Here is a 144,179-nt window from a genome sequence, read left to right on the forward strand (position 1 = left end):
GTCACTCGAACTCTTTTATCAGTTCCATGGTATATATCGGTGACCCTACCCAAGCGCCATTTATTATGTGGAAGATTTTCAAGGCGAACTATAACTAGGTCATCGATCGCAATATCTTTTTGAGGGGACTTCCATTTATGACGTTTGTGAAGTTCCTTTAAATATTCCTCCTTCCAGCGAAACGAGTGTTATAGACTAAGAGCCTTAAGTTTTTGCCATCGGTTGATTAACGAGACTGGATTTGTTTCGATTGAGGGTTCCGGTGGGGCGAGTATTGCCCCTCCAGTTAGAAAATGACCCGGAGTGAGAGCTGCGCAATCAGCGGTATGGTTGGAATTAGGTGATATCGGTCTTGAATTTAGACATGTTTTGATGCGACAAATAAGGGGTTGAAATTCTTCAAAGCTGAATTTCTGAGAAATGATGATGAAATTTTAAACATTTAACTCCTGCTTGCCAGAGACCACCCATATGAGGAGCGCCTGCCGGAATAAAATACCAGGAGACTTCTTGAAAGCTATATAGGTTGCACACCGACTCTTGAGTTGCGGTAATGAATTTTTTAAAGTCTTTTTTAAGAACGGTGGATGCGCCTACAAAGCTAGTTCCATTATCCGAAAAGATATTTTTTGGACAGCTTCTTCTAGCAATGAACCTTGGAAATGCGCCTAGAAAGGTTTCTGTTGAAAGATCGCTGGCAGCTTCTAAGTGAATCGATTTCGTTGAAAATCATACAAAAACACAAGCGTAACCTTTAGTCATGCTGTATGATCTTCCCGAAAAACTTTTAATGTCGAATGGACCTACGAAATCTACACCTGCAATTTCAAAGGGTCTGGAAAGTACCGTCCGTTCTTCCTGGACAGCCGCCATAATTTGACATTGATTGTGTTTTCTGTGTATAACACATGGTTTACAATTATGAATAACGATCTTTATGATATATTTGGCTTTCGGAATCCAATATTGTTGGCGCAATAACCGAAATACCATTTGTTTTCCGCCATGAAGCGAGCCCTTGTGAATAAGTTCTACTAACAACTTTGCGAAATAACAACTATATGGCAAAATAATCGGACGCTTTTCGTCTTCAGACAACATCTGGGAATTTGTCAGTCTGCTGTTGGCTCGAACTACACCATCAATGTCTAGGAATGGGTTTAGGAGAGAATTTTACTCTTTGCCGATATTGCAATTCTAGCGGTAAAATTTTTGTGTTCCTCTGGAAAGTGATTCATCTGGGCAAGTATTATGAGCCGAACTCGAATTTTAGAAATTTCTTCTCCAGAAATAATTAGCGAGGGGTAAGAATGAAAACGTCGGGTATACCTGTTAGTTCGATTGTAGAACCTAAACACATATGCTTAGACCCGCACTGCACGCGGAAGCGACGAAAATATTTCTAAGGGATTCTCCTGCTTCGACACTTGTAAATTGTGTGCCTTTAATCCCCTCGCTTCGAGCGTAATGTCGTCTATATCTACATCCAAGGAAGGCCACTGTTCTACGCATTTGGCTAACCTCGAGAGGCCGTGCCACCACAACTTATTCGAGCATAAGTCCTGTGGGTAAGTTCCTCTGTTACCAAGATCCGCGGGATTATCCTCGGAATCAATGTGACTCCAATGCCTAACTCTGAGCGCACCTTGGATCTTTGCCACTCGATTAGCGAGAACGATGGTAGAATCTGTCCAGCAGTATATATTTTCGACTTTGAATGGAAGTTCCTTTAGAAGTGATTGAAGCATATCGACCACCAAAACAGCACCACACAGCTCTAAACGGAGAAGTGAAATGGTTTTGATTGGTGCTACATTCAATTTGGCCAATAAGAGATTGGAAGACGTGATTCCCTGGTTTTCTACTCTTAAATATATCTCTCCCACGTATGCCTTTCCGAGGCATCGCAAAAGGCATGAACTTGAAAAGAATCAGAATAATATACCCATCGCGGAATTTCGATTTCCTCTACAAATTGGTAATTTTATAAAAATGCTTTCCATTTAGAAAGAGTTTGAGGAGATAAGGGTTTATCCCACGGAGTACCATCAGATCATATTTGCTGCATAACTATTTTTGCTAGCACCACGATTGGTGCCAACCAACCTGCTTGGTCAAAAAGCTTCGCTATCAGAGACAATGCTTCGTGTTTCGTATACGTGTCCTGCAACGAGGGGACCAGAACTTTAAAGAAGAATCGATCTGATCGAATTCCTAATGCTTTTATAGTGCTGATTTCGTCTAGTTCCAAGAAATCTTTGTCTAGGAGGTGATCTTGTGGGAGATTTTTTAAAATATTTTTATAGTTTGAGGACCATTTCCTCAAGGAAAAGCCCGCTCTGTATAATGATTCGATAAGTTCATCTCGCGCTTGTAAAGCTGTGGCTATATCGTGGAATCCAGCTAATACGTCATCTACGTACATGGAGTTCCGGAGAATTTGAGCTGCCAATGGATGTGAATCCTGACAGTCTTGAGCTAATTGAATAAGTGTTCTAATTGCCAAGAATGGCGCGCTATTTATCCCGAAAGTGACTGTTTTAAGTTGACAGCCTTGTATGCTACCTTGCGGGTCATCCCTAAAAATAATCCTCCGATAAATTCTGTGTTCAGGTTTGACCAGAATTTGACGATACATTTTCTGCATGTCGCTACTTAGAACTAACTTGTACAGCCGCCACCGAATTATAAAAATAGTTAAATCCGATTGCAGAGCCGGGCCTACATGGAGAACATCATTTAACGAGACGCCATTCGAAGATTTACATGACGCGCTAAAAACTACTCTCAACTTCGTCGAAGTACTTTCAGGTTTCAGAACCGCGTGATGTGGGAGGTAAAAGTGGCTAGGTGAATGTTCGAAACTTGGAGCTTCTATTCGCTCTATATGTCCTAATTCAAGGTATTCCTTAACGACATTGTCGTATTATTCTTTTAACGAAGGGGTTTTTAACAATCTCGTTTGCGATAAAATTGCTGCAACGCGATTGGCCGAGATGCACCTAATTTTAAATCCGTGGGATAAAAACTTTTAAACGGCAACGGCAAGACATATCTACCATCCAGGTTTCGTATAGTCGTCTTCGAGTACAGTTCTTCACAAAACAAGTCTTCCGATGACTGATGATTCTTTTTGGGTATTTCTTCTAACTCCCAGAATTTACGAAGCTGATTATCAATATTAATGTCTTCTCCTATCGAGACTTTGGTAGCAAAGCAAGAGACGTGTGCAGTGTCCGATGCCTCAGTGACAATCCACCCGAACACGGTCTCTTGAAATAAAAGATTTTTATGAAGACTACATTTCACTCCATCTAACATAACTTTTGGGTATAAATATCCCCCGATCAGAACATCTATGGGACCGCTTTGTAAAAACTTTGGATCTGCTAAAGGTACTTTTGGCAGTTGGTCGCGAAGTGTTTCATCGATTGAAGCCGATGACAAATTATCTGTAATTTGAGGTAATACGAATGCCGAGGCTTCTATGAAGAGGTTTGGGTTACGGGGTGAGCCCAATATAAACGTGGAAGTTTTGCAAACCTTTTAGTTTAGCCCGGAAATAACCACGTTTGTTTTCGAGAAAGGAAGATTAAGAAGTTTTCGCAATCCGTCAGAAATAAACGACGCTTCAGCAGCAGAATCTATTAACGCGCGAGCTATGTATATTCCGCCCAAATGACAAATGCGAACCATGGCAGTTCCGAGAAGAGCTGAGGATAAACCTGACGATTTCAGATTATTCCCAGATAACGGCAAATTTGAATTCGAAGACGTGGACTGTATATTTGTGTGGAATGCTTGCGCCGCGGTTCCAGCTGTGGTTTCTTTAGAGGGTTGCGCGTTGGAAGACACTCTATGCAGTAAAGTGTGGTGTCTACTCTTGCACGTAGTGCAGGATTATTCACTTTTACAGTCCTTTATGGAATGACCTTTCGTAAGGAAATTTAGATAGCAGTTGTGCTTTTTGGTAGCAAGAGTTACTTTCTTTTGGCCCGCGTTGTTGGTCGAATGTGCCGATGATTTTTGAAGGATGTTAGGTGACGACGATGTTGTAGAACATTTTACATCCACTATTGATTCCAAAGTCCTGTACAATTGCATGAGGAATTAGTCCATTTGACTCCATCTGGGTAGAGCCGCTTTATCTTCCAAGGGTTGTTCCCATAACCCGAGCGTTGCTTCCGGTAAGCGATTAGAATGGATCCCAATTTTCCACCTTGACCTCGCGCATTTCAAGGGCTGATAAGCATCCATTAATGCTCCGCTGAAGTTCCTTTAACGCTTTTGCACTTTCAGTTCGAATGACTGGAAGGGAGAAATGTGCCTTTAGATGGCTCTTGACCAGCACCCGTTTATTTCCGTACGCCACTTTCACATTCGACTACGCCATGTGGAAGCCTTGGTTGGTTAGCGGGGCTTTCGCGACAATTTCCTTTGCTTCACCACTTGTTTTCTGAACCAAGAAATAAAGTTATTCGACGTCACCTAGTCGCGAATTCTTAATATAAATCGCAGTGAATAGATCGCGGAAGGATGGCCAAGAGACATAATCACCATGGAATATTTCCGTATCACATGGTGGTAAACGCAAACTATTTGAGGATGAGGCTACTTGGGCAGGGACAATGGTTGGAGCAACGTTTGCTTCGGCCTGTTGCATGCATTCAGTAATGCGTGACAAGCAGGATATATAATCCCTTAAAGATGTTGACTGCTTCGCTTTGACAGCTTCTACTTCATCCTCATTGTTGTTGTTGTTGTAGCAACGTTTCGCCTCACCTAATAGCTGTGACCGATCACAAATTGTCATCAATATCCTCTAACGGGAGTCCAAGGAAACTTGCTGTTTCGACAGGGTTGGACCATAATGAAAGGGTGTTAGAAGCGTTGGTTCCACATTACAATTAAAGAGATGGTTGGTGTCATGTGGGTACACATTGCAAGCGGGGCATACATTTTGTATGTCGGGGTTGATTCTGGATATGTAAGAGTTTAAACTGTTACAGTATCCAGAACGAAGTTGAGCCAGAGTGACTCGCGTTTCCCTGGGGAGTATGCGTTCCTCTTCCGCAAGTTTGGGGTACTGTAATTCCCGGAATAAAGGTCCGACGCCTGTTTGTGGAGTTCAAAAAGGACCTGCTTGTGTTTTTTGCTTCATACGGCTGAGTTATCAGGTGCCGTATTTCCTCAAAATGCTTACGGAGATGACTCCTTAAGTCCCTAGGCGGTGCTGGCTCATCAATCAGATGCCTGTTGGGATATCCAGGTTTCTGGGTATTCAACAGGAACTGTTTGGTTAGCATCTCATTTCTCTCCCTGATGGGGAGTATTCTCACCTCATTATGTTGATGGTGTTCTGGGGACATAAGAAGACAGCCCGTGGCGGTTCTGAGCGCAGTATTTTGGCAGGCCTGTAGCTTCTTCCAGTGGCTAGTTTTTAGGCTTGGCGACCATATAGGGGACGCGTAGCATGGAAACGGCTGGGCATTTGCTTTGTATGTGGTAATGAGCGTTTCTTTGTCTTCTCCCCAAGTGCTGCCAGCAAGGGATTTGAGCATTTTATTACGGCTCTGAATTTTCGGAACCATTGCGGCTGCGTGCTCACCAAAATGTAGATCCTGATCAAACGTCACACCCAAGATTTTGAGGTGTAGGACAATCGGTAGCGTAGCGCCATCGACGTGAATATTCAAAATGGTCGACAATTGGGACGTCCAAGTTGTAAATAGGGTCGCGGATGATTTAGTCGGTGATAATGCCAGGTTTCGCGATGCGAAGAAACTGGAGAGATCAGGGAGGTAGCCGTTTATTCTGTTGCAAAGCTAATCGATATTTGGGCCCGGGCCTGTGGCCATTATTGTGCAGTCATCGGCGTAAGAAACGATAGTAACTCCTTCTGGTGGCGAAGGTAGTTTTGGTATGTAAAAATTAAACAAAAGTGGGGACAGGACACCAAGCTGAGGCACCCCTTCTTTAGTTCTTCTTGGCTTTGATATTTCGTGTCTGAATTGCACCGATGCGTGCCGACCACCCAGATAATTTTCGGTTCACCTTTAAAGAAATGGGGGAAGGGTAGAACCTTCCAAGTCTTGCAGTAACGTGCCATGGTTGACCGTATCAAAAGCTTTTGATAGGTCTAGCGCTACGAGTACTGTTCTATGGTGCGGCTTCTGATTTAAACCACAATGTATATGCGTGCTAATGGCATTTAGCGCGGTGGTGGTGCTATGGAGTTTTCTAAAGCCATGCTGATGACAGGTAAGCTGCAAATTTGCGTTGAAGTGGTGGAGCAAAATGGCTTCAAGCGTCTAGGATACTGGTGATAGGAGAGATATCGGGCGATATGACTCTCCTATGTTAGCTGGTTTCCCAGGCTTTAGTAGCGGGACCACATTGGCCATTTTCCATTTTTCGGGTATGACAAAGTTGGAAAGAGACAGGTTGAAGACATGTGCTAAATATTTGAAACCCTCTTTCCCTAGGCTTTTAACCATCGGTATGGCTATGCCGTCTGGGCCCACTGCTTTAGATGGTTTAGCATGACCGATGGCATCCTCAACCCCTTTGGCGGTGATGGTAATTGGTGACGTGCTGAACTTATGTTTACGTGCATGTCTGTTCACCCTCCGTCTATTTTTGTCGACCGTAGAATGCATTATGTATTGTCGGCAGAAAGCGCTCGCGCATTTTTTCGCATCCGACAGCACTTTGTCGCCAAAGGAAACTTTGTCATTGTGCCTAGACGGATTCGATAAGGACTTTACAGTGGACCGACCAAAGTTTACCTACACCGGCAGAGAGGTTACAACCGCTTAGGTGCTCCTCCCATTTCGCCCGCTTGTGCTCATCACAAGCAATCTGATGCGTTGGCGGTTGTCTGTATCTGCATTCGTCTGTATTGTCTGGATTTGTATTCGTCCCACTTTCCTTTTTTAAAGTTAATGAAAGTGCCTTTTTCTGTGACGATGAAGTCGGCGGGACGCTCGAGTGAAACAAGTATAGGCAGGTGGTCGGATGCCAATGTTACCATCGGCTGCCAGTTGACGCAGTTTACGAGTTCTGCGCTCACGATTAAAATATCCGTCGAACTGTGACAGCTTCCTAGCATACGTTTGGGGCGTCTCCGCTTATAGTGCAGAACGTCGCTTCTTCTATTTGATCCGCTAACATCTCACCCCTACTGTCCACCCGCAAGTTTGAATGCCAGAGATCGTGATGGGCATTGAAATCGCCTAAGATAATGCGATTGTTTCCAGTGAGTACGCCGCTGATACTGGGGCAACAGGTGGCAGGAGGGATGTAGATGTTGATGATTTTTAGATTTGCATCGTCCGACCGGACAGATAATCTTTGACGTTCTAAGACACTGTCCCTGCGGTCGATGTCGGGATCAAATATATGATATTGCACAAAGTGGTGTATGATAAACGCGAGGCCGCCTCCAGTTTAGTCTCTTGAATCGCAGCAATGCGGATGTTGTGCCGCTTCATGAAGTCGACTATCTCCGTGATCTTCCCAGTTAATCCATTACAGTTTAACTGCAGAATTCTGAAGTGCATAGGGGAGACGTCGTCACTCTGGGAGTAAGTGACGGGTTACTACGCCAGGTTTGTGGAAGGCCAGAACGCGATTTCTGTTGAGGTCCTGGGACTAGACGTCCTTGGGTAGCCATTTAGGTACCCGGTGTATTTGGGTATGCGGCCTGGCAACATGGCGCAATGAAACCCGTCGGGGGGTTGCCGTCGCGGAGACCAGAAAATCTATGAAAGTGGCCCGTCCATGGCAGGAGCTGCGTTGTGCGGATGTCGCAAACGTATATATTCCGTGCTGGCAAACGGTGCAAAGGGAGGTAGGGAATAAGAGTCTGTTTCCCTGACCTACACAATTGCTGCCGGAAAAGAGGGGGGAAGAAGACGGGGCCGGGGCTGATGCTCGTCTTTGCTCCCGACTCTACTACGGAGATTGTAGGTATATGAGTGGGAGAAGCCGTGTGAGTTGGTGGCGCCGTGGGGCGCGAGCAACAGCGGGTACTTGTTGTGGCTTGCTGAGCAGCGGGGCTGCTGGAAGGTAGCGGGAGGGGGGGATAAGGCGCAGGCTACGGGAAGTCCTCGGACGTGAACAGCAAGGAGCCACAAAAGATTCTGGTTTTGGGGTCTAGCCCAGAACAACCTGTCCGATGCAACCATCCCTTACACGAGACACATTGACAAGAGTATGACCGTCCTAAAAATATTCTTTTCCGGCAGTTGCAGCAAAACCATTTCTCTGGACCGGGGTCGGGAGACGGACCCGGATTGGGTTCGATACCTTTACGGAGCAAGAGAATATGGAGCAGTCCTGCTGCAAGGAGCTGCTGGGAGGATGAAAATTTGTGGGAGGGATGCAACAAATTAAATGGGGTTACACTGAAATGGCAGTCCTTGTTCGGGAAAAATCTCGAGACGCTCCGGTACTTCCAACCGACGGCCTTGGAAAGAGACTTCATCCTCATTCTTCAAGGATTGTAAGCAATTTTCATATGCTAGCTTTGTGTTCGACCAAGCGTCGATTAATTCTGTTTTTAGAATTTCCAAGGAGGTTTTCGAATTTTTCTTTAAATAGGTTTCATTGAATTCTGCGTTGAATTCAATAATTTGATCTGGGCACCTATTAAAGTAACTTAAAGCCATATCTATTGTTTACAGGACCACGCTCTGTATGCCGAAAATTAAAACCGATCGAATAAAATATGACGAATATTGGAATGTAACCAAATACTAAAAAACGTCAAAGTGAATGATAAGTGCCACCAATTAAATATAAATTTGAAAAAATTTCTCGAATTTAATTCAAAGTTAATTTTCGGAAAATTTCCTACTGGGCTGTATGTTCCTACTAATGTACCTTGTATGCATATGTGCGGTATGACAAAGTAGAAAGAATTATGTGTTATGAGAACAATAAAAAAAGGTTAGCTAAACGAAAATTTGTATGTTTGTACCAAATTTACTAATGCTTGAATTTTTTTATGAGGAGACCGTGAAAAGGGAGGAAGAACGCGAATTTGATGAGATCGTATGTCGGTCAAATCGCAAAGGAGCTAATTTGTTTTTAGCTATGTAAATAGCCGGCTGATATTAATATGCGAGACTAATGCGGCAGTTACTCACGAACGTACGTACCAAAAACGTGTCAGCTGACACGACCTATCTTATGAGTGTGCAATGAAAACGAAAACTCACCGACGTGCAACGCCCGTACGTACTTAGCCCGGAACGTAGAAATCAAAACAATTTTGATTTTTTCCGTAAGAACGTGTCAGCTGATCGCTCTCTCACTAGACAGAGTTGCCTAGTAAACTTTTTTGCGCTAATTTTTGACCGTTTCAAGTTTTATGCAAAAACACCTAATTAAAGTTTGAAAAATTGTGAAAATAATTCGAAATAATTACGTAAAAGTGCAGATTATATATATGTAATCTATTTATATTTATTTAATATTAATTTCAGCCTTTCACAACATCAAAAATTAAATTGGAAAAAGTTGATGTTTCCATAAGCATGCATGCAAAATGGGCAGTGGCAACAGTGCTTATCTGTAAACAATACACACACAAATATGTTATGTACATGTACACAGACGCATACATTGATTCGTACGGCCTGAGGGTTCGGTCAAACGTGTTTCGTACGACCAACGTCCGTACGTACGGCACATGTCGGTGGGTAATTGCCGCTTAAGGGGGGAAAACGCGAAATATTAAATGATATTCTCTCCGTTTGAGAGATTGGAAGTTCGGTGTATAAATTAATATGTATGTACGAATGTGTGCGAAATATAAGACGACAAAATTAATGCTATACCAAAGTATGTAATTGGGAGAGATCAATTTACGAAAACGCGACGGGAAAAGGGCGAACTATTTCGCAATAACAAATATCTCCGTAAGTATTTTTTAAATTCATACCCCCAATATTTACTAATTTTTACGAAAAAGCACATATAGATATGGTCAAGATAAATGGTTGCACCAAACGCGAATTTATGATTTAAAATCAAAAACATTCGCACAATAAAAAAAAATTTAAAAACTTCCAAAAAAAGTTAAACGATCGCTTTGATTAATTTATCTGCAACCACACACTCTTATGACCATATATATCCGTATATGCAAATGTAAATGATCTACAATATTTTTAGTTGTGCGCACTCGCGAACTTCGGCGAAAGAAAAGAAAACTCACTAAACCAATGTATTACAAATCGATGTATTTAATTTATTTATGTATTTACACAATTTTTTTTTTTACTTTTGTTTGAGCGAATTTTATTCGGTAAATTTTTTCTTTTCTTTCACTTTTTGTTATGATATTTTGTGCACAATCTAATGTAAACAATTCAACACGCACTAGGTATTTTTCTATTTATTTATTCACTCAACAATTTATTTTATTGTTAACACGCACCTGTTTTTTCGCGATGTTCTGCTTTATGTTTAGTTTTCCACTTTGTGTAACCCTCTCTTTGTTGTTTTGAGTATTTGTTGTGGTGCTGATTCTGTTTGTATAAATGTTTGTAGGTATAAATTTAGCCGATTGCTATGTTGCGGTGGGTTCGTCGGCTCGAGGACCAAATGTTTGTCTAAACAAACCAAATAGTATGCCGGTTAGACCTCACGGCAACTCAAAAAAATTAAAAGAAGGAAATGAAACAAAGGAATTAGTAAAGTATAATATAAAAAAATGTTTAGGTTTATTTAAGAAGAAGAAACCACATATTCGAAGATATGTGCGGGTGAAAAATCGAATTTAAAATAAAGAATATAAATAGCAATAGATATAACAATTTTTAAGGTTTAATATTACCGAAAAGTACGTATTTTACCTTAGCTTCAAATGCTGCTGTGGAACGCAGTCTCAACTGCTGTCGTAAGTAGAAGGGAATGCCTTTGCACTTGAGCGCAGCGTTAACGAACCCTAACTTCGAAACAGAACCACCGGTAGATTTCCAACCAGAGTGCAGCTTTGTGGCGAACAGCCGTGAAAAACACCAGTGGTTCCAAACTAGTGATTTGAGGTATTGTGTATTATTGTGTCGGTGGCCGTTGGCTTTCTATATATGTCATAGTTAAATCTTTTGGCTTCTTTATCAATATTTATCGTGAGATCTAGATAGTTGAATCCTCCGTCTTTTTCGGTTTCCATTGTAAATTTTATATTTCCGTGCTGCTTGTTGAGGTAATCCAGTACAAGCTCTCCGTTATTAGTAGTAAAACGCATATTATGTCATCCACGTATCTAGCATAAAATGACACGCCTAATTTGGACTTCAGCTCCTGTATGTACTTTTCTTCCAGATTTTGCATGAACACTTCCATAAGAATTGCTGATGTGGGGCTTCTAATTCCAAGACCGTTTGTTTGTCTATATATTTTATTGTTCAATTGAAAACAGTTTTGACGTAAAGTAGTTCTTAGCGTATTTGTGATTTACATGCTTTTCACTTTGTTTTTTTGTATTATGAACTATTGTTGAGCTAACTATATCCAAAGTCTCCGATAGTGGTATAGATGGGTATAAATATTTTATGTCAAAAGATACCAATTTGCTGTTTCTTGTTAGCTTTACGGTCTAAAGCCTCTCTATTAGTTCTGTTGTGTTAGCTATTGCATATTTGTTCCTTAGCTCCAGAGTATCTTTCAATATCGTTTTTAAATATTTGGGCAGTTTGTAACATGGTGCCGATTTAAAATTAATGATGGGCCTCATTGGTGTGTCCGGCTTTTGGATTTTTGGTAGCGCAATCAGTGGAGGAGCTGAAGGGTTCATTGGACCAATATATGTGCCATGTTAGAATCTACTATATTTATTGCATTTTTTTATAGCAACTTTGATTTGTTTTTGGTATTCATCTGTGGGATCCTCTCTCATTCTACGACATTTCATCTCCTCTATGAAATCTTCGGTTTTGGATATATATTGCTCTTTTTCGATTAGCACAGTGGTGTTCCCTTTGTCCTCTTTCGTTGTGCCAATATTGTTTTTCCTTAGTTTATGCCGTAGATTCTTTATTGTTTTCTCTTCTGTATTCGATTTTTGTCCTTCCTGTGCTATCACCTCCTTTTTTATGATTTCCCTGCACATGTGTCTTGCGTGCTCCTGTTCTTTCCTGTGGTATCAATGATATTGCGATCTCCGCATCTACAATCGCTTGCTCTGTTTTTCTTACTGTATTTTGGTCCATGGGATTGTGCTTCAGGCCCTTTTCGAGAAGTTGTGCCTCTTCCTTGGAAATGGCCACTGTTGTGAGGTTAACGAACTTGTTATGAAACTGGTGAGTTTTTTGGTTTGGGTTACCCTCTCGTCATCCTGCACCTTGTCCAATTTTCGGTTCAGCGACCTGTATTTTTGTTGTAGTTCCTGAACGACCTCTGTCTTAATGCGGTCGAAACATTCCATTAATGGCAGTCGTAGGTAGTTGTTCTGCCAATCTTAAATGGATAGATAATAACTCGGCATTTATCTCATCCTTTTTCGAGTATTAGCTTTCCAACTCATATTTTAAAAAACCCTTTTCCGCTTTTCTAACTGTTTTCCTGCTAGATTTGGTATTTGCCTTTATTGTTATTTTAGCGAATTTTGGAGTAACATTCAATTCCAGGATTTGTTTGTTGAACCAAATGCTCGCCTTTGCTTTATATATATATTTTCAGTAGGCGTCGCTTGTAAATGCTAAGCATTGATAGTCTGCATACCCCTATAATTTTGGAGGTAGGTTGTTTTTATGTGACCTTCCACCAAACAATATCTCCATAATATATAATAGGGTTTACAATCGCAGCAAAATTCCAATGTAGGATAAGCCACACGCACACCCCAGCATTCTTTTACATGCATAAAGTACCGTTGAGGCCTTCTTCACCCTATTCTTCACGCTGCCATGAGAGCTTACCTTCTATGATTATTTCTAGGTATTTTGTGCAAGGTTTCTCTTGTTTGGTCTAGCTTAGGCCTAGTCCAACTTGGGACCTTGTACCTCTTTATAAACAAGACCATATCTGTCTTCTCCGCGTTGGCTCTGAACCCGGAATTAGATGTCCAATCCAATCGCCTGAGCAGTTGGTTGATGACCAGCGTCCACAGCACAGGTCATAGCACCCCTCCCTTCCGCGTGCCCCTGGCCACTGACTTCATACAGTCCCTGTTGTGTGGTAATCTTCCTGCAAATTAACATGCAGCGGATCCATCTGCTTAATTCTTTTTAAATGTAATTAAAACCATCCATAATCGTCCATTTACAAAAATTGTTGAAACCCCCGACAATGTCTAAGAATACTCCTAGAGCATATGCCTTATATTCCAGGGCTTTCTCTATATTTATTACCACCCCATGCATTGCGGTGTCTACCGACTTTCCTTTGATGTACGCATGTTGTGTTGCGGAGAGCAGCTTTTCATCCACGTTGGAATTTATGTACACATGGGTCTATAGGTTGGCACAAATCCGAGAATCATCCAGGCTGGGGCTCCTAAATAGCCCAGTCGCGAACGGAGCCCTCCTGGCACCAGGTCGCACTAGGTTGTACGAAGACCTTACCCGGGTATTGCAGATCTCTGCCCGGGTGGACGTTCCTTTTCTCCGTCACTCGTGGAAGCTACGTCAGGAGCATTGTTGCAGGAGATGTAAACGCGCACCGCTCCAACTGGGAAAGTAATGACGAAAACGAAGTGGTGAGTCACTATTTGATTTCATTCTAAACTCTTTACTAATCATAAGCAATAGGGGAACTGAACCAACCTTTATTACAAAAACAAGAAGGGAAGTTCTCGATGGTATTCTAGTCTAGGAAGATGCGGAGGAGTTGGTCAGAAACCGGAGGGCCCTTAAGGACCACTCATTCTCTGACCATCTTTACATCCAATTCAACCTAGACTTGGTGAAAAAGCAAAGCGCTGCCACCAGAAATATTAGAAATACAAACTGGCAAGAATACAATAGGGAACTGGTTAAGATATTGCCACTTGAAAGCGTACCCGAAACGCCAGGTAGCATACCTGAACTGGAAAGGCTGGTACATAACTTAACGGGGGCATGCCGTAAGGCACTAGATAAAGTATGTCCCAAGAAAATTAAAAGGGGTAAAAATATGCCACCAGGGAGGAATTCACAAATCGGAAACCTTCGCAGGTTAAGTAGGACTGCTTTCAATGCAGCTACAGCCTCTGGCGGTGAGCAGGCATTATAAATTATACGTTTGAGCTAAGGAAAGCCGAAATATCCTCTTGGCGAGATTTCTGTAGCAGCATGGAAACAATGTCTGAAGGCGGGAGACTCAGGCTAGTAATTTCCAGAACGGCTAATACGGCCCAGAGTGTTTGCAGAGGCCTGATGGTTCGTGGACCGAAACTGGGGAGGAAACCCTGGACCTAATGCTGAATACACATTTTCCAGGTGCAACTAGAAACGAACCAGGGATATACAAAGCTCGACACAAGTAACAATGCAACATATACTGCAACCTAATTACAAAAGATAAGACATCTTGGGCCATCCAATCTTTTGAAGCATTCAAAACTCCAGGGCCGGATGAAGTTACACCTATACAACTGCAACAATCACTGGAATGCATCACTAACTGGCTATACGCTATAATAGGAGGTGTCGTACTACTGAACTACATCCCACGTATATGGAAACGATTTAAAGTTGTATTTATTCCCAAGGCAGGCAAAGCATGCCACGCGAAACCTAAAGACTTCAGACCCATCAGCCTATCTCCGTTTCAACTAAAGGTGATGGAGAGCCTGATGGAAACCTATATCAGGGAGGAAACGAATGACCAACTCTCTGAATCACAACACGCCTATATGAAGGGTAAATCAACGGAAACGGCTTTGAACGAACATCCATCTTGCATAGAGAGATCGTTCTCCTTCAAGAAATACTGCCTGGCAGCCTTCCTTGACATAGAGAGAGCGTTCAATAACATCAAACCCGACTCAATCTTTAATGTACTGACTGATTTGGGCATCGTATCTCAGCTGGTGGCGCTTGTGCACCAATTGCTGATATACAGGATAGTACAGGCAGACTTTGCAGGGGTAACGGTGAGCAGGTTCGTCAGCAAGGGAACACCTCAAGGTGGAGTCCTATCCCCTCTGCTGTGCTTCTTGGTGGTGAATTAGATTCTAAGGGACGTGGAGTAGGAGAGCGGCTGTAAAGATATGGTGTATGCTGACGACCTTGCCTTGGTGATAAGTGGGAAGTTCCACAAACTCTCTGCGATATGATGCAGGTGTTATTGAGAAGCGTAGTAGTATGGGCAGCTGGTGGCCCGCCCTGAATAAATCCTCTACGGTTCTTGCTCTTCAAAAGGTGAAAAGATCTGCACTATTGTGCATAAGCGGAGCCATCCGAACAACTCCAACGGAGGCTATGTATGTAATACTGAACCTATTGCCCATAGGTATAGTAGGCATAAAATATGCAGCATGTGCAGCTATTAGGCTGTGGAAACTGACCACAAGGCTTCACTGCAACCATACTGAGATTCTAGACAGATTCTGCTTACCAAAATGGGCAGATTTCTGCCAACCACATACCAGATTTAACAAGAGATACGAGATATTAATCCCTGGGAGGGGACAGTGGGTGAACGACAAAAATTGGCCCACTGACAGCATTCAAATCTACACAGATGGATCTAAACTGGATAACAGTGTTGGAGGGGGTGTCTATTCGGAACTATGGGACATACAAAGATCATTTCGCCTTCCGGATCACTGTAGCGTATTTCAGGCCGAGCTTGTGGCCATACAAGACGCTGTGGACTTCCCAAAGCTTAAGGCAGTCTCCCAGATGCACATTTATATTATCTCAGACAGTCAAGCAGCGCTGAAAGTCCTTGACTCTGTCACAACTAATTCTGAAACTGTAGTAGGCTGAGCAGATCACTTAACGTGATGATTGAACAGTTTACTCTGCATCTGGTCCGGGGCATCGGGGCATACCAGGTAATAAGACGGCGGATGAGCTTGCAAGAAAGGGTACCTCCCTTTCACTTTCGCCATTCTGGAAGAGGATGGGCATGCCGCTCTCCACCTGCAAGCTCAATATAAAGGAGGCTCTACTGAGGGAAGCGGGAGCTAGGTGGAAGCATCATGATGGATGCCACACGGTCGGAATGGAATGAGAAGAGATCGCGTGAGCTTCTCACCATCCGTAAGAGGGATCTTTCCTTAGTTGGGTCACTTCTGTATTGGACCGCATGCTGAAAAGATTGGCGCCCTGTTTAGTGATTATTGTAGAAGCTGAATTGTTAGGCATTTACTTTTCGAATTCCAGCGCTCGGTAGAAAAAGCAAAGTTTCATGGGCAAGATGTTTCTTGTAGATCTGACTGATATAGCTGAGGTCAATACACGACGCTTAGTTAGCTTTACAAACTCAACGAAGTGGTTTGATTAGGAAAGTAGGAACAAATTCGTGTGGTTTCACAATGGGCCTTTAAAGGCGTAAGTGTGCCACTCCGATGTGGGCGGCAGTCACTTGAACCTAACCTAACCTAACCTAATGGATCTATAGCCTTTGGGATACACGTGACCGAACTTCCCCTCCTTTGATAGTAAAGCTACACGAGATGTTCTCCAAGAGTGCGGTACATGATTCAGCCTTATTCACCCATCGAATATTCATTCCACGACCGCTATACTTGAAACTTTTAGCACGGCCGGTAATATACCATCTGGGCCCGGCGACTTAAACTTTGAAAACGTGGTCACCGCCCCACTCGATCTTGGTATCAGTCACCAAGGCCGGCACTACCCGCTCCTCGATCGAAATGTGAGTTCCATCTGCTGGCTCTTCTAAATCATCTGCCGATGGGAAATGTGTATCAAAAAGCACCCCAAGGGACTCCTCACTATTATGTGACCATTCCCCATTCTCTTTCTTTATTAGTGCCTGGACTATGTTTTCCCTTGCCAGGACTTGTACCAACCGTGCTGTTTCGCTGGAGAACTTTATTTCCGCACAGAAACTTTTCCATGATATCCTCTTCGCCCTGGAAATTTCATGCTTGTAGATTCTCAGTAGATCCCTGTACTCATCGCGACATGCTTCGCTTTCCGCGGTCTTTGCTAGCTTAAACATTTATTTTACCTGTCTTCTTAGAATACTCAGCTCATTGCTCCACCGCGGCTTTGTTTTTTCCTCTGAATTTTCTTAGAGAGCAAGCTCTGTTATACGCAGATATAAGCATCCTTGTTCGAAATTCATTAGACTCCTCCAGTTGCTCCACATTGGCAACCTCTTTTTGGGTTTTTTTGTTTCTACCTGTTTCTGGAATTTCGTCCAGTTCGATAACCTAGGGTTTCTAAAGGTTCACTCCTTCTCTACCCTCTTTAGGGGGATGCTGAAGCTGATATATGCATGGTCGGAGAAGGATGGTCTATCAAGAACCATCTAATCATACCTTGATATATCACGTTCGGAGCTCAATATAATACCAAGATATTCGACCAATGTACATATGTATGAACGCTTCCCCTGTGTTCTATCTGCAAATTGGTTTTCAGGATGTAACAAAATAGAGAATCGCCTATCTCATTGGTACCTGCTCCCCCCACGCACTGTGGTACGCATTTGCATCCAACCGCGCCTATGAGCAACCGCCCTTGGCACCCTTCGTCCTGTACTAGCCTCTTACAATCCTTGGATGGAACTTCCGTAGTATAGGTCATGTAGCACGATGCCATGATAAATGCCTGCCTATTTTTGTGCTCAACGGCCACCACTACGAGGTCCTCAGTAGTGTAATTAGGCAGCATATATGAATGCAGCTGCTTCCTTACCATGACTGCAGCTCGCACCCGCCCTTCCTTTTTCGCGTAGTAAACGCCACCGCGGTGTGATGGTAGCGTGCTCCGCCTATCACACCGTATGCCCTGGGTTCAACTCCCGGGCAGAGCAACATCAAAATTTTAGAAATAAGATTTTTCAATTAGAAGAAAATTTTTCTAAGCGGGGTCGCCCCCTCGGCAGTGTTTGGCAAGCACTCCGGGTGTATTTCTGCCATGAAAAGCTCTCAGTGAAAACTCATCTGCTTTGCAGATGCCGTTCGGAGTCGGCATAAAAACATGTAGGTCCCGTCCGGCCAATTTGTAGGGAAAATCAAGAGGAGCACGACGCAAATTGGAAGAGAAGCTCGGCCTTAGATCTCTTCGGAGGTTATCGCGCCTTTCATTTATTTATTTTTTTTTAAACGCCAAATCCGCGTGCACTGATTCCAGGAAACTTTCCTTCCGATGAGAGCCATAGCTCCTGGATCAGCACCACGTCAAACGAACTCTCCTCAAGGGTTAGGAGGAGTTCGCTCGACGCCACTTTACTGTGTTGGAAGTTTATCTGTAAGACTCGCCCCACCATTGGGTTGTTTGTTGCCCTCCAGAACCTTCGTCGTGACGTCTTCGTCCTTTTGATTTAGAGTTTTCGAGGCCCTCCTTCAGCCTCTCCCACTTCTTGCAAATTGCGATTGGTATCCTGGGACTTCTTTTCTCGGGTCGTAAATACTTCATCACACATGGTATCTATATTTTAACTTTTGGTACCGTGTGGATATGTGCCGTATCACCCACCTCAGCTCCACCGCAGCTGCTCGGCTTGCGCATGATGGTGTCGGTATGTGTGACTATATAAATAAATTTTGTTCAGTCATAGATAAGCTCTCGGAGGTGGACATTAAGCTTGGCGAGGAGCTGGTAGTAATCAAATTGCTTTCTAGTCTATCAAGGTAAAAATTTTCGTCATAGCTATGGAAACACGCGATAGTTAGCTTTCCCTAAAAGTCTAAAAAATTAAATTAATAGAAGAAGGGGAGCGCAGAGGGGCGGAATCTAAACCAATACAATGCGGCGGGGAACAGGCGTTTAATGCGAATACCAAGCCATTGCAGAAAAAGCGTCGAAAAAAAATACCTCCAATATTATAAGTGCGGTCAGCGTGGGCAGTACAAAAATCTGTGTAAGAATTCAGCCAAGGCGGAATCGGTCAGCACGCAGAAGCAACCAAATCGTTCATTTACAGTTTCGGCAGCAACAGAAGCGGGTAATGTAGATATTTGGACCTGGTATGTGGACAGTGGAGCAACAGCCCATATTTGCTGCGTGCGTAATTTGTTTACATATTACTGCTCTCAGGAAGAAGACGTAGTGTTGGCTGATAATAAGGTAATACCTGCAGTTGTTGTTGTAGTTGTAGCAGTGCTTCGCCCCACCTAACTTCTGCGACCGATCACAAATTGCCATCAATAACGGGTGTCCAAGGAAACTTGCTGTTTCAACATGAAAGGGGTGTTAGAGGCGTTGGTTCCACATTACAATTTAAGAGATGGTTGGCGTCATGTGAGGACAAATTGCAAGCGGGGCGTACATTTTGTAAATCGGGGTTGATTCGGAATAGGTAAGAGTTTAACCTGTTACAGTATCCAGAACGAAGATGAGCTAGAGTGATTCGCGTTTCCCTGGGGAGTATGCGTTCCTCTTCCGCAAGTTTTGGGTAGTGTTCTTTGAGTACTGGATTCACCGGGCAATTCCCGGCACAAAGATCCGACGCCTGTTTGTGGAGTCCGCCATGGACCTGGTTGTGTTTTTTTTTGCTTCATACGGCTGAGTTCTCTGGTGCAGTATTTCTTTAAAAGGCTTACGTAGATGATTCCTTAAACCCCTAGGCGGTGTTGGCTCATCAATCAGATGTCCGTTGGGATGCCCAGGTTTCTGGGTATTCAACAGGAACTGTTTGGTTAGCATCTCATTCTCTCCCTGATGGGGAGTATTCTCGCCTCATTATGTAGATGGTGTTCAGGGGGCCTAAGAAGGCAGCCCGTGGCGATTCTGAGAGCAGTATTCTGGCAGGCCTGTAGCTTCTTCCAGTGAGTAATTTTTAGGGTTGGCGACCATATAGGGGACGCGTAGCACGCAATTGCCTGGCAAATTTCTTTGTATGTGGTAATGAGCGTTTCTTTGTCTTTTCCCCAAGTACTGCCAGCAAGGGATATGTGGATTTTATTACGGCTCTGGATTTTTGGAACAATTGCGGCTGCGTGCTCACCAAAATGTAGATCCTGATCAAACGTCACGCCCAAGATTTTGAGGTGTAGGACAGTAGGAGGCGTAGTGCCATCGACGTGGATGTTCAAATTGGTCGACATTTGGGACGTCCATGTTGTAAATAAGGTCGCGCATGATTTAGTCGGTGATAATGCCAGGTTTCGCGAGGCGAAAAACTGGAGATATCAGGGAGGTAGCCGTTTATTCTGTTGCAAAACTCATCGATCTGAGGGCCTGGGCCTGTGGCCATTATTGTGCAGTCAGCGGCGTAGGAAACGATAGTAACTCCTTCTGGTGCGAAGGTAGCTTAGATATGTAGAAATTAAACAAAAGTGGGGATAGGACACCACCCTGTGGCAACACTTGTTTAATTCTTCTTGGTTTTGATATTTCATTTCTAAATTGCACCGATGCCTGCCGACCACCCAGATAATTTGCGGTCCACCTTTTAAGACATAGGGGAAGGGTAGACCCTTCCAGGTCTTGCAGTAACGTGCCATGGTTGACCGTATCAAAAGCTTTTGATAGGTCTAGCGTAACGAGTACTCTTCTATGGTGGGGTTTTGATTTAAACCGCAATTTATCTGGGTATCTGGAGTTTTCTGAAGCCATGCTGATGACAGGTTAGCGGCAAATTTGCTTTGTAGTCGGGGAGCAAAATGGCCAGTAGCCAAGACTCTTGAAGCCATTTTGCTCCCCTATTTGAAAGCAAATTTGGAGCTAGCCTGTCATTAGCATGGCTTTAGAAAACTTCATAGCACCACCACCGCGCTAAATGCCATTAGCACCCAGATAAATTGCGGTTTAAATCAAAACCCCCACCACAGAACAGTACTCGTTGCGCTATACCTATCAAAAGCTTTTGATACGGTCAACCATGGTACATTACTGCAAGACCTGGAAGGGTCTACTCTTCTCCCATGCCTTAAAAGGTGGGCCGCAAATTATCTGGGTGGCCGGCAGGCATCGGTGCAATTTAGAAGCGCAACATCAAAACCAATAAGAATTAAGAAAGAGGTGCCACAGGGTGGTGCCTTATCCCAACTTTTGTTTAACTTCTACATATCAAAGCTACCTTCGCCACCAGAAGGAGTTACTATCGTTTCCTATGCCGATGACTGCACAATAGTGGCCACAGGCCCAGGCCCACAGATCGATGAGCTTTGCAACAAAATAAACAGCTACCTCCACCGTCTCTCCAGTTTCTTCACCTCGCGAAACCTGACATTATCACCAAGTAATTCATCGGCGACCTTATTTACAACATGGACGTCGCAAATGTCGACCATTTTGAACATCTACGTCAATGGCACAACGCTACCGACTGTCTTACACCCCAAAATCTTGGGTGTGACGTTCGATTAGGATCTACATTTTGGTGAGCATGCAGCCACAATTGTACCGAAAATCCAGATCTGTGATAAAATCCTCAAATCTCTTGCTGGCAGTACTTGGACAAAAGATAAAGAAACGCTCATTACCACTTACAAAGCAATTGGCCAGCCGATTTCATGCTAGACCACTCACTGGAAGAAGCTACAGGCCTGCCAAAATACTGCCCTCCGAACCGCCACGGTTTGTCTTCTTATGTCCCCACAACACCATATACATAATGAGGCGAGAATACTCCCCATCAGGGAGAGAAATGAAATGCTAACGAAACAGTTCCTGTTGAATACCCAGGCACTTGGGCATCCCAACGGATATCTGGTTGATAAGCCAACACCGCCCAGGGGCTTAAAAAGTCATCTCCGTACGCATTATGAGGAAATACTGCACCTGAGAACACAGCCGTATGAAGCCAAAAAACACAAGCAGGTCCTCAGTGAACTCCACAAACAGGCGTCGGATCTTTATGTCAGGAATTGCCCGATGAATCCTGTACTCAAAGAACATTGCCTTAAACTTGTACAGAAGAGGAAGGCACACTCCCTAGGGAAACGCGAGTCACAATAGCTCAACTTTGATCTGGATACTGCAATAGGTTAAACTCTTACCTATCCAGAAACAACCCCGACATAGAAACTGTATGCCCCGCTTGCAATGTGTCCCCACATGACACCAACCATCTCTTTAATTGCAATCTGGAACCAACGCCTCTAACACCCCTCTCATGGTCCACCCCTGTAGAAACAGCAAGATTTCTTAGACAATTTTTGACTGGTCACACCTATTGGATGGGGCGAAGCACTGCTACAACAACAACAAAAACAAATCCATTCGCGGCGTGGAGCGGAAGAAAACCCAATGTATAAAATGTGCGTACATTTAGGTCCGTAGCTGTAGGCTTAGATAAGGCACGTCATCGCAAATTTCAGCCGAAAGGGAAGGAGTATCGTTTGGTAGGATACTGATTAGTGTCAAAAGCATACCGATGATGTTTTGTTTGATGAACCTTCAGGTTTTGTTCGGAGTGATGACCAAATATTGTTTGATCTACCATTAAGAAATTCGCCAGATAACGTGTCAAGTCATGATGCAGTCAAGGAGTCTCCATGTAAAGTTGACACCATCCAGCCTGAAGAATCGAGCAGTGTAGACGATATGGAAATCGATGATTTCGCGAGTGTAGAGGAACGAGATTTTGGAAATACACAAGATTTAAAAATCGGGCTAGACAGACCGAGACTTATTCGGACAGGCATCAGAGGACGTCCGAAGAAGAGTTATAATATCGTACATTCAGTGCAAGCTGAGGATATTCCGGTGCCACTTATATTTAAGGAAGCAACTAGCAGTCATCTTTTTGGAAGGCAGCCATGGACAAGGGATGTGAGGCACTGATTACGAAGGGTACGTGGACGCTGACAGACTTACCCAAGGGTCAACAAGCAATTGGATGCAAATTGGTATATAAAACCACAAAAGATGAAAATGGTGTAATGGTGCATTATAAAGCTCGTTTGGTAGCCAAAGAGTGTTCACAAAAGTTTGGCGTAAACTACTGTGAGACGTTTTCACCAGTGTGTCGGTATGAAATGATACGTTTTTTGCTTGCTTTGTCCTTTGAGCTGAAGCTATACTTACACCAAATGGATGTTTGTACGCCCTATCTCAATAGCGAGTTGAGGCAGCCAGAGGGGTATAAGACAGTAGCGAAAAAGTTTTGAGGGTCAACAAAGCAATTTATGGTTTCAAACAAGCGGGTAGAGAGTGGAACTTAAAATTGTACGCAGCGCTATGTGAAATGCGTAATTGAAGATTTAACGACATATCAGTCAACAATTGATGAGCTAGCTTTGACTTCGAGACCAGATATCTATCATTAAGTTGTAAAATTGGCACAAAGAAATAAAAATCCGCATAGTGAACATGTCACAGGCGTAAAACGTGTAATGCAGTTTGGGGCGGTGATAAGAGCAACCGCAGATCGTATACCGGATATATTTTTTTCTTAGCTGGTGGACCCATTTCATGGAAGTTGGAGAAACAGGAATGTATGGCTTTAAGCAGCACAGAAGCAGAGTATATGTCATTGTCGTCTGCAGCTAAAGAAGCATTGCATTAAGACGTTTAATTATTGAGATTGGTTGTGGGAAAGCTAATGCATCCACCGTATTATATGGTGATCATCTGAGTGCACAAAATCTGGCGAAAAATCCTGTTTAACATTCCAGATCGAAACACATCCATATCAGGCATCATTTCGTTCGTGAGGTTGTCCAAACTGGTGATGTAGAACTAAAATATATTTCAACTGAAAATGTGATAGCAGATGACTAAGAATCTTACGAAAGCACAGCATTGGCATTTTATCAAATTAATGAACCTATCTGAGTTAATGTAAATAGATTATCATTGAGGAAAGCTGTAGAAAAATAGTAATTTCCAATGCGACTCTGTATTGATAAAATCTACTTTGCTTATATTGATACTTTGCACATATGAATACTTGGAATTTACTTATATTGATACTTTGCAGATATGAATATTTGGAATTTAAAATTCTAGGAAATATTAATATTCAAAGATGTCAGCAAAGAGTCAGCGCATATGCACCTTGGCAACCACGCTACTGTTGGCAGCCATAATTTCGAAATAGTAAAAGACTTCGTTTATTTGGGAACCAGCATCAACATTAGCAACAGCATCAGCACTGAAATTCAGCGAAGAATCAATCTTGCCAATAAATGCTACTTTGGACTAGGTAGGCAATTGAAAAGTAAAGTCCTCTCTCGGCGAACGAAAATCATACTCTACAAGTCACTTATCGTACCCGTCCTGCTATATGGGGCAGAAGCATGGACCATGACAACAGCAGATGAAGCGGCTTTGGGAGTGTTCGAGAGAAAAGTTCTTCGAAAGATTTATGGACCTCTACGCGTTGGCGATGGCGAGTACCGAAGAAGATTTAATGATGAGCTGTACGAGCTATACGCAGACATCAACATAGTCCAGCGAATTAAAACGCAGCGGCTGCGCTGGCTAGGCCATGTTATGCGAATGAAAGATGATGCTCCGGCCAAGAAAGTGTTTCTATCGGAACCCGCCTATGGAAGCAGAGGTAGAGGGCGGCCCCCACTCCGTTGGAAGGACCAGGTGGAAAACGATTTAAAATCCCTTGGTGTGACCAATTGGCGCCGGTTGGCGGAGCGAAGGAGCGACTGGCGCGCCTTGTTGGACGGCCATAACCGTTTAGACGGTTAAGCGCCAATTAAGTAAGTAAGTAGGTATTAATATTCAATGACTTTTATGTTTGATGTGGTCAAGTATGTATTGTGAAATAATTTTTCAAGTACGTATACCAAAAAATTTGAGAGGGTATGCAGAGTATCAATGATCAGCATAACGGGAGCTTTAAACTACCCCGACAGCAGCATTTGCATGCCATTCTACACATCCCGCCTGCAGACCTAACGGCCAAAAACATCGCGTTAGCAATAAAAAGGCAGTATAGCGCCATCTAATATAGGGCAAACGGAATATATGGTCCCGTGCCTGGGTTTCGAAGGAGATATTGGGGCCACAATTAAGCCGAAGGGTTGGTGCCGGGGTGCATAAATGGCAGCATATACTATAGAAGGGAATACGGATGGTTCCACATTAATGGAAGGGGTTGGGCCTACTGTTTACTGTGTCTATCCAGAAATATCTAGATCCTACAGGTTGCCAGATACTGCAGCGTTTTCAGGCGGAAATTATAGCAGTGACGAAATCAGCAGCAATTCTGGAGGAAGCGTGCTTAAGCTGTAATATATATATTGAAAGTCAGCCGGCGATTAAGGCAATAATCTCACATGATACTTCATAAAGAAATGTCCTGGAATAGAAAGAGACATTGGAAAAACTTCGCTTAGGTAGGACCATACATATTTACTGGGTTCCCGGTTATAAGGATATAGAAGGTAACCGAAAGGCCCATGAGTTGGCAAAGGAGGGAGCAACACTCGCTGAGTCGACGATAGACGACCCAATCCATTTGGGATAAATCAAAGGATACAGCAGCTGTATATGATCCATTAAGCAGGAAAGGCTTGGAAAAAAGCGCGGGGTTGCAAAATTTCTAAGATCATGTGCATAGCCTATGTTATTAGACTCACAAAGTGGCTCATATCTCTGAAGAGAGACGACTTACGGCTCACAATGGGCATACTGACTGGACACGGCCTCTGGCGTCACATGCTTATATGTTAGGTCTCGTCAGTAACGGCAAGTACAGGAAGTGTGGGCTGCAGGAAGAAACGGTTGAGCACGTTCTTTTGTGTCCTGCGCTCGCCATGTCAAGGCTCCAGCTATTAGGAGCGGCAGAGTTGCCAGACTTCGAGGCAGCAATTAAGATAGGTCCTAGAAAACTGCTAGTATTTGCCAAGAAGGCGGAATTATGCTATAGCATATGAGATGGCACCTTATTGGGGTTCTTCCGTTTGGTCTTCATACCAATTCTGGTAACACTATGGCCACATTCAATCTAAACATTCACACTATACAAGAAAAATACTTGCTAACATATTTTGTGTTCTATTAATTTGTTAAATTGCAGTTTGCAACTGTGAACAATTTTAGAAAATTAACAACAAAAAAGTAATTTCACTTGCGAAGTGTGAAAGCACCCTTAACCAAATCAAATGTCAAATTCTTCCTCTTATGCTTTGCTTACAGAAAAGTTGGGAGATTGCTACTTTTAAATTTCAGATGGAGCTAGTGTCGCTCGATGTACCGTTCTCCATAAACATTCGTGGAATCTACTCATAATGCTTAAGATTGTGATAAACGCATCTATGTGAAAAACTGCTTATGTGACGGGGCTTTTAGTTCTCCGATTAGTATAAGGTGTTGCATCAATATATTTGCTGAAGTCGTCAGAATATTTAAGTTGAATTCAAATCCAAATAAATTTTCAGGGCCTATCGACCGCTGATCGTCTCCTCTAGAATGTCTGAAAATCTGGGACCAGATATTAGTACTTAGTACACTCAACAAATTTTCTACAAACTGGGTAATTTTTTGCCAAAGGAATTCCTTTTTAAAACAATACTTAAAATTGTCCTTAAAGCAAAAAAACGTATCCAATATGCGGCCGCTGTGGTGTGGTGGTAGCGTGCTCCACCTATATAAGCAGCATCGAAAATTTAGAAAAAAGTTTTTTTCAATTAGAAAAAAGTTTTTCCAAGCGGGGTCGTCCCTCGGCAGTAATTTGGCAAGCGCTCCGAGTGTATTTCTGCCATGAAAAACAGCTCAGTGAAAACTAATCTGCCTTGCAGATGCCGTTCGGAGTCGGTATAAAACATATAGGTCCGGTCCCGCCGATTTGTAGGAAAAATTAAAGAAGCACGATGCAAATTGGAAGATAAGCTCGAACTTAAATCTCTTTTCATAGCTCGGCCTCAAATCTCTTCGGAGGTTATCGCACCTTACATTTATTTCATTTATAACTTCACACTCTCAGTTCCAGTCGGTCCCTGCTCCATTTCCCGAAAAAAGTGTCATAAATAGTAATCTAGGCAAAGGTCTGCCTAATTTTAGGTAATCGAACCAAGAACAGAATTTGTTCGAAAAGATCGTGACACAAATTTATATATATTAAGAAAAGCATGGAAATTTTATTTATTAATTAAACAAAGATTTTAACAAACTGCCGTATGTTTTGATCAGGTGACAGCAATGTCACTTGTTAATGCTTAAACTTTAAGCTGGAATTAACAATACTTCCGCAAGGTAATAAGCCCTTTATCCATTAGTTAATATTTAAAATTGCCATATATATGTATTTTAATGAACAATAAACTATTTTGCATAGCCAGATATATGGGAAAAAATCGGCAGTCCCACAGATCGCGAATTTGTATGTGTGTCATGTGTGTGTATTCGTCATTTGTATAAAGAAGTTTGGCGTGCTAAACAACAAATTTCATCATTCATCATCATCACATCGAAGCCGATGTAAGGCTTTTTTAAAAGATACGAGCGAACGTAAAACGCGTTGCTTGTACCTTTTTTTTAAATAATTAAATACGAATTTCAAGGTTCTTCCTTTGAAATTTTACCTTTATAAAATAAGGAAATCCCCTAACCTGCATGTGCCGGGGGATGAAACTTACGTAGGCTGCTGGAATTCCACATTTATAGCAAACTGTTGTTAATTGTTTTACTTGTACGTGTATGCCACTAAGGTTTTCATTTAAAATCTGAATTTAACTACGACGACAGTTTTTCAGTGCTACTTTATACTTCAGGTAAAACTGAGGTCAATTTGACCTTGCTACTTTGGCTTTTTGCCTTTAATTTTGCTCTTCATCTTCGTTAAAGCATCACAATGTGGACAACATTGGGTTTCGATAGTTATATATGTTTGTTTCATTCTTTCGTCTAAAGCTTTTCTCCCCCCCCCCTCCCCCCTTCCCCATACTAGTTGATGTTCCGAAGGTTTTTAGGGGCAAAACTCTTGAACACATGCCAAGCGCTCAACCTCCAGGGTCCTCTTAATCCCTCAGATCGGTATCCTTCTCCATTCTTTTTCTCTGATTGAATTCAACTGCCGCCCTACAGTGGACATCGTTGATTTTCTGCTAATTTCGTTATTTATTATGAAATTTTCCGTAGATTCCATATGGTGTCTACAAATGTAGACTATAGACGGGGGCCATACAAAAAATATTTGCTTCTCATGTTCTTTCCCCGTAAAATATCCTTTTTGCTTTACCAGAGGTAACTACTTCGTAATTCATATCATTTTTGCTTTCAACCCAAATAGATAAGTTAATAAACAAAGAAGTTATAGCAATTTTAATTTATAGCTACTCATCAACCTGGTTCTTATGACATGCTATTCAGTATGTGCGTATGAAAAACAATTTACATATTGTGACGAATATTAGCATCACTAAGCGATACTATCATCACTAAGACTATACTAAGTAGCTACTCGTATGTACGTAAACAAATCAAACATTATCTACAAACATACAAACGAGCAACGGAGAGATACTCATAACCACATGTAATCATCAGCCGACGTAGTACTCACATATACACACGCAGATGGCTACAAACTACAAATATACATGTATATAGCTGGTACCAAGCATGAAGTTCACGAAATTACTAGACCTTACGGAGAAATGGGGAACGAGGAAACCGAGCGTATAAAAGCAGCGCAAGCTGTTGGTTGTGAAGTATAAGTGTTATTGTGCAGTACTTTCAAAATAGTCTAATAAAGACCATTTTCCATTATTGAATATTGGAGTTTTTATTCAACGGTTTAGCGATTCCAACGTTAGCAGGAGGTTTTGAATAAGCGGAATTTCACTAAATTCGTTACAATATTATTCACTGACACATTTTTTTGAGGTATATATAATCTTACGTATAAGGGTTATTTGTAAGTTGATAAGGCCAAATTAATAAGAAAACTAGTAAGCGATCTTCAACATAAAATTGTTGGGATAAAATCTCGAAAAGATTTTTACGAAACCCTCTCAATATAAGCTTTAAATTCAAATACTTGATTGAATATTTCTCACAATATTTACATGCATGAGTTAGTGCAGTGAATAAAAGCAATCGCTGTAAAGTGAGCACCTCGACTAGAAATCTAATGCCCGTGGCAGATACATATTTCTTTTCTCTTCAATTTGATAATTAAAAACTTCTTATGAAGTTAAGGACCTTGACTCGAAACCCCACTGCCATAACAGTTGCACATTTATTTTATTTATACCCAGCTGTACTTGTACACAGGGTATTATAAACTTTGATTGGATAAAGGGTTGGTTGTACAGTAGGCCGGGTCGATTTGTGGGGAGGCAAAAAAAATCGTCCATTGCTCTACGAATATCATATTCTGGGGATCAAAATAGGAAACTTTGCCGAAGGAACCATACCGAATTCTGATGTCCCCCCAATTTGGGTCGAACTTTTCGGTAGGGGCAAATTTTGAAAAATCCCACTTTGACCCATTTAGAGTGCTCCAATCGAGTCCAAATGTATGACCGACCCCCACTAACTTTCTAGGCCCGACCCACCGATGCCAGTGGCACACCCCCTGGAACCTCCCTGGGGGTTCACCATACAAAACATTTCAAAAAAATTGCCGGTTTTGCACTTTACATGAAGAAATCAGCTAAATGGCTATGTTTTTTCTTTTTGGAGTTTATTTTTCTCTTTAGAAATTTATTTAGTCTGAAACATATATAAATGAAAAAATGAATTTAACTTAGTAATAGAAAATAAATTTAAAAAAATTATTAGAAATTAGCGTTTTTTACAACCCTTTTAAAACAAAGGCATCACTGGATGAATTTGCATGTCGTAAACATAGTTGTGTGGGTTTTTTATTCAACCGTTTTAAAAAATGATGGTATCACTGTGACACAATTGCAGATCGTGTTGTTTTTTTAAGCCACCACAAGACACAGCAGGTAGAATTGAAATTACCATATCATTCTTATTACCTCGTCTCGTAGACCATATATAACGCAACAGTTTTTGTGAATGCAATTAAGTCCTTGTGAAGAACTCAAAGTGTGAAGTGCTAATTTCAGATAAAAAATATTTCAAAAAAAAATAATAAGTGAAGTGACCATTCCATATCAAAAAGTTTACAATGAATCCACCATCCTCTACACCGCAAGATGAAGCAACTACATCAACAACTATCGAAAAACCCAATGAGTCATATACCCAAGCATGATGTTATTGTTTTTGGTGTGTCTACTGATTTAACTGATCTTAATTTACCAACCCATATGGATATCTTGAGATATTATTTGTACTTAAGCGAACGTGCTAAAACAGAACAAAAAAAGTTTTCCCATAAATCATTCACTATTCAAGTACAAGATAAGTTGATTGGAATTTGGGAAAAACTTGGTATGGAAATAATGCTGAAAAAAGTCTATTTAATAAAATGAACTAAATTGCTTGACAAGTATCAAGAGCAAATCAAGAGAAGAAACAACACCCAACAATTTACAGAGTATGTAAAATATCTGGAAACAATTTTTTACATAGGAACATGTAAATGCGATTTGAAGGCAGCTCCATGGTGCATGCGGCTGGGTTCCCGAACGCCTCAAAAGAGTTCATGCACGATCAACACAATCAGAGAATACTAACAATGGATTGCCATTTATGATGGAAACTGAAGACCAAGGAGCAACGTCTATGTCATCAATGCCAACATACCAAGATCCCGATGATGAAGAAGATATGGATAGAAGCACAAGTTCACAATACACAGAGAGATACGATTGTTTTAACTTTGCCTTGGTATGTGCGAGATTTGGTGTGCCTGACAGAGTAGCATCAGCATTGGGAACCGCTCTTTTGCAAGATTTTAAAATTAAAGAAAAGCATGGGAAACCTCTCAACATAGATAAATCGAAATTTCGCATAGAAAAAGAGAAATGCAGACAAGAACTGCTTCGCAAACGGTTAGATGATACCAATTTGTTAGCGTTTTCATTCGATGGCAGAAAAGGTGATACTTTAACGATAGATAAAATTGATGAGAAGTGTCATACTAGGATGGTAAAAGAACCTCATCTTGTTATTTTGAGAGAACCCATTTCTGAATTTATTGGTTACGTAAGGCAAGGTGCACACGAGGCTACGCGTTATAGACGCTGCAGGCGAAATTTGTACGCTTTGATGCCGAACACACGTATTTAAATGGAGAACTGCATACGAGGCGTCAGCTGCATGAAAAGCGACAAAGCATGAAATTTTCCTGTAGCTAAGCGTACAGCAATGTTGGTCGCTGAGCGTACGTACGCTTGAAAAAAAGGAAGAACAAGATGTTTGTTTACATTTTTTTTGTATGCAAATTTGTGTAATTAGTTAAAAAATGTTACTTTAGTTAATAAAAAGTGCGTGAAAGGTATATTACCAAAGCAAAAAAGAGAATTAAATACCACAACAGCTTGGTTAGACATTGTTGAAGCGTTTAAAAGGCTAAATAGAGTTGGAAACTAGAAATAACCTTTTTATCTAGTCTGCGGTGGTTTAAAATTGCCTTTCATAATTTACAAAGGCACGGGGATGCAAACAACGTTTAATACCTATATTCCTTTGGTTTCGGGGACGGATAAAGCTGAAGAAATTTAATTTAAATTTTTTTCAATAATTGTTTGCTTTTTGTAGCGACGCTAGAAAGTAGCTACGTGTGCAGATCTTGAGGCGTAGAGAAATTGTAGCTATATGAAATGTCTTGTACGCATCTATGACGCGTAGCCTCGTGTGCACCTTGCCTAAGACTGGAACATGAAACCGCTGAATACAAAACAACCAAATTAAATGGTTTTTTCAATGATAAAAATATATCACTGGATGCATTAATTGGAATATGCACTGACGGTGAGCCAACAAACACTGGCCCACACGGTGGAATTATACGACGATTCGAATTGCTGTTAAAAAGACCATTGCATTGGTTGGTTTGCCTTCTACACTTCAACGAACTTCCGTTTCGGCATTTGTTTGAAGCTTTGGATAAATCAACCAGCACTGGACCAAGATCGGCAACCGGAAAACTGAGCCGTCAAATCGAAACTTGTGAAACTCTTCCGGTAAGTTATTGCTATCACTCATTTATTATAATTGTCAAACAAGTATAATTATTTTATTATTATATATTTTCAGGTGGTGGACGGCTTGCAGAAAATTTCATTTTCCACCGTTTCGAAGTACTTATATGAAATGGCCCATGCAATTTCTAGCGGCGTGGTTCCGGCGGATCTGGCTAACACCAAACCAGGCAAAATTGTACATTCTCGGTGGCTCACCAAGACAGCTACATTATTGTGATTATATGTGACAACGGAAAATCCAGATGCAAATTTAAGAATTCTGGTTGAATTTATAATTAAATGTTATGTGCCAATGTATTTCAATATCAAGTATTACAGGTCTGTCGTGTACGGCAGTGGATTATTTTTCAAGTTCATTGGTTGGTCACGATTTCTAGAACCTCGTAATTAAAGATAATTCATATTATGCGCATTCGGAAAATATCTTGTTATCAATGTTGTTTGATGATAGCAAAGAAAAGCGCGACTGTGCCATTAAGAAAATTCTAAGTTATCGAACCGATGTTGACGAGCCAATGGAACTTAGAGTTTATAAAAAACCAGATATAAACTTTAATTGCACAAGTTATACGGAAATGATCAGAATATACCCGCGGTAGGTATGCCTGCGTAAGAGGCGACTAAAATACCAGATTCAAGGGGTGTGTAGCGCAACCCTTCAGTTTGCCAGCGCAATATATAGCTTCTCCAAACCCAATTGTCAACCTCACCTATCCGTGGCGAATCCTGTTTCACTAACAGACGAGGCTCTGGCGGCCCCAAGCTCCTCATGGAACTTGGGGGTGGGGAGGGAGGGGATGGCCTGAAGGTTTAATGTGGCCACATAAATCGTTCCCGAGATGGTCGGGCTACCACCTTAATGGTGCTGTGGTACCGGATTCGTATCCGGCAAAGGACCATCACATCGATAACACTCCCCAAAGCCTTCGGGGAGCAACCTTATCGCTACAACAACAACAACATGTTCAATTGCTAGCTAGCGTTTCCAAACGGGTTATACCGGAAAATGTAGAGGCTGTTATGGCAACGACATTAGAGAGCCGTGCGAAATTGACCAGACTTGAAAGTAAAAAAGACTTCAAACAATAATTTTTTTAGTTTATTTTCTATAACTCACTTAAATTAATTTTTTCATTTACATATGTTCTGACTAAATAAATTTCTTAAGAGAAAAAATAGATATTATTATAAATAAATAATAAATATTATTATAAATAAATAAATAAAAATAAAGAAAAAACATAGCCATTTAGCTGATTTTTTCATGTAAAGTGCAAAACCGGCGATTTTTTGAAATGTTTGTATGGTGAACCCCCAGGGGGGTTCCAGGGGGTGCGCCACTGGCATCGGTGGGTCGGCCCTCCAAAGTTAGTGGGGGTCGGTCATACATTTGGACTCGATTGGAGCACTCTAAATGGGTCAAAGTGAGATTTTTCAAAATTTGCCCCTACCCAAAAGTTCGACCCAAATTGGGGGAGATCAGAATTTATTTTAGAGGTATGGTTCCCTCGGCAAAGTTTCTTATTTTGATCCCCAGAATACGATTTTCGCAGAGCAATGAGCGATTTTTAAATCGACCCGCCCTATTGTACAGGTATAAAGGAATCGAGGTAGATATAGACTTCCATATATCAAAATCATCAGTATCGAAAAAAAATTTTATTGAGCCATGTCCGTCTGCCCGTTAACATGAATAAATATTGAGATATCTTCACCAAATTTGGTACACGAGCTTATCTGGACCTATCATAGAATGGTATGGAAAATTGAGATTTGACGTGTGGACTGATATTGAGGCTCTTGATAAAAAATTTTTTAAATGGGCGTGACACCGCCCAGTTGTTATAAAATCAATTTTACAAATATTATTAATGATTCAAGGTTCGATTCGAGCTCAAGCCCAGAACAATAATTTTTTTCTAATGATAAATATTGTTATTTTTTAATTTTTTAAATTTGAAAAATTGCATTTTGTTTTTGGAATAGTAAGTAGAAAATTTTTCAGACAACCTGTCATAGCTGCGCAGATAGATCCATTTCGAAGGGTGCTAAGCCTTCATCATCAGTACGCTTTAGGCATGCTGCGCTAACCATTTAGCTATAAAGCGGTGGTTTCTTTGACTGGCAAATTTGCTACTTCTATTCCTTTTTACCAACTATATTTATTCAGTGTTGCGCCATCTGGTGCAAATCACTGATAACGCTGGATTTTTGTTTATTGTCAATTACTTTGTTTGACATTCCCAAGTGCTCATGGTTTATTAACAATTGTTTTTGTTTTTATCGGCCTATTGATAAATGATTCAAGGTTCGATTCGAGCTCAAGGCCAGAACAACAATTTTTTTCTAATGATAATTATTGTTATTTTTAAATTTTTCTAAATGTGAAAAATTGTATTTTGTTTTTGGAATAGTAAGTAGAAAATTTTTCAGACAACCTACCATAGCTGCGCAGATAGATCCATTTCGAAGGCTAAGCCTTCATCATCAGTACGCTTTGGGCATGCTGCACTAACCATTTAGCTATACAGCGGTGGTTTGTTTGACTGGCAAATTTGCTACTTCTATTCCTTTTTACCAAATACATTTATTCAGTGTTGCGCCATCTGGTGCAAATCACTAATAATGCTGAATTTTTGTTTTTTGTGAATTACTTTGTTTGACATTCCCAAGTGCTCATGGTTTATTAACAATTGTTTTTGTTTTATCGGCCTATTGATAAATAATTCAAGGTTCGATTCAAACTCAAGGCCAGAACAATAATTTTTTTCTAATGATAATTATTGTTATTTTTAATTTTTCTAAATGTGAAAAATTGTATTTTGTTTTTGGAACAGTAAGTAGAAAATTTTTCAGACAACCTGTCATAGCTGCGCAGATAGATCCATTTCGAAGGGTGCTAAGCCTTCATCATCAGTACGCTTTGGGCATGCTGCACTAACCATTTAGCTATACAGCGGTGGTTTGTTTGACTGGCAAATTTGCTACTTCTGTTCCTTTTTACCAACTACATTTATTCAGTGTTGCGCCATCTGGTGCAAATCACTGATAATGCTGGATTTTTTGTTTATTGTCAATTACTTTGTTTGACATTCCCAAGTGCTCATGGTTTATTAACAATTGTTTTTGTTTTTATCGGCCTATTGATAAATAATTCAAGGTTCGATTCAAGCTCAAGGCCAGAACAATAATTTTTTTCTAATGATAATTATTGTTATTTTTTAATTTTTCTAAATTTGAAAAATTGTATTTTGTTTTTGGAATAGTAAGTAGAAAATTTTTCAGACAACCTGCCATAGCTGCGCAGATAAGTCCATTTCGAAGGGTGCTAAGCCTTCATCATCAGTAAAAAGGAATAGAAGTAGCAAATTTGCCAGTCAAACAAACCACCGCTGTATAGCTAAATGGTTAGCGCAGCATGCCTAAAGCGTACTGATGATGAAGGCTTAGCAGCCTTCGAAATGGATCTATCTGCGCAGCTATGGCAGGTTGTCTGAAAAATTGTCTACTTACTATTCCAAAAAAAAAATACAATTTTTCAAATTTAGAAAAATTTAAAAATAACAATATTTATCTTTAGAAAAAAATTATTGTTCTGGCCTTGAGCTCGAATCGAACCTTGGAATCATTTATCAATAGGCCGATAAAAACAAAAACAAATATTATTAATCATAAATCAAAAATCGTTGAACCTATCGTAACAGAATTCGGCGGAGAGGTTACCTTTACTATAAGGAATTCTTTGAAGAAAAATTAACGAAATCGGTTAAGGACCACACCAACTTTTATATAAAAGATTTTTAAAAGGGTCGTGGACGAACAAAATAAGCTACATCTTTGCAGAAAGAGCTTTATATCAATAGTATTTCATTTCTCAAGTTGATTTATAACAATAAATAGGAAAAACTTCAAATTTAAAAAAATGGGCGTGGCACCGCCCCTTTTATGACTAAGCAATTTTCTATGTTTCGGGAGCCATATCTCGAAGAAAAATTAGTTCAGAATAGAGCCACACATATGTATATGTATTATTGCGCCGCCTTGTAACACTATTAAGCACACAAAACAAACAACAACAGCATTTCAAGTGTGCAGCTGGGTATGTAATGTTCGGTTTCACCCGAACTTAGGCTTCCTTACTTGTTTTTTAAATAGAAATGTATCTATTATTAACAAAAATGTTCCTTTCTCCAAAGAAAAAAATATTTTAATTTTTAAGAAATTTACTTGTGTAGATTGAGGAAAGGATTTCTATGGCGCAAAATGAATCCCATTTTTCTCATTTTAAAAGCTATTTTCCTCATTTTTAGGATTTGTTTAGGGTTTAGTAATCGACCTAAGCCTTCTAACATGTTATTCAGTATGTGGATATAGAAAACAACTATCATATTATGCAATGACAATTTTTGTTGGATATACTCTTACGTATAAGTCTTATTTGTAGTATCGATGAGGCCAAAAGTTAACTTAATGAAACTAGTAAACGACATTGTCGTGGTGTGGTAGTAGCGTGCTCCATCGCCTATTGTGCCCATTTTTAGCAGGAGTATTATTTGCGGTCACCGCCACCGTGGTGTGATGGTAGCGTGCTCCGCCTACCACGCCGTATCCCCTGGGTTCACATCCCGGGCAACATCAAAATTTTAGAAATAAGGTTTTTCAATTAGAAGAAAATTTTTCTAAGCGGGGTCGCCCCTCGGCAGTGTTTGGCAAGCGCTCCGGGTGTATTTCTGCCATGAAAAGCTCTCAGTGAAAACTCATCTGCCTTGCAGATGCCATTCGGAGTCGGCATAAAACATGTAGGTCCCGTCCTGCCAATTTGTAGAGAAAATCAAGAGAAGCACGACGCAAATTGGAAGAGAAGCTCGGCCTTAGATCTCTTCCGAGGTTATCGCGTCTTACATTTCTTTATTTTAGTATTTATTATTTGCGGTCAGAAGAATTATTACGTTGAGTTTCAACACAATATACTTTTTTGAATGAATGTTATATAGAGTGACGGATGGACGGATGTATGGATAAGCAAATCCATATTTTTTATCGATTGACATATAGTGACTATCGAAAAAATCTCTAGACGCTGCCACCTATCAAATCAGGTTACCGAAAAATCAGATTCTTTCGTGTGGAATTTTCTCAAAAAGCTATGTATAAGCCCAGATTAAGAACAGCGATTTGTATCGCTATGTAATTTTCACGCTCATAGACATACGCCATTCATATTTTTCAATGTATATTCCTAACACTAGTATTATTTTGACTGGGTTTTTTTCACTGCAAATTTAAACTTCAGTTAAAGTTGACTATAATGTAACCCCTTCCTCTGGCCGCTTCAACTTAAATGAGCAGTAATATTGTATGTTATCAATTGAAGTGGCAAGGTCAAACTCTAATCAGATTTAGCTGGGTAATAGCTGAAACTGCTCAAAATCCTTACGTGGACGGGTGTTATGCCTTTCCTTATTGCAACCATGCAGATAAAAATTGAAGGAAAATGGTAAACATACTAAACTAAATACATTAGTAACACTAATTTTACTTTTTCTACAACTTGCATATGTACATTTTTAAAGAGCATTTCCGTTTGTTTGTTTATTTGTTAAGCTTTTTATAAATATTTTTAGGTTTCGGGCAACCAAGTACCGTACATTACTCGTAAAAACGTGTGTATCGTTCTTAAGCCAACATGGTTGGTTACTTGAATATTCGTTTTTTTTTTTTTTTTCTTTTGTAATTTCAGCAATTTTTGCAATTTTGTTTCAGCCTTCTTTAGTTTTACTCTTTTCTAGTCTAACAGCGCTCACCTCCATCATCATTGATATTCGGTCATTATACCGGTTCAGCACTAGTTTTACTGCCCGACAAATAACTGAACACCTGGTTAACTACTTGAATGTAGTCCGTACACCAAATCACAAGTATGGTGTACATTCGGAGCATAATAATTTATGGCGAAAGTGAAGCCAACACTTAAATCAGTTGGATTGTAATTAGCGCCGCAGCGCCCTCTACAATATGTTATTAAAACTACCGACCACTGGTGTTGATGAAGCAATTTTATTGTTACCAAAGGCCAATGTATTTTGAAGGAGCAAGGTGCAGGAAATAAGAGGCAACAAGGGGAAATCCGCTGCTTGAATATTCAGTACTTAAACTACCGAGTATATTGTATTTATGTAATTAACTGGCTAGGTCGAAAGTAAAGATCAAAGTTTAAACCGAAATCACTGACAAAACATCACAACAATAATATGTTAATAAACAGCGTCAAATATTTGTATCTTATCATAACCAACTTTTTCGCAAAAGCTCACGTCCTTTTTACTTTCCTCGATGCTTGCTAAATGCATCACACAAGCCTTTTAACGCACTACCATTTCAAATTTGAACTTATCCAAATGAGACCGGCATAACCGGCGAAACGTATGCAATACTACAAAAACTTGGTAAACAAACACTAATACTTATATATATGCGTAAGTAGACATGTGTGTAGAGCGCGCTTAGTAGTCAACAAGCCACAAGCGTAGCAAATAATAGACATTACAAAATACACTTGTTATATATTTTTCGTAATCTCTCTTGGACTCTCCCTAGACACCTTGTTAATTGTATAAACAAATTCGAGTACAGAAACTCTCTTACCTTTTGTTCTGGCTACGTACAACATGGTGCTCTTTAGTATTCATTCTCTTGCGTTGTTATGCCTTTGTATAAGATGTTCTTGAATTCATTTGCTGTTCATGTTGTACATAGTCTTACATATATGTAGATAAAGCATTCTTTACTGGTGCCAGTTATTGACAAGTAGGAAAATTGTATTCGATGTTTCGAGTTGGGACTCATTGTAGGAAGGTACTTGAGTCCCCCACTTACTACATTTCCCTAATAAATCAAACTTTTGTCAAATAATAGTTTTTATTATGTATGTATATATTTAAAGTTACTTATAATTTAGTATGTTCCGTTTGAAAGTATCAATGTATACAACATGTATGTATATACACATTTGTATACATACCTACACACATGTGCGGCGGAACTAAAATATTTGTTATACGGTAAAAAAAAACTGCAATATTGTAATAAGTTTGGACATTAGACCAGTCCTGAAAAACTACGTTTGATGAATTTGATGTCAATACTCATTTTAGTCCCCTAACAAGTTTATTTAATTTTTACAAATTATTGTGATAAAATGAGAACATTTTAGTTGAGATTTAACACTAACATTAGTGATTTTTTTACTCGGCTAAGCAAAGTTCGCAGGGTATATTATCTTCGTTCGCATAACGGCAGTCCGTAGCGGCACAAACTAGTCGAGGTATGCGTACATACATACGTACATACATACATCAAAATCATTAGGGTGAGAAAAGAAATGCATGAGGACGTGTACCTCCGTCCATCTATCCAGGCATGCTTAACGAACGAAACGATATCATTTCGTTACGATAATCAAATCGAAATGACTTCGTTTCGTTTATTAACGTTAAGAACGACAAATTAACGTTAATTTGACGATCTTAACGTTAATAAACGAAACGAAGTGACTTCTTTTCGTTTATTAGCGTTGATTATCGTAACGAAATGATATCGTTTCGTTCGTTAAGCATGCCTGCATCTGTCCGTGAACACGATAACTTGTTAAATTTTGAGCTATCTTAATTCATTCGTTGCCACTGATCTCCCATCGCTATTTAAAGTTATATATAGTTATACATACTTATGTACTTAGCTGGACGGGACCTACATTTTTTTGCCGACTCCGAACTGGAAACGGCCAGCTAGAGAGTTTAGTACGTCAATATAGCTAGAGAAGCTATCTCTGGAGGCCAAAATAAAAGGAAGTTCTGTGCACTGATTATGTTGGACATCAAGAATGCTTTTAACACTGCGAACTGGATGCAGATAATGGCAGCGCTGCAAAGCTTCGGCACTCCAGCTTACTTACGCAGAATTATAGGTAGCTATCTTAAAGACAGAGTACTTCTTTTTGACACGGATCAAGGAGCTAAAGAGTACAAAATCACAGGAGGCGTCCCACAGGGATCTGTTCTCGGTCCAACGCTTTGGAATGTAATGTATGACGGGGTGCTAAAGATTGATCTACCAGAAAACACGCAAATTGTGGGATATGCTGATGATATTGCAGTGGTAGTAGTGGCCAAGAAACTGGACCTGCTTCAAGCATTATGTAATGACGAGGTAGCAAGAATAAAGGAATGGCTGACCAATACAGGACTGGAGTTGGCTAGCCAAAAGACGGAAGTGGTATTAGTAAGCTCCAAACGGTCGGCGAACGAGTTAGTCTTAACTGTCGGGGATCATCAAATCACCTCAAAGGATTCCTTAAAATACTTAGGAGTGCACATTGACTCTAAGTTAACTTTCAAAGAGCACTTCAGAGCGGTGGGGGAGAAAATTACCAAAGTTAATGGATCACTTATGCGAATAATGCCTAACATTGGTGGTCCGAGCGAAGCTATACGTCAGCTATTGTCCACAGTAACCAGCTCAATAATACTATACGCAGCACCAGTGTGGTATGGATCTAAACAGACCCATCAAAAATATATATTAGCAGCGTACCGACTTGCTTCTTTAAGAATAGCAAGTGCTTATCGGACGGTGTCCGACGACGCGATCCTGGTTCTAACCCGGAAAATCCCAGTGGACTTACTGGCAAGCGAAATGGCCGATCTGTATAACACTAATATCGAGCGACCATCTGAAGAAGACAAGAAAAGAGCAAGGACACAAACAATAGCTAAGTGGCAAGAACGGTGGGAGGCCTCGAGTAAAGGGCGTTGGACTTTCACACTAGTTTGGAACGTAGCTCAATGGAATGAGCGGAAGCACGGCGAACTGAACTACCATCTCACGCAAATAATGAGTGGACATGGCGATTTCAAAGAGTATTTATGGAAGCGTAGGATAGAGGAAGATCCTCATTGCCCAATGTGTACCACAGAGTTAGAAAACGCAGAACACGTCATGTTCTACTGCCCCCGTTTCCACGAAGAAAGACTCACCTTGCATGGAGTCTTTGGGGAGGAATCTACCACGAGAAATTTAGTTTCACATATGTGCAGCAGGAAAGAATGCTGGACTGCAGTGAGCAAAATGGCATTTATAGTAATGACACGCCTGATGGATGCTGAGAGGGAGCGCAGAGAAATGCGCATGCGAAGCAGTGGTGATTAAATGGACACTCAGAGCAAATAGCGGGAACCTGGACGCAGGGACAACAGTAGGCTCTTAAGAAATGAGAAATATGGAACGCCACCCTGAAGTAATGCGAAAGTGGTGCTGGGGTGGGCGACGGTTCCAGAACGGGGCTGTTTTTTAGTCTACGGACACACGGTTGCTGCGACGGCAGCAATTATGGTGCATTAGGCATTTTTCAGCCTCCCCGCAAAAAAAAAAAAAAAAAAAAAAAAAAAAAAAAAGAGAGTTTAGTACGACTTGAAACTTTCCGAACTGCGTCAGTGCTGTGGACGGAAAACATCTTATCTTATTATTATTATAAATGCGAAAGTTAGGATGTTTGTAAGTTCGGATGTCGAGACGTTTGTTTTTTTGTGACTCAATCACGCAAGAACGGCTGAACGGATTTGAATGAAATTTGTTACACATATAGCTAATACTCTAGAAAGATGTATATGCTTTTGAAAAGGGGGAAGGTCCACGCCCACTAGGAACAATTATAATTTAATTATATTTTTTCGTCTTTGTGACTGAATCATGCCAGAACGGTTACACGGATTTTGATGAAATTTGGGACACAGATGGACAATAATCTACTGGCAAAAAATTTTCCGAAAATGGAAAGGGGAGAAGGTTTTTAATAATTTTTACACATTATAACCTTAAGTACATTAACCCTCACCAATATTACAAAATGAGAAGTGACACCCTCCGCCCCCCCCCCCCCTCTCACCCCCTGGCGCAAAATCTATACATTATTATACAGTAGTCGCTCACAAATTAGAACCTTCAGTGATTAGAATGTCTAGAAATTAGAATCAACTTTTTCAATACATTACACGACCTGAAATTAGAATCGAAAATTTTAATTTCTGAGGGTATTTTATTTTTTTGTTGCAAAATAGATATAAAAAGCGGAATCCACAATTTATTCGTATTACGCTCGGTAGTCGTTGCATTTTCGTCATGGTTGTGTACAGTTTTTGTTAGTTTTTGTATGAAATTCGATACACGTGCACGTGTTTTGAGATTGTTTGTTTAAAAGTAAAAGTAATTCGCTGAAATGCCAAATAAAAGTAAGGAAAATACTTTGTCCTTGGAAACCAAAGTTCAGATCTTGGAAAAACTTGACAAAGGTGTTCAAGGGAAGCGGCCAGCCTATAATTTGATGTGGCGCTATCTACAGTCAGCTATATCAAATCGAATAAATCATAGATTTTAAACGCTGTTTCTAATTCATATCATGAAGCTAACAAAAAAATATTGCACATAGCTGAATATTAGTTATGAAGTTTTTGATACATTTTTGGCTTTTTTGTGCATTGCTATCTATCTTTTATGTGTTTTTAATGAAAAAATATATTTATTGTAATTGGAGTTTTTGTTTTTTGGACCGTTTTTTGATTTAGCGTATGTAGACATATATGTATTGTAGTAATTTTAGTGAAACTCCACTTATTTCAAACCTTCTGCTAACGTGCGAATCGCTAAACTTGGAATAAATAACTCCAATATTCAATAATGCAAAATGGTTTTTATTAAACTACTTTGAAAGTACTTCACAAGAACACTTATACTTCACAACCAATTGTGTGCTTAAATCAAGACTGATTACTGATTCCTCAACATGCGCTGCTTTTATACTCTCAGTTTTCTCGTTCATCCATTTCTCCTAAGGTCCAGTCAGGTCGTATTAAGGTGGCAGACACACTATAGCAAACAACAATATTATATATTAAATAATTTATACCTCATTTATTGGAAATTTAATACCGCAAAAAAAATGTATAGCTGCGCCCGGTTCCGAGAAAAGTGAGTGTCTGCTAGCTTAAGACTCAAGCCAGCAGAAACTTCGTGAAAACACGACGTACAGCTTCCGAACGATTTGAATAGTTTATACTACATTTATTGGCAATTTATTACCACAGAAAAAAATGTTTAGCTGCGGCCGTTTCCGAGAAAAGTGAGTGTCTGCTAGCTTAAGACTCAAGCCAGCAGACACTTCGTTAAAATACAATGTACAGCTTTTGAACGATTTGAATAATTTATATTACATTTATTGGCAATTTATTACAACAGAAAAAAATTATAGCTGTGTCCTGTTCCGAGAAAAGTGAGTGTCTGCTGGCTTAAGCTTCAAGCCAGCAGACACTTCGTGGAAAAACAGCGCAGAGAAGAGCATGCAACGTTTAGGACGGAACAAAGTCGCAAATATACAACCATACAAAAAGTTTGAAATTTCTAATTCGTTTTATTTATTTTGCATGTATTTATAGAAGCGTAGGGTATAACCTGGTGTTATTTAAAAAACAAAAGGTCTGGTATCAATTTTGTATTTTCCTTGAGCGCTTTTCGAGTGCATTTTATATAATCGAATTCATGCCAATTATTGCCACGTTTTACTAGTGCAACATAGTGACCCATTAATGCTGCAGTCATGCGCAACATTGTAGCATCATCGTCATTGGCTGCGAGAGTTATTTCCTGAAATGAATTTGTGCTACTTCCCCTATAAGCATTAATGCCAACAAGTTGCAGGTGTTTAGAGTTATCCATCGAATTATAAAAAATAATATTTTTTCTTTTGGTATAGTAAAAATATTGTTCAGGACAACGAAAAGGATGGTCCTTAAAAATTGCAGGTTTTAATTTTTATGTTAAGAAGTGCCTCATGGCGATTTAAGTTCCTCCATACAAAATTACATGTGAAGATTTTGATTTTTTATTTGAAGTGTACCTGCGCTTCAACTACTGGGTCTTAAAAGATGCAATACCCATCCGTATAAAAAATTGGACGATCTACGAAAAAGGTCTAAAGAGATTTTCACTAAGACGAATCGTTTGAAAGATATTCTGAGTTGAATGTTAACCCCAAATGCAAAGATCTGCATATTTTACCTAAACTTTTGTCAGGATGTTCCAAATAAATATATGTAGATTAAATATATAAAGTCTTTATTTCTTCAAGGTTTATACAAGACTGACTGTGGTTAATAAAAATGTAAAAGCAATTCATGTCCATAGTGAAAAGAAACATATAAAGCAAAATGTCAAATATTTAGAGATGCCACAATGCAAAAGTAAAATGAAATAAAATGCAGCTCAAACTAAGGTGACACTTTGAACTATTGACTTAGGCTCTTAAGAAGAATTCTGGTTATGCAGTGTTGTATCTAATTAAATTAGAGTAACATGCTAACTTAATATAAATGCACGCAATCCTTTTCTGTCAAAAATGTCTCATGGACATACAAGTTGTATGAGAGCAACCAAAATTGAATTTGCTGCTTGAAAACCTAACTCGACATTTAGATTTGACGTTTGCACACATGCTTACATTGTCGCAACGCATGCTTATTTGGGTTAGGGCAAAAAACGCGTGCGCTAAAAAACGCAGTGCGGTTTTATTAGGTTGGCATATAAGACAAAGTGTGAGTTTCAAGTAACTGAGAAGCCGTGTTGATTTTTAAACATTTTTTTCAAGACTAATTTACGCCCTTTTGCCATATATTCCAGGCGAATAAGTTTTTTTGGTGGAACTTTTCCGGATCATTTAAGTAAAAGTCATTAAAACGTAGGTACAGTTCGAATAAAAATTCCCAATGTAATTTGTAAGAGAAAACTAGATTCGCATGATCCACCTCTTAAAATTAAAATTAAAAGCTGCAATTTTTACAGGCTGAATTTTTCGTTGTTCTCAACAATATTTTCTAATAGCATGCGGGCAGGAGATCTACCCTAGTGCGTACATATGAAAATAGATATGTGCAATGTGCATGCCAGGGTTGCCGTTTGGATACAATTGTATACATTTGGATACATTTGGAATGAATACATTTTTATTTTGGAAGATTTAAGCTCTGTCCCTGTCATGGAAACTACAAATTTTCAGTAAGATTTTTAAAAAATGTTTGAATATGCAGTTTTATAGTAAATCAAATCTTAGGATGCTATTTATTTTTTCCTTTATATCTATATTATATATATAGATAAACCGTTTTCTTTTACATAATAATTTTGTTGGTATTAGTTTTGTTTAAAATGTAGTGTTTGTTAAAAAATGTATAAATAATAAAAACGTTTAAATAAAGGCGTTTCGATATCTTTAATAGAAACACCTTTATAACAGCGACATTTATTTAAAACTGAGCTTTTGTAGGTTAGGTTAGATTAAGAGGACATGCGTGGATGTAACCCACAATTACACTCGGAGACATTTTTGTCCATTGTGAATGCTCGCAGTAATTACACGGTGGCGGCAAATTCGTTTAGCCCCATTACCTCTAAGTGGTCCTCAACGAACCACTTGCTTTCCCTGATGAACCCAAGAAGAAGCGAGACGTCCAACTTCCCAACCTCTGCCAGGCTGTGGAAGAAGCACGAGCCCAGAAATCTGAGCCTTCTTCTTTGAAGAGCCGGGCATCGGCAGAGAAAATGGTAGATCGACCCCTCTTCCTCCTCATCCTGACAGCTTCTGCAGAGGGAGCTTGTTGGTATTCGCCACCGTGGGAGCATTGGTGTGATAGCACAATGACCTGTGATGACACCCGTAAGTACCCTCACCGCAGATTTGTTCAGTTTGAGAAGGAAGCTGGTACCCTTCCTATCCAAGCATGGCCATAAGGACCTTGAGACTTCGCAGTGAACCTTATTGGTCCATAGCAAGTCCGTTGCCCTGTTCTCATATTCTCCCAGGTTTCCGCTTTTTCGACTCCTTTTCTGTTCCTTTATCGGATCTGTTTCTTTTCCGGCCTTGTGCGCTCATCGATCCGGACGAGGGCGCTTGGTTAGCGTCCTTGCCCTGATCGTCTGACGCTTTCTGGCCGTCAGATTTAGCAGCGTTATTTGCCTTGAACTTTGATACTACCTTCCTGTGTTTCCTAATAAGTGCCCTTTCTCTCACAGTGAGAGTGGCAGGGTCTTTCTTCTGCATCTTCCGAAGGTAGTAGGAAGAGTTTTTGTAGCCCTTCTAGGCATTCTGCTCCCTTTTTACCTTCTCTGACTCTGAACCTTTGTCCTCCGCAGTTCCTGACGTCTGCGCTTAGTCATTCAGCAGAACGCTCTCAGCCTCGGAGTGTATTTCATCGTAGTCGCTCACCAGTGATGATAGTTCATCCTCGGTGGCGCTGACGATGGTTAGACTCCTCAACCGAGACCTAACGCTTCTGTCAGCACCAGACTCAGATCCTGCTTTTGCTGTGCTCCGCAGGGGGTGCTCGAACAGGGACAGAGATCTTGCTCTCCTAGTAGCTTTCGTACATTGTGTAGCCTAGGGTTCCAGTCCACAGCCTGAGAAGTCGCTGGATATCGACGCCAGATTGCCCTCTCACCCACCATCTGCCGCCGGTACTAGGGATCCGACCCCCTGCACCGTAACTTTTCTCTTTTCTTTGTCTCCCATATCCGACGAACCGAATTCGCCATTACCTTTGGAGTTTCTTTTAAGTCTACCACTCCTCCCAAAAGAATCGACCGCCCTAACCTGTGGAAAACAGACATCGTTGTGTGCAGCCCCCGACATAGGGAACAGACGCACATGTGCCGGTAAGGCTATATGTGTCAGTTGCCGCCCCTGACCTGGGGAAACAGAAGCACCTGACGACTTATTGATCCATTAGGGCTGTGTGTACCAGATGCCACAGACGCATCCAGTGGAAAAACAGTCGCACAATCGTAGCCGTTAAGGCAAAAGCAGCAGTTCTTTGTTACGTCTCCACGAAGTGCGAACCATACGGGCGGAGGATGCCGAAGCATCTCCTTTTGTATGTTCAGCGCCTCGTGGAAACGGCGAAAGCCCCAGCACCGCGACAAGGTGCCTAACATAGCGCAGGAAGCGTTGGTAAAATTTTATAAAATTCAGTTGTGCGATCCGTTAAGCCAAAATAGTTCGGTGATGTTTTGTTCTAAATATCATTAATTTCAGAATTTTGTTTCACACATTATATATTATTCAGACGAAACGACTCAAAAACTATGTCTCAATCTATTGATATGAATTGATACATTTTTTCAGAAATGATACACTTTTGGAGGAAAAAAATGGGCAAGTGGCAACGCTGGAACATATATTCACGCCAGCGAGTATACTTACTACAAATGATTTGAGTAATGAGTAAATTTAGTTGCATGAATATCTTGATTGTGTACATATGTGTTAGCACAAAATGATACGTTTGCTACTATAACGGTTTCTAAAATACGTTTTTATATCCTATTTTTTCCAAAATCAGAGTAAAGCTTGTATTTCGATATTCTTCAAATCGCATGCGCGCAGGATTTCTGCGGTACATATGAAAAAATCCACATTGAGGAGCTTCAAAAAAAATTTTTCCAACTTCTATCTTCTCAAATGTTTCTATTTGATGTAAAAATGAAACCCTCAACAAAGTTTGGTCCTATTACTCCACTCTAAGGGGTACCCGAAAAACGGATTTCCCCTAGTTTTAAGGTCTTGTATAGGCTACAAACAATTTTTATGATTTTTTCTCTAATAATATCATTTATAAACACTCTTCAATATATTGAGATCATAATAACGATTTTTTTCCAAAAGTCATGGCTATTTGAAGCTATGTTCTTTGACGAAATGGTGTAAAGAGTTATTTGACACTTAAAAAGGTATTGAAATGATAAAGCATAAATTCAAATAGCCATAACTAAAATACATAATATAATAATAACATAAATTCATAATTAAGTTCTCAATATCGTAAGAGTGTTTTCAAATGATATGATTAGAAAAAAATAATAAAACCGTTTTGTAACCTGCACAAGACCTTAAAACTAGGCCAAACGCCACATGCAGGAAAGTAAGCAAGGTAAACCAGTAAGACGTGTTTGTGTCGTGTTTTCAATTTTTTGGTTTTTTTCTTTTTTTGACAAAAGTGTGGAAATTAATATATAAATAAATTCATTTTAATAATAAAAAGTATAATTTCTAAATCGATTTTGCTACATTCGAATCTGTTTCACGCATTTTTTCGGGAGATTGAAGCAGAAAGTAGAAATATCAGACAACAACATGAATGCAACAATAATATCATGCGATGAATGTGAAAATCCATTACCAGCCAACGGCGAGTACGCTACGTGTGCGCAATGCAAGAACGTTTACCATTTCTCGACGTGCCCTACAATATCCGATACAACCATTATTAACATGAATGCGGAACGGCGAAGAAATTGGAGATGCCATAAATGTAGGCAAAGGGCAAAATCAGCATCAACCCAACAGGCAGAAGATATATCTAAACCAATATCTGTCAGGCCTAAATCGTCATCTAATTCGACAGCCGAACAAGCTTCAGTGGGAACGAGCCAAAAACGCAAAGCGGATGGCAATGAAGGCTTCGATTTCAGCAGCAATCAATCAGTTATTTCTGAGATAAAGCGCTTGATTTAAGATATGGCCGCAAACTTTTCACAATTTCGGGGTGAGCTGAAAAATTCTACCACCACCTTTGAAGAAGAAATGTCCGATTTGGCGAGACAAATCAACGACCTGAGTGAAAAGTGTAACGAGAAAGATATTCGTATATAAGCATTAGAACGTACGTTAAATGAAACCGAGCAATAAATGCTTGAGAAAAACGTGGTTGTGAGGAACATCAAAAGAAAAGAAAATGAGAACCGTCGATCAATTGTGGATGGCTTTGCAAATTTTGCTGGTGTTGTTTTGAGTGAGAATGATGTAGATGACATCTATTTCGTGTAGAGAAATTCTGAAAACATTGTCACAAAGTTCTCCTCTGTCAGCAAAAAGAAGGAGATGCAAAAAAATGTGCGAGGTGTGAAAATCTTTGCTAGCAAATTTGACGATGTTGAACACAATAAAGGTGAAGGCATTGACAAGAGGGTCTACATCAATAACGATTTAACAAAACCAAATCGCCGTCTATTATGGGCCGCTAGAAATAAAGCAAAGGCGTCGTGGTGGAAATTTGTTTGGGTAAAAGGGGGTCGTATCTTAGCCAAAAAAGATGAGCAGAGCTCACAGAGTATATTAAGTTTGATTGGACAACGGTTGGTTGTACATATATAAAGGAATCGAGATATATATAGACTTCCATATATCAAAATAATCAGGATCGAAAAAAAATTTGATTGAGACATGTCCGTCCGTCCGTCCGTCCGTCCGTCCGTCCGTTAACACGATAACTTGAGTAAATTTTGAGGTATCTTGATGAAATTTCGTATGTAGGTTCCTGAGCACTCATCTCAGATCGCTATTTAAAATGAGCGATATCGGACTATAACCACGCCCACTTTTTCGATATCGAAAATTTCGAAAAACCGAAAAAGTGCGATAATTCATTACAAAAGACAGCTAAGGCGACGAAACTTGAGGCAGAATAGAAAATTAGTAAAATTTTGGACAAAAGGCGTGGCACCGCCCACTTTTAAAAGGTAATTTAAAATTTTGCATGCTGTAATTTGGCAGTCGTTGAAGATATCATGATGAAATTTGGCAGGAACGTTACTCCTATTACTATATGTACGCTTAATAAAAATTAGCAAAATCGGAGAAGGACCACGCCCACTTTAAAAAAAAAAATTTTTAAGTAAAATTTTAACAAAAAATTTAATATCTTTACAGTATATAAGTAAATTATGTCAACATTCAACTCCAGTAATGATATGGTGCAACAAAATACAAAAATAAAAGAAAATTTCAAAATGGGGGTGGCTCCGCCCTTTTTCATTTAATTTGTCTAGGATACTTTTAACGCCATAAGTCGAACAAAAATTAACCAATCCTTTTGAAATTTGGTAGGGGCATAGATTTTATGACTTTAACTGTTTTCTGTGAAAGTGGGCGAAATCGGTTGATGCCACGCCCAGTTTTTATACACAGTCGTCCGTCTGTCCTTCCGCATGGCCGTTAACACGATAACTTGAGTAAATTTTGAGGTATCTTGATGAAATTTGGTACGTAGGTTCCTGGGTACTCATCTCAGATCGCTATTTAAAATTAACGAAATCGGACCGTAACCACGCCCACTTTTTCGATATCGAAAATTACGAAAAATGAAAAAAATGCCATAATTCTATACCAAATACGAAAAGAGGGATGAAACATGGTAATTGGATTGGTTTATTGACGCGAAATATAACTTTAGAAAAAACTTTGTAAAATGGTTGTGACACCTACCATATTAAGTAGAAGAAAATGAAAAAGTTCTGCAGGGCGAAATAAAGAACCCTTGAAATCTTAGCAGGTATTACATATATAAATAAATTAGCGGTATCCAACAGATGATGTTCTGAGTCACCCTGGTCCACATTTTGGTCGATATCTGGAAAACGCCTTCACATATACAACTACCACCACTCCCTTTTAAACCTCTCTTTAATACCTTTAATTTGAAACCAATATCGTACAAACACACTCTAGAGTCACCCCTGGTCCACCTTTATGGCGATATCTCGAAAAGGCGTCCACCTATTGAACTAAGTCCCACGCCCTTTTAAAATACTCATTAACACCTTTCATTTGATACCCATATCGTACAAACATATTCTAGAGCCACCCCTGGTCCACCTTTATGGCGATATCTCGAAAAGGTGACCACCCATAAAACGAGGGCCCACTCCCTTTTGAAAATACTCATTAACACCTTTCATTTGATACCCATATCGTACAAGCAAAGTCTAGAGTCACCCCTGGTCCACCTTTATTGCGACACCTCGAAAAGGCGTCCACTTATAGAACTAAAGCCCACTCCCTTTTAAAATACTCATTAACACCTTTCGTTTGATACCCATATTATACAAACGTATTCTAGAGTCACCCCTGGTCCACCTTAATGGCGATATCTCGAAAAGGCGTCCACCTATACAACTACCACCACTCACTTTTAAACCCCTCATTAATACCTTAAATTTGATACCCATATCGTACAAACACATTCTAGAGTCACCCCTGGTCCACCTTTATGGCGATATTTCGAGACGGCGTCCACCTATAGAACTAAGGCCCACTTCCTTTTAAAATACTCATTAACACTTTTCGTTTGATACCCATATTGTAGAACAAATTCTGGGGCACCCCTGGTCCACCTTTATGGAGATATCTCGAAACGGCGTCCACCTATGGAACTAAGGATTACTCCCTTTTAAAATACTCATTAACACCTTTCATTTGATACCCATATCGTACAAACAAATTCTAGAGTCAACCCTGATCCACCTTTATGGCGATATCCCTAAATGGCGTCCACCTATAGAACTATGGTCCACTCCCTCATAAAATACTCTTTAATGCCTTTCATTTGATACTCATTTCATACAAACACATTCCAGGGTTTCCCTCAGTTCATTTTCGTACATGGTTATTTTCCCTTATGTTGTTACCATAGCTCTCAACTGAGTATGTAATGTTCGGGTACACCCGAACTTAATCTTCCTTACTTCTTTATATTAACTCAGATATCGATATAGAATCCATTAAATAGAGTAATAAAATACCAATCACTCTCCTAGTTAGCATTAAAATTTTATATGGTGATATTACACAATTAATACATTTTTTCACTTTCTTCAATTTATTAACTTTTTTATCATAATATTAAATTTTATTTTTTATCTTGCAATTAACGAAATTACAACAAAAATATTTAATTCATTTGAAGAAATTGATACAATAAACTTTAACAAATATGAATGTAAATGCATTTGTCTAAACATACGCTCTATGAGAAAGAACTGCAACGCGTTTAGAATAGAAATTGACAAGCATATTAACAGCATAGACGTATTGGTACTAGTTGAAGCAAACATAAATGATGATGAACAAAGCCTTTTTCAAATATATGTGTTCAATGCTAAGATTTTCAACAGAAACAAGATATGTGGGGGAGGAATAGTGGTATATTTGAGAGAAAACTTATGTAATCAAAAATTTTATACGAAACACACTCTTTCGTGTCTATAGAAATCATAATCAATAACAACTCCACTAGATGCACACTGCATGCTATATATGTATAGGCCCCCAAAAAACAATATACGTATGTTTGTTGATGAGCTTGATGATATTTTGAAGAAAGGCCACAAAGAAGATTGTACAATAGTAGTTGGTGACATAAATATAATAAAGTCATGGGAATTCAGGGTAAAGAATTAAAGTGGTTCCAAAATTACTCGACCGGCAGAAAACAAAAAGCCATAATCGGTGATGAAGTATCGAACGAAATTTCGGTCCCGTTAGGGTTACCGCAATGTTTTGCATTGGCTCCTTTATTATTTTTGATTTATATTAATGATATTGTTAAAGCTGTAAAGTACTGTAACATAAAACTGTTTGCGGATGATGCTCTGCTTAGAATAAGTGAAAGTAATTTAACAACTGCATTGGCAAAAATGCAGTGTGACTTAGATAGTTTATATAGGTGGCTATGTGGTAACAGACTTAAACTTAACGTGAGTAAAACAAAATATATAGTTATTAGCGGAAAAATCGAAAGCGAAGTTGCGAGTATTCAGCTCAGGGTGAAAGATGAAATATTAGAGCAAATAAAATCAATAAAATATCTTGGGATTATAATTGACAACAAACTCAAATTTGATGAACATATTCGATACACTGTAGGAAAGATAGCTAAACAAGTCGGTTTTATGCAAAGAACCTGTGAATTTATAAATAGAGAGTTTTAGGATATTGTATACAAAACATTGATTGAATCTCATTTTAATATTTCCCATCAGTCTTATTCATTATACCAGATACAAAAATAGATAGACTTCAGATATTGCAAAATAGGTGTAAGAGATTTGTGTTACGGGAAAAGTCAGACGCGTCGATAAGCGACATGCTAATAAAACTAAAATGGTTAAGTGTCAAACAAATTATTTTTTATTATACTATGAAAATGATCTTCAATATACGAAAGGGAAATGTACCTGAATACTTAACAAATAATGTTGTATATATTAACGAAACCCATAATTTTAATACCCATAGAAAAAATGATTTTAATCTGCCACTCTATAGAATTGAAGTGGACAAACAAAACCTTTTCCATAAAGGATTTAAAAACTTTATGAATTGTCTAATGAAATAAAAAATTGTGAAGAAATTTATGTATTTAAAAGCAGGCTATATGAACATTGTAAAACCTTACCTATAAGATAAGTTCTACAATGTGATTTAATAAATATTGTTCAAACTAAGCTTACGCTGTAATAAATAAGTAAATAAATAAATAAATATTAGATGCCGACAACAGCAATACAAACGTCTACCTTGACATGCTCTCATCATGTGGTATGCAAAAGGTGATAAATAAATGCACGCGAGTTGATTTAAACAGATACTCTCATACATGTACCGATCACATATTTAGTAGAATTGGGGTTGTTGATATCATGGCAGGAGTTATACAAACAAATATCACGGACCATTACTCTCTTTTATGTGGCATGAACTGCACTGATAGAAGTGAGTCTGCGATCCTTCCACGTTATGCATTACGAAACCCTTATAAGTAATGTATTACATTCACTTAGATTGTATGCTGACTTGTAATGAAGAAATTTGTATGCATTCTTCGTAATAGAGTTTTTAAACTTCGTGAAGGTTCGTGTAAAATATGAGCCGTTTATTTTGAAAGTGGCATAAGTCATTTCATGTCGTTTAGGTTCAGTGATCATTTGTTTGTATCTCTCCTCGCCTCCAGTTTGTTAGAGTCCAATGTCCAAAAGATGCAATTCTTATTATTATTTTATAATTGTAGAACCATCTATATATGCATTCGTTCAAAAATAACAATGTATTTAAGACCATGAGTTGGAAATTACTTATGCCACTATATGTACATGTAGATCGTTTTGTGGCACGCGTCAGTCGATTATTCGTGTGAAGATTGTGCGCTGTAAATAGTATTGAAAAAATTTAAAAGCAAAAAACCTTAGGCAATAAATAACAAAAAAGAAACTTAAACTGTTTAAGTGAGTTTTTGAGATAAATTACTTAGATCTACATATTATAATAATAGGTTTCTTATTATTTAGTGGAGTTCCAGCAAGCATAATTGTAAGTTCTGTGAACTACTGAAATATTGTGATTCTATGTATTATGGAAGTTAACACAGCAGTATGTACCTATGCCTATGTTTTTTTATTGATTTTTTTGTTTAATTTACAGATGCTTTAAAAGTTGATGGCACCAATGAGCGCTTATATAAACAAACCATACGACAAGCATTCAAAGCGCAAAAGGGTCGCTTAGCAAAACGAAGGTACGATAATAAATTTAACATCTTAAAAATAAGGAAAATATTGGAAGTGCTGGGAATACAGACAATAAAAGAACGAATGATGGGAAAAAGTCACCAAATTAGTAAAGATATACCTACTCATATGAAAAATATGTGCATAATATCGACTTCGTACTTTAGTTTGTTCTTTATCCTTTTGACGTTTTTTTTTTTCTCAAAAAATATTTCAATTTTTTTATTAATTTTAAGAAAGAGTATGTATATATATATATATTAGGTTTGTGGATGCCCGCCGTATGTATGTGTATGCATAATATCTAGTATGAAATTGTATTTGCTACTTTAGTTTTTTGATGAAATATTTCACATAAATTTGTTAATTTCTAAAATAACTAAATAAAAATAAACATAACATAACATAATATAACATAAAATGATATAAATGAAAATACATAATTTACTGTGCTGTTACCCTGCCTTTGAATTGCACACTAAGTTGTACAGTGATTCTCTTCCAAGAGCACTTACCACTTCAGAATTGTGTATCATTCTGTGGGTGCTGTACTTACACTGCCGATTACAATTGCACAAATGTACACTGCAATGTGCTGACTATACTTTACCACTTCGATTACAAGTACACGAATTGGTATAGTGGCTGTATTATAAGGTTCATTACCCTTTAGAAAGCGTGTGTCGTTATATGGATGACCTCTCTACAATGCCGATAACAATTTCAAAAAGGTGTGCCTTAGAGTAATAAACACCCGAAGATTTTTCGGAGATCGTTTACTTACTCCATTACCAGTAATGATGTAAGCAATCTGTTCTGTCCACAAAGCGGCCATGCTTATGGAAAAGTCACATTGACTGTAATTGAGTCTGGAAGGTAAGCTTCATTCGAAGTGTTTGAAAAGTATTGGATTTCGTGAGCACAATTTCGCCGCTGGGTAATGCTATAAACATCAATAAATTTTACGAAGAGATGTCGCACTCAATACACGGCACCTAACGCATTCAAATTATCACTGGTTAGGCCTATTTATAAAGCCGGAATGAAATCTGATATACAAAACTATCGACCAATATCTATTTTACCGGCCATTGAAAAAATTTTGGGAGAAGTCATAGTAAGTAGATTAACTGAGTTCATAGTGAAGTTCAAACTGGTTGACCCCAGACAATATGGGTTTCAAAAACATAAAAAAACCTACTGGGTAACTTTTCTAGAAAAATATATGAAAACTTTGGGAAAAGTTAACATGTTATTGCCCTTTTTATAGACTTTAGTAAAGCATTTGATACTTTATCGCATGGGAAATTGCTCGAAGCTTTAAATAATTCAGGAGTTAGAGGGGACTGTTTGAAATGGTTCGCCGTTATCTAGAGTTATCTAGACGTAAGGAAATAGTGTAAAAATTAAAAATGATCAAAGCAATGAAAGATTATATTCATATGGAGTAACACAGCGATCAAAACTAGGACCGCTTTTATATATAATATATGCTGATAGTATGCTTAGAGGATTAAAAAACTGTGAAGTATTTGCATACGCAGACGATTCAGCCTTATTAGTACCGCACAGGGATGTTAATACTGCAATAGTGATAATGCAACGAAAGCTAGATATTATAACTAAATGGTCTCATGGCAATGGCCTAGTAATAAACTTACCCAAAACTAAAGTAATGCACATTATGCCTCCACATATTTCTAGAACACAAATTAATATCATATTCCATGATTACGACTGCATATATTTAAATCATATTCCCTGTTATTCCAATACAAACTTAAAAATATATAATGTTAATACATACAAATATCCCAGTGTTATCCTAGAAGAAAATCTTAAGTGGAATTTTCACATATCGTATTTGCAAAAAAAAACTCAGATCTTCATCTTATTTCTGGAAACACCTGAGCTGCGTCCGGTTCCGAAAAAAGGAGGTGCCTGCTGGCATAAGCTTCAAGTGTTTAGAATTATCCATCGAATTATAAAAAGTTACATTTTTTCTTTTGGTATAGTAAAAATATTGTTCAGAACAACGAAAAAGATGGTCCTTAAAAATTGCAGGTTTTAATTTTTATGTTAAGAAGTGCCTCATAGCGATTTTAGTTTCTCCATACAAAATGTTAACTTTTTTATCATAATATTAAATTTTATTTTTTATCTTGCAATGAACGAAATTACAAGAAACATATTTAATTCATTTGAAGAAATTGATACCATAAACTTTAACAAATATGAATGTAAAAGCGTTTGTCTAAACTACGCTCTATGAGAAAGAACTTCAACGCGTTTAGAATAGAAAAAGACAAGCTTATTAACAGCATAGATATATTGGTACTAGTTGAAACAAACATAATATATGGGTTCAATGCTGAGTTTTCGAACAGAAACCAGAGATGTGGGGGAGGAATAGTGGTATATTTGAAAGAAAACTTATGTTATCAAAGAATTTTATACAAAACACACTCTTTTGAGTCTGCAGGGATCAAAATTTCCAATAACAACTCCACTAGATACACACTGCATGTTATATATAGGCCCCCAAAAAACAATATACGTATGCTTGTTGATGGCCTTGATGATATTTTGAAGAAAGGGCACAAAGAAGATTGTACAATAGTAGTTGTGACATAAATATAAATATATTGGATGCCGCCAACAACAATACAAACGTCTACCTTGACATGCTCTCATCATGTGGTATGCAATAGATGATAAATAAATGCACGCGAGTTGATTTAAACAGAGACTCTCATACATGTATCGATCACATATTTATTAGAAGTGGGGTCGTTGATATTATGGCAGAAGTTATACAAGCAAATATCACAGACCATTACTCTCTTTTATGTGACATAAACTGCATTGATAGGAGTGAGCATAGGAGAACAAAAACAGTTTGCACTTCCCAGCGGCGAAGTGAGTCTGCGATCCTTCCAGGTTATGCATTACGAAACCCTTATAAGTAATGTATTACATTCACTTATAGCGTTTTCTTTTCTGGCTATAGTGTTACGATTTTTGTACGCCACGCAAGGGTTTTTGTTCTATTCTAAAAAACAGCAACGCTTTTACGGGGTATTTCCTTCTTTTGGAAAATTGTTGCCTGCTCCAATGCAAAAGCGTTATACTTTTACCTTGTATAAAATGGCGGTGCGGCAGTGCAACTCTGTGAAACTCTCAATTCGCTCTTGAGTTCCACATATACTCTGTAAATATGAGTGCACAGATCACCTACCAGATTGCGCATTCACGAGTTCAAAATTGCTTCGTTCTGCGCATCTACGTCACAGTTGACTGTTTGAGCGATTGAAAGAAAGAGAGAAAAAACAAGAGCTAAATTAAAATGACGTAAGAAGTGCCCATAAAAAAGAGATGATCTAATCTTTACATGCGCAATGCGCAATTTTCTTGTAGGATTTGTGATATGAGTGAATATGGTGAGATGAAATGTTTTTTGTATGCGCTATAAATGTTGACAATTTTCTGGGGTATTAAGGCTTTACCATTTACTTAGGCAACAATTTATTTCGGAAAAGAAAACGCTATTAGATTGTATGCTGCCTTGTAATGAAGAAATTTCTATGCATTCTTCGTAATAGAGATTTTAAAACTTCGTGAAGGTTCGTGTAAAATACGTATATACATACATAAGATTATTCGTGTGAAGATTGTGCGCTGTAAATAGTATTGAAAAAATTTAGAAGCAAAAAACCGCAGGCAATAAATAATCAAAAACAAATTTAAACTATTTAAGTGAGTTTTTCAGTTAAAATACATACTTAGATGTACATATTATAATAACAGGTTTCTTCTTATTTAGTATGTGAATTGTGGAGTTCGAGCAAGCATAACTGTAAGTTCTGTGAACTACTGAAATATTGTGATTTTATGTATTATGTAAGTTAACACATCAATATGTAGTTATGCCTATGTTTTTATACCTATCGTGAAAATGAAATGGTATATTAACTTTGGCACGAATCTCAAAATTGTAAGTCCTTAAAGGAAAATAGATAGCCCCACCATTAAGTATACCGAAATAATCAGGATGAAGAGCTGAGTTGATTTAGCCATGTCCGTCTGTCCGTCTGTCTGTTTGTATGCAAACTAGTCCCTCAATTTTTGAGATATCTTGATCAAATTTGGTGAGCGGGTGTATTTAGGTGTCCGATTAGACATTTGTCGGAACCGGCCGGATCGGACCTCCATAGCATGTATCCTCCATACAACCGATTTTTTCAGAAAAAGATGATTTGTAACGAACTTCTCCCGGATGCTGCCGTTTACTACTGAAAAAGGTCAGGCGCATACTTCCGAGACGGGTATGCATACCTTGCTATGCTACGGTCTGGGTCAGGGAAATGGGAGTGGGCTCGTCTGTGTCACATACAGCGAAATTCGTACGATACAAAATCTGTATGCAGGGTATTTAACAGTCTTTACCTCATGAACGCAGATAAAAATACAACAACAAAAAATAGCGAAACTCAAGCAGCGAAACAAAAAAATGTATAACAAAAGCGGAACCAAAAAGGGTCATTGCAACCAGCGATGGAGGGATTGGTAAGATGGAATTTTCCCTCCTGGTCTTTACCCACCCAACCTGTTAATGTACCATGACTTTATGTACATTAACCCAAGAAAAATACCTAAGCCTGGTATACTAACCTTTCCCTACATTTCGTCATTAAAATGAAAGAATTAGAAATCCATTTTCTTTAATACTACAATGATTTCATACCTTTATTGAAAAATAGGTAATAACTAACTTTATTTGATAAGCTAGATTGTATTTAAGAATATAACAAAAAAAAAATCTCCATCCTATTCTCATCTTTTAGATATTTTTAACAATTCATGCAAAAAGCCAATTAAAACTGAAGAAGACTAATACGGTTTTCACACAGAAACTTAATGATCTCATTTCACCTGCTAATGAAATCGTAAATTTTTTGCTTTCACACAGAAGTAACTGCTCGATTAGTATGAAGGATTTGACATACAATCATGGCGGAACGATACAAGGTGGGAGCATGGTGACATACCTACAAACAAAAAAAAATCCATGTACTTGTAAATTCGATGGACAAATGTCAAAATCGTACTGCGCCGGTAGTTGATGTATCAAATCAAATAAAAAAGGTTATAATCAGCTGTTCGATGCGGCCACCTTGTATCGTTCCGCCATGCAGACAATGACATTTGCTTTGAAAACTAAGAAGCGGAAACGGATGCGGAACGCTGCCAACAGAGTTGCATTGTGCTTTTGAATTCATTAGGTATACGATTAGCTACTAATGAAATAATAATAGATTCGAATTTTGTAGGGAAGATTGAGCTCAATAAGCGTCTTAATGTAGCAAACTGCCTTTATTATTCAATAAGCGGTCTGTGTGAAAACAGTATAATAGATATCTAATTAATCGATGTATTTATTATTCGGATATACAAGCTCTCTATGGTTTGGTCCGTTTATTGTAACAGCTTTATACCTAATTACATATATAAATATTAATTTCAAACATTCGGAAGTTTACTTGGGAAATCCTATTATTCGCAAATCCCCTCAATATATGGGCTTTGTTTTGAGTTATCAACTCGATTTTTCCGCTAAAGTAAAATAAATATACGTAACGACTAAAGACACGGACGTGTGCCAAAGAGAAAATATGCAAACGAAACGACTTAAGAAACGAACTTGTCCACGGTAATGAAACAGTGCGTGTGCAGTGTTGACAGATTGACGATGCCGTCGTCATTTTGACGATTTTCAACTAGAATTACGCTTGGACGATTTTGTAATGAAAAATGACGATTTAAGCCTGCTTTCCAAATAATGCAACTTCGTATACTGGGCGTATCTAACTTCACCGACATCTAATACAGATCGAATTAGAAAGTCAGTTGCTACCGGAAGAGAAAAAAGTCAAAAGCGACAGTATTAACAAAATCACCATATAAGAATCCGTTGGAAGAAAGCATTCGGAAGATCCGGGAAAAAGTGAAGCCAAAAATTAAAATAGAAAAGGAACCTTCAAAAACCCAGCAGCGAAAGCTAGAAAAGCTGAATGTGAAGAATCAACCAGTGACTCCGAAGTAAGCGTCGTCTACGCAGAATCGAACCAATGGGATTTTGTTGAAATGCCTCCAGACGGAGCGATTTGCTCCTTTTGTGAAAAGTTATGCAAGGACGAAAGAAATATATTAGAATGGAGTGCTTATTATTATATTATATTTTATCTTTTGAGAAGCTATTTATCTTTTATTGAAAAATGGGTAAATTTTGAAAGAAGTTATATACAATTTTTTTTTAGTAAAACTGATTTAGTTATTATTCGGGTTAAATGATATATTATACCAAATTAGCCTACGTTTGCGTACCACATTACTCGCCTATTTTTGGTGAAGCGGCATTTTGGGCTCACCCGAATTTCGTCTTATAAATTGTAAACTGATGGTGGTATACAACTTTTTGATAAAGTACGCTATAGATGATATTTCACCAAACAAAGTGTGACGAAAAAGAGGTGAATTGGACTTTTTGTTAGGTCAAATTACCCAAAAACTAAACTCTATACCACAAATGCCGTAGTTCCTTTATTTTGAAGACATTTCTACGGTTCCTCCAGAAGTTTTTTGGAAAACTACTTCTACTATCAAAAGAGCTGATTCTATATACACTTTTTCTAATTTTTTGTGCATTCGCTGCAGATCTAATGTAATTGCCACACTCTTCAGCGAATGTAAAACGAATATTTTCTAAAATAAATTTAAACAAAACAAAAATTCGAAACCGTCTGGAAACTGATACATTAAAAGGAATATTGCTACCCCAAGATTATTTAAAATTGAATAACTTTTCCCGTCATAATATTGAACCGCAAATAAATATGCTAAAAAAATGGACGCGAAAATGTATAACTAAGAAACTAAAATGATAAAGGAAGTTCGATTCGAACTCAAAGAAAAAAAATAATAATTGTCAAAATGACTGAAAACAAGTACATTTTGTATCTAATACAAAATTTATCTTTTAAGGAGTTATTGTTATTTATAAAATAAAACGAAATTAATTGAAAACGATTTTATATGTTGTATGTGGCAACAAAAAAAACAATCAAGACAATTTTCAGAAAAGCGCTTTAAAAGTTAATATTGTTGACTGAAATGCGGCGATCTCATTTTGGTTTCCGGCGAATACAATCGTACGTCCCCTGGTAATAAGCCAACTTCGTCCTAACTCAACTTTGGTTGTTGATCGTCATATCTATATTTTTGACGTCATATATATATTTTTGCCGATTTTTTGGGCGGCGCCTGACGACTTGGAAAAAAAATATATGGCAACGCTGTGCGTGTGTTAACTATTATGTTCAAACGCAATCAAACTTAGATTTCAAATCACGGTTCAAAATGTAAAGAAAAAAGGAATATTTTCACCTAATATTACCAATATTTTCACCTAATTATACCAATAAAATGAAAAATATTTGCCAAATCTAACACGTTGACAATTGTTTCTACTAAAAAAATACAATATGTATGTAATTGAAGTATATTTTTTTTTCTACTTACTTGATCTCCATCGATGCGACATTGAGCTCAGCGACGATGACGGGAATGTTGTATTATGTCTAGCGATGTATTATGTCTAGCGACCATGTCTGCTAGTGCTAAAATTATTTTTGAAAATACACTGGTGACATGTTAGAATGCATATTTTGGCATCACTAGTAAATCGAATGGTTTTAATTATACAAAAAAAAATGTACAAACGAACTTAAGAGGGCGAGCCCATTTTCGGTATTACCTACGAGATCAACTCTTAAATATTTATGCCGAAAATGCGAGTTTGTGCACTTTTTCGGAATTCCAAACCATATAATTAAACCAAAATTACGGGAAACTTAAATCGACGAGATTGTTACCTTAACTCCCTGTTTTATGGTACACAAATTTTCTTTTTAAATCATCATAATTACAAAATGAAACTATCACTGAGTGATCGTAAGAATGAACAAGAAACTAGTTACATCCCTAATTAATCTATTTACGCAAGTAATCTTCACTAGTTATTTTTCATAAGAAAATTTAGAAACAAAAAAATATTTATAAATTATTTAACTTTAAAGCTAAATTTCCAGGAATCCGTTGTGTTGACCGTCTCGACGTTTGTTGGGAAATTTCGGCGTCTGAATATGGACCAAGGTTACAGCTACTCCTTCACCAGCGTGATGATTTTTTTTCTTATTTTTCGTTGACATTTCTAAATTTAGTTGGACACATTGGTCTCTTTAAACATTTTCATGAATCACGGTTTTTAGTGGCCGTCATTTTCATCATACCTACACGCTTTTCACCTTTCTTCTCAGTTTCAGTTTACAGCTTGTATTTTCTTCGGTTAATAGGATTTTTGTTGAGCACGGAACTAAATTTTTGTTTGCCCCTTTGTGTTTCAAAGTTTTTTTTTTTACAACACTTCTTTTCAGAGAGTTTTTAGTTTATAGTTAGGAGTTAATGTTGTTTTGGAGTTACTTATTTTCTTATTACGTTTTGAACTTCAAAAATTTTCTTTTCTGTTGGTATTTGTCGTGTTTTTTTTCGCTCTTGAACTTGATACTTTTGGATATAAAAATTTTTTTTTATCATTTTTCCATTTTTTTGTTTGTAATTTCGGACAGAGTCCTTTAACGGTTCACTTCCGTTTTAAAAACACGATGTCTACATCAAAAGTTTTATATATTTTTTTTCTTCAATTTCCGATGGAAAACTTCTTGGTAGTTGTTACACTTGTTCACTATTGCCCCAACTTGGGTTTTTCTTAGTTTTTATATCCGGGGATTTTAGTTCCAAAGCAGGCGGGTTTGGGTCCGACGATTTAATTTTTGCCAGCCGGGGTGGTCTTTTCGAAAACTATATCACAAATTTAATATAAATATATATTTTTTTTTCTATTTCTGATGGAGAATGTCTTGTTAGTTGGTACACTTTTTCACTATTACCCCAACTTGGGCTTTTCATGTTTTTATATCCGGGGATTTTAGTCCCAACTTTGTTACTTTCTGGCCTACGCGTTCAAAGCCTCTTTACCAGGATTTTTCCAGTTTTCCATATCTTCTCTCCTTCAATATAGGTCAAACGGAATAATCGCCTGATATTCCCGTTAGACATTCTTTTTTATTTTCTTCTTGATATACCTTTGTACAGTCAGATCAGACAATGACTTCTTTACTCGAATCGAGAGATGAGAAATAACGTCATGGATCACGCCTTCCAAATTTGCTTAACAAAGAAAAAAAAAAAACAGGAATATACCAGCATAAATCCGTACTAGTCCAAAATTTTAGTGAAAATTGCGTCAACTATAAATAAATCATTCAAGTAACTGTCGAACCAACTCTACAATTTTATATTACATTGTCTGTCCGGTCCGGCGATGGAAACCTAGAAATCAACAACATCTACATCCCTCCTGTCAACTGTTGCCCCAGTGGATACCGCCCTGATATCAGCGCCGTTCTCACTGGAATCATCTGAGGCGATTTCAATGCCCATCACGATCTATGGCATTCAAACTTGCGGGTGGACAATAGGGGTGAGATGTTAGCGGATTAAATAGAAGAAACGACGTTCTGCACAATAAACGGAGACGCCCCCACACGTATGGTAGGAAGCTGTCACAGTTCGCCGGATATTTCAATCGTGAGCGCAGAACTCGTAAACTGCGTCAACTAACACCCGATGGTAACATTGGCATCCGGCCACCTGCCTATACTTTTTTCACTCGAGCGTTCCGCCGACTTCATCGCCACAGAAAAACGCATTTTCATTAACTTTAAAAACGGAAAGTGGGACAAATACAAATCCCTTACAGACAACCGCTTTGCTGCCCTCCCAATCCCGACTGATTCCCACCAAGGGGAGCGTGCTTTCCGCAAGGTCATTGAATCCGCCTCGAATCGTTTCATTCCCGCCCGTAGAATTCCCGAAATTCGGCCCCACTTCCCGGCAGATGCCGCAAGTTTAGCGAGAGAACGTGACTTTATAAGACAGCTCGATCCCGGCGACCCCCAAATAAGGGATATAAACCACCGCATCAGATTGCTTCTGGCTGAACACAAGCGGGCGAAATTGGAGAAGCACCTAAGCGACCTCTCTGCCGGTGTAGGTAAACTTTGGTCCACTGTAAATTCCCTATCTAAGCCGTCTAGGCACAATGACAAAAGTCACCATCGCCTTTGGCGACAAAGGGCTGTCGGATGCGAAAAAATGCGCGAGCGCTTTCTGCCGACAATATATAATGCATTCTACAGTGGACAAAAATAGACGGAGGGCCAACAGACACGCACATAAACATAAGTTCAGCACGTTGCCAATTACCATCTCCGCCAAAGAGGTTGAGGATGCCATCGGTCATGCTAAACCATCCAAAGCAGTTGGCCCAGACGGCATAGCCATGCCGATGCTTAAAAGCCTACGGAAAGAGGGTTTCAAATATTTAGCACATGTCTTCAACCTGTCTCTTTCCACCTTTGTCATACCCGAAAAATGGAAAATGGCCAAGGTGGCCCGCTACTAAAGCCTGGAAATCCAGCTAACATAGGAGAGTCATATCGCCCGATATCTCTCCTATCGGCAGTAGCCAAGACGCTTGAAGCCATTTTGCTGTCCTAATTCAAAACTAATTTGCAGCTAGCCTGCCATCAGCATGGCTTCAGAAAACTCCATAGCACCACCACCGCGCTAAATGCCATCAGCACCCAGATAAATTGCGATTTAAATCAAAAACCCCACCATAGAACAGTACTCGTAGCGCTAGCCCTTTTAAAAGCTTTTGATACGGTCAACAATGGCACGTTACTGCAATACCTGGAAGGGTCTACCCCTCCCCCATATCTTAAAGTGGACCGTAAATTATCTGGGTGGTCGTGCGGCATCGGTGCAATTTAGAAATGAAACATCAAAACCAAGAAGAATTAAATAGCGGGTACCACAGGATGGTGTCCTGTCGCCACTTTTGTTTAATATCTACATATCTAAGCAACCTTCGCCACCAGAAGGAGTTACTATCGTTTCCTACGCCGATGACTGCACAATAATGGCCACAGGCCCAGGCCCGGGCATCGATGAGCTTTGCAACAGAATAAACGGCTACCTCCCTGATCTCTCCAGTTTTTCGGCTTGGGAAACCTGGCATTATCACGGACTAAACCCTCCGCGGCCCTATTTCAACATGGACGTCCTAAATGTCGACCATTTTGAATCCAGAGCCGTAATAAAATCCTCATATCCCTTGCTGACAGTACTTGCGGAAAAGACAAAGAAACGCTAATTACCACAAACAAAGCAATTGGTCAGCCGCTTGCGTGCTACGTGTTCCATATATGGTTGCCAAGCCTAAAAACTACCCACTGGAAGAAGCTACAGGCCTACCAAAATACTGCGCTCAGAACCGCCACGGGTTGTCTTCTTATGTCCCCAGAACACCATATACAAAATGAGGCGAGAATACTCCCCATCAGGGAGAGAAATGAGATACTAACCAAACAGTTTCTCTTGAATACCCAAAAACCTGGGCATCCCAACAGACAATTGATTGAGCCAACACCGCCTAGGGACTTAAGGAGTCATCTCCGCAAGCATGTTGAGGAAATACGGCACCTGTGAACTCAGCCATATGAAGCAAAAAAATACAAGTAAGTCCTTGGTGAAATCCACAACAGGCGTCGGACCTTTATGCCGGGAATTTCCCGGTGAATCCAGTACTTAGGGAACAGTACCCAAAACTTGCGGAAGAGGAACGCATACTCCCCAGGGAAACACGAGTCACTCTGGCTCAACTTCGTTCTGGATACTATAACAGGTTAAACTCTTACATATCCAGAATCAACCCCGACAAACAAAATGTATGACCCGCTTGCAATGTGTCCCCACATGACACCAACCATTTCTTTAATTGTAATGTGGAACCAACGCCTCTAACACCCCTCTCATCATGGTCCACCCCTGTCGAAACAGCAGCTTTCCTTGGACTCCCGTTAGAGGATATTGATGACAATTTGTGATCGGTCGCAGCTATTAGGTGGGGCGAAACATTGCTACAACAACAACAACAAGAATAATTTTATATTTCCCCATTTCCTCCGCTTAGGGTTCGAACTTGGTACTTTCTCTGTCGGAGAAGAGTCTGCGATCCTTCCAGGTTATGCATTACGAAACCCTTATAAGTAATGTATTACATTAACTTATAGCGTTTTCTTTTCTGGCTATAGTGTTACGCTTTTTGTACACCGCGCAAGGGTTTTTGTTCTATTCTAAAAAACAGGCAACGCCTTTACGGGGTATTTCCTTCTTTTGTGAAAATTGTTGCCTGCTCGCAACGCAAAAGCGTTATACTTTTACCTTGTATAAAATGGCGGTGCGGCAGTGCAACTCTGTGAAACTCTCAATTCGCTCTTGAGTTCCACATATACTCTGTTAATATGAGTGCACAGATCACCTACCAGATTGCGCATTCACGAGTTCAAAATTGCTTCGCTCTGCGCATCTACGTCAAAGTTGACTGTTTGAGCGATTGAAAGAAAGAGAGAAAAAACAAGAGCTAAATTAAATTAACGTAAGAAGTGCCCATAAAAAAGAGATGATCTAATATTTACATGCGCAATGCGCAATTTTCTTGTATGATTTGTGATATGAGTGAATTTGGTGAGATGAAATGTTCTTTGTATGCACTATAAATGTTGACAATTTTCTGGGGTAGGAGTAACACTATTAAGGCTTTACCATTTACTTAGGCAACAATTTATTTCAGAAAAGAAAACGCTATTAGATTGTATGCTGCCTTGTAATGAAGAAATTTCTATGCATTCTTCGTAATAGAGATTTTAAAACTTCGTGAAGGTTCGTGTAAAATACATATATACATACATAAGATTATTCGTGTGAAGATTGTGCGCTATAAATAGTATTGAAAAAATTTAGAAGCAAAAAACCGCAGGCAATAAATAATCAAAAACAAATTTAAACTATTTAAGTGAGTTTTTCAGTTAAAATACATACTTAGATGTACATATTATAATAACAGGTTTCTTCTTATTTAGTATGTGAATTGTGGAGTTCCAGTAAGCATAACTGTAAGTTCTGTGAACTACTGAAATATTGTGATTTTATGTATTATGTAAGTTAACACAGCAGCATGTAGCTATGCCTATGTTTTTATACCTTTCATGAAAATTAAATGGTATATTAACTTTGGCACGAATCTCAAAATTGTAAGTCCTTAAAGGAAAATAGATAGCCCCACCATCAAGTATACCGAAATAATCAGGATGAAGAGCTGAGTTGATTTAGCCATGTCCGTCTGTCCGTCTGTCTGTTTGTATGCAAACTAGTACCTCAATTTTTGAGATATCTTGATCAAATTTGGTGAGCGGGTGTATTTAGGTGTCCGATTAGACATTTGTCGGAACCGGCCGGATCGGACCACCATAGCATGTATCCTCCATACAACCGAGTTTTCAGAAAAAGAGGATTTGTAACGAACTTCTCCCGGATGCTGCCGTTTACTACTGAAAAAGTCAGGCGCATACTTCCGAGACGGGTCTGCATACCTTGCTATGCTACGGTCTGGCTCAGGGAAATGGGAGTGGGCTTGTCTGTGTCACATACAACGAAATTCGTACGATACAAAATCTGTGTGCAGGGTATTTAACAGTCTATACCTCATGAACGCAGATAAAAATACAACAAAAAAAAAAATAGCGAAACTCAAGCAGCGAAACAAAAAAATTTATAACAAAAGCGGAATCAAAAAGGGTCATTTCAACCAGCGATGGAGGGATTGGTAAGATGGAATTTTCCCTCCTGGTCTTTACCCACCCAACCTGTTAATGTACCATGACTTTATGTACATTAACCCAAGAAAAATACTTAAGCCTGGTATACTAATTTTTCCCTACATTTCGTCATAAAATGAAAGAATTAGAAATCCATTTTCTTTAATACTATAACGATTTCACACCTTTATTGAAAAATAGGTAATAACTAACTTTATTTGATAAGCTAGATTGTATTTAAGAATATAACAAAAAAAAATCTCCATCATATTCTCATCTTTTAGATATTTTTAACAATTCATTCAAAAAGCCAATTAAAACTGAATAAGACTAATATTGTTTTCACACAGAAACTTAATGATCTCATTTCACCTGCTAATGAAATCGTAAATTTTTTGCTTTCACACAGAAGTAACTGCTCGATTAGTATGAATGATGAGACAGACAATCATGGCGGAACGATACAAGGTGGGAGCATGGTGACATACCTAAAAACAAAAAAAATTCCATGTACTTGTAAATTCGATGGACAAATGTCGAAATCGTACTGCGCCGGTAGTTGATGTATCAAATCAAATAAAAAAGGTTATAATTAGCTGTTCGATGCAGCCACCTTGTATCGTTCCGCCATGCAGACAATGACATTTGCTTTGACAAATGACATTTTAAAGCACTGAAAACACCAAAAACTAAGAAGCGGAAACGGAAGCGGAACGCTGCCAACAGAGTTGCATTGTGCTTTTGACTTCATTAGGCATTCGATTAGCTACTAATGAAATAATAATAGATTCGAATTTGTAGGGAAGATTGAGCTCAATAAGCGTCTTAATGTAGAAAATTGCCTTTATTATTCAATAAGCCGTCTGTGTGAAAATACTATAATGTAGAAAACTGCCTTTATTATTCAATAAGCCGTCTGTGTGAAAACAGTATAATAAATATCTAATTAATGGATGTATTTATTATTCGGATATACGAGCTCTCTATGGTTTGGTCCGTTTATTGTAACATCTTTATACCTAATTATATAAATATTAATTTCAAACATTCGGAAGTTTACTTGGGAAACCCTATTATTCGCAAATCCCCTCAATATATGGGCTTTGTTTTGAGTTATCAACTCGATTTTCCGCTAAAGTAAAATAAATATACGTAACGACTAAAGACACGGACTTGTGCCAATGAGAAAATATGCAAACGAAACGACTTAAGAAAGGAACTTGTCCACGGTAGTGAAACAGTGCGTGTGCAGTGTTGACAGATTAACGACGCCGTCGTCATTTTGACGATTTTCAACTAGAATGACGCTTGGACGATTTTGTAATGAAAAATGACGATTTAAGCCTGCCTTCTATGTAAGATTTATTTTAAATATTCAAACACCAAGAAATATATCCAATAATGTTGATTTTAGATGGACACCACAGTAATAAATATTGAAGTGACCAACTTAGCTCGTGAAAACGGAGGGGTGATGATATCATTGCCTCCGCATTCCACTCATAAAATGCAACCGCTAGACAGAGCATTCATGAGCTCACTCAAGACTTATTACATTAACGAATTAAAGCGTTTTATGAGAGAAAATGGACGAAAAGTTACTCAATTCGATTTAGTTGGTCTATTTTCCAAAGCGTGTTATAAGGTTCAGACTGGCCAGGTTGCAGTTAACGGTTTCAGATATACTAATATACCCTTTCGATAGAAATATTTTTACTGATGCAGACTATATTGCTGCAAATGATATGTATGAGCACGTAACTGACGAAAATTCTGAAGTTTCCGAGCAAAATAATGCAACTTCGGATACTGGGCGTATCTAACTTCACCGACATCTAATACAGATCGAATTAGAAAGTCAGTTGCTACCGGAAGAGAAAAAAGTCAAAAGCGACAGTATTAACAAAATCACCATATAAGAATCTGTTGGAAGAAAGCATTCGGAAGATCCGGGAAAAAGTGAAGCCAAAAATTAAACTAGAAAAGGAACCTTTCCAGCAGCGAAAGCTAGAAAAGCTGAATGTGAAGAATCAACCAGTGACTCCGAAGTAAGCGTCGTCTACGCAGAATCGAACCAATGGGATTTTGTTGAAATGCCTCCAGACGGAGCGATTTTCTCCTTTTGTGAAAAGTTATGCAAGGACGAAAGAAATATATCAGAATGGAGTGCTTGTTTACAATGCCATACGGTTTCGGCTCATAACGTCTGCATTTCCAAAAAAATCCAATTTTTTTTGCGAGTCTTGCACAAATCGAATGTTTTAAGCAATTTTGGTATTTCCAAAAACTTATTCATTTTTAATATCAACGAGTCAAGGAGGCATTTTATTTTATCTTTTGGGAAGCTGTTTATCTTTTATTGATAAAATGGGTAAATTTTAAAAGAAGTTATATACAATTTTTTTTAGTAAAACTGATTTAGTTATTATTGGGGTTAAATGATATATTATACCAAATTAGCCTACGTTTGCGTACCACATTACCCGCCTATTTTTGGTGAAGCGGCATTTCGGGCTCACCCGAATTTCGTCTTATAAATTGTAAACTGATGGTGGTATACAACTTTTTGATAAAGTACGCTATAGATGATATTTCACCAAACAAAATGTGACGAAAAAGAGGTGAATTGGACATTTTGTTAGGTCAAATTACCAAAAACTAAACGCTATACCACAAATGCCGTAGTTCCTCTATTTTGAAGGCATTTCTACGGTTCCTCCAGAAGTTTTTTGGAAAACTACTTCTACTATCAAAAGAGCTGATTCTACATACACTTTTTCTAATTTATGTGTATTCGCTGCAGATCTAATGTGCTTGCCACACTCTTCAGCGAATGTAAAACGAATTTTTTCTAAAATAAATTTAAACAAAACAAAAATTCGAAACCGCCTGGAAACTGATACATTAAAAGGAATATTGCTACCCCAAGATTATTTAAAATTGAATAACTTTTCCCGTTATAATATTGAACCGCAAATAAATATGCTAAAAAAATGGACGCGAAAATGTATAACTAAGAAACTAAAATGATAAAGGAAGTTCGATTCGAACTCAAAGAAAAAAAATAATAATTGTTAAAATGACTGAAAACAAGTACCTTTTGTATCTAATACAAAATTTTTCTTTTAAGGAGTTATTGTTACTTATAAAATAAAACGAAATGAATTGAAAACGATTTTATATGTTGTATGTGGCAATAAAAAAAACAATCAAGACAATTTTCAGAAAAGCGCTTTAAAAGTTAGTATTGTTGAATGAAATGCGGCGATCTCATTTTGGTTTCCGGCGAATACAATCGTACGTCCCCTGGTAATAACCCAACTTCGTCCTAACTTAACTTTGGTTGTTGATCGTCATATCTATATTTTTGACGTCATATCTATATTTTTGACGATTTTTTGGGCGGCGCCTGACGACTTGGAAAAAAATATATGGCAACGCTGTGCGTGTGTTAGCTATTATGTTCAAACGCAATCAAACTTAGATTTCAAACCGCGGTTCAAAATGTAAAGAAAAAAGGAATATTTTCACCTAATATTACCAATAAAATGAAAAATATTTGCCAAATCTAACACGTTGACAATTGTTTCTACTAAAAAAATACAATATGTATGTAATTGAAGTATATTTTTTTTTTCTACTTACTTGATCTCCATCGATGCGACAGTGAGCTCAGCGACGATGACGGGAATGTTGTAGGTTCGATGTATTATGTCTAGCGACCATGTCTTCTAGTGCTAAAATTATTTTTGAAAATACACTGGTGACATGTTAGAATGCATATTTTGGCATCACTAGTAAATCGAATGGTTTTAATTATACAAAAAAAATGTACAAACGAACTTAAGAGGGCGAGCCATTTTCGGTATTACCTACGAGATCAACTCTTAAATATTTACGCCGAAAATGCGAGTTTGTGCACTTTTTCGGAATTCCAAACCATATAATTAAACAAAAATTACGGGAAACTTCAATCGACGAAATTGTTACCTTAACTCCCTGTTTTATGGTACACAAGTTTTCTTTTTAAATCATCATAATTACAAAATGAAACTATCACTGAGTGATCGTAAGAATGAACAAGAAACTAGTTACATCCCTGATTAATCTATTTACGCAACTAATCTTCACTAGCTATTTTTCATAAGAAAATTTAGAAACAAAAAAATCTTTATAAATTATTTAACTCTAAAGCTAAATTTCCAGGAATCCGTTGTGTCGACCGTCTCGACGTTTGTTGGGAAATTTCGGCGTCTGAGTATGGACCAAGGTTACAGCTACTCCTTCACCAGCATAATGATTTTTTTTTTCTTATTTTTCGTTGACATTTCTAAATTTAGTTGGACACATTGGTCTCTTTAAACATTTTCATGAATCACGGTTTTTAGTGGCCGTCATTTTCATCATACCTACACGCTTTTCACCTTTCTTCCCAGTTTCAGTTTACAGCTTGTATTTTCTTCGGTTAATAGGATTTTTGTTGAGCCCGGAACTAAATTTTTGTTTGCCCTTTTGTGTTTCAAAGTTTTTTTTTTTGTACAACACTTCTATTCAGAGAGTTTTTAGTTTATAGTTAGGAGTTAATGTTGTTTTGGAGTTACTTATTTCCTTATTACGTTTTGAACTTCAAAAATTTTCTTTTCTGTTGGTATTTGTCGCGTTTTTTTTCGCTCTTGAATTTGATACTTTTGGATATAAAAAAATTTTTTTTATCATTTTTCCATTTTTTTGTTTTTTGTTTGTAATTTCGGACAGAGTCCTTTAACGGTTCACTTCCGTTTTAAAGACACGATGTCTACATCAAAAGTTTTATATATTTTTTTTCTTCAATTTCCAATGGAAAACTTCTTGGTAGTTGTTACACTTGTTCACTATTGCCCCAACTTGGGTTTTTCTTAGTTTTTATATCCGGGGATTTTAGTTCCAAAGCACGCGGGTTTAGGTCCGACGATTTAATTTTTGCCAGCCGTGGTGGTCTTTTCGAAAACTATATCACAAATTTAGTATAAATATATATATTTTTTTCTATTTCTGATGGAGAACGTCTTGTTAGTTGGTACACTTTTTCACCATTGCCCCAACTTGGGCTTTTCATGTTTTTATACCCGGGGATTTTAGTCCCAACGCACGCGGGTTTGGCTCCGACGTTTTCCGCCTTCCGTGGTCGTCTTTTCGATGTCTCCTCAAAAACTAACTTTGTTACTTTCTGGCCTACGCGTTCAAAGCCTCTTTACCAGGATTTTTCCAGTTTTCCATATCTTCGCTCCTTCAATATAGGTCAAACGGAATAATCTCCTGATCTTCCCGTTAGACATTGTTTTTTATTTTCTTCTTGATATACCTTTGTACAGTCAGATCAGACAATAACTTCTTTACTCGAAGCGAGAGATGAGAAATAACGTCATGGATCACGCCCTCCAAATTTGCTTAACAAAGAAAAAAAACAGGAATATACCAGCATAAATCCGTACTAGTCCAAAATTTTAGTGAAAATTGCGTCAACATTGGCATCGTCGCAGAAAAACGCACTTTTATTAACTTAAAAAAAGGAAAGTAGGATGAATACAAATACTTTACAGACAACCGCTTTGCTGCCCTCCCTATCCCAACTGATGCCCGCCAAGGGGAGCGTGCTTTCCGCAAGGTCATTGACTCCGCTTCGGCTCGTTTCATTCCCGCCCGTAGAATTCCCGGAATTCGGCCCCACTTTCCGGCAGAGGCCGCAAGTTTAGCGAGAGAACGTGACTTTATAAGACAGCTCGATCCCGGCGACCCCCAAATAAGGGATATAAACCACCGCATCTGATTGCTTGTGGCTGAACACAAGCGGGCGAAATTGGAGAAGCACCTAAGCGACCTCTCTGCCGGTGTAGGTAAACTTTGGTCCACTGTAAAGTCCCTATCGAAGCCGTCTAGGCACAATGACAAAGTCTACATCGCCTTTGGCGACAAAGTGCTGTCGGATGCGAAAAAATGCGCGAGGGCCTTCTGCCGACAATATATAATGCATTCTACAGTCGAAAAAAATAGACGGAGGGCCAACAGACACGCACATATACATAAGTTCAGCACGTCGCCAATTACCATCACCGCCAAAGAGGTTGAGGATGCCATCGGTCATGCTAAACCATCCAAAGCAGTGGGCCCAGACGGCATAGCCATGCCGATGCTTAAAAGCCTAGGGAAAGAGGGTTTCAAATATTTAGCACATGTCTTCAACCTGTCTCTTTCCACCTTTGTCATACCCGAAAAATGGAAAATGGCCAAGGTGGTCCCGCTATTAAAGCCTGGAAAACCAGCTAACATAGGAGAGTCATATCGTCCGATATCTCTCCTATCGCCAGTAGCCAAGAAGCTTGAAGCCATTTTGCTGCCCTACTTCAAAGCTAATTTGCAGCTAGCCTGCCATCAGCATGGCTTCAGAAAACTCCATAGCACCACCACCGCGCTAAATGCCATCAGCACCCAGATAAATTGCGGTTTAAATCAAAACCCCCACCATAGAACAGTACTCGTAGCGCGAGCCCTATTAAAAGCTTTTGATACGGTCAACAATGGCACGTTACTGCAAGACCTGGAAGGGTCTACCCTTCCCCCATGTCTTAAAGTGGACCGTAAATTATCTGGGTGGTCGGGCGGCATCGGTGCAATTTAGAAATGAAACTTCAAACCCAAGAAGAATTAAACAGCGTGTACCACAGGATGGTGTCCTATCCCCACTTTTGTTTAATTTCTACATATCTAAGCAACCTTCGCTACCAGAAGGAGTTACTATCGTTTCCTACGCCCATGACTGCACAATAATGGCCACAGGCCCAGGCCCGGGCATCGATGAGCTTTGCAACAGAACAAACGGCTACCTCCCTGATCTCTCCAGTTTTTCGCCTGGGAAACCTGGCATTATCACGGACTAAATCCTCCGCGGCCTTATTTCAACATGGACGTCCCAAATGTCGACGTCGATGGCACTACGTTACCGACTCTCCTACACCCCAAAATCTTGGGTGTGACGATTGATCAGGATCTGCATTTTGGTGAGCACGCAGCCGCAATTGTTCCGAAAATCCAGAGCCGTAATAAAATTCTCAAATCCCTTGCTGACAGTACTTGCGGAAAAGACAAAGAAACGCTAATTACCACATACAAAGCAATTGCCAACCGTTTGCGTGCTACGTGTTCCCTATAGGGTCGCCAAGCCTAAAAACTACCCACTGGAAGAAGCTACAGGCCTACCAAAATACTGCGCTCAGAACCGCCACGGGTTGTATTCTTATGTCCCCAGAACACCATCTACAAAATGAGGCGAGAATACTCCCCAACACGGAGAGAAATGAGATACTAACCAAACAGTTTCTGTTGAATACCCATAAACCTGGGCATCCCAACAGACATCTGATTGATGAGCCAACACCGCCTAGGGACTTAAGGAGTCATCTCCGCAAGCATGTTGAGGAAATACGGCACCTGTGAGCTCAGCCATATGAAGCAAAAAAATACAAGTAAGTCCTTGGTGAACTCCACAACAGGCGTCGGATCTTTATGCCGGGAATTTCCCGGTGAATCCAGTACTTAGGGAACAGTAGCCAAAACTTGCGGAAGAGGAACGCAAACTCCCCAGGGAAACGCGAGTCACTCTGGCTCAACTTCGTTCTGGATACTGTAACAGGTTAAACTCTTACATATCCAGAATCAACCCCGACAAACAAAATGTATGACCCGCTTGCAATGTGTCCCCACATGATACCAACCATTTCTTTAATTGTAATGTGGAACCAACGCCTCTAACAACCCTCTCATCATGGTTCACCCCTGTCGAAACAGCAGCTTTCCTTGGACTCCCGTTAGAGGATATTGTTGACAATTTGTGATCGGTCGCAGCTATTAGGTGGGGCGAAACATTGCTACAACAACAACAACAAGAACAATTTTATATTTCCCCATTTCCTCCTCTTAGGGTTCGAACTTGGTACTTTCTCTTTCGGGTGCTTCGCCCTCTTTCCCTGGCTTAGCTAGGCTATTTCACTTTAAATAAGGACGGAGATCGTTCTTGGTAATCCGATCCGGTTTGGGACTCTTTTTATGTGATCGAAATCTACTATACCTCGAATACAGCAAAAAAAATATACCAGTTTCTTGTAAAAAAAAAACAGAACAAAGAAAAAGGGACAGATGAAGACTAGTTTGGCATAGCATTCATACTGGTTGTGCGATAGTTTGCATCATTGGATTTTCTGCATGGTACGTATGTATGCTTTGTGCCTTAAAATCATCTACTAGTTCTCTGTGCCATTAGTTGAGCGCCACTTTCGTTATGCGCATGCGCGGATTTCCTAAGTTTTAGTGCATGCTCACTCATTCCAATCTATATATATACACTTATATGTGTACCTACAATTGTACAATATCAAGTGGATGTTTGGTGATTGCCTTTCCTTGGCTTTTAAGTTACGCTCACTCACTCACAAGCATATAACTCTGTTGATTCGCCAGAGCACATCGACGCTAAGTATATTTTTATATTGTTGCACTGGGTATTGGTCGTGTCGAACTGTTCGAACCAATTTTCGATACAACACAACAAACATGTTGATTTGCAACACTCAATTATTCCCTGTGATGTTCGCATATTATGTCGAGAGGCTAATATCATTGTGATGCTCGTCATAAATTCCCCCCAACCATACAGATGCAAACCGATGCTAGTCGGTACCTAGCGGCTGCAACTTTCATAATTTTGTTATTGTTGATCTCTTTGTCAATCGGTTAATTATTCGTAATAATTATGAAAGAAAATCAGTTATTTGTCGCAGATGTTGTGCCTTTTCATGACAAGATTTCCTTAGTGTTCCTTTATGATTGTTCCCTATGTCTTCTAACAAGTAATAACCGTTTCCAACCGTTTTTATCACTTTGGTTTTAACAACTTGTGGGTCAAGTTTACCGTTGAAATTTTTTCCTAAATTACTTTGCACAAAATTTCTACGTATCACGATTTGTCCTGGGGTAAACTCCCACGCACGCGCGCGTAGGTTGTATGTGCGTGTGTTCTTCTCATACGCAGGCCTCGTTTTGGTGTTAACTGATTCGCGAATGATGGTGAATTGATCCTCCCTACTAAGTCGAGCACTACCCTCCGACATCAATCCTAGATTCTTCAAGATACCGTTGTCTTTCCCGAGTGTTACCATGTTTTGTCCGAAAACAACGAAGTATGGCGACTGACCTATTGTGCTGTGTAAACCATTTCGTAAAGAACAATTAATTCCGCTTACGTAAGCATCCCAGTTCTGATGATCCTTGCGTACAAAGGATCTCAAATCCTCGTTAATTGAGCGATTTACGCGTTCCGAGGCGTTGGCTTGAGGTGAATATAACGCTGTACGAACATGGCTAATTCCATGTTTGTCAATGAAATTATGGAACTCCTTGTCCCATTGTTCGCTGTACAATTGGTCTCTAAGAGTTGCCTTTTTGTTTATATTTTCCTTTTGATCACCATGTAGGCACATACACTCTGTATGTAGTTTATTCCTAATGGTGTGGATATGATTTTTAGGCGCGCTTTTGAAAGCTTAGTAACATTTGTTCGGATTTTTACAGTATTTGTTTTTAATACTTCCGCTGTTACTATTATATCAATATGATCATATGTATTTAATTAGCGAGCTTTGCTCATATTGCTTTATACAATGGTTTTTGTAATTGATATTAGAGAAAAATTATAAGTTTACAAACGGCGATGGTTACTAGGACATGTTTCTGAATTTCACTTCTTCATCAGCTAGCTTTTCGGGAGCTGAGCGTTGAACTCGAATCTCCAACATTCATATCAGTGCAAACCTTTAGCTGCTAAGCCATATGAATGTCCCGTTGTTGGCTGTACAATTGGTCTCTAAGAGTTGCCTTTTTATACTCAGTTGAGCAGAGCTCACAGAGTATATTAACTTTGATTGGATAACGGTTGTTTGTACAGGTATAAAGGAATCGAGATAGATATAGTCTTCCATATGTCAAAATCATCAGTATCGAAAAAAAATTTCATTGAGCCATGTCCGTCCGTCCGTCCGTTAACACGATAACTTGAGTAAATTTTGAGGTATCTTGACGAAATTTGGTATGTAGGTTCCTGGGCGCTCATCTCATATCGCTATTTAAAATGAACGATATCGGACTATAAACACGTCCACTTTTTCGATATCGAAAATTTCGAAAAATCGAAAAAGTGCGATAATTCATTACCAAAGACGAGGGGCTGAAGGGGGCCTCGAATACTCTAAACAAAAAGGGCAAGAGGAGGACGACGACGTCAAGACGAAGGTGCTGGAGGGGGACAAACAGCCCAATGGTGCTGCGAGTCCTACAGATAAACCTCCAACACAGTAAAGTGGCGTCGAGCGAACTCCTCCTAACCCTTGAGGAGGGTTCGTTTGAAGTGGCGCTGATCCAGGAGCCGTGGCTCTCATCGGGAGGAAAGGTTTCTGGCCTTAGCGCGCGCGGGTTTGGCGTTTACTACGCACAAACGGAAGGACGGGTGCGAGCTGTAGTAATGGTAAGGAAACAGCTGCATTCATATATGCTGCCTAATTACACCACCGAGGATCTCGTAGCGGTGGCCGTTGAGCAAAAGAATAAGCAGGCATTTATCCTGGCGTCCTGCTACATGGCCCATGCTGCGGAGGTTCCACCGATGGAGTGCAAAAGGCTAGTACAGGAGGAAGGGCGCAAAGGGCGGTTGGTCATAGGCGCAGATGCAAATGCGCACCACAATGCGTGGGGAGGAGCAGATACGAACGAGAGAGGCGAATCTCTATTTTGTTACATCCTGCAAACCAATTTGCAGATAGCCAACAGGGGAAATGTTCCTACATACATTGGTCCAACATCCAGCAATGTTCTGGATATTACATTGAGCTCCGAGCGTGATATATCAAGGTATGATTGGATGGTTCTCGATAGACCATCCTTCTCCGACCATGCGTATATAAGCTTCAGCATCCCACTAAAGAGGGTAGAGAAGGGAGGAACCTTTAGAAACCCTAGGGCAACGAATTGGACTAAATTCCAGAAACATGTAGAAACGAAACTGGGACAACCCAAAGAGGTTGCTAATGTAGAGGAACTGGAGGAGTCGAATGAATTCCTAACAAGGACGCTTATGACTGCGTATAACAAAGCTTGCCCTCTAAGAAAATTCAGAGGAAAAGCAAAGCCGCCATGGTGGAGCAATGAGCTGAGTCTTCTAAGAAGACAGGTAAAAGAAATGTTTAAACTCGCAAAGACCGCGGAAAGCGAAGCGTGTCGGGACGAGTACAGGGATCTACTGAGGATCTACAAGCGTGAAATTACCAGGGCAAAGAGAAACTCATGGAAAAGTTTCTGTACGGACATAGAGTGCTCCAGTGAAACCGCACGGTTGAAAAAAAGGCCTAGCAAAGGGAAACATAGTCCAGGGACTAATAAAGAAAGAGAACGGGGAATGGTCACGTGATAGTGAGGAATCCCTTGAGGTGCTTCTCGATACACATTTCCCATCGGGAGAAGGTTTAGAAGAACCAGCAGACATCACTCACACTTCGATCACGGAGCTAGTGGTGCCGGGCTTGGTGACCGATACCAAGATCGAGTGGGCAGTGAAGACGTTTTCTAAGTTTAAATCGCCGGGCCCAGATGGTATATTCCCGGCCATGCTACAATTCTCAAGCAGGGCGGTCGTGGAATGGCTTAAAATAATATTCGATGGGTGCATAAGACTGAATCATGTTCCGCACTCTTGGAGAACTGCTCGTGTAGCTTTTCTACCAAAGGCGGGGAAGATCGGTCACGTGTATCCCAAATATTAGCCGTAACCAAAGCAGTAGAAACCCTGGAAGAGAATAGCTTAAGCTGCAACCGTGTTAACTTTTATATTGACAGTCAAGCAGCAATTAAGGCAATAATCTCGCATAGCACAGCATCTAAATGCGTGTTAGAGTGTAAGCAGTCTCTGGAGAGAATCGGGACAGGGAGAAGCATACATCTATATTGGGTCCCAGGGCATATGGGAATAGATGGGAATGAAAAAGCGGACGAATTAGCTAAAAAGGGCGCATCCCTTGAAGCTTGCTCCGTAGACGTCCCAATTAGATTGGGCGAGATTAAGCGAAGGCGAGAGGTGCACATGATCGACCAAGCAGAAAAGGCGTGGGTTCAAGCGCGGGGCTGTAAAGTGTCGAAGATTATGTGTAGGTCTTACAACCTTAGACTAACACAGTTGCTTCTATCATTAAAAAGAGAGGACTGTAGACTCATGACGGGTATTCTGACTGGACACTGCCTTCTGGCGTCACATGCCTTTAAATTAGGCTTGGTCAGTGATAGCAGGTGTAGGAAGTGCGGGTTGGAGGAGGAAACGATCGAGTACGTTCTGTGCTCGTGCCCTGCACTTGCCAGGATAAGACTCCAGCTATTAGGAGTGATACAGCTGTCAGATCTAGAAGCAGCAAGTGGCTTAAGTCCTAGGAAGCTTCCAGTATTTGCCAAGAGGACGGAGTTATTTTATAACATAGGTCCTGGTTTTTGATAGGGTTTTTCAGTTTGGTCGTTAAAACAAACTTCTGGTAACACTACGGACTCAATCAGTCTATGTGAGGTCCTCATGGACCGGCCAGTTCAACCTACCTACCTAGATTCTAGGACGATAACTGTTTTCTGTGAAAAAGGGAGAAATCGGTTGAAACCACGCCCAGTTTTTATACACAGTAGATCGTCTGTCCTTCCGCTCGGCCGTTAACACGATAACTTGAGCAAAAATCGATATATCTTTACTAAACTCAGTTCACATAATTATCCTTACATTACACACTTTGTATTCGTATAAAAAATGGCCGAAATCCGCCTATGACCACGCCCACTTTTTAGATTTCGAAAATTACGAAAAATTAAAAAAATGCCATAATTCTATACCAAATACGAAAAAAGGGATGAAACATGGTAATTGCATTGATTTATTGACGCAAAATATAACTTTAGAAAACAATTTTTTAAAATGGGTGTGACACCTACCATATTAAGTAGAAGAAAATGAAAAAGTTATGCAGGGCGAAATAAAAAGCCCTTGAAATCTTGGCAGGAATACTGTTCGTGGTATTATATATATAAAAAAATTTGCGGTACCCGACAGATGATGTTCTTGGTCACCCTGGTCCACATTTTGGTCGAAATCTCAAAACGACTTCACATATACAACTACCACAACTCCCTTTTAAAATTCTTATTAATACCTTTAATTTGACACCCATATTGTACAAACGCACTCTAGAGTCAACCCTGGTCGACCTTTATAATGATATCCCGAAAAGGCGTCCACCTATAGAACTAAGGCCCACTCCCTTTTAAAATACTCATTAACACCTTTCGTTTGATACCCATATTGTATAAACGCATTCTAGAGTCATCCCTGGTCCACCTTTATGGCGATATCTCGAAAAGGCGTCCACCTATAAAACTAAGGCCCACTCCCTTTTAAAATACTCATAAACACCTTTCATTTGATACCCATATCGTACAAACAAATTCTAGAGTCACCCCTGGTCCACCTTTATGGCGATATCTCGAAAAGGCGTCCACCCATAGAACTAAGGTCCACTCCCTTTTAAAATACTCATTAACACCTTTCATTTGCAATATCCGTTATTTCGAGGTGTAAAATTTCGTGGCGCAAGTCGGAATTCAAATTGCGTATCAAAATCTCGACTAGCTCTGTCTCATTCATTTGGATTCTCAACTTGTCGAACATTTGCATTACAACTTCAAGGAAATCCTCAAATTGGCGTCGCATGGTCTCGCAACAATCAAACCACTCCAGATTATTGGTGTTTGCCGGTAACGCCAGAACCATTGCAAAAGCTTTACCTTCAAACAATGAGTATAGATGTTGGCAAAGTACTGTAAAACTTCCGTTCAGGCGTGTTTATTCGATAAATAAATTGGTCTACAGATATGCCATCTTTCGACCCGCTAAAACGAACCTGCCAATTTCGAACTAGATTTGACAGTTTTTCGTTTGCCACAGACAATCGGCTAACGCCTAATGAGTCTGGCCGTCTCTCATACCGAACATTCTCATTAATAAATCGCTCCGGATACTGTGCGTCGCGCGGCCATTCCACCTGCTCTTCTCCCCGAGAAACCGCTGGAGATGGTCTAGTATTTCTATCCATATTTAAGTTTTGTAACATATTCTGAATATCCATGGTCATTACTTCACGAAAGTTTTGCATTGATTCAGCAACTAATTGCTGCACTCGCTGTTCAGTAATTCCGCTTTGGTGTGGCTTAGTAACGCGTCGGTATCGTGGTCAGTTGACGTATAAGTTTGGAATTGGGGATTAGTTTGCGCGTAAAGCCGACGAATATGCACGAGGAATAGTACCGGTTGGCATACTCAGTTTTTCCTTTTCTAAGATTTTAAGCTCTTTTGTGAAACAGGGACTTCTACAGATTGGGCAAGTGTCATTATTATCTAACCAGGTATGGATGCAAGTTAAGTGGAAACAATGATGGCACACCGTTTCTCCCCTATCTTGGCTATTTAACAAGGTTTCAGTGCATATGGCACAGGACTGGTTGTTCAACTGATTACCATCTGTGCCACCAGAGGCATTATCAGGACTACGTGTCACTGGCATCATAGCACTCAACTAATAAAAACAGATTTTTCGTGTGTTAATGTTTAGGTATCTACCGAAAATTCGTTAGGAATGAAAACAATCAATCGATCGCGTTTTTAAATCAACTAATTAATAAAATATAATATGATGACTACTCTGTAGGGAAGGTTAATAATTTGGACTTAACAATTCGCGGTTGCTTAACTCCTTAATGTGTACATGTATGCTGGATAAAAATGAGGTTAGTGGCTAAGCTTATACTTTGGTAAATCGCCGCAACACTGCAACAGATCAAAATCCAAAAGTAAATGCTTGACCGTTTGGTTGAAATATGGAACGTATTTGATTTTGTGGCTGTGGATCAAGGTCAGATAAAGTATAAAAACATTTATTTTCTGCAAATCCATTGACTCCGACAGTCCAACAAACGAAAAAAAATATAAAAAATTGTCGTATTTGCGAGGACAGAATACATAATAAGTACGTCAATCTGTAATCCATCTCAAATAACTTAAGATATCATGCTTATGATACCAATTCAGTGAAAAAAGTCAGCGGTCAGAGTCCGAATTAATCCAAACTTTGCAAATCCTGTGTTCTTTTATTCACTGCGAAAAAGAAGATTATTTTATAAATGAAATTTGGGAGCCTTGACAAGATGATCAGTTTTATAAGCTTAATTTATATTTTGTTTGCTATCCATTACTAGTCGTATTGGAAAAAAAACCAACCTGTCTTACCACACGTAGGTTTATTTCGGTAATGATGAACGGACCTAGGAGTTTATAGCATTTACGCCCCACGTTGGGCGCCATTTATTTCTGTAAGGAACTTCTCTCGAATGCTGCCATTTACTACTAAAAGAGGGTCAAGCGCATGCTTCCGAGACGGGTCTGCATACCTTGCTATGCTACGGTCTGGCTCAGGGAAATGGGAGTGTGCTTGTCTCGGTCACATACAGCGAAATTCGTACGATACAAAATCTGTATGCAGGGTATTTATCACCATTTACCTCATGAACGGAGATAAAAATACAACAAAAAAAACAAGCGAAACTCAAGCAGCGAAACAAAAAATTTATAACAAAAGCGGAATCGAACAGGGTCATTGCAACCAGCGATGGAGGGATTGGTAAGATGGAATTTTCCCTCCTGGTCTTTACCCACCCAACCTGTTAATGTACCTTGACTTTATGTTCATTAACCAAGAAAAATACTTAACCCTGGTACACTAACCTTTCCCAGCATTTCGTCACTAAAATGAAAGAATTAGAAATCCATTTTTCTTTTATACTACAATGATTTCATACCTTTATTGAAAAATAGGTAATAACAAACTTTATTTGATCAGCTAGATTGTATTTGAGAATATAACAAAAAAAAAAATTAATTCATCCTATTCTCATCTTTTAGATATTTTTAACAATTCATTCAAAAAGCCAATTAAAACTAAATAAGACTAATAGATATCTAATTAACCGATATATTTATTATTCGGATATACGAGCTCTCTATGGTTTGGTCCGTTTATTGTAATAGCTTTATACCTAATTATATAAATATTAATTTCAAACTTCGTAAGTTTACTTGGAAAATCCTACTATTCGCAAATCCCCTCAATATATGGGCTTTGGTTTGAGTTATCAACTCGATTTTTCCGCTAAAGTAAAATAAACATACGTAACGACTAAAGACACAAACTTGTGCCAAAGAGAAAATATGCAAACGAAACGACTTAAAACCATTCGTAAGATGCCAAAATATGCATTCTAACATGTCGCCAGTGTGTTTTCAAAAACAATTGTAGCACTAGCAGACATGGTCGCTAGACATAATACATCGAGCATACAACATTCCCGTCATCGTCGCTTAGCCCACCGTCGCATCGATGGAGATCAAGTAGAAAAAAAAAATATATATACTTCAATTACATACATATTGTATTTTTTTAGTAGAAACAATTGTCGGCGTGTTAGATTTGGCAAATATTTTTCATTACATTGGTAATAATTATGTGAAAATATCCGTTTTTATCTTAACATTTTGAACCCCGATTTGAAATTTAAGTTTGATTGCGTTTGAGCATAATAGTTAACACAATCACAACCTGTTTCATTACCGTGGACGAGTTCGTTTCTTAATTAAACAAAAAAATGTAATAACGAACTTAAGAAGGCGATTCCATTTTCGGTATTACCTACGAGATCAACTCTTAAAATTTTATACCGAAAATGCGAGTTTGTGCACTTTGTCGGAATTCCACAACATATAATTAAACCAAAATTACGAGAAACTTAAAACGACGAGATTGTTACCTTAAGTCCCTGTTTTATGGTGAACAATTTTTCTTTTTAAATCATCATAATTACAAAATGAAACTATCACTGAGTGATCGTAAGAATGAACAAGAAACTAGTTACATCCCTAATTAATCTATTTACGCAACTAATCTTCACTAGATATTTTTCATAAGAAAATTTAGAAACAAAAAAAATCTTTACAAATTTTTTAACTCTAAAACTAAATTTCCAGAAAACCGTTGTGTCGACCGTCTCGACGTTTGTTGGGAAATTTCGGCGTCTGAATATGGACCAAGGTTTCAGCTACTCCTTCACCTGCGTAATGATTTTTTTTTTCAGATTTTTTTTCTTATTTGTCGTTGACATTTCTAAATTTAGTTGGGCACATTGGTCTCTCTAAACATTTTCATGAATCCCGGTTTTTAGTGGCCGTCATTTTCATCATACCTACACAATTTTCACTTTTCTTCTCAGTTTAGAGCTTGTATTTTCTTCGGTTAATAGGATTTTTGTTGAGCACGCACCTAAATTTTTGTTTGCCCTTTTGTGTTTCAAAGTTTTTTTTTTCACAACACTTCTATTCAGAAAGTTTTTAGTTTAAAGTTTATAGTTAGGAGTTAATGTTGTTTTGGAGTTACTTATTTTCTTATTACGTTTTGAAGTTCAAAAATTTTCTTTTTAGTTGGTATTTGTCGCAAACTTTTTTTTAATCATTTTTCCATTTTTTTTTGTAGTTTAGGACAGAGTCCTTTAACGGTTCACTTCCGTTTTAAAAAAACGATGTCTACATCAAAAGTTTTATATATATTTTTTTTCTTAAATTTCCGATGGAAATCTTCTTGGCAGTTGTTAAACTGGTTCACTATTGCCCCAACTTGGGCTTTTCTTAGTTTTTAACGCGGGTTTGGGTCCGACGATTTAATTTTTGCCTGCCGTGGTGGTCTTTTCGAAACCTATACCACAATTTTAGTATAATATATTTTTTTTTCTATTTCTGATGGAAAACGTCTTGTTAGTTGGTACACTTTTTCACTATTGTCCCAACTTGGGCTTTTCATGTTTTTATACCGGGGGATTTTAGTCCCAACGCACGCGGGTTTGGGTCCGACGTTTTCCGCATTTCCGTGGTGGCCTTTTCGATGTCTCCTCAAAAACTAACTTTGTTAATTTCTGGCCCACGCATTCAAAGCTTCTGCTTCCACCGGGAGTTTTCTAGTTTTCCATATCTCCTCTCCTTCGATATAGGTCAAACGGAATAATCGCCTGATCTTCACGTTAGACATTGTTTTTTCTTTCCTATTTAATATACCTTTGTACAGTCAGATCAGACAATGTCTTCTTTACTGGTATCGATAGATGAGAAATAACGTCATAGATCACGCCATCCAAATTTGCTTAACAAAAAAAAAAACAGGAATATCCCAGCATAAATTCGTACTAGTTCAAAAAATGTAGTGAAAATTGCGTCAACTATAAATAAATCATTTAAGTAATTGTCGATCGTTGAATAGCAAACAACCAACTCTGCTATTTTATATTTCCCCATTTACTCCTCTTAGGGTTCGAACTTGGTACTTTCTCTGTCGGGTGCTTCGCCCTCTTTCCCTGTGAAAAGTTTGAAGGAATAAGAAGCGTTGTGAGGTATAATGGTACCTTACAGTGGGTATGCCGTATAATGCTACACCTGGCGTAGCTAGCATATTTTACCTTAAATAAGGACGGAGATTGTTCTTGGTAATCCGATCCGGTTTGGGACTGTTTTTATATGATCGAAATCTACTATACCTCGAATACAGCAAAAAAGATGTACCAGTTTCTTGTAAAAAAATAAAGAACAAAGGAAAAGGGATAGATGAAAACTAGTTTGGTATAGCATTCATACTGGTTGTGCGATAGTTTGCATCATTGGATTTTCTGCATGGTACGTATGTATGATTTGTGCCTTAAAATCATCTACTAGTTCTCTGTGCCACTAGTTGAGCGCCACCTTCGTTATGCGCATGGGCGGGTTTCCTAAGTATTAGTGCATGCTCACTCATTCCAATCTATATATGTGTACCTACAATTGTACAATATCAAGTGGGTGTGTTTTGGTGATTGCTTTACCTGGGCTTTTTTACCTGGGCTTTTAAGTTACGCTCGCTCACTCACACGCATATACCTCTGTTAGTTCTTCAGAGCACATCTACGCTAAGTACATTTTTATATTTTTGCACTGGGCATTGGTCGTGTCGAACTGTTCGAACCAATTTTCGATACAACACAACAAACATGTTGATTTGCAACACTCAATTATGCCCTGTGATGTTCGCATATTATGTCGAGAGGCTAATATCATTGTGATGCTCGTCATAAATTTCCCCAACCATACAGATGCAAACCGATGCTAGTCGGTACCTAGCGGCTGCAACTTTATAATTTTGTTATTGTTGATCTCTTTGTCAATCGGTTAATTATTCGTAATAATTATGAAAGAAAATCAGTTATTTGTTGCAGATGTTGTGCCTTTTCATGGCCAGATTTCCTTAGTGTTCCTTTATGATTGTTCCCTATGTCTTCTAACAAGTAATAAGCGTTTCCAACATTTTTTATCACTTTGGTTTTAACAACTTGTGGGGCAAGTTTACCGTTGAAATTTTTTCCTAAATTACTTTGCACAAAATTTCTACGTATCACGATTTGTCCTGGGGTAAACTCACACGCACTCGCGCGTAGGTTGTATGTGCGTGTGTTTTTCTCATACGCAAGTTTCATTTTGGTGTTAACTGATTCGCGAATGATGGTGAATTGATCCTCCCTACTAAGTTGAGCACTACCCTCCGACATCAATCCTAGATTCTTCAAGATACCGTTGTCTTTCCCGAGTGTTACCATGTTTTGTCCGAAAACAACGAAGTATGGCGACTGACCTATTGTGCTGTGTAAACCATTTCGTAAAGAACAATGAATGCCGCTTACGTAAGCATCCCAGTTTCGATGATCCTTGCGTACAAAGGATCTTGAGAGATTTACGCGTTCCGAGGCTTTGGCTTGAGGTGATTATACCGCTGTACGAACATGGCTAATTCCATGTTTGTCAATGAAATTATGGAACTCCTTGCTGACAAATTGGCTTCCATTATCGGATACTATTGTCTGAGGTACACCAAAGCAATCAAAAATTGTAGTTTTAAGAAAATCTATTATTAAGTTGGTTGTGAACTTTCTTAATGGTTGCAAAAAAGTGAATTTCGAGAAATGGTCCAGGACAATAAAGATACCTATGGTTTTTGTAATTGATATTATAGAAAAATTGTAAGTTTACAAACGGCGATGGTTACTAGGACATATTTCTGAATTTCACTTCTTCATCAGCTAGCTTTTCGGGAGCTGAGCATTGAACTCGAATCTCCAACATTCATATCAGTGCAAGCTTTTAGCTGCTAAGCCATATGAATGTCCCGTTGTTCGCTGTACAATTGGTCTCTAAGAGTTGCCTTTTTGTTTATATTCCTTTTGACCATGTAGGCACATACACTCTGTATGTAGTTTATTCCTAATGGTGTGGATATGATTTTTAGGCGCGCTTTTGAAAGCTTAGTGACATTTGTTCGGATTTTTACAGTATTTGTTTTTAATACTTCCGCTGTTACTATTATATCAATATGATCATATGTATTTAATTAGCGAGCTTTGCTCATATTGCTTTATACAATGGTTTTTGTAATTGATATTAGAGAAAAATTGTAAGTTTACAAACGGCGATGGTTACTAGGACATGTTTCTGAATTTCGCTTCTTCATCAGCTAGCTTTTCGGGAGCTGAGCGTTGAACTCGAATCCCCAACATTCATATCAGTGTAAGCCTTTAGCTGCTAAGCCATATGAATGTCCCGTTGTTGTCTGTACAATTGGTCTCTAAGAGTTGCCTTTTTATACTCAGTTGAGCAGAGCTCACAGAGTATATTAACTTTGATTGGATAACGGTTGGTTGTACAGGTATAAAGGAATCGAGATAGATATAGATTTCCATATATCAAAATCATCAGTATCGAAAAAAAATTTGATTGAGCCATGTCCGTCCGTCCGTCGGTTAACACGATAACTTGAGTAAATTTTGAGGTATCGTGAAGAAATTTGGTATGTAGGTTCCTGGGCACTCATCTCAGATCGCTATTTAAAATGAACGATATCGGACTATAACCACGCCCACTTTTTCGATATCGAAAATTTCGAAAAATCGAAAAAGTGCGATAATTAATTACCAAAGACGGATAAAGCGATGAAACTTGGTAGGTGGGTTGAACTTATGACGCAGAATTGAAAATAAGTAAAATTTTGGACAATGGGAGCGGCACCGCCCACTTTTAAAAGAAGATAATTTAGAAGTTTTGCAAGCTGTAATTTGGCAGTCGTTGAAGATATCATGATGAAATTTGGCAGGAACGTAACTTGTGTTAAAATATGTATGCTTAATAAAAATTAGCAAAATCGGAGTACGAACACGCCCACTTAAAAAAAAAAAATTTTTAAAGTGAAATTTTTACAAAAAATTTAATATCTTTACAGTATATAAGTAAATTATGTCACAGCCATTTTCGGATCATATTCGTGAAGATATTTCAATCGCCTTGGTTGAGATTTTTGATACATTTTTGAATGCAATTATCATGCATTTATTCTTCGTATCTCATACAAAATAGGATACTACTACTTACTTACTATTTAATCAGGGGAAGAAAGCATGCGGAAGTGAGTTGTTTGAACCAAAGGTAACTCGCAAACAAACCATACCAATATACACCTGCGACCACAACATCCAGCATCAGCTAGGATCGTCAAAATCTTAAAATACGATATGGTACGGGATGTTGAAGCCATATCCAGGTACATATGTCAAGAGAATTTCACCCACCTGGTCTTCAAATAGTTCACAACCTTTGTATTGTCTAAAGGTTGGAGTTGTATTTTCTGGGACGCCGAAGGTGGAGAAATGTTTGGGACATCTCTTGTTAGGAGCACTATATATAGTATTTCTTGCCTTGAAGAATAAAATTTTAATATATTGTGTGTGAACTTCATGATTGAAAAAATGTGTGTATGTGAAAAAATAAGCTCTCCAATCAAAGGTAAAATTTTAACAAGTACAAGATTCATTATTCAGTGAAGAAAGATTATCAGAAAACATTCAGAAAGCTGAATGAAAAATGATAAAAATTTTTGATCACCTAAAGTAAACACATTTGATTCAAATATGATTCCAAAATGTGATTGAAAACCCATATTCAGTTTTTGGTCATCAAACGTATTCCTATTTGATTATTTCTTTTGTTTGAAAACCCATATTCAGTTTTTGGTCATCAAAAGTATTCATATTTGATTATTTCTTTTGTTTAATTGTATGATAACTCATTATTTAGTCAGAAAGGGTAATCAAATTGTATTGAAATGTAGGGAAATTCAAAATTTAATCACCTAAATGCTGAGTGGGTAATAGAAACAATAGAACTCTAAACAAAAGGCGTAGGCTCGGGGGACACCAATAAATATTAGGCGGTATTTATATGCGTTTGATGCTAATATTGCAATAAGTTAGAATGGATCATAAGTAGCGTTACTGCACTTTGGGGGTGATAATAAATTGCTTACAAATTTAAATTGACCTCAAATATTGGGATGAGTAAGGACAATATAAGTATGTTTGTGGTAGCCGAAGAGAAATTTACAAGGTACTTCTACAAAGCCTTATTAGGGTCAGTGCGCGCTCTAAACCTTATAATCTCTGATAAGACATACATGCACACACATACATCCATACATTGTTTTAGGAGTAGAGTAGCAAAACGGAAACTAAAATGATCTGACATTCATATACATATTTGTCAGACCATATGTTTAGTACTATTGTAGCTTTTAGCATTATGCAGATGGATGGACCATAACGTGTCATGTTAACACCTTTTCGACGGCTTCCATATATGTATGTACATACTTATATATCTTGATTTCTTAATATAAACTTAACCAATGCTCGAATTATGGTTGTTTCCTTTTAGATTACTAATCTGCTAAACACCACTTCTGCATCACAGGCAATACACTTTAAAATTATTCTGGAAAGCATGAGAGTAACCCATAGCAACCTGAAGTATTTTCATCCTATATTCCTAGTAGATACTGATCACGAGTCAACTAAGCAAAAATATGATAAGTTACCAGAATATACTATTGATAACTGAGTAATGCAGTTGCAAACGTATTTATTTGAAGCTTATCCAACGTTTATTAAACATATTCAGGGTGGCGTAGAAAAATAAATAAACAGTGACGGAGAAAGGTCTACATACATCCCCCTTTTCGGCTGGATTGAAAGGCTAATAATTTTGTTTGGTTGATTTTCCGACAGGGTGGATAAATGATGTATATTGGAACGATTTTCCGTCATCCCTTGTCAAATTTGGTTTTGAGACAAACCGGTTTCGGCGTTGTGCCATCATCAGTGTCGATTTTCGTTCTGATCTGTTGTTGTCATTTGTCCTGTATTTATAGTTCGTAGGTATATGAGCAGGTGTTGTCAAATTGATGCTTGTGTATATTTAGTTACGTGTATGTGCTGTGTGTTCGTTCAGAACCGAGGGTGGTTTACTAATCGATTTGTGTGGCTGACTGGGGTAGGTAGAAATCTGTGATTTTAGTCGTTTGACCTTCTTTGTCGGTTTTTTGTTTTGGTGTGTTAATTGTTTTGTGTTTATTTGTTGTTGTGCGTTTGTCTGTTGTACCTGTGTGATTAAGTTGTTTCCTGTAAACAAGTTTTAAAGGCTCGAATATTGTGTCAGAAATGGTGTTTATCTGTTCGTTTATTATTCTACCGTCGAATGTTTTCTGTTTGTAGATTTCCATGTTTTCGAGTACGTTAAGACGTCGGCCCTTTTCTTGTATGTGAAGAACCCTAACTGTTTTATTGATGTTTGCTGGGGAACATTCATTCTCGACCATGTGATTCGCGAAGTTAGACTCGGGTATAATGTTTGGATTCCGTATTTTTTTGTTGTAATCTCTAATATGTTCTCTGAACCTCGTTCTTATTTGCCGTCCTGTTTGTCCTATGTAACTATGCTGGCATCCGCAGGTAAGCTTGTATACGCCGTGGCTGCTAAACGGATCCTCTGAGTTAATGTTAGTTCTTAGTTTTCGCCCTAGATTGTTCGATGTTTTTAATGCTGTGTTAATGTTGTATTTTTTAAAGAAATTTGCCAATTTATATGTTGCTTTTCCAGTATATGTCATAGTCGTCCAGCTATTATTTTCTTTTTCATTATTTCTTTTTGGTTCTCCATTTGTCCTTCTGAGCTTATCTACTAGTGCTTTTTTACATCCGTTGTTTGCAGCGATATTATATATGACCTCAAGTTCTCTCTTATATGCCTCTTGTGTAAGAGGTGTTCTTTCAAGTCTATATACCAAGTGCCTTAATGCTGCATTTTTATGATGTTGAGGGTGATTTGAGGTATTGTGTATTATTGTGTCGGTGGCCGTTGACTTTCTATATATGTCATAGTTAAATCTTTTGGCTTCTTTATCAATATTTATTGTGAGGTCTAGATAGTTGATTCCTCCGTCTTTTTCGGTTTCCATTGTAAATTTTATATTGCCGTGCTGTTTGTTGAGGTACTCCTGTACGAGCTCTTCGTTATTAGTAGTTGAAACGCATATTATGTCATCCACGTATCTAGCATAAAATTACACGCCTAATTTGGACTTCAGCTCCTGTATGTACTTTTCTTCCAGATTTTGCATGAACACTTCCATCAGAACTGCTGATGTGGGGTTTCCCATTCCAAGACCGTTTGTTTGTCTATATATTTTATTGTTGAATTTAAAATAGTTTTGACGTAAAGTGGTTCTTAGCGTATTTGTGATTTGCATACTTTTCACTTTGTTTTTTGTGTTATGAACTATTGTTGAGCTAACTATGTCCAAAGTCTCCGATAGTGGTATAGATGGGTATAGATCTTTTATGTCAAAAGATACCAATTTGCTGTTTCTTGTTAGCTCTACGGTCTCGAGTCTCTCTATTAGTTCTGTTGTGTTAGCTATTGCATATTCGTTCCTTAGCTCCAGAGTGTCTATCAATATCGTTTTTAAATATTTGGACAGTTTGTAACATGGTGCCGATTTAAAATTAATGATGGGCCTCATTGGCGTGTCCGGCTTGTGGATTTTTGGTAGCGCAACCAGTGGAGGAGCCGAAGGGTTCATTTGGACCAATCTATGTGCCATGTTAGAATCTACTATATTTGTTGCATTTTTTATAGCAACTTTGATTTGTTTTTGGTATTCATCTGTGGGATCCTCTCTCATTCTACGACATTTCATTTCCTCTATGAGATCCTCGATTTTGGATATATATTGCTCTTTTTCGATTAGCACAGTGGTGTTTCCTTTGTCCGCTTTCGTTGTGACAATATTGTTTTTCCTTAGTTTATGCCGTAGATTCTTTATTGTTTTCTCCTCTGTATTCGGTTTTTGTCCTTCCTGCGCTTTCACCTCCTTTCTTATGATTTCCCTGCACATGTGTCTTGCGTGCTCCTGTTCTTCCTGTGGTATCAATGATATTGCGATCTCCGCATCTACAATCGCTTGCTCCGTTTTTCTTACTGTATTCTGGTCCATGATATTGTGCTTCAGGCCCTTTTCGAGAAGTTGTGCCTCTTCCTTGGTAATGGCCACTGTTGTGAGGTTAACGAACTTGTCATGAAACTGGTGAGTGTTTTGGTTTTGGTTACTCTCTCGTCGTCCTGCCAGCTTGTCCAATTTTCGGTTCAGCGACCTGTATTTTTGTTGTAGTTCCTGATCGACCTCTGTCTTAATGCGGTCGAAACATTCCATTAATGCAGTCGTAGGTAGTTGTTCTGCCAATCTTAAATGGATAGATAATAACTCGGCATTTATCTCATCCTTCTTCGAGTATAAGCTTTCCAACTCATATTTAAAAAAATCCTTTTCCGCTTTTTTAACTGTTTTCCTGCTAGATTTGGTATTTGCCTTTATTGTTATTTTTGCGAAATTCGGAGTAGCATTCAATTCCAGGCATTGTTTGTTGAACCAAATGCTCGCCTTTGCTTTATATATTTTCAGTAGGCGTCGCTTGTAAATTGTTAGTAGTCCGTTCGCGTTCAAGTTAAAAGCCTGACAACCAATAACTGACTTATCTTGTTTGGTTGATTTTCCGACAGGGTGGATATATGATGTATATTGGAACGATTTTCCGTCATCCCTTGTCAAATTTGGTTTTGAGACAAACCGGTTTCGGCGTTGTGCCATCATCAGTGTCGATTTTCGTTCTGATCTGTTGTTGTCATTTGTCCTGTATTTATAGTTCGTAGGTATATGAGCAGGTATTGTCAAATTGATGCTTGTGTATATTTAGTTATGTGTATGTGCTGTGTGTTCGTTCAGAACCGAGGGTGGTTTACTAATCGATTTGTGTGGCTGACTGGGGTAGGTAGAAATCTGTGATTTTAGTCGTTTGACCTTCTTTGTCGGTTTTTTGTTTTGGTGTGTTAATTGTTTTGTGTTTATTTGTTGTTGTGCGTTTGTCTGTTGTACCTGTGTGATTAAGTTGTTTCCTGTAAACAAGTTTTAAAGGCTCGAATATTGTGTCAGAAATGGTGTTTATCTGTTCGTTTATTATTCTACCGTCGAATGTTTTCACACACCAAAACAAAAAACCGACAAAGAAGGTCAAACGACTTTCGGAAAACATAACTTCCCCAAAATTAACGTTTTGCTCCAATACCCCGATCGGTGCTTCATTAGGTAATTTTGTTTTTTTAAATAAAGTTTAAATAAAAATGATTGGAAACCTTTTGTGCTCCACGCACCTGAGAAAAAAACTTTGTGCGCTAAGCTATCAGCTTTTAAATTTTAAGGAAAACATTTTTTTTTTGTCGGCCATGAAAGTCTTAGAGGAGCATGTTGAAGAACGTGTTGGTTTGCCCCCATTTGTTTGTTTGTATGAATGTGACTCCGCCAAATAGGAGGTGTGTGAATGGCTCCGCTAAACATAGGAGCATGCCAAAACATAGGCAGTTGTATGAATGTGACTCCGCTAAATAGGAGGTGTGTGAATGGCTCCGCTAAACATAGGAGCATGCCAAAACATAGGCAGTTGCATGAATGTGACTCCGCTAAATAGGAGGTGTGTGAATGGCTCCGCTAAACATAGGAGCGTATAGTGCACTCATGCCAAAACATAGGCAGTTGTATGAATGTGACTCCGCCAAATAGGAGGTGTGTGAATGGCTCCGCTAAACATAGGAGCATGCCAAAACATAGGCAGTTGTATGAATGTGACTCCGCTAAATAGGAGGTGTGTGAATGGCTCCGCTAAACATAGGAGCGTATAGTGCACTCATGCCAAAACATAGGCAGTTGTATGAATGTGACTCCGCCAAATAGGAGGTGTGTGAATGGCTCCGCTAAACATAGGAGCGTACATTTCACTCATGCCCAAAGCAAGGCCATGGGCGCATGAAAGCAAGTCTTGCGCCGAGGTGACTTAGTTAAGTTGTATATATAGATATGGCCTAACCCACGCGTTCCCACTTGAGCTCGTATTCACCTTTATCCAAACATTAGGCAATCTTAACCCAATGCCATTTGCAAAGGTGTACTACTGTTTAGATAAAATATAGGTTTGCAGAAAGGAAATTCTCCTGTTGTATAATAATTTCATGGCTGATAGGAAAAAGCTGTTAAACCTAGACCTATTTTAAAGGGCAATGCAATTGGCCAGCCGCATCGTTGTTTTGAAATTGGTTCCTAAGGAGTGTTGCATGAAGGGTTTGCTGGTCTTGGATAATTTTTAATAGGATAATAAAAATTGTAGACAAGCTTTAGATCCCTAATTCGGTGTCACACCCTGACTAGAAAAGAATTGGAATTAGGGAGAATGAGAAGTGGGGTATTAAAGATCTCCGACCCTTTCCTCGCAAGGAGGAAGCAAGACCAACTTTGTGATTGGTCTCGTCGTGTGCCCTCTCGCCGTATCAAGCTCGACGACTCGAACTCGATTGTCGGCTCCGTAATGGAGTTTGGTTATTCGTCCTAATCTCCATTCGTTCGGAGGTAAATTTTCCTCTTTTATGACTACCAGGTCCCCTTGTTTCAGATTGGCTTGTGGGTGTTTCCACTTGGTGCGTTTTTGCAATTCGGTGAGATATTCGGACTTCCACCGTTTGCAAAACGTTTGATGTAATGCCTTCAGCTTCTCCCAGCGGTTGACAAGTGAGGCACGATTCTCACTGACGTCAATCCCTGGTGGGGCTAGTAGATGACCGCCAATGAGGAAGTCTCCCGGAGTGAGTGGTTCCAAGCTGGACGGGTCGTTGGAGGAGGGGCTCAGAGGTCTCGAGTTGAGACAAGACTCAACTCTGCAAAGAAGGGTACTGAACTCCTCCATAGTAAATTTGTAGTCCAACGCTATCTTTTTGAAGTGGTTTTTAAAACTTATGAGGGGCGGCTGCAGGTATGAAGTGCCATTGAAGGGTTTGGTGAGAGTACTTCGATAGGGTTTGGTTACGCGCATCGGCGAGGAAAGCTTTTAGTTCGGATCGAAGTGCTCGAGAGGCACCGACGAAGTTTGTTCCGTTGTCGGAGTATATGTTCTTCGGACATCCTCGCCTGGCGACAAACCGATCGAAAGCTGCTAAAAAGGCGGCGGTACTGAGGTCACTCGCGACTTCTAAATGAATCGGCTTGGTGGCAAAGCAGACAAAGAGGCAGACGTAATCCTTTGATATGCGGCATCCTCTTCCGCTATAAGATTTGATGTCAAACGGTCCGGCAAAATCTACCCCCGTATTGGTGAAAGCCCGGGAAAAGGTGGTTCGCTCTGGCGGTAGATCTCCCATCAGTTGGGTTTGGGTCCGTTTGCGGAATATGGTGCAGGTTTTGCAATTATGTATGACCGATCGGATCATATTTTTTACCCTAGGAATCCAATATTCTGTGTGTAGGCGACAAACATCAGTTGGTTCTCATTATGCAGGGTATCTTTGTGGATGAACTGGACAAGAAGTCGTGTGAGCCGGCAGTCATACGGCAGAATGATAGGGTGCCGTTCACTGTAGGGAATATTCTTGGCCCCTGAAAGACGACCGCCTACCCTCAATATGCCCTTTTCATCGACAAGGGGGGTAAGAGGCAGGATCTCACTCTTTGATCCGATGAGTTTCCCGGATTTTAAACTCGAAAGTTCCTCCAAATAATGCTTCCGTTGGTAGAGAGTTATTAAACGATTTGTCGTGGCCTGAATTTCATTGGGTGAAATGAAGTACGATTCCGCTTTAAAGGAAGATTTTGTTTTAGTATTGGTTCTTTGCGAAAACCTTATAATATATGATATGACCCTATGACCCGCAAGGCTCTTGAAAGTTCTGAAAACCTTTCTAGGATATCCTCATTTCCACTTATTTTTGATGTGGTAAAGGCTTTTGCGCGCTTTTGCTCAATATTTGTCTGATACTCCTTTTCTTGATTTGGCCACTTTGAATTGTCTTCTTGTAACCAAGAAGATCCCTGCCACCACAAGGAGCTTGCGACTAGGTCTTTTGCTGACATCCCTCTGCTGGGTTTGATGCAGACTCTACGTGGTGCCAGGCACTGTTCCCTACCTTTTCTACGATTTTGGTTACTCGATGAGCAACAAATGTTGACCAAGAGCAGGGAGGTTTTTTAATCCACGCTAAATTATGGAATTTTCCCAAGTTCAGTTTTTCGCGCACTGATTCTAAAGTTTCGGCTAACAAGACTGCTCCACACAGTTCTAAGCTGGGTAGCGAAATTGTTTTTACGGGAGCTACTCTTGTTTTCGCCATTAGCAGGCTGACGTGGACCTCCTCATTAACCCTTGCCCTAAGAAATATTGTAGCTGCATAGGCTTTTTCGGATGCGTCGCAGAACCCATGTAATTCAATGTCCGCATTTAGTGTAAAATTTACCCACCTTGGTATCTGTATATTGTTAATATCCGGCTAGTCCTCCATAAAGGTTTGCCATTTATCTAGGGTATGTGTGGACACTGTCTCGTCGCAGTCAGTTCCTTCCAGCCAGATGTTTTGCATTATGATCTTGGCTACTATGGTGACTGGCGCGTGCCATCCCAAAGGATCGAAGAGTTTGGCGATCGCTGAAAGTATTGCCCTTTTCGTCAGGACCTCACGATTTTGGATAGGTTTTGCGGAAAAATAGAAATAATCCGAATGCGCGTTCCATCTGATGCCTAATGTTTTGACTGTACTCGCATCCTCGAATTCCAGAAAATCTTCGTTTAGCAAGTGGGATTTTGGGATTCCTTTTAGAATTCGGCTGCAGTTCGAAGTCCACTTTCGCAAGGAAAAACCTGCTGACCGTAGTGTGTGGGTGACTTCCTCCCGAGCTTTAATTGTTGACTCGATGCTGTGGCCTCCTGCTAGCACGTCATCGACATACATGCTTGTACGCAGAATGCTGGCTGCTATGGGTGACGAAGTCTCTACATCATCTGCTAGTTGGTGCAGTGTCTTTATTGCCAGATACGGAGCACAGTTAACTCCAAACGTTACTGTCTTTAATTCATAGACGTTGATAGGATCCCCTGGATTACTGCGAAATACTATTCTTTGAAACTGAGTTTGGTTGGGCATTACCCATATTTGGCGATACATCTTCTCTATGTCGCTGTTAAAGACATATTTGAAGAATCGCCAACGCAGGAGCAGAATTGTTAGGTCGGCCTGCAGTACGGGGCCGGTGTATAACACGTCATTCAAACTAGTGCCATTGGCAGTGGGACACGATGCGTTAAAAACTACTCTTACTTTTGTAGTCGTGCTCTTACCGCGTGATGAGGTAAAAAATAGCAATTTGTTGCATGGGGAGGGATAATTGTGGGAACTTTTGTCATATGCCCTAGTATTTCGTATTCCGTTAATACTCTGTTGTATTCAGTTTGTAGGGCTGGCGATTTCGATAGACGCGTCTCGTTTCGGTAAAACTGAGAGCAGGCGCTTTTCAGAGAGGGCCCTAATGTGATACTGTTTGGAAACCCCTTCTTGAATGTCAGGGCTACGATGTATTTCCCATCAGTATTCCTTTTTGTTGTCGCTTTGTAAAGTGCCTCGCAATCGACATTATCCTCAGTGAGGGACCTTTTCTTAGGGATATCTTCTAGCTCCCAAAAGGCAGTCAATTTTTTCTCGATGCTGATTTCATTAAAAAAAAGATACGCGGTTATTAATTGGCTGAGTTGCTTCTGTGCGCCCGGTTAATATCCAACCGAAGACGGTTTCTTGGGCGAGAAGCATATTTAAGACGTTCTTCCGTATGCCGTCTAGAATTACTTGGGGATAAATGTCGCCTCCTAGGATTAGGTCCACTGGTTCGTTAACGAAGAACCTTTTATCCGCCAGAACAAGATCAGGGAACTCTTGGCGAGTCATTGCGTCAACTTGACATGTTGGAAGATCCCCTGTCAACTGAGGTAGGACCAGAACCACTGTATCAATGCATACTAAGGGGTCTATAAGGGAACCCAGTCTTATGGAGCAGGATTCTTTCACTTGCGCAGACGGTGTATTATTAATGCCTGAAACTTGGACGTGCAATCGTTTCGATGGCAGATGTATTCTGTTTTTGAGTCTTTCTGTTATAAACGAACATTCAGACCCAGAGTCTATAAGTGCTCTCGCGGAGAAGTCCACTCCATTATAGTTTATTTTCACTCGTGCTGTGCCTAGTAATACCCCCTTCGTTGTATGTGCATGACAGGAAGAGACGCTATTAATATTTTCTTTCCTCTTTTCAGAGTCCATCCTTGCCCTTGCCTGTTGTGAAGTGGAGGGGATGTTATCATTGTTATGTTGGTTGATGTTGTTTTTGGATGAGCTGTCGGAAGGTGGAGCAAGGTGTTGTGCCTTGAGTGACATGAGTTGCAGTTGAATGGACTCGTGCATCTTGTCACTGTGTGCCCAGCCGACAAGCAGTTCAGACAACAGTTGTTGCTTTTCACATAAGCTATTTTGTCTGCCGTGGACAGCTTACGGAATTTGTGGCAGTTTCGTAATTTGTGCTCCTTACTGTTGCACATCTTACATGCCGTTTTTGGAACGCTGGCTTGGTAAACTCCAAGTTTTGTAGGCATTTCCTTTGAACCATTCGTGTGAGTTTTGGGCGGCTTGGATGGTTTGCTACCCTTTATGTCAGACACAGTTTCTAGAGTCCGAAAACGGCTGGGCAGGAATTTGTCCATATCTTCCCATTTTGGGATGTCCGTTTTCTTCTCTACGGTTTCTTCCCATAACGCCAAGGTGGATTCCGGGAGCTTTGTGGAACATAAGTATGTTACAATTGCATCCCAGTTTGTAATGTCGATTTTGTAACATTGAAGTGCCGATATGCAATTATTTATTTCGCGTTGTAATTTTTTATTGCTGTTCCGCATTCGTATTCGACTGCTGTAAGATTAAACAAAAGCTTCAATTGCGTGTTCACTAGGACACGCTTATTCTCATACCTGTCTTTTAAGTTTTTCCAGGCTGTTTCAAACCCTTCATTTGTCAGGGAGCACCTTTCTACTATTTCTTTTGCTTCCCCTTGAGTCTTCTGCCTTAGATAGACATTTTTTCAACATCTTGCAGATCCTTGTTGAGAATATATAAGGCCGTGAACATATCTCGAAAAGCCAGCCAAGAAAGGTAATCACCTTTAAATACATCGGTATCGCAAGGGGGCAGCCGGATTTTATGTCCATGATTCGGATTGGTTTCCACTTTTGTGTCAGGGGCATTTGCAGGTGGTGCTAATTTTTCCACTTCAGCAGCGATTGTAGCCATGCATTTCATATAGCATGCGAAGCAGCTTTTATTTTTCTGCTTAATGGATTGCAGGTCCTCTTTCGTTATATCTGTAGAGTTGAGGAGACCTTCATAAAGTGACTTTGTCTTCTTCCATAGTGATTTCAGCTCCTCTTGCTGTATTGCAAGGGTGTGTTTGTTTTGTTCAGAGATTAGCTTCGCGTTGAACTCCTGCTCAAACTCCACTATGGAGTCTGTTATTCTTATGTAGGTCTCCATTTTTTTTATTATTTTAAAAATCTTGTCTCTTTTAAGGAACGAGAGCGGAAGTAATGACTCTGGAGTATTGTGCTTGCAATGAAAGCGAAACTATAAGAATTGACACAGATAGAAATCTGTTTCAAGATTTAATGTGCCTAATTATTTGTGTATTGTTGTTGAAATTTCTAAGAGTGACACAGATAGAAATTTGGATGCAAATTTAATGTGTCAAAATTGTTATTTGATGAAAAAATGAAGTGGGCTAATTGTGCCAAACCAAATTAGTATTCCAAGAAAAAAAGGTATTGAATGCAATTGTGTACTTCTTCGACGATGAAAAGCGTAATGAACTTATTTATTTTGATTTGTTTTCCTGTTTGATACACAATTTTGAAAATAACTTTATATGGACTGTAAGTAAATAGTGTCTGCTACCAGCCACTAGCCATCCAATGGTGTATATAAGTCGCAGTGGCTTGGATATTGTGTACAAATGTATAAACTGAAGTGAATCTGTGACAAGTTTACAAAAAACATCAACCAGGTGGAAATAAAGGTGTTGTGTACTCCTTATCGAAATTTCGAATGAAAGGAGACTATCCCTAAGTCTTATGTTGCACAGTGCAGTGGAGGTGAGGAGACAAAAAAAAAATTTTTTTTTTTCCACTGCCTGTCTGCCTTGAGCTGTGTCGGAGGAATCTTGCCACTGGTGGGGGAGTCAACCGATAGTCAAAAGGCGATTGGTGTGTTTAAAAAACACGAAATTTCCACCTACTTCGGATTATAAACCTATAACAAGTTCACTTCTATACGTTCACGAATTGCAAAAAAAAATGGTGGTGCATGAACTAATAAAACCAACGTACCTTGTGTCGCTTAAGTGATGATGTGTTTTATGATATGTGGGTACATGTGCGGACTGTATGAAGTGTTGAATGTATGATGTGCGGAATGTATGAAGTGTTGACTGTATGATGCGATGACTATATGATGTGCGGACTGTATGATGTGATGACTGTATGATGCGATGATTATATGATGTGCGGACTGTATGATGTGATGGCTGTATGATGCGATGATAATGTGATGTGCGGACTTTATGATGTGATGACTGTGTATATAGAATGCTAGCTATTACCACTCGTCGCTAATTAATAGCTGATCGCTGGTATTTCTTTGAATTCCCACTTATTTTCTTGCAAATTTTCACCGTCGATTCTAAATAATTTGTTGAAAAAATTTTCACTTTAAATTTTAATGCGCTGGCTGAATATTGTGTTCACTTCGATTTTCCTGGCGCGATAGGACCACAATGATTACGTGTGATTCGGGACGATGGGGATTCGCTCGCACGTAACACCAAAAAAGAAATGTAAAAGAAAAGGAACTAGTTAGTGGCTTATCGAAAACAACACTTTCACTAATCTAATTAACAACAAATATACAATAATTCAAAAGTAAGTGGAAAAATTAAATTGCAAACTATTTTGGAAATCAACTATCTTAATGGTATGGAATTTATGTAAAACAATACGGAATGCTTACCTTCGGTTTGGTTGCTGGAGCTCATTTGCGGATGTTCAAAAAAGAAGTGAATTTAAAAGAAAAAGAAAGAGTCCATGGCACCCGCCGATTACTAACTTTCGTCGAGTTTTCCCCTACTCAATTAGTTCTCGGCTGTGCAAGGACAGTTACCGGATTTTAAAAATATTTAGGCTGGTGGCCTAAACAGATATGGTGCAACAAAATACAAAAACAAAAGAAAATATCAAAATGAGCGTGGCTCCGCCCTTTTTCATTTGATTTGCCTAAGATACATTTAATGCCATAAGTCGAACAAATATTTACCAACCCTTGTGAAATTCGGTAGGCGCTTAGATTCTAGAACGAGATCACTTTTTTCTGTGAAAAAGGGCGAAATAGGTTGAAACCACGCCCAGTTTTTATACACAGTAGATCGTCTGTCCTTCCGCTCGGCCGTTAACACGATAACTTGAGCAAACATCGATATATCTTTACTAAACTCAGTTCACATAATTATCTGAACACACTTTGTATTCGTATAAAAAATGGCCGAAATCCGCCTATGACCACGCCCACTTTTTCGATATCGAAAATTACGAAAAATTTAAAAAAAAATGCCATATTTCTATATACCAAATACGAAAAAAGGGATGAAACATGGTAATTGCATTGATTTATTGACGCAAAATATAACTTTAAAAAACAATTTTGTAAAATGGGTGTGACACCTACCATATTAAGTAGAATAAAATGAAAAAGTTCTGCAGGGCGAAATAAAAAGCCCTTGAAATTATGGCAGGAATACTGTTCGTGGTATTATATATATAAATAAATTAGCGGTACCCGACAGATGATGTTCTTGGTCACCCTGGTCCACATTTTGGTCGAAATCTCGAAAACGCCTTCACATATACAACTACCACAACTCCCTTTTAAAATTCTTATTAATACCTTTAATTTGACACCCATATTGTACAAACGCACTCTAGAGTCAACCCTGGTCCACCTTTATAACGATATCCCGAAAAGGCGTCCACCTATAGAACTAAGGCCCACTCCCTTTTAAAATACTCATTAACACCTTTCGTTTGATACCCATATTGTATAAACGCATTCTAGAGTCATCCCTGGTCCACCTTTATGGCGATATCTCGAAAAGGCGTCCACCTATAAAACTAAGGCCCACTCCCTTTTAAAATACTCATTAACACCTTTCATTTGATTCCCATATCGTACAAACAAATTCTAGAGTCACCCCTGGTCCACCTTTATGGCGATATCTCGAAAAGGCGTCCACCCATCGAACTAAGGCTCACTCCCTTTTAAAATACTCATTAACACCTTTCATTTGCAATATCCGTTATTTCGAGGTGTAAAATTTCGTGGCGCAAGTCGGAATTCAAATTGCGTATCAAAATCTCGACTAGCTCTGTCTCATTCATTTGGATTCTCAACTTGTCGGACATTTGCATTACAACTTCAAGGAAATCCTCAAATTGGCTTCGCATGGCCTCGCAACAATCAAACCACTCCAGATCATTGGTGTGTTGCCGGTAACGCCAGAACCATTGCAAAAGCTTTGCCTTCAAACAATGAGTGTAGATGTTGGCAAAGTACTGTAAAACTTCCGTTCAGGCGTAGGGCAGTTAACGTGTTTATTCGATAAATAAATTGGTCTACAGATATGCCATTTTTCGACCCGCTAAAACGAACCTGCCAATTTCGAACTAGATTTGACAATCGGCTAACTCCTTATAACTCTGGTCGTCTCTCATACCGAACATTCTCATTAATAAATCGCTCCGGATACGGTGCGTCGCGTGGCCATTCCACCTGCTCTTCTCGCCGAGAAACCGCTGGAGATGGTCTAGTATTTCTATCCATATTTAAGTTTTGTAACATATTCTGAATATCCATGGTCATTACTTCACGAAAGTTTTGCATTGATTCAGCAACTAATTGCTGCACTCGCTGTTCAGTAATTCCGCTTTGGTGTGGATTAGTCGCGCGTCGGTATCGTGGATTATTTGTTTGACCGCGTCTACGGTCAGTTGACGTATAAGTTTGGAATTGGGGATTAGTTTGCGCGTAAAGCCGAGGAATGTGCACGAGGAATAGTACCGGTTGGCATACTCAGTTTTTCCTTTTCTAAGATTTTTAGCTCTTTTGCGAAACAGGTACAGATTGGGCAAGTGTCATTATTATCTAACCAGGTATGGATGCAAGTTAAGTGGAAACAATGATGGCACACCGTTTCTCCCCTATCTTGACTATTTAACAAGGTTTCAGTGCATATGGCACAGGACTGGTTGTTCAACTGATTACCATCTGTGCCACCAGAGGCATTATCAGGACTACGTGTCACTGGCATCATAGCACTCAACTAATAAAAACAGATTTTTCGTGTGTTAATGTTTAGGTATCTACCGAAAATTCATTAGGAATGAAAACAGTCAATCGATCGCGTTTTTAAATCAACTAATTAAATAAAATAAAAAAAATAAATGTAAGGCGCGATAACCTCCGAAGAGATCTAAGGCCGAGCTTCTCTTCCAATTTGCGTCGTGCTCCTCTTGATTTTCCCTACAAATTGGCCGGACGGGACCTACATGTTTTATGCCGACTCCGAACGGCAACTGCAAAGCAGATGAGTTTTCACTGGGAGCTTTTCATGGCAGAAATACACCCGGAGTGCTTGCCAAACACTGCCGAGGGGCGACCCCGCTTAGAAAAATTTTCTTCTAATTGAAAAATCTTATTTCTAAAATTTTGATGTTGCTCTGCCCGGGAGTTGAACCCAGGGCATACGGTGTGATAGGCGGAGCACGCTACCATCACACCACGGTGGCCGCCGCTAACTACTAATTAATAAAATATAATATGATGACTACTCTGTAGGGAAGGTTAATAATTTGGACTTAACAATTCGCGGTTGCTTAACTCCTTAATGTGTACATGTATGCTGGATAAAAATGAGGTTAGTGGCTATGCTTATACTTTGGTAAATCGCCGCAACACTGCAACAGATCAAAATCCAAAAGTAAATGCTTGACCGTTTGGTTGAAATATGGAACGTATTTGATTTTGTGGCTGTGGATCAAGGTCAGATAAAGTTTAAAAATATTTATTTTCTGCAAATCCATTGATTCCGACAGTCCAACAAACGAAAAAAAAAAAATAAAAAATTGTTGTATTTGCGAGAACAGAATACATAATAAGTACGTCAATCTGTAATCCATCTCAAATAACTTAAGATATCATGCTTATGATACCAATTCAGTGAAAAAAGTCAGCGGTCAGAGTCCGAATTAATCCAAACTTTGCAAATCCTGCGTTCTTTTATTCACTGCGAAAAAGAAGATTATTTTATAAATGAAATTTGGGAGCCTTGACAAGATGATCAGTTTTATAAGCTTAATTTATATTTTGTTTGCTATCCATTACTAGTCGTATTGGAAAAAAAAACCAACCTGTCTTACCACACGTAGGTTTATTTCGGTAACGATGAACAGACCTAGGAGTTTATAGCATTTACGCCGCACGTTTGGCGCCATTTATTTCTATAAGGAACTTCTCTCGAATGCTGCCATTTACTACTAAAAAGGGTCAGGCGCATGCTTCCCTTGCTATGCTACGGTCTGGCTCAGGAAAATGGGAGTGTGCTTGTCTCGGTCACATACAGCGAAATTCGTACGATACAAAATCTGTATGCAGTGTATTTATCACCCTTTACCTCATGAACGGAGATAAAAATACAACAAAAAAAAAAACCAGCGAAAATCAAGCAGCGAAACAAAAAATTTATAACAAAAGCGGATTCAAAAAGGGTCATTGCAACCAGCGATGGAGGGATTGTTAAGATGGAATTTTCCCTCCTGGTCTTTACCCACCCAACCTGTTAATGTACCTTGACTTTATGTACATTAACCAAGAAAAATACTTAACCCTGGTATACTAACATTTCCCTACATTTCGTCACTAAAATGAAAGAATTAGAAATCCATTTTTTTGTTATACTACAATGATTTCATACCTTTTTGAAAAATAGGTAATAACTAAATTTATTTGATCAGCTAGATTGTATTTGAGAATATAACAAAAAAAAAACTTAATCCATCCTATTCTCATCTTTTAGATATTTTTAACAATTCATTCAAAAAGCCAATTAAAACTAAATAAGACTAATAGATATCTAATTAACCGATATATTTATTATTCGGATATACGAGCTCTCTATGGTTTGGTCCGTTTATTGTAATAGCTTTATACCTAATTATATAAATATTAATTTCAAACATTCGTAAGTTTACTTGGGAAATCCCCTCTATATATGGGCTTTGGTTTGAGTTATCAACTCGATTTTTCCGCTAGAGTAAAATAAACATACGTAACGACTAAAGACACGAACTTGTGCCAAAGAGAAAATATGCAAACGAAACGACTTAAAACCATTCGATTTACTAGTGAAGCCAAAATATGCATTCTAACATGTCGCCAGTGTGTTTTCAAAAATAATTGTAGCACTAGCAGACATGGTCGCTAGACATAATACATCGAACATACAACATTCCCGTTATCGTCGCTTAGCCCACCGTCGCATCGATGGAGATCAAGTAAGTAGAAAAAAAAAATTAAATATACTTCAATTACATACATATTGTATTTTTTAGTAGAAACAATTGTCGACGTGTTAGATTTGGCAAATATTTTTCATTTTATTGGTAATAATTAGGTGAAAATATCCTTTTTTATCTTAACATTTTGAACCCCGATTTGAAATCTAAGTTTGATTGCGTTTGAACATAATAGTTAACACACACACAACCTGTTTCATTACCGTGGACGAGTTCGTTTCTTAATTAAACAAAAAAATGTAATAACGAACTTAAGAGGGTGATCCCATTTTCGAAATTACCTACAAGATCAAATCTTAAAATTTTATACCGAAAATGCGAATTTGTGCACTTTGCCGGAATTCCACAACATATAATTAAACCAAAATAACGAGAAAATTAAATCGACGAGGTTGTTACCTTAAGTCCCTGTTTTATGGTGAACAATTTTTCTTTTTAAATCATCATAATTACAAAATGAAACTATCACTGAGTGATCGTAAGAATGAACAAGAAACTAGTTACATCCCTAATTAATCTATTTACGCAACTAATCTTCACTAGATATTTTTCATAAGAAAATTTAGAAACAAAAAAAATCTTTACAAATTTTTTAACTCTAAAACTAAATTTCCAGGAAACCGTTGTGTCGACCGTCTCGACGTTTGTTGGGAAATTTCGGCGTCTGAATATGGACCAAGGTTTCAGCTACTCCTTCACCTGCGTAATGATTTTTTTTTTCAGATTTTTTTCTTATTTGTCGTTGACATTTCTAAATTTAGTTGGGCACATTGGGCTCTCTAAACATTTTCATGAATCACGGTTTTTAGTGGCCGCCATTTTCATCATACCTACACAATTTTCACCTTTCTTCTCAGTTTAGAGCTTGTATTTTCTTCGGTTAATAGGATTTTTGTTGAGCACGCACCTAAATTTTTGTTTGAGCTTTTGTGTTTCAAAGCTTTTTTTTCACAACACTTCTATTCAGAAAGTTTTTAGTTTAAAGTTTATAGTTAGGAGTTAATGTTGTTTTGGAGTTACTTATTTTCTTATTACGTTTTGAAGTTCAAATTTTTTCTTTTCAGTTGGTATTTGTCGCAAACTTTTTTTTTATCATTTTTCCATTTTTTGTTTTTTTTTTGTAGTTTAGGACAGAGTCCTTTAACGGTTCACTTCCGTTTTAAAAAAACGATTACTACATCAAAAGTTTTATATATATATTTTTATACCTTTCATGAAAATGACGAAACCGAAAATTGTAAGTCCTTAAAGGAAAATAGATAGACCCACCATTAAGTATACCGAAATAATCAGGTTGAAGAGGTGAGTTTATTTAGCAATGTCCGTCTGTCCGTCGTTCGTCTGTCTGATTGTATGCACACTAGTCCCTCAATTTTTGAGATATCTTGATAAAATTTGGTGAGCGGGTGTATTTGGGTTTCCGATTAGACATTTGTCGGAACCGACCGGATCGGACCACTATAGCATATATCCTCCATACAACCGATTTTTCAGAAAAAGAGGATTTTTGTAATATCTTACCCAATTTAACAGATTGAAGCTTCAAACTTCACCATATACTTTCGTATATTGCACGTATTGTTGCCTAAAAAAATTGATGAGATCGGTCGTATATATAGTATATATCATCGTGTATATAGTATATATCCTCCACAACCGATTGTTCAGATAAGGAACTTTTCGTAATTACTGCCCTATTTTAAGAGCTAGAGGCTTCAAATTTCAACGAATGCTTACGTATATAGCGTATATTGTTGTCTGAAAAAATCATAAAGATCGGTGGTATATATAGTATATATCTCATACAACCGATTGTTCAGATAAGAAACTTCTATATATATAGTATATATATATATATATATATATTTTCGCAAATTTTAGCCCCATTTTAACAGCTAGAAGCTTCAAATTTCACCGAATACTTACGTATTTAGCATATATTGTTGTCTGAAAAAATCATAGAGGTCGGTTGTATATATAGTATATATCTCATAGAACCGATTGTTCAGATAAGAAACTTTTCGCAATTCCTACCCCATTTTAACAGCTATAAGCTTCAAATTTCACCAATTGCTTACGTATATAGAATATATTGTTGTCTGAAAAAATCATAAAGATCCGTTGTATATATAGTATATATCTCATACAACCGTTTGTTCAGATAAGAAACTTTTCGCAATTTCTACCCCATTTTAACAGCTATAAGCTTCAAATTTCACCGATTGCTTACGTATATAGCATATATTGCTGTCTGAAAAATTCATAGAGATCGGTTGTATATATAGTATATATCTCATACATCCGATTGTTCAGATAAGAAACTTTTCGCAATTTCTACCCCATTTTAACAGCTATAAGCTTCAAATTTCAACGATTGCTTACGTATATAGCATATATAGTTGTCTGAAAAAATCATAGAGATCGGTTGGATATATAGTATATATCTCATACAACCGATTGTTCAGATAAGAAACTTTTCGCAATTTCTACCCCATTTTAACAGCTATAAGCTTCAAATTTCACCGATTGCTTACGTATATAGTATGTATTGTTGTGTCAAAAAATCATAGAGATCGGTGATATATATAATATATATATGATGGTATATATAGTATATATATATATTATATATATTTTTTTGTGCGATTTCGGCCTCATTTTAACAGCTATAAGCTTCAAATTTCACCAAATGCTTACGTGTATAGCATATATTGATGTCTGAAAAAATCGTTGAGATTGGTGGTATACATAGTATATATCTCATACAACCGATTGTTCAGATAAGAAACTTTGCGTAATTTCTGCCCCGTTTTAACAGCTAGAAGTTTCAAATTTCACAAAATGCTTACGTATATAGCATATATTGTTGTCTGAAAAAATCATAGAGATCGGTGGTATATATATTATATACTTCATATAAACTCTCATTTTTGCCCCTTTTTTACGGCTAGAAGCTTCAAAATTCATCAAATTTCATCAAATAGTTACGTTTACGTCATATATTTTTGAAAGACGTGATTCGTAGTCATAGTTTTTACATGCAGACCACAAAAAACGTGAAGCTTTGCATCCTCACACAGATTACCTACTTATTTTTATACCTTTCATGAAAATGAAATGGTATATTAATTTCGTCACGAAACCGAAAATTGTAAGTCCTTAAAGGAAAATAGATAGACCCACCATTAAGTATACCGAAATAATCAGGTTGAAGAGCTGTGTTGATTTAGCCATGTCCGTCTGTCCATCTGTCCGTCTGTCTGTTGGTATGCAAACTAGTCCCTCAATTTTTGAGATATCTTGATAAAATTTGGTGAGCGGGTGTATTTGGGTGTCCGATTAGACATTTTTCGGAACCGACCGGATCGGACCACTATAGCATATATCCTCCATACAACCGATTTTTCAGAAAAAGAGGATTTTTGTAATATCTTACCCAATTTAACAGATTGAAGCTTCAAACTTCACCATGTACTTTCGTATATTACACGTATTGTTGCCTGAAAAAAGTGATGAGATCGGGCGTATATATAGTATATATCCCCCACAACCGATTGTTCAGATAAGGAACTTTTTGTAATTACTGCCCTATTTTAAGAGCTAGAGGCTTCAAATTTCAACGAATGCTTACGTATATAGCATATATTATTGTCTGAAAAAATCATAAAAATCGGTGGTATATATAGTATATATATGGTGGTATATATAGTATATATATATAGTATATATATATATATATATATTTTCGCAAATTTTAGCCCCATTTTAACAGCTAGAAGCTTCAAATTTCACCGAATACTTACGTATTTAGCATATATTGTTGTCTGAAAAAATCATAGAGGTCGGTTGTATATATAGTATATATCTCATAGAACCGATTGTTCAGATAAGAAACTTTTCGCAATTTCTACCCCATTTTAACAGCTATAAGCTTCAAATTTCACCAATTGCTTACGTATATAGAATATATTGTTGTCTGAAAAAATCATAAAGATCCGTTGTATATATAGTATATATCTCATACAACCGTTTGTTCAGATAAGAAACTTTTCGCAATTTCTACCCCATTTTAACAGCTATAAGCTTCAAATTTCACCGATTGCTTACGTATATAGCATATATTGCTGTCTGAAAAATTCATAGAGATCGGTTGTATATATAGTATATATCTCATACAACCGATTGTTCAGATAAGAAACTTTTCGCAATTTCTACCCCATTTTAACAGCTATAAGCTTCAATTTCACCGATTGCTTACGTATATAGCATATATAGTTGTCTGAAAAAATCATAGAGATAGGTTGTATATATAGTATATATCTCATACAACCGATTGTTCAGATAAGAAACTTTTCGCAATTTCTACCCCATTTTAACAGCTAGAAGCTTCAAATTTCACCGTTTGCTTACGTATATAGTATGTATTGTTGTGTCAAAAAATCATAGAGATCGGTGATATATATAATATATATATGATGGTATATATAGTATATATATATATTATATATATTTTTTTTTTGCGATTTCGGCCTCATTTTAACAGCTATAAGCTTCAAATTTCACCAAATGCTTACGTGTATAGCATATATTGATGTCTGAAAAAATCGTTGAGATTGGTGGTATACATAGTATATATCTCATACAACCGATTGTTCAGATAAGAAACTTTGCGCAATTTCTGCCCCGTTTTAACAGCAAGAAGCTCCAAATTTCACAAAATGCTTTACGTATATAGCATATATTGTTGTCTGAAAAAATCATAGAGATCGGTGGTATATATATTATATACTTCATATAAACTGTCATTTTTGCCTCTTTTTTACGGCTAGAAGCTTCAAAATCCATCAAATTTCATCAAATAGTTACGTTTACGTCATATATTTTTGAAAGACGTGATTCGTAGTCATAGTTTTTACATGCAGACCACAAAAAACGTGAAGCTTTGCATCCTCACACAGATTACCTACCTATTTTTATACCTTTCATGAAAATGAAATGGTATATTAATTTCGTCACGAAACCGAAAATTGTAAGTCCTTAAAGGAAAATAGATAGACCCACCATTAAGTATACCGAAATAATCAGGTTGAAGAGCTGAGTTGATTTATCCATGTCCGTCTGTCCGTCTGTCTGTTTGTATGCAAACTAGTCCCTCAATTTTTGAGATATCTTGATAAAATTTGGTGAGCGGGTGTATTTGGGTGTCCGATTAGACATTTGTCGGAACCGACCGGATCGGACCACTATAGCATATATCCTCCATACAACCGATTTTTCAGAAAAAGAGGATTTTTGTAATATCTTATCCAATTTAACAGATTTAAGCTTCAAACTTCACCATATACTTTCGTATATAGCATATATTGTTGTCTGAAAAAGCATTGAGATCGGTAGTATACATAGTATATGTCTCATACAACCGATTGTTCAGATAAGAAACGTTTCGCAATTTCTACCCCATTTTAACAGCTATAAGCTTCAAATTTCACCGATTGCTTACGTATATAGCATATATTGTTGTCTGAAAAAATCATAGAGATCGGTTGTATATATAGTATATATCTCATACAACCGTTTGTTCAGATAAGAAACTTTTCGCAATTTCTACCCCATTTTAACAGCTATAAGCTTCAAATTTCACCGATTGCTTACGTATATAGCATATATTGCTGTCTGAAAAAATCATAGAGATCGGTTGTATATATAGTATATATCTCATACAACCGATTGTTCAGATAAGAAACTTTTCGCAATTTCTACCAAATTTTAACAGCTATAAGCTTCAAATTTCACCGATTGCTTACGTATATAGCATAAATTGTCTGAAAAAATCATAGAGATCTGTTGTATATATAGTATATATCTCATACAACCGATTGTTCAGATAAGAAACTTTTCGCAATTTCTACCCCATTTTAACAGCTATAAGCTTCAAATTTCACCGATTGCTTACGTATATAGTATGTATTGTTGTGTCAAAAAATCATAGAGATCGGTGATATATATATATGATTGTATATATAGTATATAGCATATATATTTTTTTTGCGATTTCGGCCTCATTTTAACAGCTATAAGTTTCAAATTTCACCAAATGCTCACGCGTATAGCAGATATTGATGTCTGAAAAAATCATTGAGATCGGTGGTATACATAGTATATATCTCATACAACCGATTGTTAAGATAAGAAACTTTGCGCAATTTCTGCCCCGTTTTAACAGCTAGAAGCTTCAAATTTCACAAAATGCTTAGGTATATAGCATATATTGTTGTCTGAAAAAATCATAGAGATCGGTGGTATATATATTATATACTTCATATAAACTGTCATTTTTGCACCTTTTTTACGGCTAGAAGCTTCAAAATTCATCAAATTTCATCAAGTAGTTACGTTTGCGTCATCTATTTTTGAAAGACGTGATTCGTAGTCATAGTTTTTACATGCAGACCACAAAAAACGTGAAGCTGTGCATCCTCACACAGATTACCTACCTATTTTTATAACTTTCATGACAATGAAATGGTATATTAATTTCGTCACGAAACCGAAAATTGTAAGTCCTTAAAGGAAAATATATAGACCCACCATTAAGTATACCGAAATAATCAGGTTGAAGAGCTGAGTTTATTTAGCCATGTCCGTCTGTCCGTCTGTCCTTCTGGCTGTTTGTATGCAAACTAGTCCCTCAATTTTTGAGATAACTTGATAAAATTTGGTGAGCGGGTGTATTTTGGTGTCCGATTAGACATTTGTCGGAACCGACCGGATCGGACCACTATAGCATATATCCTCCATACAACCGATTTTTCAGAAAAAAAGGATTTTTGTAATATCTTACCCAATTTAACAGATTGAAGCTTCAAACTTCACCATATACTTTCGTATATTGCACGTATTGTTGCCTGAAAAAATTGATGAGATCGGTCGTATATATAGTATATATCCCCCACAACCGATTTTTCTGATAAGGAACTTTTCGTAATTAGTGCCCTATTTTAAGAGCTAGAGGCTTCAAATTTCAACGAATGCTTACGTATATAGCATATATTGTTGTCTGAAAAAATCATAAAGATCGGTGGTATATATAGTATATATATGGTGGTATATATAGTATATATATGGTGGTATATATAGTATATATATATAGTATATATATATATATATATTTTCGCAAATTTTAGCCCCATTTTAACAGCTCGAAGCTTCAAATTTCACCAAATACTTACGTATATAGCATATATTGTTGTCTGAAAAAATCATAGAGATCGGTTGTATATATAGTATATATCTCATACAACCGATTGTTCAGATAAGAAACTTTTCGCAATTTCTACCCCATTTTAACAGCTATAAGCTTCAAATTTCACCGATTGCTTACGTATATAGCATATATTGTTGTCTGGAAAAATCCTAGAGATCGGTTGTATATATAGTATATATCTCATACAACCGTTTGTTCAGATAAGAAACTGTTCGCAATTTCTACCCCATTTTAACAGCTATAAGCTTCACATTTCACCGATTGCTTACGTATATAGCATATATTGCTGTCTGAAAAAATCATAGAGATCGGTTGTATATATAGTATATATCTCATACAACCGATTGTTCAGATAAGAAACTTTTCGCAATTTCTACCCCGTTTTAACAGCTATAAGCTTCAAATTTCACCGATTGCTTACGTATATAGCATATATTGTTGTCTGAAAAAATCATAGAGATCGGTTGTATATATAGTATATATCTCATACAACCGATTGTTCAGATAAGAAACTTTTCGCAATTTCTACCCCATTTTAACAGCTATAAGTTCAAATTACACCGATTGCTTACGTATATAGTATGTATTGTTGTGTCAAAAAATCATAGAGATCGGTGATATATATAATATATATATGATGGTATATATAGTATATATATAGTACACATATGTAGTATATATATATTTTTTTTGCGATTTCGGCCTCATCTTAACATCTATAAGCTTCAAATTTCACCAAATGCTTACGTGTATAGCATATACTGATGTCTGAAAAAATCATTGAGATCGGTGGTATACATAGTATATATCTCATACAACCGATTGTTCAGATAAGAAACTTTGCGCAATTTCTGCCCCGTTTTAACAGCTAGAAGCTTCAAATTTCACAAAATGCTTACGTATATCGCATATATTGTTGTCTGAAAAAATCATAGTGATCGGTGGTATATATATTATATACTTCATATAAACTGTCATTTTTGCCCCTTTTTTACGGCTAGAAGCTTCAAAATTCATCAAATTTCATCAAATAGTTACGTTTACGTCATATATTTTTGAAAGACGTGATTTGTAGTCATAGTTTTTACATGCAGACCACAAAAAAAGTGAAGCTTTGCATCCTCACACAGATTACCTACGTATTTTTATACCTTTCATGAAAATGAAATGGTATATTAATTTCGTCACGAAACCGAAAATTGTAAGTCCTTAAAGGAAAATAGATAGACCCACCATTAAGTATACCGAAATAATCAGGTTGAAGAGCTGAGTTGATTTAGCCATGTCCGTCTGTCCGTCTGTCTGTTTGTATGCAAACTAGTCCTTCAATTTTTGAGATATCTTGATAAAATTTGGTGAGCGGGTGTATTTGGGTGTCCGATTAGACATCTGTCGGAACCGACCGGATCGGACCACTATATCATATATCCTCCATACAACCGATTTTTCAGAAAAAGAGGATTTTTGTAATATCTTACCCAATTTAACAGATTGAAGCTTCAAACTTCACCATATACTTTCGTATATTGCACGTATTGTTGCCTGAAAAAATTGGTGAGATCGGTCGTATATATAGTATATATCCCCCACAACCGATTGTTCAGATAAATAACTTTTCGTAATTACTGCCCTATTTTAAGAGCTAGAGGCTTCAAATTTCAACGAATGCTTACCTATATAGCATATATTGTTGTCTGAAAAAATCATAAAGATCGGTGGTATATATAGTATATATATGGTGGTATATATAGTATATATATAGTATATATATTATATATATTTTCGCAAATTTTAGCCCCATTTTAACAGCTAGAAGCTTCAAATTTCACCGAATACTTACGTATATAGCATATATTGTTGTCTCAAAAAATCATAGAGATCGGTTGTATATATAGTATATATCTCATAGAACCGATTGTTCAGATAAGAAACTTTTCGCAATTTCTACCCCATTTTAACAGTTATAAGCTTCAAATTTCACCGATTGCTTACGTATATAGCATATATTGTTGCCTGAAAAAATCATAGAGATCGGTTGTATATATAGTATATATCTCATAAAACCGATTGTTCAGATAAGAAACTTTTCGCAATTTCTACCCCATTTTAACAGCTATAAGCTCCAAATTTCACCGATTGCTTACGTATATAGTATGTATTGTTGTGTCAAAAAATCATAGAGATCGGTGATATATATAATATATATATGATGGTATATATAGTATATATATATTTTTTTTGCGATTTCGGCCTCATTTTAACAGCTATAAGCTTCAAATTTCACCAAATGCTTACGTGTATAGCATATATTGATGTCTGAAAAATCATTGAGATCGGTGGTATACATAGTATATATCTCATACAACCGATTGTTCAGATAAGAAACTTTGCGCAATTTCTGCCCCGTTTTAACAGCTAGAAACTTCAAATTTCACAAAATGCTTACGTATATAGCATATATTGTTGTCTGAAAAAATCATAGAGATCGGTGGTATATATATTACATACTTCATATAAACTGTCATTTTTGCCCCTTTTTTACGGCTAGAAGCTTCAAAATTCATCAAATTTCATCAAATAGTTACGTTTACGTCATATATTTTTGAAGGGCGTGATTCGTAGTCATAGTTTTTACACCATATACTTTCGTATATTGCACGTATTGTTGCCTGAAAAAATTGATGAGATCGGTCGTATATATAGTATATATCCCCCACAACCGATTGTTCAGATAAGGAACTTTTCGTAATTACTGCCCTATTTTAAGAGCTAGAAGCTTCAAATTTCAACGAATGCTTACGTATATAGCATATATTGTTGTCTGAAAAAATCATAAAGATCGGTGGTATATATAGTATATATATGATGGTATATATTGTATATATATATAGTATATATATATATATTTTTTCGCAAATTTTAGTCCCATTTTAACAGCTAGAAGCTTCAAATTTCACCGAATACTTACGTATATAGCATATATTGTTGTCTGAAAAAATCATAGAGATCGGTTGTATATATAGTATATATCTCATACAACCGATTGTTCAGATAAGAAACTTTCCGCAATTTCTACCCCATTTTAACAGCTATAAGCTTCAAATTTCACCGATTGCTTACGTATATAGCATATATTGTTGTCTGAAAAAATCATAGAGATCGGTTGTATATATAGTATATATCTCATACAACCGTTTGTTCAGATAAGAAACTTTTCGCAATTTCTACCCCACTTTAACAGCTATAAGCTTCAAATTTCACCGATTGCTTACGTAAATAGCATATATTGATGTCTGAAAAAATCATAGAGATCGGTTGTATATATAGTATATATCTCATACAACCGATTGTTCAGATTAGAAACTTTTCGCAATTTCTACCCCATTTTAACAGCTATAAGCTTCAAATTTCACCGATTGCTTACGTATATAGCATATATTGTTGTCTGAGAAAATCATAGAGATCGGTTGTATATATAGTATATATCTCATACAGCCGATTGTTCAGATAAGAAACTTTTCGCAATTTCTACCCCATTTTAACAGCTATAAGCTTCAAATTTCACCGATTGCTTACGTATATAGTATGTATTGTTGTGTCAAAAAATCATAGAGATTGGTGATATATATAATATATATATGATGGTATATATAGTAAATATATATAGTATATATATTTTTTTTTTGCGATTTCTGCCTCATTTTAACAGCTATAAGCTTCAAATTTCACCAAATGCTTACGTGTATAGCATATATTGATGTCTGAAAAAATCATTGAGATCGGTGGTATACATAGTATATATCTCATACAACCGATTGTTCAGATAAGAAACTTTGCGCAATTTCTGCCCCGTTTTAACAGCCATAAGCTTCAAATTTCACAAAATGCTTATGTATATAGCATATATTGTTGCCTGAAAAAATCATAGAGATCGGTGGTATATATATTATATACTTCATATAAACTGTCATTTTTGCCCCTTTTTTACGGCTAGAAGCTTCAAAATTCATCAAATTTCATCAAATAGTTACGTTTACGTCATATATTTTTGAAAGACGTGATTTGTAGTCATAGTTTTTACATGCAGACCACAAAAAAAGTGAAGCTTTGCATCCTCACACAGATTACCTACCTATTTTTATACCTTTTATGAAAATGAAATGGTCTATTAATTTCGTCACGAAACCGAAACTTGTAAGTCCTTAAAGGAAAATAGATAGACCCACCATTAAGTATACCGAAATATTAGGTTGAAGAGCTGAGTTGATTTAGCCATGTCCGTCTGTCCGTCTGTCTGTTTGTATGCAAACTAGTCCCTCAATTTTTGAGATATCTTAATAAAATTTGGTGAACGAGTGTATTTGGGTGTCCGATTACACATTTGTCGGAACTGACCGGATAGGACCACTATAGCATATATCCTCCATACAACCGATTTTTCAGAAAAAGAGGATTTTTGTAATATCTTAACCAATTTAACAGATTGAAGCTTCAAACTTCACAATATACTTTCGTATATTGCACGTATTGCCTGAAAAAATTGATGAGATCGGTCGTATATATAGTATATATCCCCCACAACCGATTGTTCAGATAAGGAACTTTTCGTAATTACTGCCCTATTTTAAGAGCTAGAGGCTTCAAATTTCAACAAATGCTTACGTATATAGCATATATTGTTGTCTTAAAAAATCATAAAGATCGGTGGTATATATAGTATATATATGGTGGTATATATAGTATATATATATAGTATATATATATATTTTATTTTTTTCGCAAATTTTAGCCCCATTTTAACAGCTGGAAGCTTCAAATTTCACCGAATACTTACGCATATAGCATATATTGTTGTCTGAAAAAATCATAGAGATCGGTTGTATATATAGTATATATCTCATACAACAGATTGTTCAGATAAGAAACTTTTCTCAATTTCTACCCCATTTTAACAGCTATAAGCTTCAAATTTCACCGATTGCTTACGTATATAGCATATATTTTGTCTGAAAAAATCATAGAGATCGGTTGTATATATAGTATATATCTCATACAACCGTTTGTTCAGATAAGAAACTTTTCGCAATTTCTACCCCACTTTAACAGCTATAAGCTTCAAATTTCACCGATTGCTTACGTAAATAGCATATATTGATGTCTGAAAAAATCATAGAGATCGGTTGTATATATAGTATATATCTCATACAACCGATTGTTCAGATTAGAAACTTTTCGCAATTTCTACCCCATTTTAACAGCTATAAGCTTCAAATTTCACCGATTGCTTACGTATATAGCATATATTGTTGTCTGAGAAAATCATAGAGATCGGTTGTATATATAGTATATATCTCATACAGCCGATTGTTCAGATAAGAAACTTTTCGCAATTTCTACCCCATTTTAACAGCTATAAGCTTCAAATTTCACCGATTGCTTACGTATATAGTATGTATTGTTGTGTCAAAAAATCATAGAGATTGGTGATATATATAATATATATATGATGGTATATATAGTAAATATATATAGTATATATATTTTTTTTTTGCGATTTCTGCCTCATTTTAACAGCTATAAGCTTCAAATTTCACCAAATGCTTACGTGTATAGCATATATTGATGTCTGAAAAAATCATTGAGATCGGTGGTATACATAGTATATATCTCATACAACCGATTGTTCAGATAAGAAACTTTGCGCAATTTCTGCCCCGTTTTAACAGCCATAAGCTTCAAATTTCACAAAATGCTTATGTATATAGCATATATTGTTGCCTGAAAAAATCATAGAGATCGGTGGTATATATATTATATACTTCATATAAACTGTCATTTTTGCCCCTTTTTTACGGCTAGAAGCTTCAAAATTCATCAAATTTCATCAAATAGTTACGTTTACGTCATATATTTTTGAAAGACGTGATTTGTAGTCATAGTTTTTACATGCAGACCACAAAAAAAGTGAAGCTTTGCATCCTCACACAGATTACCTACCTATTTTTATACCTTTTATGAAAATGAAATGGTCTATTAATTTCGTCACGAAACCGAAACTTGTAAGTCCTTAAAGGAAAATAGATAGACCCACCATTAAGTATACCGAAATATTAGGTTGAAGAGCTGAGTTGATTTAGCCATGTCCGTCTGTCCGTCTGTCTGTTTGTATGCAAACTAGTCCCTCAATTTTTGAGATATCTTAATAAAATTTGGTGAACGAGTGTATTTGGGTGTCCGATTACACATTTGTCGGAACTGACCGGATAGGACCACTATAGCATATATCCTCCATACAACCGATTTTTCAGAAAAAGAGGATTTTTGTAATATCTTAACCAATTTAACAGATTGAAGCTTCAAACTTCACAATATACTTTCGTATATTGCACGTATTGCCTGAAAAAATTGATGAGATCGGTCGTATATATAGTATATATCCCCCACAACCGATTGTTCAGATAAGGAACTTTTCGTAATTACTGCCCTATTTTAAGAGCTAGAGGCTTCAAATTTCAACAAATGCTTACGTATATAGCATATATTGTTGTCTTAAAAAATCATAAAGATCGGTGGTATATATAGTATATATATGGTGGTATATATAGTATATATATATAGTATATATATATATTTTATTTTTTTCGCAAATTTTAGCCCCATTTTAACAGCTGGAAGCTTCAAATTTCACCGAATACTTACGCATATAGCATATATTGTTGTCTGAAAAAATCATAGAGATCGGTTGTATATATAGTATATATCTCATACAACAGATTGTTCAGATAAGAAACTTTTCTCAATTTCTACCCCATTTTAACAGCTATAAGCTTCAAATTTCACCGATTGCTTACGTATATAGCATATATTTTGTCTGAAAAAATCATAGAGATCGGTTGTATATATAGTATATATCTCATACAACCGTTTGTTCAGATAAGAAACTTTTCGCAATTTATACCCCATTTTAACAGCTATAAGCTTAAAATTTCACCGATTGCTTACGTATATAGCATATATTGTTGTCTGAAAAAATCATAGAGATCGGTTGTATATATAGTATATATCTCATACAACCGATTGTTCAGATAAGAAAATGTTTGCAATTTCTACCCCATTTTAACAGCTATAAGCTTCAAATTTTACCGATTGCTTACGTATATAGTATGTATTGTTGTGTCAAAAAATCATAGAGATCGGTGATATATATAATATATATATGATGGTATATATAGTATATATATAGTATATATATATTTTTTTTGCGATTTCGGCCTCATTTTAACAGCTATAAGCTTCAAATTTCACAAAATGCTTACGTATATAGCATATATTGTTGTCTGAAAAAATCATAGAGATCGGTAATATATATATTATATACTTCATATAAACTGTCATTTTTGGCCCTTTTTTACGGCTAGAAGCTTCAAAATTCCACAATTTACATGCAGACCACAAAAAACGTGAAGCTTTGCATCCTCACACATATTACCTACCTATTTTTTATTTTATATTTATCTTAAAAATCGTTTAGATATGTTCAAATTTCACCAAATGCTTACGTGTATAGCATATATTGTTGTCTGAGAAAATCATAGATACCGGTGGTATATATAGTATATATCTCATACAACCGATTGTTCAGATAAGAAACTTTGCGCAATTTCTTCCCCATTAGGCTTCAAATTTCAACGAATGCTTACGTATATAGCATATATTGTTGTCTGAAAAAATCATAAAGATCGGTGGTATATATAGTATATATATGGTAGTATATATAGTATATATATATATATATATATATTTTCGCAAATTTTAGCCCCATTTTAACAGCTATAAGCTTCAAATTTCACCTAATACTTACGTATATAGCATATATTGTTGTCTGAAAAAATCATAGAGATCGGTTGTATATATAGTATCTATCTCATACAACCGATTGTTCAGATAAGAAACTTTTCGCAATTTCTACCCCATTTTAACAGCTATAAGCTTCAAATTTCACCGATTGGTTACATATATAGCATATATTGTTGTCTGAAAAAATCATAGAGATCGGTTGTATATATAGTATATATCTCATACAACCGTTTGTTCAGATAAGAAACTTTTCGCAATTTCTACCCCATTTTAACAGCTATAAACTTCAAATTTCACCGATTGCTTACGTATATAGCATATATTGCTGTCTGAAAAAATCATAGAGATCGGTTGTATATATAGTATATATCTCATACAACCGATTGTTCAGATAAGAAACTTTTCGCAATTTCTACCCAATTTTAACAGCTATAAGCTTCAAATTTCACCGATTGCTTACGTATATAGCATATATTGTTGTCTGCAAAAATCATAGAGATCGGTTGTATATATAGTATATATCTCATACAACCGATTGTTCAGATAAGAAACTTTTCGCAATTTCTACCCCATTTTAACAGCTATAAGCTTCAAATTTCACCGATTGCTTACGTATATAGTATGTATTGTTGTGTCAAAAAATTATAAAGATCGGTGATATATATAATATATATTTGATGGTATATATAGTATATATATATAGTATATATATATTGCGATTTCGGCCTCATTTTAACAGCTGTAAGCTTCAAATTTCACCAAATGCTTACGTGTATAGCATATATTGATGTCTGAAAAAATCATTGAGATCGGTGGTATACATAGTATATATCTCATACAACCGATTGTTCAGATAAGAAACTTTGCGCAATTTCTGCCCCGTTTTAACAGCTAGAAGCTTCAAATTTCACAAAATGCTTACGTTTATAGCATATATTGTTGTCTGAAAAAATCATAGAGATCGGTGGTATATATATTATATACTTCATATAAACTGTAATTTTCGCCCCTTTTTACGGCTAGAAGCTTCAAAATTCATCAAATTTCATCAAATAATTACGTTTACGTCATATATTTTTGAAAGACGTGATTCGTAGTCATAGTTTTTACATGCAGACCACAAAAAACGTGAAGCTTTGCATCCTCACACAGATTACCTACCTATTTTTATACCTTTCATGAAAATGATATGGTATATTAATTTCGTCAGGAAACCGAAAATTGTAAGTCCTTAAAGGAAAATAGATAGACCCACCATTAAGTATACCGAAATAATCAGGTTGAAGAGCTGAGTTGATTTAGCCATGTCCGTCTGTCTGTTTGTATGCAAACTAGTCCCTCAATTTTTGAGATATCTTGATCAAATTTGGTGAGCGGGTGTATTTGGGTGTCCGATTAGACATTTGTCGGAACCGACCGGATCGGACCACTATAGCATATATCCTCCATACAACCGATTTTTCAGAAAAAGAGGATTTTTGCACGTATTGTTGCCTGAAAAAATTGATGAGATCGGTCGTATATACAGTATATATCCCCCACAACCGATTGTTCAGATAAGGAACTTTTGGTAATTGCAGCCCTATTTTAAGAGCTAGAGGCTTCAAATTTCAACGAATGCTTACGTATATAGCATATATTGTTGTCTGAAAAAATCATAAAGATCGGTGGTATATATAGTATATATATGGTTGTATATATAGTATATATATATAGTATATATATTTTTTTTTTGCAAATTTTAGCCCCATTTTAACAGCTAGAAGCTTTTAATTTCACCGAATACTTACGTATATAGCATATATTGTTGTCTGAAAAAATTATAGAGATCGGTTGTATATATAGTATATATCTCATACAACCGATTGTTCAGATAAGAAACTTTTCGCAATTTCTACCCCATTTTAACAGCTATAAGCTTCAAATTTCACCGATTGCTTACGTATATAGCATATATTGTTGTCTGAAAAGATCATAGAGATCGGTTGTATATATAGTAAATATCTCATACAACCGTTTGTTCAGATAAGAAACTTTTCGCAATTTCTACCCCATTTTAACACCTATAAGCTTCAAATTTCACCGATTGCTTACGTATACAGCATATATTGCTGTCTGAAAAAATCATAGAGATCGGTTGTATATATAGTATATATCTCGTACAACCGATTGTTGAGATAAGAAATTTTTCGCAATTTCTACCCCATTTTAACAGCTATAAGCTTTAAATTTCACCGATTGCTTACGTATATAACATATATTGTTGTCTGAAAAAATCATAGAGGTCGGTTGTATATATAGTATATATCTCATACAACGGATTGTTCAGATAAGAAACTTTTCGCAATTTCTACCCCATTTTAACAGCTATAAGCTTCAAATTTCACCGATTGCTTACGTATATAGTATGTATTGTTGTGTCAAAAAATCATAGAGATCGGTGATATATATAATATATATATGATGGTATATATAGAATATATATATAGTATATATATATTTTTTTGCGATTTCGGCCTCATTTTAACAGCTATAAGCTTCAAATTTCACCAAATGCTTACGTGTATAGCATATATTGATGTCTGAAAAAATCATTGAGATCGGTGGTATACATAGTATATATCTCATACAACCGATTGTTCAGATAAGAAACTTTGCGCAATTTCTGCCCCGTTTTAACAGCTAGAAGCTTCAAATTTCACAAAATGCTTAGGTATATAGCATATATTGTTGTCTGAAAAAATCATAGAGATCGGTGGTATATATATTATATACTTCATATAAACTGTCATTTTTGCCCCTTTTTTACGGCTAGAAGCTCCGCCCTTTTTCATTTAATTTGTCTAGGATACTTTTAATGCCATAAGTCGAACAAAAATTTACCAATCCTTGTGAAAATTGGTAGAGGCTTAGATTGTAGGACGATAACTGTTTTCTGTGAAAAAGGGCGAAATTGGTTGAAGCTACGCCCAGTTTTTATACACAGTCGACCGTCTGTCCTTCCGCTTGGCCGTTAACACGATAACTTGAGCAAAAATCGATATATCTTTACTAAACTCAGTTGACGTACTTATCTCAACTCACTTTATATTGGTGTAAAAAATGACCGAAATTCGACTATGACCACGCCCACTTTTTCGATATCGAAAATTACGAAAAATGAAAAAAAATGCCATAATTATATACCAAATACGAAAAAAGGGATGAAACATGGTAATTGTATTGGTCTATTGACGCAAAATATAACTTTAGAAAAAAACTTGGTAAAATGGGTGTGACACCTACCATATTAAGTAGCAGAAAATGAAAAAGTTTTGCAGGGCGAAATCAAAAGCCCTTGGAATCTTGGAGGGAATACTGTTCGTGGTATTACATATATAAATAAATTAGCGGTACCCGACAGATGATGTTCTGGATCACCCTGGTCCACATTTTGAAAACGCCTTCACTAAGGGCCACTCCCTTTTAAAACCCTCATTAATACCTTTAATTTGATACCCATATCGTACAAACACATTCTAGAGTCATCCCTGGTCCACGTTTATGGCGATATCTCGAAAAGGCGTCCACATATAGAACTAAGGCCCACTCCTTTTTAAAATACTCATTAACACCTTTCATTTGATACCCATATCGTACAAACAAATTCTAGAGTCGCCCCTGGTCCACATTTATGGCGATATTTCGAAAAGGCGTCCACCTTAAGAACTAAGGCCCACGCCCTTTTAAAATACTCATTAACACCTTTCATTTGATACCCATATCGTACAAACAAATTCTAGAGTCCCCCCCCTGGTCCACGTTTATGGCGATATCTCGAAAAGGCATCCACCTATAAAACTAATGCCCACGCCATTTTAAAATACTCATTAACACCTTTCATTTGATAACCATATAGTACAAACAAATTCTAGAGTCACCCCTGGTCCACGTTTATGGCGATATCTTGAAAAGGCGTCCACATATAGAACTAAGGCCCACTCCTTTTTAAAATACTCATTAACACCTTTCATTTGATACCCATATCGTACAAACAAATTCTAGAGTCACCCCTGGTCCACCTTTATGGCGATATTTCGAAAAGGCGTCCACTTATAGAACTAAGGCGCACGCCCTTTTAAAATACTCATTAACACCTTTCATTTGATACTCATATCGTACAAACAAATTCTAGAGTCACCCCTGGTCCACCTTTATGGCAATATTACGAAAAGGCGTCCACCTATAGAACTAAATCGCACGCCTTTTTAAAATACTCATTAACACCTTTCATTTGATACCCATATCGTACAAACAAATTCTAGAGTCACCCCTGGTCCACCTTTATGGCGATATTTCGAAAAGGCGTCCACCTCGTCGTCCTATAGAACTAAGGCGCACGCCATTTAAAATACTCATTAACACCTTTCATTTGATACCCATATCGTACAAACAAATTCTAGAGTCACCCGGGTCCACCTTTATGGCGATATTTCGAAAAGGCATCCACCTATAGAACTAAGGCCCACACCCTTTTAAAATACTCATTAACACCTTTCATTTGATACCCATATCGTACAAACAAATTCTAGAGTCACGCCTTGTCCACCTTTATGGCGATATCTCGAAAAGGCGTCCACCTATAGAACTAAGGCCCACTCCCTTTTAAAACACTTATTAACACCTTTCGTTTGATACCCATATTGTACAAACGCATTCTATAGTCAACCCTGGTCCACTTTTATAACGATATTCCGAGAGGGCGTCCACCTATAGAACTAAGGCCCACTCCTTTTCAAAATACTCATTAACACCTTTCATTTGATACCCATATAGTACAAACAAATTCTAGAGTCACCCCTGGTCCACCTTTATGGCGATATTTCGAAAAGGCGTCCACCTATAGAACTAAGGACCACGCCCTTTTTTAAAATACTTATTAACATCTTTCATTTGATACCCATATCGTACAAACAAATTCTAGAGTCACCCCTGGTCCACCTTTATGGCGATATCTCGAAAAGGCGTCCACCTATAGAACTAAGGCCCACGCCCTTTTAAAATACACATTAACACCTTTCATTTGATACCCATATTGTACAAACGCATTCTAGAGTCACCCCTGGTACACTTTTATAACGATATTCCGAAAAGGCGTCCACCTATAGGACTAAGGCCCACTCCGTTTTAAAACACTTATTAACACCTTTCGTTTGATACCCATATTGTACAAACGCATTCTAAAGTCAACCCTGGTCCACTTTTATAACGATATTCCGAAAAGGCGTCCACCTATAGAACTAAGGCCCACTCCCTTTCAAAATACTCGAAACGGCGTCCATCTATAGAACTTAGGCCCACGCCCTTTTAAAATACTCATTAATACCTTTCATTTGATACCCATATCGTACAAAATAAATTCTAGAGTCACCCCTGGTCCACCTTTATGGCGATATCTCGAAAAGGCGTCCACCTATAGAACTTAGGCCCACTCTCTTTTAAAATTATCATTAACACATTTCATTTGATACCCATATCGTACAAACAAATTCTAGAGTCAGGCCTGGTCCACCTTTATGGCGATATCCCTAAATGGCGTCCATCTATAGAACTATGGTCCACTTCCTCTTTAAATACTCTTTAATACCTTCCATTTGATACACATGTCATACAAACACATTCCAGGGTTACCCTAGGTTCTTTTTACAACATGGTGATTTTCCCTTACTTTGTCTCCACAGCTCTCAACTGAGTATGTAATGTTCGGTTACACCCGAACTTAGCCTTCCTTACTTGTTTATTTAATATTTATCTTAAAAATCGTTTAGATATGTTCAAATTTCACCAAATGCTTACGTGTATAGCATATATTGTTGTCTGAGAAAATCATAGATACCGGTGGTATATATATATTATATCTCATACAATCGATTGTTCAGATAAGAAACTTTTCGCAATTTCTACCCCATTTTAACAGCTATAAGCTTCAAATTTCACCGATTTCTTACGTATATAGCATATATTGTGGTCTGAAAAAATCATAGAGATCGGTTGTATATATAGTATATATCTCATACAACCGATTGTTCAGATAAGAAACTTTGCGCAATTTCTGCCCCGTTTTAACAGCTAGAAGCTTCAAATTTCACAAAATGCTTACGTATATATCATATATTGTTGTCTGAAAAAATCATAGAGATCGGTGGTATATATATTATATACTTCATATCAACTGTCATTTTTGCCCCTTTTTTACGGCTAGAAACTTCAAAATTCATCAAATTTCATCAAATAGTTACGTTTACGTCATATATTTTTGAAAGACGTGATTCGTAGTCATAGTTTTTACATGCAGACCACAAAAAACGTGAAGCTTTGCATCCTCAAACAGATTACCTACCTATTTTTTATTTTATATTTATCTTAAAAATCGTTTAGATATGTTCAAATTTCACCAAATGCTTACGTATATAGCATATATTGTTGTCTGAGAAAATCATAGATACCTGTGGTATATATAGTATATATCTCATACAACCGATTGTTCAGATAAGAAACTTTGCGCAATTTCTTCCCCATTTTAACAGCTAGAAGCTTCAAATTTCACCAAATGCTTTCGTGTATAGCATATATTGTTGTCTGAAAAAATCATTGACATCGGTGGTATATATAGTATATATCTCATACAACCGATTGTTCAGATAAGATACTGTGCGCAATTTCTGCCCCTTTTTAACAGCTAGACGCTTCAAATTTCACCATATGCTTACGTATATAGCATATATTGTTGTCTGAAAAAATCATAGAGATCGGTGGTATATATATTATATACCTCATATAAACTCTAATTTTTGCACCCTTTTTACGGCTAGAAGATTCAAAATTCATCAAATTTCATGAAATGATTACGTTTACGTCATATATTGTTGGAATACGTGAATCGTAGTCATAGTTTTTACACGCAGACCACAAAAAACTGAAGCTTTGCATCGTCACACAAAGTACCTACCTATTTTTTATTTTATATTTATCTTAAAAATCGTTTAGATATGTTCAAATTTCACCAACTGTTTACACGTATAGCATATACTGTTGTCTGAAAAAATCATGGAGACCGGTGGTATATATAGTATATATCTCATACAACCGATTGTTGAGATAATAAACTTTGCGCAATTTCTTCCCCATTTTAACAGCTAGAATGTTCAAATTTCACCAAATGCTTACGTGTATAGCATATATTGTTGTGTCTGAAAAAATCATTGAGATCGGTGGTATATATAGTATATATCACATACAACCGATTGTTCAGATAAGAAACTTTGCGCAATTTCTGCCCTATTTTAAGAGCTAGAGGCTTCAAATTTCAACGAATGTTTACGTATATAGCATATATTGTTGTCTGAAAAAATCATAAAGATCGGTGGTATAAATAGTATATATATGGTGGTATATATAGTATATATATTAGGGCTGGTTGATTTGAAAATCGCCCATTGCTCTGTGAAAATCGTATTCTAGGGATCAAAATAAGAAACTTTGCCGAAGGAACCATACCTCTAAAACGAATTCTGATGTCCCTCCTTCGGGTTGAACTTTTGGGTAGGGGCAATTTCAATTCTACCTGCTGTGTCTTGTGGTGGCTTAAAAAAAACAACACAAGCAATTTTACGATCTGCAATTGTGTCACAGTGATACCTTCATTTTTTAAAACGGTTAAATAAAATACCCACACAACTATGTTTACGACCTGCAAATGCATCACAGTGATGCCTTGGTTTTAAAAGGGGGTTGTAAAAACGTTAATTTCTAAAAATTTTTTTTAATTTCTGTTCTATTACTAAGTTAGATTCATTTTTTCATTTACATATGTTCTGACTAAATAAATTTCCAAAGAGAAAAATAAACTCCAAAAAGAAAAAACATAGGCATTTCAAAGTGGGATTTTTCAAAATTTGCCCCCACGACACAAAGGGGGGGACATCAAAATTCGGTTTAGAGGTATGGTTCCTGCGGCAAAGTTTCTTATTTTGTTCCCTAGAATATGATTTTCACAGAGCAATGGGCGATTTTTTTTGTCTCCCCATAAATCGACCCGGCCTAATATATATATATATTTTCGCAATTTCAGCCCCATTTTAACAGCTAGACGCTTCAAATTTCTCCGAATGCTTACGTATATAGCATAAATTTTTGTCTGAAAAAATCTTAGAGATCGGTTGTATATATAGTATATATCTCATTCAACCGATTGTTCAGATAAGAAACTTTTCGCAATTTCTACCCCATTTTAACAGCTATAAGCTTCAAATTTCACCGATTAATTACGTATATATTATATATTGTTGTGTCAAAAAATCATAGAGATCGGTGATATATATAATATATATATGACGGTATATATAGTATATGATTTGTCTAAAGTATTGATTTATTTAGCCGGCTCAAGGTCAATTTTAATAAAACACTAGTTTGTTTTTATTCCCAATATATTTCGATTTCCATCGCATCCTCTATGCCCGCTCTCTGCACAGTGGGCTGCGAGTGCTGTTTTCTGTGCCCTTCCTGATATTATATTTTTCATATCCTGATATCCTTGTTTCCCGATATCCTCGTTTTTAGCTTATTCTTCGTGGTCCCGACATATTCCTTATTACATTTCATGTTCTCGTCGCCAGCACATGGAATCATGTATACTACGTTATTCTTGTCCATGGTTGCTATTCTACTTTTCATATTGCTGAAGAATTTATTCGTTGTGTGAGTCGGTTTATGTGCTATTTTTATATTCTCCTTATTGTATGTATCAGAGCCCTTTAATCTTTCCGAAAAACCGGCTATATATACCATCGACTTGTATATTTTCGTGTCCACTTCTACGTTTTTTGGGTCTTTGCGTTGGTTATGTGATTTTATCATCGTCTGTATTATTCCTGGAGGGAAATCATTCATTTTCAAAATATGTGTAATTCGTTTTTTATTTTCTGGATGGAACACTATGTCGCTTGTGTCCAATACCTTCGCGATGAAATTTTTGGCCGTATTTATTATCCTATTCCTAGGGTGCTTCGATTTGTAATTTATTAATCTTCCAGAAGACGTGGATTTTTGGTACCAATCCAATTTTATTTTGTTGTCCCTTTTGCAGACTAAGGCGTCCAAAAAAGATAAAATAATGTACGTACGAAAAATTGTATGTATGTAAGCAAAATTTGTAGATTTAAGCTAACTTACATTGTTGTTGTAGCCCCTGATGACGATATCCGATGGAAATCGAAATATATTGGGAATAAAAACAAACTAGTGTTTTATTAAAGTTGACCTTGAACCGGCTAAATAAATGAATACTATATAGTATATATATTTTTTTTTGCGATTTCGGCCCCATTTTAACAGCTCGAAGCTCCAAATTCCACCAAATGCTTACGTGTATAGCATATATTGTTGTCTGAAAAAATCATAGAGATCGGTTGTATATATAGTCCAGATAAGAAACTTTGCGCAATTTCTCCCCATTTTAACAGCTAGAAGCTTCAAATTTCACCGATTGCTTACGTATATATATTATATATTGTTGTGTCAAAAAATCATAGAGATCGGTGATATATAATATATATATGATGGTATATATATTATATATATAGTATATATATTTTTTTTGCGATTTCGGCCCCATTTTAACAGCTAGAAGCTTCAAATTTCACCAAATTCTTACGTGTATAGCATATATTGATGTCTGAAAAAATCATTGATCTCGGTGGTATACATAGTATATATCTCATACAACCGATCGCCGATGGTTCAGATAAGAAACTTAGCGCAATTTCTGCCCCATTTTAACAGCTAGAAGCTTCAATTTTCATCAAATGCTTACGTGTATAGCATATATTGTTGTCTGGAAAAATCATAGAGATCGGTTGTATATATAGTATATATCTGATTCAACCGATTGTTCAGATAAGAAACTTTTCGCAATTTCTACGCCATTTTAACAGCTATAAGCTTCAAATTTCAACGATTGCTTACGTATATATTATATATTGTTGTATCAAAAATCGTAGAGGTCGGTGATATATAATATATATATGAAGGTATATATATTATATATATAGTATATATATATTGTTTTTGCGATTTCGGCCCCATTTTAACAGCTAGAAGCTTCAAATTTCACCAAATGCTTACGTGTATAGCATATATTGATGTCTGAAAAAATCATTGAGATCGGTGGTATACATAGTATATATCTCATACAACCGATTGTTCAGATAAGAAACTTTGCGCAATTTCTGCCCCGTTTTAACAGCTAGAAGCTTCAAATTTCACCAAAAGCTTACGTATATAGCATACATTGTTGTCTGAAAAAATCATAGATATCGGTGGTATATATATTATATATTTCATATAAACTGTCATTTTTGCCCCTTTTTTACGGCTAGAAGCTTCAAAATTTATCAAATTTCATCAAATAGTTACGTTTAGGTCATATATTTTTGAAATACGTGATTTGTAGTCATAGTTTTTACATGCAGACCACAAAAAAGGTGAAGCTTTGCATCCTCACACAAAGTACCTACCTATTTTTATACCTTTCATGAAAATGAAATGGTATATTAATTTCGTTACGAAACCCAAAATTGTAAGTCCTTAAAGGAAAATAGATAGACCCACCATTATGTATACCGAAATAATCAGGACGAAGAACTGAGTTGATTTAGTCATGTCCGTCTGTCCGTCTGTCTGTGTGTATGCAAACTAGTCCCTCAATTTTTGAGATATCTTGATAAAATTTGGTGAGCGTGTGTATTTGGGGGTCCGATTAGACATTTGTCGGAACCGGCCGAATCGGACCACTATAACATATATCCTCCATACAACCGATTTTTCAGAAAAAGAGGATTTTTGTCATATCTTCCTCAATTTAACAGATTGAAGCTTCAAACTTCACCGTAGAATTTCGTATATTGCACACATTGTTGCCTGAAAAAATTGATGAGATGGGTCGTATATATAGTATATATCCCCAACAACCGATTGTTCAGATAAGAAACTTTTCGTAATTACTGCCCTGTTTTAAGAGCTAGAGGCTTCAAATTTCAACGAATGCTTACGTATATAGCATATATTGTTGTCTAAAAAAAATAAAGATCGGTGGTATATATAGTATATATATGGTGGTATATATAGTATATATATATATGTATATTTTCGGAATTTTAACCCCATTTTAACAGCTAGAAGCTTCAAATTTCACCGAATGCTTACGTATATAGCATACATTGTTGTCTGAAAAAATCATAGAGATCGGTCGTATATATAGTATATATCTCATTCAACCGATTGTTCACAGCTATAAGCTTCAAATTTCACCGATTGCTTACGTATATAGTATATATTGTTGTGTCAAAAAATCATAGAGTTCGGTGATATATATAATATATATATGATGGTATATATAGTATATATAGTAGATCGGTTATATATAATATATATGTGATGGTATATATAGTATATATATAGTAAATATGGCTGGCACAAATCCTTGGGCTGAACCCTCCCAGAGGCTGGTAATATACACAACATTTTCCCCTTCCAGGGGAGTGCTAGCTAAGTTAATGAATCATTTCCATTTGTGCCCCAGCTCCTTAATAGCTCAGGTATATGGAAATCGTTTTTGAACGTGGCCTCAAGGTGGGAACTGGACCACGCACAGTTGAAAAGTGGTCCACCCCTAATCCAGGGTGTTATGCGATTCCATGCCCATTGGATGGTTTGCAGTCAGGGGCATCCGAATGTATTCTTACGGTGCCTCCCGGATACCGGTCCATCTCCGGGATTAACGGCGACTTGCTGCGGTATGGGGCTCTACCGCAGTCGACCGCATTGTTTCCCCTATCCCTTAACTTTCGGGCTGCCGAACGGTCTCACCTTAGTAGGCAGCTGACGAACCAGATATAAATGAATAACAAAAACCTGGCCTCGGATCCCTGCACGTGTAAAAATGCCGCCCTTGGACTAGGCATTAAAAAAGTCCACAATTCGTCGGGAACCGCACAGACGGCGCCGACCAGGCCTTCACGGCAACAGACAAATCTTCGGCCACCTGTGCAAGCTAGCGGAAGAACTAAACCCCTTGAGGGCAAGTCCAATTCCGCAGCAGCCGGCAAAGCTACCCCCAAAGAGGGAAAGCAACGTCCAACTGAGCAAGCACAGGAGGCCCGTCCCACGCCCGTACCGGGCACCTCTTGTCAGCAGGTGGCTGGTAACAGCACTAAATTCTCCACGGACAAAAGTACTGCCTCCACCTCTGCAAAGCTACCGCGCAAGCCGGCTGAACCCCTTGAGGGTTCCAAGGCAAATAAGCGAACCCCGACTTCGGTCCGCAACTAGCGGAACATTCGCAATGCCGTCAAAATCGTTGAGAAGCTTGGCAACTCTCCGAGACAAGGGAGAAGCAGCGACAAGTTGACGGCAGAGAAAAAAAGTTCTCTGGCCTGGGCCAGGAAGATTATTGCTGCCAAGAAGAGCAGCAACAACAACCCCATCCCCTCTTCCTCTTCTACCACCAAACTACCTTCTGACCCGAAGATCCCGGCCCTTAAGAGACAACGGTCTATGGGAAACGCCTCGAGCGATCCCAAAAGGCACCGGCCTTCGACCTCTACCCCCCTGCCCTGACCAAGACCTTCAGCGAGGTGGCTAACACCAACTTTACGCTGGCGGTTTTGAATCGCGGTCACCCGGATGGGAACATGACCCGGATAACTGGAAGGATGTCCTTAACGGCCTTCTCAAGATCTTTAAGGACATCATGACCAAGTATACGGTGCCGGCTCCCACTATCCGTGATGCCGGCTGGTACCAGGGTAGGATCAAGCTTGTTTCCTGCGCCGATGAACGCTCGTGCAAGCTCTACAAACTCGCCATAGCTTCGCTAGGACAGCTGTGGCCTGTGGCCAGGTTGGATGCGGTCGGTGTGGAAGAAATTCCGAACAGACCGAGAGCCTGGGCCTGGGTCCCAGACGGCATAGCGGATCCTGTGGATACCATCGCGGAGTCGAACCAGGGGCTACCTTCGAGCGATTGGAGGATAGTCCGGGTCGGCGAGACAAGGGCGAAGCAGCGTTATGTTGGCTTCATCATAAACGAGGCTTCTCTCCCTTGGCTTGACGAATGTGGTGGAGTATTAAGCTACGGCTTCTACTCCATCACGTTGAAAATTCGACGGGATGGTACGAAGGAGGAAACACCGGACGAGGGTGAGCCTATACCTCAGGGCGAGGGCTCAGACAGAAACACCCCGAGTGGTTCTGCTGCCCATGGCACTGGGGAAGGGACCGCCACCGCGCCGGAAGATCTGGTAATTGGGGATACCGCCTCGAGCGAACCCACAACCGCCACAACGAATCTCACGGACCCATGCAACACCTTGAGTGGACATGGGGCCGAAATCGAACTGGCACGCAGCACTCCGGATGCCGAGAGCGATACACTCTCGGTATCTGAGTTTGCGGGCCAGTTCTTTACGGGCATGGAAGAGCATTTTCTGCTGGAATCCGACCCATCGCAGCAGAGGATGGACGTCGATGCCGCAAACGAACCGTAACGGGCGAGCAGGTACTGCAGATAAACCTGCACCACTCTAAGGCAGCCTCGGCTGCCCTAATATTACGCCTCAGCTCAACGTATGAGGAATTCGTTCTAGTCCGGGAGCCTTGGGTCATTGGCAGCAAGGTCTGTGGACTCTTTTCTAAGGACTACTGGACAGATCTTGTATTCTAGTAAAGAAAATCTAGTATTTATTTTACTATCTCTTTTTAGCGACGAGGACTTTACCTGTATTAGCCTCGAGCTACAGAGTCACACAATCTGGCTGATGTCCGCATATCTCTCGCACGATCGCCCAACATCTGTGCAGGACCGGCTCTGCAAAGCGGTACGGGAGGCCCACAGTAAAGGGTTCCCGATAATAATTTGGGCCGATGCCAATGCCAATGCACATCACACTGATTGGGGCTCTACCGATATTAACAGTAGGGGTGAGTCTCTTTTTGATTCTATTATAAGTAACAATCTAAGTATATGCAACTCTGGAGACAAACCAACTTTCATCACCTCAAACAGGAAGGAGGTTCTAGATGTTACTCTAGTTTCTGGGGCATTCTCTCACCTTGTCAAAAATTGCAGAGTTTCCAACGAAAACTCCTACTCTGATATCATTTTCACTCTGCTCTTGCGTACACCGCCTAGGGTGGCTTACAGGAATAGGAGACGTACGGACTGGAACCTTTATAAAAAAGTCCTATCCTCTACTCTCCTAAAGAACGCTTCTCACGATAGGCCGAGCCTACCGCTAACAACTGATGAAGCGCCTCCTTTAGACACAACATTTGCTTCTCTCGGTGAGCTAGACTCATCGTCAAAAATAGAAGAAGCAGTAGATCTTATCACTAAATCTTGTAACGCTGACTTCACAGTAGCCTGCCCGGAGATTAAGGCGAGGGGTAAAAAGAAACCCTATTGGTGGAACCAAGAAATATCCGAGCAGAGGAAAAACAGCAGAAAACTCTTTAACGAGGCTAAGCGCACGGGAATCTGGTCCCATTATAGGGATGCCTTAAAATCTTTTAAAAAGTTAATCCAGAAGGCCAAAAGGGACTCCTAGATAAATTTCACCAATGATATCGAAGAAGTCTCAGAGGCAAATCGCCTACGAAAGGTCTTCTCCAAAACCCCCATACCTCCAAGCTGCATTCGCACAACGAACGGAGAATGGGCCACTTCTACTGCGGAAATTGTGGAAACCCTGATCACCACTCACTTTCCAGGCTGCAGATCTAAACCATACATCTTAAACACGCAATCTAACCCAGGGCCATTTCAACCCGTGGGCCACATTGAAAAAGGATTTATCTGGGCAATCAAGTTCTTTAAACCCTTCAAATCTCCGGGAACGGATGGAATATTTCCCGCTGAATTGCAAGCTGCAAGCGATCTTATAAGCACGCTGCTAGCTAAAATCTACAAAGCTTGCCTCAACCTGGTCTATATCCCCACGGAATGGACCAAGGCAAAGGTAGTCTTCATACCCAAAGGAGGCGGGATATCGGGCAACAGTCCAAAGGATTTCAGACCAATAAGTCTGACCTCCTTCCTCCTAAAAGTTCTACAACGATTGCTGTACGCCTACATTAGACGATCGGCAAATAAGTTAATAATCTCCAACAACCAACACGCCTACTCTAAGGGAAAATCAGTAGAGACAGCTCTACATGCTATCACTACTAAGATAGAGAAGGGTCTTGCCTTTAAAGAATTTACGCTGGGTATCTTTCTCGACATAGAAGGAGCCTTCAACAACGTTCTCCCAGCAGCAGTCACAAAATCTCTACGTTCAGTAGGGGTGGAAGAGCCTCTTGTTAAATTCGTCGAGCTCCTTCTAAACAAGAGAATCATTACCTCTGAGCTGGGCAGCTCATCGTTAATAAGGTATGCCAACAAAGGAACCACCCAGGGGGCGTTCTTTCTCCTCTACTATGGAACCTGACGGTGAACGCTCTGTTATCTATACTACAGCCCACCGGATGCCAAGTCATTGCATATGCCGACGACATAGCCTTGACAGTTACCGGCAAACACCTTCCGGTGCTTGGCGAACTCTTGCAAAATGCTCTTAATTTAACAAACACTTGGTCTATGGAATGCGGACTCAGAATCAGCAGTGAAAATCTGAGATTGAGCTTTTTACCCGCAAACGCAGTATACGGGAATTTACCCTCCCGTCCCTAAACGGGAAGGAAATCAAACTATCTACCGAGGTTAAATATCTCGGAGTTATTCTAGACAGGAAGCTTGACTGGAAGCGAAATGTGGAGGAACGATCCAGGAAAGCTACAATGGCTCTCAACGCTAGTAAGTCGGCAATCGGAAAAAGGTGGGGTCTCCAGCCACGCATAGTCCATTGGATCTATACGGCAGTGGGGAGACCCATACTCTTCTACGCCGTCACCGTATGGTGGACGGCACTCGATATCGAGTCTAACAAGAGTAAAGTAACGAGAGTGCAGAGAATGGCGGCAATGCTCACCAGCGGTGCCCATCCCTCCACTCCCACCAAAGCTCTTGAAACCATATTATTCCTTCTTCCAACTGATCTTTATGGTAGATACTGTGCCTCCTGCAACACGGCAAGACTCAACGCTATCGAACTATGGAGGGACTGCAGGTTTGGTCACACCCGGATCCTGAAGCAGGTCCCCGAAACCTTCTTGAAATTGGACCATACAACATCGACCCCTTCCTGAGACAACAAATTTTCCACACGAATCCCAGAGAGGAAAGTGTGGGCAAAAGGGGTGGAGCCGGGATCACACGAAATATTCGTTTTTACAGATGGCTCTAAAACAAACAACAGAGTCGGCAGCGGAATATTCTCGGAGAAGCTCAATCTAAGCGAGAGCTTTCGCCTACCCGATCACTGCAGTGTTTTTCAGGCTGAACTTATAGCTATCTGGGAAGCAGCCCGCTATCTTGCTAAGCTGCAGGCAACCAATTCTATTTCAATTTTCTCTGACAGCCAAGCTGCCATAAAATCCTTGCAATGCAGTAACACCTCGTACCTAGTGGCATTGAAGTGGAGAGAAACCCTCAACAAACCAGCTGAAGATTGCAACCTAAGCATAATGAGGGTTCCTGGCCACTGTGACATCACAGGAAACTGCGCCGCGGATGAGCTAGCTATGGAAGGCACCAACTTGCAAACAATAACCCCCGCTGGTTGGGCCAGCCCTCCTCTAAACACTTGCAAATACCACCTGTGATCTCTTTTCACGGACCAGGCAAACGACAGGTGGCGAGGGAACTTACATGTAGTATATCCAAGCAAATCTGTCCTAAGCTGGATGAAAAGATATCGCGATCGGTGATATTGTTAAACCGTATCTCTATAAGCCCACTAGTGGGCCTTCTTACAGGTCACTGTCTCATGGGCACTCACGGTGCCTATATGGGCCTGCAGAAAAATGACTTCTGCCGCAGCTGTAGGGACGAGGAGGAGATAGAAAGCGTTGAGCAGTATCTGTGCCACTGTCCCGCACTCTCAAAAACCAGGTACCAATGCCTCCACAGACACTCTTTTGGGTGCCTTGCGGAGCTTGAATCTATAAACCCAAACGACATCCTGCGTTTCATTAGGCAAACGCGCCGGTTTAGCGTCACTAGGGTCTAAATTTTCTTCTTCTTCGAAAGTAGCGTAACAGGAAATAGGGGCCCCGCGTGGTACCACAACGGGCCACAACGGCCTACGTGAGTCTCCGCTCGGACAGCGGAGGTAGCCACTCTAACCTAACCCTAAATATATATTTTTTTTCCGATTTCGGCCCCATTTTAACAGCTAGAAGCTTCAAATGTCGCCAAATGCTTACGTGTATAGCATATATTGATGTCTGAAAAAATCATTGAGATCGGTAGTATATATAGTATATATCTCATACAACCGATTGTTCAGATAAGAAACTTTGCGCAATTTCTGTCCCGTTTTAACAGCTAGAAGCTTCAAATGTCGCCAAATGCTTACGTGTATAGCATATATTGTTGTCTGAAAAAATCATAGAGATCGGTGGTATATATATTATATACTTCGTATAAACTGTCATTTTTGCTCCTTTTTTACGGCCAGAAGCTTCAAAATTCATCAAATTTCATCAAATAGTTACGATTAGGTCATATATTTTTGAAATACGTGATTCGTAGTCATAGTTTTTACATGCAGACCACAAAAAAAGTGAATATTTGCATCCTCACACAAAGTACCTACCTATTTTTATACTTTTCATGAAAATGAAATTGTGTATTAATTTCGTCATGAAACCCAAAATTGTAAGTCCTTAAAGGAAAATAGATAGACCCACCATTAATTATACCAAAATAATCAGAATGAAGAGCTGAGTTGATTTAGCCATGTCCGTCAGTCCGTCTGTCTGTTTGTATGCAAACTAGTCCCTCAATTTTTGAGATATCTTGATAAAATTTGGTGAGCGGGTGTATTTGGGTGTCCGATTAGACATTTGTCGGAACCGGCCGGATCGGACCACTATAGCATATATCCTCCATACAACCGATTTTTCAGAAAAAGAGGATTTTTGTCATATCTTACTCAATTTAGCAGATTGAAGCTTCAAACTTCACCATATAATTTCGTATATTGCACATATTGTTGCCTGAAAAAATTTATGAGATCGGTCATATATATAGTATATATCCCCCACCAACCGATTGTTCAGATAAGAAACTTTTCGTAATTACTGCCCTATTTTAAAAGCTAGAGGCTTCAAATTTCAACGAATGTTTACGTATATAGCATATATTATTGTCTGAAAAAGTCATAACGATCGGTTTGTATGTATAGTGTATATCTCATTCAACCGATTGTTTAGATAAGAAACTTTTCGCAATTTCTACCCCATTTTAACAGCTATAAGCTTCAAATTTCACCGATTGCTTACGTATATATTATATATTGTTGTGTCAAAAAATCATAGAGATCGGTGATATATATAATATATTTATGATGGTATATATAGTATATATATATATTTTTTTTTGCGATTTCGGCCCCATTGTAACAGCTAGAAGCTTCAAATTTCACCAAATGCTTACGTGTATAGCATATATTGATGTCTGAAAAATCATTGAGATCGGTGGTATACATAGTATATATCTCATACAACCGATTGTTCAGATAAGAAACTTTGCGCAATTTCTGCCCCGATTTAACAGCTAGAAGCTTCAAATTTCACCAAATGCTTACGTATATAGCCTATATTGTTGTCTGAAAAAATCATAGAGATTGGTGTTATATATATTATATACCGCATATAAACTGTATTTTTTTGCCCCCTTTTTACGGCTAGAAGCTTCAAAATTCATCAAATTTCATCAAATGGTTACGTCATATATTGTTGAAATACGTGATTCGTAGTCATAGTTTTTACACGCAGACCACAAAAAACCTGAAGCTTTGCATCGTCACACAAAGTACCTACCAATTTTTTATTTTATATTTATCTTAAAAATCGGTTAGATATGTTCAAAGTTCACCAAATGTTTACATGTATAGCATATACTGTTGTCTGAAAAAATCATAGAGACCGGTGGTATATATAGTATATATCTCATACAAGCGATTGTTCAGATAAGAAACTTTGCGCAATTTCTGCCCCATTTTAACAGCTAGAAGCTTCAAATTTCGCCAGATGCTTACGTATATAGCATATATTGTTGTCTGTAAAATCATAGAGACATTGCTTTTGAAAATCATATTCTAGGGATCAAAATAAGAAACTTTGCCGCAGGAACCATACCTCTAAAACGAATTTTGATGCCCCCCCTTTGTGTCGTGGGGGCAAATTTTGAAAAATCCCACTTTGAAATGCCTATGTTTTTTCTTTTTGGAGTTTATTTTTCTCTTTGGAAATTTATTTAGTCAGAACATATGTAAAAGAAAAAATGAATTTAACTTAGTAATAGAACAGAAATTAAAAAAAATTTTTAGAAATTAACGTTTTTACAACCTCCTTTTAAAACCAAGGCATCACTGTGATGCATTTGCATGTCGTAAACATAGTTGTGTGGGTATTTTATTTAACCGTTTTAAAAAATGAAGGTATCACTGTGACACAATTGCATATCGTAAAATTGCTTGTGTTGTTTTTTTAAGCCACCACAAGACACAGCAGGTAGAATTGAAATTGCCCCTATCCAAAAGTTCAACCCGAAGGGGGGACATCAGAATTCTTACTCAAGTTATCGTGTTAACGGACAGACGGACGGACGGACGGACGGACATGGCTCAATCGAATTTTTTTTCGATACTGATGATTTTGTTATATGGAAGTCTATCTCGATTCCTTTATACCTGTACAACCAACCGTTATCCAATGAAAGTTAATATACTCTGTGAGCTCTGCTCAACTGAGTATAAAAATAGGTAGGTACTTTGTGTGACGATGCAAAGCTTCAGGTTTTTTGTGGTCTGCGTGTAAAAACTATGACTAAGAATCACGTATTTCAAAAATATATGGTGTAAACGTAACTATTTGATGAAATTTAATGAATTTTGAAGCTTCTAGCCGTAAAAAAGGGGCAAAAATGACAGTTTATATGAAGTATATAATATATATACCACCGATCTCTACGATTTTTTCAGACTAAAATATATGCTATATACGTGCGCATTTGGTGAAATTTGAAGCTTCTAGCTGTTAAAACGGGGCAGAAATTGCGCAAAGTTTCTTATCTGAATAATCGGTTGCATGAGATATATATTATGAATACCACCGATCTCAATGATTTTGCCAGACATCAATATATGCTATACACGTAAGCATTTGGTGAAATTTGAACATTCTAGCTGTTTAAATAGGGCCGAAATCGGAAAAAAATGTATATATTATAAATATATATTATATATACCATCATATATATATTATATATATCACCGATCTCTATGATTTTTGACACAACAATATATACTATATACGAAAGGAATCGGTGAAATTTTAAGTTTATAGTAGTTTAAATGGGGTAGAAATTGCGAAAAGTTGTTATCTGAACAATCGGTTGAATGAGATATACACTATACATACAAACCGATCGTTATGACTTTTTCAGACAATAATATATGCTATATACGTAAGCATTCGTTGAAATTTGAAGCCTCTAGCTTTTAAAATAGGGCAGTAATTACGAAAAGTTTCTTATCTGAACAATCGGTTGGTGGGGGATATATACTATATATACGACCGATCTCATAAATTTTTTCAGGCAACAATATGTGTAATATACGAAATTATATGGTGAAGTTTGAAGCTTCAATCTGTTAAATTGAGTAAGATATGACAAAAATCCTCTTTTTCTGAAAAATCGGTTGTATGGAGGATATATGCTATAGTGGTCCGATCCGGCCGGTTCTGACAAATGTCTAATCGGACACCCAAATACACCCGCTCACCAAATTTTATCAAGATATCTCAAAAATTGAGGGACTATTTTGCATACAAATATTTCTATATAGTATATATCTCATTCAACCGTTAGTAGAGAGCTTCTTTTATCAATGGGTTTTGCATTTTCCAAGCATGCTCTTTCGCGAGGAAAATATCGGGTTTGCGTTAACGTCACAAGTTTATTTTTCGCTTTGCGGAGATCTTCATGAGACAGAGAGGGAGTGTAAGCGGGTTTAATGCCTCGAATTCGGTCCTTGAGATTATTCATGAACCTAAAAGCATATTCCATGACCCTGAGGGCGCGAGGAAAAGAGGAAAATCGATCCAATGCATCGGGGTCATCTTCAGCTGAGTATAGTACTTCGACTCGGCGCATTTCAGGCGGGTTGATGCTGCGGGTAGATGGGTTTGGCCAAGCTTCGGGGGGCTGGGTCAGCCACGCAGGGCCATTCCACCACAGCGAAAAATTTGCCAAGTCCATGGGTTTGCATCCTCGTGTGCCCATA

This window comes from Eurosta solidaginis, chromosome X (genome assembly GCF_040869045.1).
Source record: "Eurosta solidaginis isolate ZX-2024a chromosome X, ASM4086904v1, whole genome shotgun sequence".
Lineage (NCBI taxonomy): Eukaryota > Metazoa > Arthropoda > Insecta > Diptera > Tephritidae > Eurosta > Eurosta solidaginis.